At 39.2% G+C, this 144,179-nt stretch overlaps 1 long non-coding RNA gene across 1 annotated transcript; it reads right to left on the bottom strand.

The window, feature by feature from the left end:
* Window positions 1–51,743: 51,743 nt before the first annotated feature.
* On the bottom strand, window positions 51,744–105,671 carry LOC136793789 (uncharacterized). Its single transcript, XR_010839554.1, has 3 exons — window positions 105,604–105,671; window positions 103,242–103,302; window positions 51,744–51,846 (listed from the first exon to the last, which is right to left on the bottom strand). It is a non-coding gene; the product is annotated as an uncharacterized lncRNA (long non-coding RNA).
* Window positions 105,672–144,179: the final 38,508 nt, after the last annotated feature.

The following is a 144,179-nucleotide window of genomic DNA, read 5'->3' as shown; positions in this document are numbered from 1 at the left end:
CGGGGCACGAACCCGCGTCCCCTGCATCGGCAGGCGGACTCCCAACCACTGCGCCACCAGGGAAGCCCAAACCAGATAGTTTTAATTTCTCTTTATTCTTTGTAATAGTTTATACCCTATAAAAGATAAACTTCTCTTTCACTATCAACTTTTCTTTTCCGTTTGATAAACAATGATACTTTTTAATGTGTTCCCAAAGAAGCGAAAATGAATTGGGATTAAATTCGGTGGCTTCCTCATTTATATGTCATCCTCATTAACGATATCTTCAAATACCATCCAACAGAGTTCATCTATTCACCTGTGTTTCCTCCTCTGTCTTGAACATCTTCCCTCTAAACAGTAGCCCTTTTTCAATTGTTTGGCAACATTAGTAAGACTTGAGTTTTCTCTTAGCAATAAGAAAAGAAATACATACTTGGTTTGATTCTATTGTTCTGAATAAAATTAGAACTAGAAAGCAAACAATCGTTTAAAAATTGATGCATGACTTTCTCATTCCTGTAATGTTTCAGTTCTCACCCTAAAATGAGGTCTTGCATGAAATTTCTGATGTTCCAAGTTTTCCAAGATTACACAGTATGGTGTTATAGTAAAAGTCTCTCTCAGTGGGGCACCTAACACACTGACTTTACAGTAAAGCAGGCCACCCAGGAAAGGTTAGCTACCCTTGTTTTAGCCAATGATGTTAACCACTGACGACCATGCAATGTATGCTACTCTGACATAACCAAGTCATAAGTGGCTGGTGTGCCCATTGACAGTTACTTGTCTAATAGTTCTGCTAACTGCAGAAAGTTCAAAGAAAGCTATTCTTTCCCTGTAGCCTACCACAAAGCCCCTCACTTGTTGCATACTCAAGAATCAGAGTGTAGGGGCTTCCCTGGTGGCGCAGTGTTTGAGAGTCTGCCTGCTGATGCAGGGTACACAGGTTCGTGCCCCGGTCCGGGAAGTTCCCACATGCCGCGGAGCGGCTGGGCCCGTGAGCCATGGCCACTGAGCCTGCGCGTCCGGCGCCTGTGCTCCACAACAAGAGAGGCCACAACAGTGAGAGGCCCGCATACTACAAAAAAAAAAAAAAAAAAAAGAATCAGTGTGTAAAGGAAAACAGAAAGGAAGAAAGGAGAAAGACATACCTAGTGAGACAGAATTCAAAGAGGGGGCAAGATGAAGGTCCTCATCTGAGGTGAAAGAATCCTTTGTAGATGAGAGAAGTACAAAGGTCAGAAGGGGAAATTCTGTCCACTCTCCACCCTCTTACAATTCAGGGGATGGGGCCGGTGGTTCATCCTCTCCTTCTTGACTTGCACATGTTCCTCATAAATTAAAAAAGTCTGCCATAGAGAAGTTTAAAATTTTTTAATGTTATCAAATTTTTCTTCCATTTATGGCTTCTGGGTTTGTGTTCTGTTTAGAAAGGCTGGGCTCATTTCATTCATTCCATGATGATGAATAAGTTCAACCAAAATTTACTCTACAGGTTAAATATTTCAATACTTGATCAATTTTTAATTTAGTTTGTGAAAATTGGAAAACTTATCTTTTTTAATGTAATTTTGTTTCAATGTTAATTCCATGTAGTTCACACTTGGATCAATCAATCACTGACTATTTACTAACAACCCTCTATGAGCCAAGCCAGTGAGGAGTCCAAAAGAAATATAAGACATGGTGGTTGAGTTCAAAGAAGTCACACTATATCTGGGGGAAACAACTAACACACTGAGACAGTTCTAGAATTAGACAGCATATAATTAAGTACTTAATACTGAGATACTGCCTAGGATTGCTGTGGGAGCTCAAAGGAAGGAGCCATCTACCCAGGTTACAGTTGATAGGGAAGACTTTGTAGACAAGTGGGGCTTGAGTTGGATATGTATTTCTCCAAATGCTGAAACAAAAAGCTACAGGTTCTCTCTATGTGTGTGTATGTATGTATGCATGGTTTAGGTGGACACCCAGTTTTCATGAAACAACCTACCTGTTGGGAAAACATACCTGACACAGACTAAACATTTAGGATTTAGGTGCTTACTTGTAGATTCGAGACAGGGTTTTAGAGCTAGAAGTAAGTGTCAGAGTGGTGAGGGTAGTGGTGAGAAATATGTGCCCTGGGGAGGGGTGTCTGCCTGGGAGTCTTACCTTCTACTCACTCCCCAAGCATCAGCCCACCCCGCAGAGCATCCCTGAGGTTTTGCCTACCCTGATTCTGCCAGAGTTCTGCCAAGTGTGGGAGGGCATCCCTTGAAGGCCTCTTTCTGTGATCAACTAGCTGCTGTCTCCCTTCTCTCACTACTTGAAAGAGTCACCACCCCTGTAACTCTTAACCAGTCCAACACATCCTCTGTAAGTGAAGAGCAGTGAACAACACCTCACTATATCACTTCTACGAGTCCCTTACGGCTGGTGGGAATAAAAGTTGGTTCAGACTTTGCTGGGGTGGGGGAGATAGGGATGCGCGGACATTTACCAGTATGTTTCAAAAGTCTTAGGTTTTTACATACTCTTTGATCCAACCATTCAACTTCCAGGAATTTCCTTTTTATTTATTTAATAAAAACATATATTGCAGGTACAGTTTTAAGTGCTTAAAAAGCTCAATTCATTTAATCTTCATAACAATCTCATGAGATAGGCACTATTTCTCAACAGGTGAGGAAAATGAGACACAGAGAGCTTAAGTAACTTGCCCATTGCCACCAGCTAGTATGTGGCAGAGCCAGCATTTAAACTCACGCTGTGCCAGTGATGGTTAACTTCATGTGTCAGCTTGACTGGCCACACAGGTCCCAGACTAAACCTTGTTTCTAGGTATGTGTGTGAGGTTGCTTCCAGGTAAGATTAGCTTGTGAATTGGTAGACTCAGTAAAGTAGATGTCCCTCTGCAATGAGGGTGGGCATCATCCATTCTGCTGAGGGCCTGAATAGAACAAAAAGAAGAGGAAGGAGGAAGTCCCCCTCCCTTTTTATTCTGCCTCACTGATTGGGCTGGGGCATCTCTTCTCATCTTTTCCTGCCCTTGGACTAAGACTTATGCCATCAACTCCCCTGGTTCTCAGGCCCTCAGACTCTGACTGAATTGCACCACTGGCTTTCCTAGGTCTCCAGCATGCAGATAGTATTATAGATTGTGGGACTTAGCCTCCATAATTGTCTGAGCCAGTTCCTCATAATAAATCTCCATCTCTCTCTCCCTCTCTCCCTCCCTCTCTCTCTCTCTCTCTCTCTCTCTCTATATATATATATATATATATATATATATATATATACACACACACACACACACACACACACACACACACACACACACACACACGATAAATACATATCCAATAGGAGATAAACACGTATATCTGTTTCTCTAGAGAACCCTGACTAATACGCTACCTAAGCAGTTAGCACAGATGCCTACTGCGTGCCAAGCACAGCCCCTGTTCCCATGGAGCTGCTGACTTAGTGTTTTTAAAACTGAGGGTAAAAACTCATCTGTGAGCCAGGAAATAAATTTAGTGGATTGTGACCAGAATTTCTTTAAAACTGATAAAGAAGAAGTAGACGTAGACATTACTAGAAAATGAGTTTTGTTTCATGATATTTTTTCCACTTACACGTGTGTGCTCAAGCATACATGCACAGATGTGTATTGAGTCACAGAATAAAATGTACTTCGTGTGAGCTGCAGCCAAAAAAGTTTAAAAGTCACCAGTCTAGGGCTTCCCTGGTGGCGCAGTGGTTGAGAGTCCGCCTGCCAATGCAAGGGACACGGGTTCGTGCCCCGGTCTGGGAAGATCCCATATGCCGCGGAGCAGCTAGGCCTGTGAGCCATGGCCGCTGAGACTGCGTGTCTGGAGCCTGTGCTCCGCAACGGGAGAGGCCACAACAGTGAGAGGCCCTTGTACCGCCAAAAAAAAAAAAAAAAAAAAAAAAAGTCACCAGTCAGTCTAGCAGGAAAGACAAATATTTGATAAGTAATTACACTTGCACAAGTTTTTAAAAATAATTGCAAAAAGTTGTCTGAAAATAGGAAATTATTAAACAAATTATGATACAGAGATATAATAGAATTCTATCTGAAACTAAAATTATATCGTGGGTATTTAGTGACATAGAAACATGTGCAAGATGTATACACAAGGGGGAAGTAAAATTATAAAACAACATGTGAATATAAATGAATGTATATGCAAAACAGAAAGAGACTCACAGATAGAGAAAACAAACTTGTGGTTACCAAAAAGGAGAGGGGAAAATTAGGGGTATGGAATTAACAGATATAAACTACTATATATAAAATAGATAAGCAACAAGAATATACTGTATAGAGAATTATAATCATTATATTGTAATAACTTATAATGAAGTATAGTCTGCTAAGATACTGAATCATTATGCTGCACACCTGAAATTAACATAATGTTGTTAATCAACTTCAAAATTTTTTTAATAAAACAAGTGTAATACACACTTTTATAAATATATATATACACATATATACATATTTGCATAGAAAAAGGACTGAAAAGGATAGTCATTCACCAAGTTGTTGCTAGCTGTAGGAGTTATGCAAAAAATATTCTTTTCTTTCTCTGCATTTTCCCTAGTGAACATAATTACTTTTATAGGATACATCTATTTTTATTTATTTTGAATTTTATTTTATTTATTTGTTATACAACAGGTTCTTATTAGTCATCCATTTTATACACATCAGTGTATACATATCAATCCCAATTGCCCAATTCATCACACCAATGGTTTCTGAGAGTAATACCACTTAGTACTTGTGTTCTTTTAATAATCCATTTGTGCAGTAGCTAGTAGTTGCAGCAGTGGTGGTGATGGACAATTGTGCTTTACTCTACAGTTGACCAATGTCTTTCATCAACACTCATCTCTCTGACATTGTTTCTCCTACCTGCATTTTCCCTTTGCCCTGATGTCTTAATTATTGTATCTATTTTATGAACCACCTTAAGTAACTTGGGGAATAAGACTGAGATAAATACATGCATAAAGAGCCAAACAAGCTTTCTCATCTCATAAGGCAGTCTGAGTTTTTCTCCCCATAGAAACAGAGTTTCAGGTTAAATGGCTTAGCTAATGGTTTATGTGGCCTGAAAGCAGGAGTTGGGATTAAGGTCTCAGGTGCTGACATGATGACAGGAGGCTACATCTTCATATCCCAGAGAACTGAGTCTAATTGTCCTTATGGTCATTACTTCCTACTTCATTCTCTCCCTAGTATAAAGTATAGCCATTCCCAATCAAGCCCAATAGAATGTGATCACTGGAGAAAAGCTGGGAGGGTGGGAAGTGAGGGGCAAGGCAGAGGATGAATTTAGTTTGTGCTCTGCATGGAAAACTGTTTTAAAAATAAAATCTCTTTTGTCCCATATTTTTTAATATGGGCTTCCGAAAGTAAGAATGGTGCTTTAATTACCTATCAGGTTAAAACACAAGATATTTTACTTCTATATTTTAAACACACACATACCTGTGCACATGCACAGAGACATAAGGGAATAAATATGCCATCACATCAAACTTTACTTAAAGGTTCTCCCGATAATTAGTTCATAACAGGTGATTAAGCAGTTGCTAAATATACTTGAAGTGAATGTACAAGGCAAATGAAATATTTTAACTAACAATAACATCATAGTACACAGCTAACTACATTTAAAAAGTAAAATGAAATAAGATAATTACTAAGATTTCTTTTCAACAGTTTCATCAAGTCCGCTACTCACTGGGTACTGCATGGTTGAGGTAGAACCATGGTTTATAGCAACTGTTGGTGTCCCCAGAGCTGGAGCAGTGGGTGGGTGGCAATATGAAACAGAACCCCACCTAGTCCAGAATGTGGTTCTGATTCACTGTCCTTACTACTGTGCTGGGACAGAAGTGAACGGTATGAATCACCATGAGAAGAGGGATGTTGTAATATTCTGGGTTACATGGGGGAAAAGTGGCAAGAGTTAAGAAGCTTCCTTCAGCATTTCTGCAACTTCAACTCATTTTTTAAATCTTTTTATCCCTCCCTCAGAATCCTAAGTGCTGGAGCTCAAATTCAGTTTTGAGCTAATAGAGAGAGGGAAGGCAAGAGGTTAAACCAAACTGTTAACTGTGTCTCTTCAAAACTGACATTTAATACAGGGTGTAAATCACTAGGGGAGCCTGTTATTCCTTCAGGAATGCAATTACATAGGGTCAAATAAAACATGAAAGAAACCAACAAGTTTTAAAATGTAGTATGTTCTCAAAAGTAGGCAAGAAGGAATGTGAAGCAGTCCAAATATGCTAACACTCCCTGCTGTCCTATAGGAGAGGATTACAAGAAGAGGTTTCTGCTTTTTAATGATTATGTGGTTAAGCATGGGTATGGAAGCACATCGCCCAATCTGGCTGCTCCCCACTGGACTCCAGGCTTCCCTGAGCTCCCTGCATTCATTCAAAGCAGGTGTAGGCTCTGCTCTTCAGTCCATTACCATTACAGTCCCATTACCAGCCCTGCCCTCACTTAACACTTTTCAGAAGTGTTTATATGGCTGCACAGAGTACACCATGGGCATTTTTTCTGTTTCTCTCATTCATACTGAAAACCATACGACCAGCAGAATTCCGATTCTGTGACTTCAAAGATAGATCAAAATTAGTACAACTTCAGCTAAAAGCTTTCCAATGTTTATGGCACTTGTAAATTGTGTAGGTGCTAATTTACTTCATGGGGTGGATGGAAGGTGGGCTTATGTTTGTATTTTGGGAAGTGTCTGTTAACTGTTTGGTGCACTTCAAAAATCTGATGTTGTTAAAAACTTGGGTTAGATCTCCTTCAGTTTAACATTCTCAAGAACTAGGGTGACCAACTTGTCCCATTTTACCTGGCACTCTCTGGATTTTAGCACTGAAAGTTCTGCATCCCAGGAAACCTCTCATTCCCCTGACAACTGGGACAACTGGTCACCCCATCGCAAACAAAAGACTATTCCGTACACAGAGTATATATCGTCTCTTTACCCCTGTGCTTTTAACCCTGTGTGCACCCAATGTATGTGCACCGGGTGTTTATACAAGCAGGCACATGGGTTTATACAAGCAGGCACATGGGTTCTGAATCAAACCAAGAGAACCAACTTGTGATTAATGTTTCTTTAAACTCTTGCTTTAAAGCATATGCAACAGCATGATAGAAAGCATGGTAGATAGATTGAGGAGAGGGGATGCCTGGGAAGGGACATGGGGATCACAACTAAACTAATTATAAAAGAATTCAAACAAAACGGACAGGTCAGTTGGGTTCAGATCCCTGTATAATCACTGACTTTTTATAAGCTAGTTCTCACTTCTCCAAGAAAAATACAGTTTCAAATGAGTTGTGACTCAAACTTGATTTTCCTTATCTTGCTTACAAAATGTATCACACTACAAACTGACTTCCCGGAGTCTAACTCCAAAGGGTGTAGGTTCTATTTGATTGGCTGAACCTTGGCCGCCTCCTCTCCCCCAACAACCCCAAAGCCCAACCAGGCAATGTTAGCCTCAGGCTGGTCCTTGTGAATCGTGAATCCTGTCCAGGGGCAGCTGCTGAGGTCAGGTTGGTCCTCCTCCTGCTCACTGACTAGGCAAGCACCATGAGGTATGTCTCTGAAGTGCACAGTTTCCATAGTCCCTTACCACAATGGCAGTTCTGTGTGCTTCCAGGTCTTTCCAGCAAACCCTTGGCAACTCCATAGATTGCATGGTTGCCTCAGACCATAAAATATACCATTTTGATGGCAAGCTGAATTATGAAAGTCTTGGGGATCAGTAGAGTTCCTAAGAATAGCCTAAATCTGAGCAGCCCCAAGACTAGAGTAAAATTTAGTTCGTTTTATACTTCTAAGTCATTTGGCTCCTTTCTTGACTCTTCTCCTAACAGTGCAGTAAAAATATATCTGTCCCAGAAGAATTCATATGCATTCTCTCCCTCTCTCTCTCTCTCCCTCTTTGTGGCTATTTCCTTGTTCTGTTCAAAAGATGCCAAACTGATACACTCATCAGAAATAACACAAACTAAAGCAAAAAATAATAATAATTACATCTTTCCCTCCTGACTTATCATGCATGCTCCTCACTATAGAGGCTTCCCTTTCCTGTGCTTAGAACTTGTCTGTCCAGATCAGACATTCCATAAGCATCAGTCTCTAAACTTAGTCAAATGTAAAGAAATTGGTGGTAGACTGTTAGGACAAATAAAGGCTCAAAGACTAAAGGAAGAGACTTGGGAGGGTAGAAAGGTTCCTCCCTGCAATTTTCAGATGAGCATGAGGTATGCTCTGGGGAAAGAACATGGGCTTGAGAGGCAAACAGGTCTGGGTTTGAATTCCAGCCCAGGCACTTATTAGCTATGTGATCTTGGACAAGATACTTCACCACTATAAATGTCATCCTCATCTGTGCTGTAGGGATAATTCTAGTTTCAATATGAGAATAGGAAATAACATAGCACCCAATACATAGTAGATGTTTAATAAGCCGAAGCTTTTACTACCATGGAGACAGATTTCTCAGGAAAAAGTGACCCCTCCAACAGCCCAGTGTGTTGTGTGCAGTGTCCTCCATATTTTGACTGCTGGGTTTCTTCCCTAAGGGACATCTGGAGGAACTCACTGTTCTTAATCCCAGCCCTCCACCCACACTCCTTAACTGGCCTGAGGCAAATCACTTATCTGCCTCAATTGCTTCATTTGTAAAGAGGAGGATAATAACATTTACCTCCCTCAGAGGAGTGTTGGGAGAATTAATGAATGCTTGCAAAGTACCCTGCGATTTATAAATGAAAGGCAGGTAGAATTGCTAAGTATTATTATAAATATCAGTATTATTTTGACACATTTGCATACATACATGTGTGACCAAATTTGCATCTAGAGTACTGGATGAAAGTATGTGAATTTCAAATATCATTGTATGAGTTCCTCTGGCACCCATGGATGTTTATGTCTGGGTAATTTTTATACAATAAAACAACTGGTCCCAGAAACAAGAATTTGCCCAGAAAGGGAAGCACTGCTTTGGGTAGCTGGTATAAAATCAACCATAGCCTATGATTAATGCTTTCTAGAAGCCCTTTTGGCCAGTGCCATGATCTTTCCAGCTGCCTTTATGGGCTAAGACCTGACTATGTGATCAGCTCCTTAAAAAGCAGTGAAGTATAACTCTCAGACTCCTCTATCTATCAACTAAAAAAAATGACCTTGAGCCTAGAAGTTTGTCCCCAAGCTAACCATATCCACTCGTAAAACACATGGGCATAAAATCAGACTGCAAAGAAACACCTCTTTCCACCCATCTCACAGCCATTTCTCTGCCTAGAAGTGCCAAATTCCAGCTCTTGTTGCTCCCCTCTTCCCAATAAGGCCCCTGCTTCCTCTCACTTGTTCCTCCTCCCCACCAACTCAATCCCCTCCCCGCTAAGTAGTCCAAGGTGACATTACAACACCATTCACCGCAATATCACAGCACATAACTCCCAGGAGACCACTTCTGTACCCTGTACTTTTAGGAATAAAAGAGTGAGAGCAAGTGGAAGCTACCTGAGGAAGTTAAAATTCCCCTGTGCCTCAGGACTGAGCCCTCAGCAGCCATTCCTTGCTTGTATGAGTATGTGGCCTCCTCCTCTGATTCCCAAAATAGAGTAGCATATGAGCGTGAGCAAGACATATGTCTGGTCTCCACCATAAACCTTTGCAGCCTGGCAAGAAACAGCAAGGCTTATTCCAGACCCAAATTCTTATTCCTGCTACAGCCATCATAAATGCCTGCTGACACTAAAGAAGAACAAGCCTGTAATCCTCATAAAAGAACATTCTTGAACCCTGGAAACCAAAGAAGGATTCAATTGCCAGTTTTTAAACTGACATCCTGTCTGCTTCTAGGCTAGATCGGACATCAAGGAAGCAGGTGATGGCCTCCGAGGTATGGGTTAAAGGCTGCATCCAGGCCTCTCTGCTCCTAACAACTCCCAGCACTGGCTGGGCAGATGGCCTGAAGTTCCCACAACTTGTGGTTAAGACATTGTCTCCAGAAGGTTGTGTGTAGAATGGAAATATGCAACATGAAAATCAACATTTTAAATCATTCCAGTGGTGTGCTGGAACCAGGTCCAGTGGCTCGAGAGAGCCAACTATGTGCATCTCTCCCAACTCAATGTTCACATCACATTGATAGCTTGAAATCAGCTGTTTATTGCCTGGAAATCACCAAACACTGCAAACCAAGATTTCTTCTCCCTTCAGAAAGCTGGTTATTAAACCTCTACTGCACACCACCAATTAGCACCCATATGTAACCATTATCATTTGGCCATAGGCAGGTTTACGCCATTACCAAGGAATGAGGTCCAGGTGGGCCTTGAGTATGGAAAGCAGATGAGAAGGTTGAGAGGCATATGGGGAGTTAACCAATGGCAGGTGAACATGGAGGGAAGGGAGCATGGTTGCGAGTTGTCTGGGAGCAGCGAGAGGGTACTGGATGCCTTAGTGGGGGAATGAGCAGGATGCCCACTGCAAGGTTTTGCCAAAGGTTGGCTGGCCTTGTAGATTTTAGCAGCAAGTAGAGGATGCAGCAAGCTTTGCATTCCCTAAGGTGTTAGCAGAAAGAAATCTGGGTTTTACATCCTTTGTTGCCCTCACGAACTGTATAATCTCTGAGTCTCACTTGCCTTAGCTCTAGAGTAGAGCTAACAGTATTCCTCTGATGGGACTTGTGAAGGATTCAGTAAGATAATGTACTTGCTCTTGACAGTGGTTCTAATATTGATAAATTGATGGACGCTTCACTGCCCTCTTCTTATTCTTTTTCTCAACAGTATTTGTCATGTTCAATCAATCTGGACCTGAAACTCTCAACCACTCTGGCTACTGAAACTCCACACTCTCTTGGTTTTCTTTCCCCTCCTCTGATCCTGCCTTTACTGAGTCTTGTCTTCTCTACCCCTCCTCAAAACTTAATCTCCTCCTGTTTCTCTGCACAGCCTCACTAGGCAATCTCAACTAGTCCCATGGATTTAAATGTTATCTTCTTGTTGATGACTTCCAGACCCCTAGAATTATCCTTTGTCTAGACCAGTGGTTCTTAAAGCGAGAACCCTGGACCAGGAGCATCAGCATCACCTGAGAACTTGTTAGAAATGCAAATTCACAGGTCCCACCCCAACCTTCTTAATTGGAAACTCTGGAGGTGAGCCCAACAATCTGTTTTAGCAAGCCCTGTTGCTACTTCTGATGCTTACTGGAGTTTGGGAACCACTAGTCCAGACTAACATCTGTAATGGCCTTATTTACATCTCTACTTACATGTCTCATAGAAATATCAAAATTAACACATCCAACACAAAACTCTCCATTCCCCAATTCCCCTTCAATTCTGCCCACCTACCATGTCCTCAGAATTGCTCACTAATAAAATGGCACTATCTTCCACTCAGTTGCTAAACCTGGAAATCAAGAAGTCGTCATTCTGTCCTTCCTTTCTCCCAACTTCCTCAGCCCACATGTAATCTATTAGCAAATACCACTAAGTCTCTTTTCAAATTATACCACAAATGGGCTAGTTTCTCCATATTTCCATCACCACCACCATAACTGGGACTACCACCAAATCCTGCTCATTCAAGCAGGACTGATGTAACATTTTTACCTGCTCCTACTCTTGACCCATCCAACCCATTCTCCATGCTGCAGCAAGAAAGCAAGTTCTTCTTAAAATGGAACTTGGCTCATGATGTTCTCCATCCTAAGACATTTTCAGTGGTTTTCACTTTGACCTAGAATAAAATCCAAACTCTATAGTATGTTTCCAAGGTCCTGCCTGACTTGATTCATACCCACCTCTCTATTAACCTCACCTACTGACATTCTCTCCCTCCCTACTGTGTCCCAGACTCACTGGTTTTCTCTCCGTTCCCTGAACAGGCCAACGCCTTTCTACCTCAAGGACTATGTTCTTCTGTCTGGAATCTTTCTCCTCACTCTGTGAGTGGCTGGCCCTTCTTATGCTCCTGTCTCAGGTTAAATGTCACTGCCCTTTGTGTCCTTTCTGTACCATCTATTTAAAGTCCTCTCCACAGCCCATTATTATTCTCTCATCACCTTGTTATTTCCTTCCTAGCATGTCCAAAGTTTGTTAGGTTTCTATTCAGTCATCTACTCACTTGATATTGCTTCTATTTTGCTTTTCTCTGTTCCACTCACCCCACCACCCTGAATGTAAACTGACAAAGGATGGGGTTCATCTTTGTTCATCACTGTCAGTGTCTGGTAATGACTGGCACAGGGCAGGTAGTTGCTGATGTTGCTGATTATTGCATGTGGACAGGAGCTAGGTACTTAGGAGGTGCGAAAACCACTATATCAGGTCTTTCAGAGCTCCCAGGTGCTGGATCCTAAGTCACAAGGAGTAGTAAACCTCCTGCAGACCTTGTGTTCTTGTGTACCGGCCCTGAGCTAGCAGGAGGCAGCCACTGCCCTCAGGAGTGGATGCATTCATCTAGATGCAAGGTGAGTGGTATATGTATGTAAACACTGAACAAATGAAGATGTGTAATCAAGGATGAGATTGGCTCAAAATCTACATACCATGGAAATCTGGGGACAGGAAAGATGACAGGGCAATAGGATAGGTGAGAAATGCTGTGAACTGGAGAAAAGCCTTTGAAGGAAGTGTGGGCTTCTGGTTTATGGTAATTTGTTCATTGTGAGCTTCTCATGGGCACAAGATACATAAATCTTTCTGTTATTCTATTAAGTACATGTTTTGTTTTGCTTAAGGGCATAATTTTATCCATTCTTAAAGTGAGAAATCAGGGTCACTAGTCTAGATAGGAAGCCTCCTTTCTTTCGCCATGGAATAGTCTCCAAGCACATGGTCAACTGTGGGGGAGAAGCATTATGCTGTGTGTAGTGAGGAGTATAGTCTTTGAGACAGGTTCCTTTTTTGGTTCCATAATTTGCCAGATGTGTGATGCTGGACAAATTAACTTTGCCAAACCTCAGGAAAGAAGTGTTCTGATTAAGATTAAATGAGATAAAGCATGTAAAGCACTTAGTTTAGCATATTGTGGATAATCAATAAATGATAACAATTCTGTGATTTCTATCTGGACATCTAGGCTATAACTGCTAAAATATGAAGGGGAAAAGTAGTATTACATCATCTTCTTTATGTCAGCCTCTGAGCTGGGCATGGTAAACTTTGTTTTCCTTTTGTTTTTGTTTAATCATCATAATAAAATTATGAGGTAAATACTTAATTCCCACTTGGCTCATGTGATTATGCAGATTGATATGTCCCAAGATCTGCAGTCAGCAAGCTAAAAACTCAGAAGATCTGATAGTATAATTCTAGTCCAAAGGCTGGTAGGCTCGAGACTTGGGAATAGGCAATGTTTCAAGTACAAAGGCAGGAAAAAGTTAATGATTCAATTCAAAGCCTATCGGCAGGAGAAATTCCCTCTTGCTCATAGGAGGGTCAGCCTTTTTGTTCTACCCGGGCCTTCAACTGATTGGATGAGGCCCACCCACCATAGGGAGAGCAATCTGCTTTACTCAGTCTACTGATTCAAATGTTAATCTCATCCAGAAACACCCTCACAGTCACACCCACAGTAACGTTTGACCAAATGTCTGGGTACTCGTGGCCTGGTCAAGTTGACACATAAAATTAAGTATCATACCACCTTACTAATAAAACTTAGAAAGATTAAGAAAGTTGCCCTATAGTGAAACTAGGATTCAAATCGATGTTTATCTCACTCCAAAACTTCATACTATAGGTGTTGCTGCTCAATTAATAAAATTTTTACTCATGATTCCCAAGCTTAGTGTGTGCAACAAGAGAAGATGCCAGTTCTTCATTTCTTCCTTTGTCTAGGGGTGAATGTTTTTATCAAGGCTAATCCAAATGCACTTTGTGGTACTAGAGCTTCTGCTCCAAGAAAACAAGAGAAAGCAACAGTAGGGGTAAAGGAAAACAAATGACATTTCTGAACTTGGGTCCCTAATCAGACTGAAGATAAACTATCCTTTGCATTTGTTTGCTCCGTTGCTCATAAAAGTTAGAGCCTGCAAATGATTCATCACTGTAGCTACATCTGGCGTATAAAGGTGCTCAGTAATTGTTTGCAAGTCAATAAACAAGCAAATGAATGGAAACAGGATGTTAATTTGAAAATTTCTACTGAGGCACTAAGATACAATAAAAAGGAAATTCCAAGAGAAGATGCAGACCAAAAATTAAGCACTTAAAGAAAATGATGAGAACTAACTTCTCAACTCGGAATATGTTCACCCTTAATGGGCATTTAAATGGGCAGAGACAAGGCCTCCATGAGGGTCTGACTCATTGGGATTTGGGATACATCACTTTAAAGTACCCTAAAGGGGAGCTTTTAGGAAGTGAATTTCTTGGGTCCACTTTTGTCCGTGGCTCCCAATGCTTAGCCCTCCTCCAAACAGTGGAGGTGTAGAAGAGTGCCTGCTCCTTATCCTAATTCTAGTGAGAGAGACTCCAAAGGGAACATCTGGAGAGCTTGGCATGTGTTTATCCAAGTTGTGAGACAGAAAAGGCAAGTGGCTGGCTAACAGCCAGTGGAGCGGAGAAATACCTTCAAGTCCCTCTGAGAACAAGTCAGTGCTATGAGAGCCCCTGAACTGTGTGAAACCCACAGAAAAATGTTGTCCTGGGATTATTTAAACTGATCACATGAAGGGAGCTGCACTTGAAGAGGTCCTGCAGGGGAGCCTCTAAGGCACCCACAGGACTCAACCAGAGGAGGAGGGATGATTTAACACTACACAAATTCGAAGTTCAACTATTATATAGAACTGAAAAATTAATTACTAAATGAAGGCCGTATTTATGACACAAGTGACTGTAGGATTTCTTTTTTTCCTGAGTGATCACTGAAGTACTAGGATCAGCGCAGATTTTCATCCAGAGTATGGCACTGAGGATAGGTCTGATAAATAAATGCTAACACTCCATGAGTCCAGCTTAACTAACATACTATTAACAGAATGAAAGAATGACAAATACATGAATAAATAAAACAAAGCATGAGAATCCCTAGCGTTAACCTATCCAAGATAGGGAGACAATTCCAAATGCAGCATGTCCTTTCAGACCCCTCATCTGTGGCACCTACTGAAGGAACTCAGAGGTAAATCCAGGAGAAAATCCAAGAGAAACAATGAGATGATTATTTAACCAAAAGCTATGACAGCTGAAAAGCTTTTGAATTAAAGGAGCCAGGTAACAATAAAAACTGTCTTCTCCAAAAATTCTAACCAACCTCCCCTCCCAAAGGATGACCTGAAGTTAGCAATTTGGTCTGTAATTCTCTAGTCCTTTCTTTTTACACTGGCAAAAGTACATGACATGGGGCTTCCCTGGTGGCGCAGTGGTTGAGACTCTGCCTGCCGATACAGGGGACACGTGTTCGTGCCCCGGCCCGGGCCTGCGTACAGCAAAAAAAAAAAAAAAAAAAAGTACATGACATGTAGCCATATATATTTTGAAGTTTGTTTGCTTTTTTAATGGGTTCATAATACATATGTTATTCAATAGCATTTGTTTCCACTGAGCAATGTGTTTTGCTTTTTAATGAGTGCACATAATCATGATATCTCATAATTTATCACATTTCTACTGATGGACATTTAAACGTACTTAATTTTTACCAAAGTGATACAAAGGAATTTTTTAACATCTCTGTTTGCATGTGCAAATATTTCTTCAACATAGAATCCTAGAAATGGAATTACTGAGTCAAAGACTCATTTTAAATGTAAACAGATACTGCCAAAAAGACATTATCAATTTACATTTCTACCAAGACTGTCTGATGGCACTTTGTTCCCCACATACTTGGTAATGCTGGATATTATCAAGCTGTAAATTTTTTCCAATCTGCTGAGTAAAACATGATACCTCAGCATTGTTTTTCTTTTCATTTCCCTCATGAGGAGCAAGACTGACCATCTTTTTATGTTTGTGTAGACCATTTGTATTTTCTGCTGTTAATGGCCTATTCATATTCTTCCCCATTTTTCAATTGGGTTGTTTTTTTGTATTTGTGGATAGGACATTTTTATGTTGTGGATACTATTTGTTAATTACATGTTTGACAAACATCTTCATCTCAGTCTATCATTTGTGTTTTATTTTTAACTTTTAAAATAGTGTCTTTGATTGAGGAGAACTTTATATTTTTATGGGAAAAAAGTGACATTTTTTCCTTTATGGATTCTGTGTTGCTTTAGAAGACCTTACTCCATCTTTCCTTCTAATACTATTGCAATTTTGTTTTTCAAGTTGAAGTTTTTTAATTCATTTGGAAATATTATAGTATGAAGTAGATATCTATATTTATTTTTCCAAATTGTTCTAACACCATTGACAGTTCACTCTTCCTTCCTTAGAAATAGCATTTATATTATAAACTAAATTCCAATTCATTTATTAGTCTGGAGATTTTCTATTCTGTTCAATTGTTCTCTTTATATTATAGGATACCATATTTACTTTAATTACCACAGCTTTATAGAATACTTTGATATTGGATAGTCAAGTTCCACCTCTTTTTTATCCGTATTTTTTCAACCTGGTGTGTTTGAGAATCACTTTTCAAATTTCATAAAAATTTGAATGTCACTGAATTTATTAATTAGGGACTGATGTGACAGCTTTACAGTGTTAAACGTTCCCAACCAGAAACACAATTTCCATCTTCATTTATTGAGATATTCTTTTATGCCCTCAAATAAAGTTTTTTTGGTTTTTTTTTTTTTTGTCTGAACCATGTGACATGCGGGATCTTAGTTCCCCAACCAGTGATCGAACCCATGCCCACTGCAGTGGAAGCATGGAGCCCTAACCACTGGACCGCCAGGGAATTCCCTAAAGTATTTTTTATATAGGTTTTACACATTTCTTGATTGATTTATTCCTGGTATTTTATAGTTTTGTTGCTTTTGCTATTACATTTCCTAGTTGCTGGTATAGAGATTCTAGAAATATCTTATATCCAGACATTTTATTAAACATTCCTTTAGTTGATTCTCTTTGCTCCTCCCTGGAGACTCTCATTAGCATGACTTTGATGTTTTGACCTCAGGTGTGAAATGTATTCAAATATCCTTTAATATCTATAGTAAGTCCCCTACGTATGAGCAAGTTCCGTTCCGAGAGCTTGTTCATAAGTCCAATTTGTTCTTAAGTCCAACAAAGTTAGCCTAGATACCCAACTAACACAACTGGCTATATAGTACTGTACTGCAATAGGTTTATAATACTTTTCACACAAACAATACATAAAAAACAAACAAAAAATAAAACATTTTTAACCTTACAGTATAGTACCTTGAAAAGTACAGTAGTACAGTACAACAGCTGGCATACAGGGGCTGCCATCGAGTGAACAGGCAAGACAGTTACTGACTAGAGGAGGGAGAGAAGGTGGGAGGTGGTAGAGCTGAAGGATCATCAGCAATAAGAGATAAAGGGCAAGCTGCCATTTCACCCGTGCCTGACGTTGATGGAACACACGTTCCCATCTTTGAAAGTCTGCAGCTTGAAGGTTCATATGTAGGGGACTTACTGTATAAGATTTTGCATCCAACCAGAGGGAAAGAATATGTAAAGAACAGAGAATTCAATCAGCCAGTAAAGAGATTAGATGATCAGAGTTATCAGCAGCCTCAGTGGGAGGCTGTAGACTTAAATCAGAAGAATTGGGTAACCTGTAACTTGAACCCAAGCTAAATGAATCCCATTTGAAGAGTTATACTTGGAGTCCCTGTTGTCATAGCAACAATGAAAGGAGCTCATGGTGTCTATTGGTGATGAGGGGAGAATCACGCTGGATATACAGGTTCTGATCTCTTAACCTAGGCTCACTTAGGATAAAACCCATTTTGCTTAGCAGTGGTAAACCGTCCCCTTGCAAATAGTGTGTTTCCAATCTCATGGAAGTATAGAATTTAACATACTCTAAAGGAAATCAAACTCAAATTCTTGATACTTTTATGTGATATTTAGGATAATTTGGGTAAATTTGGACTTTGATTTGGCACTAGGTTATCTGACAGATTAGCCTAATGATTTCAACTTGAAATTTTCAGCTGAATAAACTGACTTCAGAATTAGGGCTTTATTTTGAAACATGTAAGAGAATTTGACCAAATTTGTAAACAGTATCGGAATGCTAAATAATGTGAGCTATGCTATACTTACAGGTTCAATTTATTAGCTGTGTAAGAGTTGTGTAAGTACTTGGGAAGGTTTTCCTTATTAGGATAGACATTTTTAAAGCTTGGAAGAAAATTAAATTTATCAAAGTTTTCAGTGCATTTTATTTCCTTTAAGAAAATGTAAGTTGTAATTAGGACTAGGTTTTAAAGAATTTAGTCTATAAAACTCAAGCTACTCAGATATTAATTTTTTTAAAGGTGATTATTCTTATTTAACTATACTTATAAAAAGAACCAGTATTGTAAGCTGAATTTAAAGGCTTAGAGAGAATTAAATTTTAAAGTTTCTTACCTTAGTAAATTGAATATTCATTTTTAAATACACTAATTTGTTTTTCTGTTTACAAAAGTTGCCCTTGGCCATCACTAAACTCAGGCTGATTAGTTACTTACATTTTTGAGGTAATCATATAATTGGAAATAATGTCAGTTTTGTCACTTTCTCTGTATTTATACCTTTTATTCCTCTTTCTTTTTTATACATTGGCTCAAACCTTAGTGGAGATGGTGACTCTCTGTTTTGTTCCTATTCTTCCATATTATATGGAAATACTTCACCATTACGTATAAGGCTTGCTGTCAGTTCTTGAATATAACTTGCACCTCATCAAGATATTTCCTCCTATTCCTAGCATAAAAGATTTTTTAAATCTCTAATTAATTTTTAATAAGTGGGTATTGAATTTTGTCACTTTTTTCAGTTTGTGAAAAGGGCATGAGCTTTTTCACTTTAATCTGATAACATAGAGAATTACATTAATATATTTCCTAATATCAAAACTTTCTTGCATTACTATGGTAAATCCTAATTCGTCATGAAATATTAACTATCACATTTTACTTGGTTAAAATTCTTAAAGATTTTTATATTCATATTCATAAATGAAATTGGTCTATGATTATATCATGTATTTTTATTTTTTTCATTTTTAATAAACTTTATTTTTAGAGCAGTTTTAGTTTCACAGCAAAATTGAGTGGAAGGTATAGAGAATTTCCATATACCCTCTTTCCCAACCCATACAAGTTCCCCCACTATGAACATCCCACATCACAGTGCTACATTTGTTATGATTTTGATGAGCTGGCACTGACACATAATTATCGCCCAAAGTCTGTAGTTTACATTAGGGTTCACTCTTGGTGTTGTACGTTCTGTGTGTTTGGACATATGTATAATGGCATGTATCCATCATTATGGTATCGCACAAAGTATGTTGCCTCCCCTAAAACTCCTCTGTGTTCTACCTATTCATCCCTCCCCTTGCCCCACAGCCCCTATCAACCACGGACTTTTAACTATCTCTTCAATTTTGCCTTTTCCAGAATATCATATAGTTGGACTCATGTAGAACATAGTTTTTTCAGATTGGCTTCTTTGTTTTTTAATGCCAACGACTATTTAATTGTCTGTATGTACCAGTTTGTCTACTCACCTACTGAAGGACATCCTGGTTGCTTCCAAGTTTTGGCAATTATGAATAAAGCTGCTATAAACATCAGTGTGCAGGGTTTTGTGTGGACATAAGTGTTCAATTCATTTGAGTAAATACCAAGGAGTACAATTTCTGGATCATATGGCAAGAGTATGTTTAGTTTTATGAGAAACTGCCCAACTGTCTTCCAAAGTGGCTATACCATTTTGTATTCCCACCAGCAATGAATGAGATTTCCTGTTCCTGCACATATTCTCATCAGCATTTGATGTTGTCAGTATTTTGGATTTCGGCAATTCTATTAGGTGTGATCTCACCTAATTCTATTAGTGATATCTCATTATTGCTTCAATTTGTAATTCCCTAATGACATATGACGTTGAACATCTTTTCATGCATTTATTTTGCCAACTGTATATCTTCTTTAGTGTGAGGTCTGTTCAGGTCTTTTGCCCATTTTTTAATTGGGTTGTTCATTGTCTTATTGTTGAGTTTTAAGAGTTCATTGTATATTTGGGGTAACAATCTTTTATCAGATGTGTCTTTTGCAAATATTTTCTCCTAGTCTGTGGCCTGTCTTCTGTTTACATTGTCTTACTCAGAGCAAAACTTTTTAATTTTAATAATGTCCAGCATATCAATGATTTCTTCACAGATTGTGCCTTTGGTTTTTTTTTTTTCCTAAAAAGTCATTGCCCACCCAAGGTCACCTAGATTTTTTCTGTATTATCTTCTAGGAGTTTTATAGTTTTGTGTTTTATATTTATTTTTTAAATTAATTTTTATTGGAGTATAGTTGCTTTACAGTGTTGTGTTAGTTTCTACTGTACAGCAAAGTGAATCAGCTATACGTATACATATATCCCCTCTTTTTTGGATTCCCTTCCCATTTAGGTCACCATAGAGCACTGAGTGGAGTTTCCTGAGCTATACAGTAGGTTCTCATTAATTATCTATTTTATACATAGTATCAATAGTGTATATATGTCAATCCCAATCTCCCAATTCATCCCACCACTTTTCCCCCCTTGGTGTCAATACGTTTGTTCTCTATGTCTGTGTCTACATTTCTGCTTTGCAAATAAGATCATCTATACCATTTTTCTAGATTCCACATATATGCATTAATATATGATATTTATTTTTCTCTTTCTGACTTACTTCACTCTGTATGACAATCTCTAGGTCCATCCACATCTCTACAAATGACCCAATTTCTTTCCTTTTTATGTCTGAATAATATTCCATTGTATACATGTACCACATGTTCTTTATCCATTCCTCTGCTGATGGATATTTATGTTGCTTCCATGTCCTGGCTATTGTAAATAGTGCTGCAATGATCACTGGGGTGCATGTGTCTTTTTGAATTATGGTTTTCTCTGGGTATATGCCTAGTAGTGGGATTGCTGGGTCATTTGGTAGTTCTGTTTTTAGTTTTTTAAGGAACCTCTATACTGTTCTCCATAGTAGCTGTATCAATTTACATTCCCACCAACAGTGCAAGAGGGTTCCCTTTTCTCCACACCTTCTCTAGCATTTATTGTTTGCAGACTTTTTGATAATGGCCATTCTGACCAGTGTGAGGTGATACCTCATTATAGTTCTGATTTGCATTTCTCTAATAATTAGTGATGTTGAGCATCTTTTCATGTGTTTGTTGGCCATCTGTATGTCTTCTTTGGAGAAATGTCTGTTTAGATCTTCTGCCCATTTTTGGATTGGGTTGTTTGTTTTTTTGATATTGAGCTACATGAGCTGCTTGTGTATGTTGGAGATTAATCCTTTGTCAGTTGCTTCATTTGCAAATATTTTCTCACATTCTGAGGGCACTCTTTCATCTTATTTATGGTTTCCTTTGCTATGCAAAAACTTTTGTTTCATTATGTCCCATTTGTTTCTCTTTGTTTTTATTTTCATTACTCTAGGAGTGGGTCAGAAAAGATCTTGGTGTGATTTAAGTCAAAGAGTGTCCTGCCTGTTTTCGTCTAAGAGTTTTATAGTGTCTGGCCTTACATTCAGGTCTTTAATCCATTTTGAGTTTATATTTTGTGTATGGTGTTAGGGAGTGTTCTAATTTCATTCATTCTTTTATATGTAGCTGTCTAATTTTCCCAGCACCACTTATTGAACAGGCTGTCTTTTCTCCATTGTATATTCTTGCCTCCTTTGTCATAGATTAGGTGACCACAGGTACATGGGTTTATCTCTGGGATTTCTATCCTGTTCCATTGGTCTATATTTCTTTTTTTGTGCCAATACCATACTGTCTTGATTACAGTAGCTTTTTGTATAGTCTGAAGTCAGGGAGCCTGATTCCTCCAGCTCCATTTTTCTTTCTCAAGATTGCTTTGGCTATTCAGGGTCTTTTGCGTTTCTATACAAATTGTGAAATTTTTTGTTCTAGTTCTGTGAAAAATGTCAGTGGTAGTTTGATAGGGATTGCATTAAATCTGTAGATTGCTTTGGGTAGTATAGTCATTTTCACAATAATGATTCTTCCAATCCAGGAGCGTGGTATATCTCTCCATCTGTTTGTGTTATCTTTGATTTATTTCATCAGTATCTTATAGTTTTCTGAGCACAGCTCTTTTGTCTCGTTAGGTAGGTTTATTCCTAGGCATTTTATTCTTTTTGTTTCAGTGGTAAATGCGATTGTTTCCTTAATTTCTCTTTCTGATCTTTCATTGTTAGTGCATAGGAATGCAAGAGATTTCTGTGCATTAATTTTGTATCCTCTGACTTTACTAAATTCATTGATTAGCTCTAGTAGTTTTCTGGTGGCATCTTTAGGATTTTGTATGTATAGTATCATGTCATCTGCAAACTGACAGTTTTACTTCTTCTTTTCCAATTTGGATTCCTTTTATTTCTTTTTCTTCTCTGATATCTGTGGCTAGGACTTCCAAGAGTATGTTGAATAACAGTGGCGAGAGTGGACATCCTTGTCTTGTTCCTGATCTTAGAGGAAATGCTTTCAGTTTTTCACCACTAAGAATAATGTTTTCTGTGTGTTTTCCGTATATGGCCTTTATTATGTTGAGGCAGGTTCCCTCTATGCCCACTATGTTTTACATTTAGGTCTATGATATGTTTGAGTTATTCTTGTGAAAGGTATAAAGTCTGTGTCAACATTTTTTTTGTATGTGGATGTCCAGCACCATTTGTGGAAAAGACTCTTTGCTCCACTGTATTGCCTATGCTCCTTTGTCAAAGATAAGTAGATTACATTTATGCAGATCTATTTTGGTCTCTTCCATTGTTTTATTTGTCCATTCTTTCACCAATACCACACTGTCTTGATTAGTGTAGCTTTACATTAAGTTTTGAAGTCAGGTAATGTTAGTCCTCTGAATTTTTTCTCCTTCAATTTCAGTTGACTTTCTGGGGTCTTTTGCCTCTCCATATAAAATTTAGAATCAGTTTGTTGACATCCACAAAATGACTTGCTAGAGTTTTGATTGGAATTTTATTAACCTATAGATCAAGCTGGGAAGAACTGACATCTTGACAAAATTGAGCCTTCCTATCCATGAATATGGAATATTTCTCAATTTCTTTAGTTCTTCTTTGGTATCAGAGGTTTGTAGTTTTCTTCATATAGATCTTGTCCAAATTTTGTGAGATTTATACCTGAGTATTTGGGGGTAGGAGTGCTAATGTAAATTGTAAAGTGTCTGTAATTTCAAATTCTATTTTTTCATTGTTGGTATACAGAAAAGTGATTTACCTTTGCATATTAACCTTGTATCCTGCAACTCTCCTATAACTGCTTATTAGTTCCAGGAATTTTTTTGTAAATTCTTTTGTATGTTTTACATAGGAGATCATGTTATCTGTAAACAGAGACAGTTTTATGGCTTCCTTCCCAATCTGTTAATCTTTTGTTTCCTTTTCTTGTCTCATTGCATTAGCTAGGACTTCTAGTATGATTTTTAAAAACAAGGTGGGAGAAGACATCCTTGCCTTGTTCCCATCTTAGCAGAAAAGCTTTGAGTTTCTTACTGTTAAGTATGATGTTAACTGGAGGATTTTTGTAGATGTACCTTATCAAGTTGAAGAGGTTCCCCTCAATTACACTTTGCTGAGAGTATTTTTTTTTAAATCATGAATGGATTTTGGATTCCGTCAACTGCTTCTTCTGCATATACCGATATAATCATATGATTTTTCTTTTTCAGTCTGTTGATCTGATGGATTGCAGTAATTGAGCTTTGATTGTTGAACAAGCCTTGTATACTGCAATAAATCCCACCTGATTGTGGTGTATAATTCTTTTTACACATTGTTGTAATCAATATGCTAACAGTTTGAGGATTTCTGCATCTCCTTTCATGAGAGATACTGGTCTGTCGTTTTCTTGTAATGCCTTTGTCTGGTTTTGGTGTTAATGCTGGCCTCATAGAATGAGTTAGGAAGTATCACTTCCCCTTCTATCTTCTGGAAGAAATTGTAGAGAAGTGTTTCTCCCTTAAATATTTGGTAGAATTCACAGGTGAACTCATCTGGGTCTGGTGCTTTCTCTTTTGAAAGATTATTAGTTGTTGATCCCATTTCTTTAAATAGATATAGGCCTATTCAGATTGTCTATTTCTTCATAAGTGAGTTTGGCAGATTGTGTCTTTCAAGGAATTGATTCAATTCATTTTGGTTTTTAAGTTTATGGGCATAGAGTTAGTCATAATATTCCTTTCTTTTCATTTGAATTTCCATGAGCTCTATAGTGATATCCCCTCTTTCATCTCTGATACTAGTAATTTGGGTCCCCCCCCCCATTTTTGTTCATTTGCTTGTCATCTTGGCTAGAGGCTTATTGATTATATTGATCTTTCCAAAGAGCCAGCTTTTGGTTTTATTGATTTTCTCTATTGATCTGTTTTTAATTTCATTGATTTCTGCTCTAATTTTTGTTATTTCTTTTCTTGTGCTTACATTTGACCTAATTTGCTCTTCTTTGTCTAGTTGTCTAATGTGGAAGCTTAGATTATTAATTTTAGATATTTCTTCTTTCTAATATATGCATTAGCTGTTATAAATTTCCTTGTAAGCACTATTTTCACTGCATCCCACAAATTTTGATAAGTTGCATTTTCATTTTAATTTAGTGCAAGATATTTTAAAGTTTATCTTGAGATTTCTTCTTTGACTTATGTGTTATTTAGAAGCATGTTGTTTAATCTCTAAGTATTTTTGAATTTTCCAGCTATCTTTCTATTAATGATTTCTAGTTTAATTCCATATGATCTGAAAGCAGACATTGTATGATTTCTATTATTTACACTTGTTAAGATGTATTTTTTGGCCCAAAACGAAGTGTATCTTGGTGAATGTTCCATATGAGCTTGAGAGGAATGTGTAATCTGCTGTTGTTGGATGAAGTAGTCTGTAGATGTTAATTATTTCCAGTTGATTGTTGGTGCTGTTGAGTTCAACTATACCCTTACTGATTTGCTGCCTGCTGGATCTATCCATTTCTTCCTCTATTTCTCCTTGCATTGCTATCAGTTTTTGCCTCATGTACTTTGATGCTCTGTTGTTAGATGCATACACATTAAAGACTGTATGTCTTATTGGAGTACTGACCTCTTTATCATTAATTATATAATGCTCCTCTTTATTCCTGTTAACTTTCTTTTCTCTGATGTTTGTTCTGTCTGAAATTAAAATATAGTTATTCCCATTTTCTTTTGATTAGTGTTACCATGGTATATATTTCTCCATCCCTTTACTTTTCATCTTTATGTGTCTTCATATTTAAAGTGGGTTTCTTATAGACAGTATATACTTGGGCCTTGTTTTTGATCTACTCTGACAATGTCTATCTTTGAATTGGTATATTTAGACCATTGACATTTAAGTGATTATTGAGAAGGGGAGGGGAAAATTAGGAGTATGATATTAACAGATACACACACAACTATATATAAAATAGATAAACAAAAGGACTTACTTGTATAGCATAGGGAACTATATTCAATATCTTGTAATAACTTATAATGGAAAAGAAACTGAAAAAATATATACCTGAATCACTTTGCCATATACCTGAAACTCACACAATATTGTAAATCAACTATACTTCAATTTAAAAAAAAGATCCTGAGGGGGGAAAAAATAAAGTGATTACTGATATAGTTGGGTTAACATCTACCATATTTGTTTCTGTTTTCAATTCACTGCCCTTGTTTTTTATTCTTATCTTTGTCTTCTACACTTTTTCTACCTTTTGTGGTTTTCACTGAGAACAATTTTATTCTTTTATTAGCCCATTTCAGACTTTCTACCACCATTGGTCAATTTTGTAATTTATAATTACCTAGAGAATTATACATTTCATTAAGATTTTCAAGTTTATAACATATGTAAATAGAGTTCTCAAATAATTCTTTCCCTTCTGTTATTTTGTTGCCTTTCTCACTCCAAATAATATATTTGGTGTTCTCTTTTTTTCTGTTAAACTGTAAGTGGTAGCAAATGCTTTTCTCTATTTCATGTCTTTTCAATTTATGTCCTTCTGATTTTGTCACTAAAATCTTTTTGTGGTATTTATAATTTAAAAGTGTTTCTGCTTTCATCTTTATTACACATTTCTTCAATTTTTAACTTATTTTCTAGTTTTATAAGTTTAACACTTCAAGAAAGACAAATTCATACACGACTGTCTATTCCAGTAAGAATACATTCTTGCCCCCACCAACAATAGGAGTCCAGTATCATTATTCTGTCACCAGGAGGCTGGCTAGTGATAGGTCACCACACCTCAGTAATGGCTCAGTGTTCATATCTGCTGTTGGCACACTGGGTACTCTGCAGTGGCAGGGGTCAGATCCCATACATAGCTTCCATCCCTACCACCACACTTTCAATGAGATCACTGAGCAATCACTGGAGTAACCAAGGAAAGTGGCTGCTGACTGACATCTATAGAATGGGTCATTTGGTCCATCCTTTGCCCATCTGATTACTGAGAAAGTCCTAGTTGTGAGGGCCCTTGGTGAGCATTCAGGAGTACAAATATTGTTGCTCTCTGGGTCAAAGGCAGAACAACCGGAGTGGCTCACCAGGTGCAGGTGATAAGAAGGTGCATTGTTTGTAGAGAATTTAAAAATATTAATAAAGCCAACTATAAATTAGTCTTTTTATTAGCATCATGTGCTAGCCATTCTAAACAATGTCAGTGATGCAATATTCCTCTCCAAAAAATCTTTTGTTGGTTTACGTTCTAAAAATTGCTTGCACTTGGGTGGCCTACTCCTAACACCCACCCTTGGTATGTCAAAAGTTTCCATCCACTTACCCAGACCTTCTTATTGCCAATCCTCCAGTATTACTCTTTTCTAGGCTCTGCCCATCCAGACAACCATTAGCTACTGACTATGAATCAATCTAGATTCATAACACAGAACATCTCTTTTTCCAGGAAATGTGAACAAAATGTACCACTTATAATTCTGCCCACAGTGAGAATTTCTCTTCATCATTGTCCTATTATAAGATACAATTGAGGTTAATGAGTACAGCAGTCTGCATACAGTGCATAATCATCCATAAATCAGGTTTAATGTTTTCCTTCCTTATTAAACTGATCAAGGGCACTCCTCCCATCCATGTGGCTGGAATTCAGTAGATTGAAGGATATGTGACTATGCCTCAAGGGTTGGGAACACTGAGAGTGTGCATCACCTGCTCACACAACTAACTGTTACCTTTAGGCCTGCTTGAGCTCAGTCTCATGTGTTCCACTTACCTGTGTTGAAGAAGTGCTACTGGGCACACTCAACTTTATGGCTTGATAGATAACATAACACCCTATTCAAGTATCTTTTAAGTCTGTGGTTTGAATTTATCTCCAGGAAAATGCATTGTTTTTGATTTGCTATTCCTCTATGTTCTTGAAATTATTTACATAAAATTGTTCGTAACATTCTTTACTATACTTTTAATGCCTCTACAATCTATAGTAATGACCTCTCTTTCATTCCTGATGACCATGATTTGTATTTTCTCTATATTCTCATTGTCTTACTATATATTTTATCAATTGTATTAATTGTTCAAAGAACCAATTTTTTACTTTCCTCTGTTGTGTGTCCATTTTCTATATCATTGATTTCCATTCTTATATCAGTTTAATTTTTCTACTTACTTTTGTTTCAATTTCCTCTTCTTATTCTGTCATATTAAGGTGGAAATGTGGATTATTGATTTTAAGCCTTTCTCCTTTTCTAATATAAACATTTAAAAGCATAACCTTCCCTCTATGCACTGCTTTAGTGGTATCCTTCTAATTTGAAATATCTTCATTATCATTCAGTTTAAAATATTTTCTAATTTCCATTGTAATTTCCTCTTTAATCCATAACTTATTTATAAGTGCATTGTTTAATTTCCACATATTTCAGGATTTTTTAGACAGTTTTGTATTATTGATTTTGACTTTAACTGTTTTTAGAGAATGTATTCTGAATCATTTTGAAGCCTCTGTAACTTATGAGACTTGTTTTATCTGCAGGGCACAGACCAAATCTATTCTTTGTACACTAGGACATGGTACAAAGTGGGCACTCCATAAACATTTGATGAATAAATAAATGAATGAAGAGTTGCCACACCCACACAGATAAAGTTATGCGCAAATTATAGAGGTCAAAAGAGAGTAGTGAAATCATGATGGTGGCAGCATCATATAACTTTTCTACAGTTGAGAGTGCAAAGTTCTTGTTCTGTAACAACTGGATCTTGAGAAAGTATAGAAAGGATGTGAGAAATCCTGTAGTCAAAGGATGAAAACCAAGGATAAAGCCTAAGAAACAGACGGCAAATGTTGGTGATAGGAAGAAACCAAACAAAAAGGGGTCTGAATCCAATGTAAGACTTTGCCTCTGTAGGTAGCCAAGATTTGACTAGCTTATTAAGTGTCATTTGTAAACTACTGGTGATTTAATTAAGCCTTATCTACATTATACATGTTGTAATAATTGATATATGGGCAAAGATAACTTTAAATAAGCCTATGTAGAGAGGTTCTTTTTGTCTCTAAACCAATGCCTCCTGTTTTCAATGTCCTGAATCAAGTATCCCATATCATACAGTCACCAGCAAGATGCCCTGGCAGACACTGAAGATAATTCAGTCTACCAGGCCCCCATCCCAGCAGACTAATTATGTCCAGCTCGAGTACTCCCTGATTTAATGACTTAGGTTGGGCAGTCTTACAAATATTAGAGAAACAATCTCTCATATGGGGACACCAGCTGGCCTTGTTGCAGCATAGAATTTCTTTACCCAGAAGGTGTTTAAACAAGAAAGAAAGAAAGCATTTCATGGTTAACTCCTTTACCAATAAAATCACTTTCTAAAAGCACATATTTTGGAGTTTCTTACCTATGCCATCTCATCCAATTGAAAATTAGAACAAAAGCAAGTTTCCATAGGACACTTTTTAAAATGGATATATAACTTTTTTTCTGTATGGTTACAACATAATTCAGCAAATCCCATACTGACAGTTGCTTAGGTTGATGCCAATGTTTTGCTATTATAATAAATGTCACAGTGAACACCTCTCTATATCCATTATTGCACTCTTATGCTATTTGTCTTTTTAAATAAAGTTAAGTGAAATTTTATTTTTGTAGCCCTAGTATCTAGCAGAAGCCAGAGCAGAATAAATATTATAATGAACTGACACTGTTCAAAGAAAAAGCTTTTTGGTTCCACAGACTTTCTAAGTTCTTATTTAAGTTTCCTTAAGAATAAAAATGCAACTTAACTTCTAAAAAAACCACAAACCTCTAGACCTAGATTTGCAGCAGCTAGAAGCTTCTGGGAAAACTCTACTGACTTGTGTCTGAGACTCCCCTATCTATGGTTTGGGAGACAATAACTTGGGACACACAAGGCTTTGCAAGTACACACAAGGCTTTGCAAGTACCCACAAGTCTCACTTTCTTTTTCACCTGAAAGCATGGAAAATACAGAATTCGGTAATGAACATCTGTTTCTTCTATTTGGCTTTCCTTGGATTGAAATTCTTACTGTATTTCTAATTGCTTTTCTCCCTTCCAAGAGCTGCCTCCCCTTGTGAGGCAGAGCAGGGAGGAGACCTTTTTTATCTTTGCTTCTGAGGCCTGGTGACCCAATGTGCTTGCTGCACCTGGAGGTTACCTTTGCCATGAGCTTTTTGTGTTTGACATGCTTAATTTCATCAGTCAGACCACAAAGATTCTGAGGAGGTATTCAGACTGTTACGGAATTCTGCATATGTCAATATGGGGTACTATCAGACCAATTTCTTTATTACACATACACAACATTTTAAAGTTAAGTGCATATTAAACAAATATTTTATGAGAATATGTTGTTTGTACTCCCCTAACATCAGATTGTAAAATATAAAATATAGGGGAAAAATGCTGTTGGAATGATTACTGTGGCTTTTTGGAATGTGGTGGGGGGACTTCCCTGGTGGCACAATGGTGAAGAATCCGCCTGCCAATGCAGGGGACATGGGTTCAAGCCCTGGTCTGGGAAGATCCCACATGCCGCGGAGCAACTAAGCACGCGTGCCACAACTACTGAGCCTGCGCTCTAGAGCCCGTGAGCCACAACTACTGAAGCCCGTGCACCTAGAGCCTGTGCTCTGCAACAAGAGAAACCACTGCAATGAGAAGCCCGTGCACCACAATGAAGAGTAGCCCCCATTTGCTGCACTAGAGAAAGCCTGCACATAGCAACAAAGACCCAATGCAGCCAAAAAAAAAAAAAGGAATGTGGTTAGGAAGGGAAATGAAAAGATAAGAAAATATATTTTAGCTTAACTAAGCACTCAAATAACAATATTTTCATTTCATTTACATATTTAAATTAATATTAATGTATAAAATATTTTGATATACTTCCTTACCTGCCATCAAGTTTCAAATTTTTCATGAAATTTCAGATTTTCAAGAAAAAATTAATTTTACATGATGTTACAGAAGGATTCATAAGAGCTCCCTGCCCAAGGTTACATACATTTAATTAATCTCCCTGGGTCTTGGGTTCCTCATCAATAAATGTTGAACCAGGCAGTTTCTAAATAACCATCTCACCCCAAATTCCATGATTCTATGTATTTAGAATGAAATGATTCATTGCTCTACAGGTCAGATATCTCTCTGAGGAATGCAAGGAGTTAACAACAACAAAAAAAACCCTCAAGGTATAAAAATGAATTTTTTGTGAATTGCCAATAATCTTTTATTTACTTGCAAATACTCCAGAGATAGTTTATTGGTGTAGTTATTTCTACAAGAGCTTCAATTTAAGAGGAAATCTCTATTCTATCTGTATGTATTTAGCGTGGCAGGGTTGGGAGGAAACTTTCATAAATTTTCTTCAACACTGGAAAGCATAAGGACAACAAGTTTGGAAGATTGGGGAAATCTGGACTTTGAATCATGGATGGAAAAACTTCAATTCGGTCAAGTATGAGGTTATGTCTAATGTAGTCTGCTTATTTTCTTCTGCTGCTTTAATGTAATGCCGTTGTTTTCAATGCTGAATTAATGAAACTGCTCATTCATTGATTTTCTTCCTCTCCATGATGCTAATGAATTTTGAAAATTACATGTAGTTGTTTTATGACCCAGTTTGTTTTAGACCCAGAATAAAGGTAACACAATGCAGTGAAAGAACACCAGATAAAGCCAGGGAGTCCTGGATTATAGGTTTGACTCTGTGACCTTGGACAAATGGATTAACCTTCTGGGTCTCAGTTTTCTCTTTTGTAAAAGGAGAACATTGAATTGCTTAGGTCTCCTCCTCCTTTAATATTCTATAGTCCTATGGTTCTATGAATGATCTGGCCAACAGTTCTTCTCATTGCCTATCAAGATTCAAATTCACCCCTGATTCTAATAGCATTGATTTACATCTGGAATTTCTTGCTTTCCCCTTAATAACGACAATAATAACAAAGCATCATTCCCTACCTTTTCTGGCTTTTGAATGTCCCATTCTCAAATACAGGAGCTAAATCCAAAAATATGAAGTCTCATAAATAGAAAGAAAGGATAGAGAATTAGAAAAAGAAAAGCTCAAGAACAGATTTTTCACCGCCTGGGAGGTTACTCTAGGGCCTGCATCTTCTACCCATGTCGCAGACCTCTGCTGTCTCCTTACCATGAAGCCAGAGTCGCCGCAACCTGGACCGGATTTATTCAGCATTACTCCTTGCGGTCATATTGCTCTCCTGGGGATACGTCATCTATGTATCAACTGCAGTTGCACGACGACAGCCAAGGAAGGAATACCCAGAGAAAATCTTCAGGATGAATGAAGATTTGTATCCTCTGGATTTGATTCCATGCAAATACAATTCTTTACCTCATGCTTATCTGACATGTCTCAATTTAGAGTAAAATCCTTAATACAAAGTTTCTGAATTAAAAGAAAAAGATTTTCATGCCCATGAATAAGGAAGGGGAATAAGCATATTAATAAAGATTCTTTATTGCAGGTGGCATTAACTTAACTCAAAAAAATGTAAGCAAATTAAGGGAATTTATAACTCTCATAAATAGAAGGTTAGGAGATTCATCTGGCCTCAAGTACACCTAGATCAAGGATCATAAATGACAATATCAGGGCTCTGTCTCACACTCTAATTCTTCAACAGGCCCTCTCCACCAACAAATGACAGCTGGAAGCTGAAGACTCAAATTCTTTATAAGCTTAATAACCCCCCAAAAAGAGAAAACATGTTTTGTTTTTTTGTTTTGTTTTGTGTTGTTTTGTTTTCCCAAATAACTCCAGGAAAAAGTCCCAGGAAAGAATAATTTACTGATCTGAGTTGATCATGTACAATCCCTGTACCAATCAGGGTAGCTTATGGGATGGGTTCTCTGATTTACTGGGGTAGGTAACCTTGGTGATGCTGCCACTTCTGGTGCTGGAGGAGAGACTGTAGTCAGGCCTGTGAAGCTCATATGGAATGGGTTGCTCATAGGAAAGAAGGGTTTTCTATTCTGAAAGCGGGGAAAAGGTGCTAAAAAAATCACAAACAGAAGGCCACTACAATAGATTCAATAGATTTCATCTGGCATGTCAACTCAAGGATGGATGGTAGTTACTTCAAATGATGGGTCCTGATAAAAATGATTCTAAGCTACGTGAAAGCTAAGAAAGTGTGAAGATTGATTAGCAATGTCTGCAATGGACACTACAGTAGACGAGAGATATGCAAACTATATAGTTGTCATACCTGCCTAGTGTGAAACCATGATTCAGTTCCTGCTAAGTACAGTCAATTCAACCACTAACTCTTTAGAATATCATGTGCAGAGGCCCTTCTTTTGAAAACTTCCATTTATTCATGCTTATAAAGCTTCCCAGATTCTTAGACATGAGGAATCCCTTCCATGACAGAAAATTTTAAATTTTATTTGAGGTCATGTTGTCATTTAGGACCCAGAATATAATCTAGGTAGCAGTGGTTTTTAAAAAGGAATGTACCTCAGAATCACATAGGCAGTAACTTTAAAATATATATGCCTAACCTCTTTCCCCAAACTTTCTGATTCAATAGGTTTTAGTAAGGGCCTAGAAAAGTGAAATATGATTATTATACATGAAAGTTATACATGCTCAAGGTAAAAACAAATAAACAAATCAGGACAGAGGGGTATAACATGGAAAGTAAAAAGTCCCTCCTGAAAGAGAAATCTGGGTGGGAAATGGGGAAAGGGGAAATCTTGGTCTTATATAAATATCTATATTGTTTGAAATGCTTTTTTACAATGAACCGCAATTGGTTTTGTATTTTACAATGAGCCTGATAATCGAAAACATTTATTTCGGTCAGTAACTACAAAATCCATCTCAGCCAAATTGTCTTCACTGAGACTATTTTGGTTGTAAGTGACAAAAACAGCATAAAATACTTTTAAAAGTTCTTTTTGAGATAACATGATATTCCTACTCTCCTGAGGTAACACTCATGACAGCTATACATTCTTCCAGAAGCTTTCTATGAATATAACCATATATCTATATGACAAAGGAGGCACAAACCCATAAGCATATGCATATCTCTCCTTTTATTAATATTTTAAACATAAATGGAATTATATTATTATACATATTCTGTTCTGCAACTTGCTTTATTAACTTAATTATTTTGGCTTCCTTTCCATAGGATCTACCTATATTACATAAAATATACCTCTTAGTGGCTTTTAATAGTAGTCCAAGTATTTTTTCCCATTTACTAACAATGCTTCAGCAAACATTCTTTTAAATATATATTTGTGCATCTGTGTAAGTACACATATGAAATAAATTCCTACTTAAGTCAGATTACTACATCTGTACATTTTTTAATGGACCCTATTGAATTGCCCTCCAAAAAGATTACACCAATTTATACACCCACCCACACTGTATGACAACATCTGCCTTCCCTACTCTCAGATGGCAAGTGTATTTCAAAGAAAGCTTCCCAGTTCACCTTGAAACATATTCCTGATTAAGAACCACTGTGCTTGAAGGTTGTTTCTTTAAAAAGCAAACAAGCAAAAAACAAAAAAACCCTGTTATGTGATACGTTTTAGGATTATTTTGAAGTCTTAAGACACCTCTTGGAATAAGAAGTCATATGACCTAAGTTCTAGGGATCATATCCATTTAAATCTCTCTATAGCCTACTCCTGGTATTGAAAACTGGGGGGCCTGCAGGACTTTGGATGAATATTCCAAGGCCTTCCTTCTGTCACCTGCATCAGACTCTCTGGCCATGGAAGCCACATAGAGATGCAACTCAGGGACTACAGGATGAATCTTCTCTTTATCTGGACTTTTCTCTGGGCTGGGAGTTACAGTATGATTCTGACTGCTCAGTGATGGCACAGGCAAGGCTGGACACATTCAGAACTTTCTGGAAAAGAGATTTCCACAAGAATAAGATACAACCCTAGGTATTTAAACACATACACAACACACACACACACACACACACACACACACACACACACACACACACCCCAGATCTAGACATTTTGTGTGGAGACACAATGTTGTGCATTCTTAACTTTGCTGAGATTTAGCAACTGACAAGGGAAAGTGGGAACTTCCTCAAGTGTGTGTTAGGGTACCTGAATTAAATTCATGACATGGGATAGGTCAACTCTTAATCTATAGCAGAAAAGGAGAGAGCATGATATATAAAGTCCCCAACTAATTTAAAACACTTATTTCAGTCAGTAAATACAATGTCCACCCCAATCAAATGGTCTTCATTGAGACTGTTTTGGTAGCTAGTGACAAAAACCAACTTAAACTAGCTAACAAAGAAAACAAGATATGAGTAAATTATTATAAGGACGCAGGGTTTCTCACAAACACCTAAAGCAGGAATTTCAAAGGGGACTAGAACCAAGACCCGAGAAGCCACACGTTTCCCACCTCTCACTTCTTATCTCTGCTTCGCTTTTCTTATCTCCTCCAGTCTCCTCTCTGCAGGGCAACATTCCACACCTTTCCCAACCCTTGCAGAGAGATGGACACTTCACCGTTCTTGAGAACAACTCGGTTCCAATGGCATGCTGTATCTACTGGGCTATCTCAGAATCAAAATTTCAAATTCTTGAGAGAATCCAACTGACCCACCTTGGGTCAGGTGTCCATTCAACCTTGGCCAGAGAAGGTGGGTAAAAATACAACAGCTGCTAAAATTTACTGGGTGCTGCATGAACTTTATAAACATGGCCTTTACATAGCCTTTGGAGCCTCCTTTATCAGGACTCTGAAAGAGTTTTCAGAAAGAGAAGATGACTGTGAGTTGTGCAGATGTCCTAAAAGATGTCTATATAACTCAAATCTTTCCCTCAGAGCATGAGAAAATTACATGCAGAGAGGTTGATATGCACATAAAAAGCTAATTTAAGCTTTATAACTCAATTCAATAATGCCACATTGGGAATACGTGCAGACCCTGGAGCCCAAAATACCTGAGTTCTAATTCTAACTCCAACAAGTTTACTAGCTGTGTGGCTTGGACAAGTTCCTTCACCTCTCTGCTCAACTTCCTTTTCTTTCTGTGAAATTGCGATAATAATACATATTGCATAGTACAGCATACACAGAGTGATGGAGTACTACTATCTCTGAAGCTCTTAAACATTACGAAGCATTTATCAGTGTTTCCTGTGTAACAGGGAACTGTCCAAAAGGGACACACACCAGCGGGAAGGGAAAGGTGAAGAAGCAAAGAATCTACTTGGCCTGGTGGGCATTACCATTATATAATAACCACTATACAATAACGAGAGCTAATAGTTATCAATTATTGTGTATAATGTGATGGGAAATTTTCTCAGTGCTTCATATATATTTATATATATATTAGCTGAGTACTATTACTGTCCCATTTGGAGGCACAGAGAGTTTAAGTAACCTGTCCTAGGTCACACAGCTAGTAAGCTATAGAAGTAGGACTTGAACCTAGACAGACTTACTCCAGGGCTTATATCTTACACATTACTCTGTATTGCCCTTCGGCCAACTGTATCATAGCATATCCTGCCACATGTGTTCCTGAACCAGAGAGGTGTCTATGGACATACACCACAGAGAGGAGACAGTGTGGCTTCAAGCTTTCACACTTGCTCGAATTCCCCTGGTTTACTCCACACGCCCCCTTTCATGAGGTTACCTCACCAGAAGTAATGGATTGTTATTCTTCTTGATCAGCTGTAAACTCTGAGATAGTCTGCCTACCACACTTTAAGATTTGGAAGGTTTAAGATTTGGAAGGTTTACTTGCAAAAGCTCTTAGAAGCACCCATGGATAAACACGAGTGAAAAATTAAACCAAGGACAGACATTTTTGTTTGCATTTTTTTCAGATCTGGATTCAAAAACTTTCCCTGGCACCACAGGCAAATGCTTCTTCCCCAGGCGTGGAATGGCCTGTCGAAGACAACGCAGGCATATTGCTGTGGTAACTGAGGAAATTTATAAACGATGTACAACCTCATATTTCTGCCAGCTTTACTTTAAAAGAGTCTTAAAGACCAAGACACTGATAAAGAGTGGTGAAGTTTGATGACTTCTAAGAGAATTAAACAATGTACATGTGGCAGAAGTCATTGGTTGGTTAGCCCAACTCCCATTCTCAAATCTACCTTCTTTGGCATCCTGCATTACAGAGGCTAGAAAGGCCAAATATTTGCTTTCCTGCTCTCCTGAAGCTAGGGTTGGCCATTGAGACAGTTTTGGCCTCAATGAGGTATAAGTAGAAGTCTCCAAGAGCTTCTGGCAAATCTTTGCTTTCCTGATACAAAGTAGAAATGTCACTGTCACACACCCCCTTCTTCCTGTCTTGGAAACAGACTCGTGCCTAGAGCTATGGCAGCCATCTTGCAACCACCAGAGAAGGGCCAACAGAATTGGAGAAACACTGGCTTTGGTATTTTTTGCACGATTACCAATCACCAGCAGCTGTTTACCTCCAGAATGCTTGTTATATGAGTAAAATAGTTTAAGTCACTTTGGTTAGGTTTTCTCTTGATGCTGAAAGCATTCCTATTGATATAATGTGATTGCAGATATATTAACCCAGTCATTTATCAGCTTTTAATTCTAACCAATTTGTCTATCCCTCAAAAATCCTCCAGAAGTTGGGTTAAGAAGCATTATTTAATCAAATCACTGATACGACTTATAGGGCACAGTATAATCAAAGTGAGTCCTCTTTCTAGTTTATCCCCTCATCATAATAACTATTTTAAGGAAACTCCAATATCACATCATTAATAGTATAAGGAAGGATGGTCTAGTGCATTATTAACCAAACTTACTGTAATTCAGTCCAATAAAAACCATCTTTTACTTTAGGCTCACGTTGCATATTTCAACTTTATAGAGTTCATGGTTGAGAGAAACGGTTGTAGTTATTTGTTCTACCTCAGGCTTCTCTAGCTCTCAGATAAGGCCTCCCAAATATGCCCTAAAGATCACCCATGTGGCCACCCCCTCATGGGCACCAAGAAATCTAGCTCCTCCTCTTTGGACCCTCTCCTCTCTTCCCTGACACCTAGAGATGAGCAGAGGGAACTCATGGGGAAAAATGACCCCCATCAATTAATACCATTGAGTGCATAACAACCACTCCATTTTTTTATTAATTAAGTGGATAAAAAGTAGTATCTACTAGACTGTAGGGGCTTTCAGAGAAGCTTTCTGGGCAATATGGTCTGTCTTAGTTTGGGCAGCTATAACAAAATACCATAAACCGGGGGGCATATAAATAATAAAAATTTATTTCTCCCAGTTCTGGAGATGAGGAAGTCCAAGATCACAGCACTGGCAGATCTGGTGTCTAGTGCAAATCCACTTCCTCATTGATGGTTGTCTTCTCACTGCAACCTCATGTGGCAGAAGGGACAAGGGATCTCTCTGGGGCCTTTTTGGTTATTTTGGCCATGGCATGCGGCATGTGGGATCTTAGCTCCCTGACCAGGGATCGAACCTGTGCCCCCTGCACTGGAAGTGCAGCGTCTTAACCACTGGACTACCAAGGAAATCCCATCTGGGGCCTCTTTTTTAAGGGCACTAATCCCATTCATGCAGGCTCTGCCTCATGACCTGATCACGTCCCAAAGGTACCTCCTGATACCATGACCTTGAGGATTAAGATTTCAACATATGAATTTTGAGGGGACACAAACATTCAGTTCAAACATGGTCTAAACAGCCTTAAACATTGTTTTAAGAGTTAGCCAAGTGGAGAGGTGATAGGGAGAGCAAGCCAGAAAGAATTGACAGCATGAAACAAAGTGTTTTACATGCATACAAAAGTAGTGCACGGGGGAGAAGTAGAAATAATTTCAAGCTGTAGAAATGGAGTGTGAAGCAGAGAAGTTGGCAGGGATTGAATCAGCATGGCTCTTGGCAAAAGGGAAATTTGAAAGGTTTTAAGAAGGAAATTGGCATTGCTTTGCATTTCAGAAAAATCACTTTGGGGACAGTTAGGGGAGTGAATTCAAGACAAGAATCTGGATTCAAGGAAAAGAGGATCATTATGAGTTCCTGGAGAAACAAGAGGCCATGAGGTTTAAACTAGTTAATCCATTCCCAAATGTATTAAGTCTAAATTTCAACATTTCAAGGTACTCTACCATGTTGAAGTCAAGTCCACCACGTGCTGAGTTGGATACCAGCCAGGAAGTATAACCAAAGGCTGACCTCAAGGCCCCCATCCTCTCATTGAAAGGGAGGTGGCAACAAAGGACTAGGGAGTGGACTGACTGCAAGATGGGGAAGAACCTACCTCTGTGTCTAGGCCACCTGCCCTAGTGCTCTGAGGGGAGGCCACCTGGTGCTGTCCCAACTGTTCATCCCTTACTGTTTCTACCATTCTGAAGCCCAGAAGGTAAGAACTTTAACCAAGGTCACACAGTGACCAGCCAGAAATAGTCCCAGTGGCTCCTGGACCCAATTCCACACCCTAAATTCCATATGACAAAACCTGCTGCATAAAAATAGTTCAATTAAAATCTAAAATAAAAGGGGCTCTTGCTCTCAAAAAGTAAACAGCACAGTATTTCAGCAAAATGTCATGAACCTGCATGAAACTGTAATTTAGGAAGTTGTAAAAATATGGCCGCACAATCCTGATGGCCTGTCATGCCTGTCACGTGACTGTGAAACTCAGACTTGGCCCTTGGGCTCTCCCTTGCTTGGTTTGTGTGAGGCTGCATGCGGGTGAAACTAGAGTGGGAGGTCAGCTACACAAGATGGTCCATTTAACAGCTGATCTGCTGGGACCAGTGCCTAAGAAGTTAATTTCTAGCTCTGAGATGGTTTCTGGTAATTGTAGGTAATTTAAAATATAATTGCAATTTAGTTGAAAAAAAAAAAAACTCTGTTTGCAGTGTTTATGCTCATCACTCTAATTTAAGGTCTAGAATGTTGGATGAACTACACTTCAATACACACCCATTTTGCATCTTCCTGATTTTACCACCAGTGATTATAAAAACAGCCTCAGCAAACCTCAGTCTGCATTTCAAGACAGATGCTGCAAAGCTCAGATATAAAGTTTCACATTGCTGGAAGGTTAACTGTTGTGCATGTTAATGATTATCAAATAGATGAAGAAAACCACAAGGCTCCAAAATGCAAAAACCCCTCAAAAAAATCCAGCTTGCCTATGTTTATAATAAGGCCACTTTATTTCATTTTTTTTCAAAGAAGGACGACTATGGCTGAGCTCAGTGTGGTCTGCATGCAGACTTAATGGAGGAGTAATTACACAAGGCTGCTTGTGAGGGGCTAAAGGAGCTTCCCTTCTGGGTTGTGTGTTACAAACTTCTATGTGCTGAGCCAGAGCATCTAGAGTTTTGCAGCATTCAGAGATTTCTTAGCAGAGGGAGATAGAGTGTTACTTTTTTGTTTTTTGTTTTTTTTTAATTCATTCATTTTTCTTTTAGCAAACATCAGATAATATGAACAAAATTTTATTGCTCACTATAGTTACACACATTCTTTTTTGCTTTATATAAGTTATAAACATATTTAAGTGGATAGAATTCTTGGCTAAAGGCATATTCCAGAACTCTGACATCGAGTGTTTTGAATGTACTGGTTTATTTTGAGTGAAGAAGAAATTTTAGGATACATTGTGTGTGGATTTATAGAAAAAAATTGTTTTAATTGTCCAAAATGCAAAAAGGAGAACTACTCAATAGCAGGCACCCTGACAATTATTTAGATTCCAAAGCACTATCATGAACCAAATCAGCCATTGTTATTTACTTAGGACACATGCAGCCGAATGATTGAGAAATTAGCTGAAATGAGCACTTGATCTAATAACTTCACATACAGTCTCCCCTCTACCAGCTTGCGAAACTTTCTAGAAGAAGCTTAGGGTGGAAGCAGCACTGCATTGCCATGACAATTACACTGCATTAACATTGGCACTGGAAATCACACTCTGAGTCTGAGAACTGAGGGCCAGGGGTCAAAATTTGCAGTGCTGATATCCAAAGCCTGCTTTCAAAAACAGACCCAAACTAAGGCTAATTGCCAACCAATTCCACATAGACAGTAAAGATTGTCTGCCTAGAAAGCTTTCACATAGAGCTGAGAAGTTTAATAACTGGGAAAACAAAAAGTGTTCCCCAGTAGCAGAACCAAGTTGATCTGACTTTGCTGATAATGATTCAGTAAGAAAACAAACTTTTTTAAAGAACTGATAATTTATTACATGTACCTGAATTTTAAAAAATGCAAATATTACAAAAGTGAACATTTCTTTCCAACGTCAAACCCCTGTCCCCCCCAGTCTCCTTCTCTCAAAGTAGCCCCTGCTATTAGTTTTTTGTGTGCTATAATCTATTCATATTTAAGTACGTATAGGTATGCCACATACACACAGTGGTAGCTCCCAAATTTCTACGTAGGAGGGGCTGAGGGGCTATAATCCAACTGGCTATGGATAAACTGCCTAAAGCTACATTTGCCTAGTAACTTACATAAGTAAAAATATATAAATTTGAGTACCAAAAGAAGTACAGCAACCAATTATAAACCACTAAAAAAATGGGAATTCACAAGTCCATACCAATAATAAATAGATAGTAAATAAAAATTAAATGAGGGAAAAGGGAGTCCTCAGCTATAGTGAAATTCAATGGCTTATTGGTGAGTGAGGAAGGAGTATTGGACCTGGAGGACCATTTTTTTGCAACCATTATAATGAAGATTGGATCAGACAAGACTCATCGATGGATGCTACACCTAGGAGAAAATTCTGATGAGGACCAGAATATTTGCATCATCTTAAAGTGTTTCCCCACCGAATGCTTTTATTAGTTGCAAAAGTGAAGAGAAAAACCCCCACTAATTATATAATGGAGACTCTGGAAAACACCTTGACCAAGTCATCAAAATTAACTTTACCAGTGCGAATAGACATGGTACCCTGAGAAGGACACAATATCACCTATGCGGTACCCTGGCCTAGAAGGCATCACTTCAACCTAATCACAAGGAAATATCAGACAAACCGAAAATGAGGAACATTCTATTTTTAAAAAGGCCACGGGTCAGGAATTCCCTTGCAGTCCAGTGGTTAAGACTCCTTGCTTCCACTGCTGGATCCCACAGGCCGCGCAGCACGGCCGAAGCGGGGAAAAAGAGGTCAGGAAAGGAGTTGTAGTGAGGACTATATTCTTCAAAAGTGCCAATGTCATAAAAGACAGAAAGAGTGTGGAAATGTTACAGATTAAATAAGGCTAAAGAGACATGACATCCAAATGCAATACCAGACCTTAGACTTGAAGAAGAAAAAGTATCATAGAAGAAGATTATTATATCACCTGACAGAATGGGAATACAAACAGTAGAGTAGATAAAGTCAGCTGTAGGATTGATACTTCTGCTTCTATAAGACCAAACGCTACCAGCCCCGCTCTTACCTGGGACCTCTGAGTGCCCATGCCCTTCGGGAGCACTTAAGCCTTTGTCCACAAAGCTACTTCTTTGCCCAGGTAAGTAGAGGATGGGAAAGGTCCAATGCCAGGTAGGTTGTTCCTGCAGCAGGAATGAGGGCTATTTTAAGTTTTGCTTCAAGACCCGGAATTTTAGACTATGTCAATGATACAGACCCAAAAGTGAGAAACTGTCAATACCTCACAAATTTCTTTCTGGTCCTCTCTGACCAGCTTGTGCTAATCTCACTGAAACCTTCCTCTTACCTTCCTTTTTCCTAAGTCCATTTAAAAGCCAAACAAACTCTATCTAAGGAAAGAATAGGGCACGACAAATGCAGATAGCTAATATTTGCTTGGCAAATTAGTAAAAATGAATAATCAAGTGAATGAATGAACAAATAAACAGTGAAGTTATTTGAGTAATGCTCTGATAATGAAGACTACTAGTATCGTTTGTGCAGGAATAACAAAAAGAAAATGTGTTTTTTCTAACCTTAGCTCTTGCTAGCTGTGCTTAAGTAACATAGTCATTTCCCTGTGTTTGCTTCTAAATGTAAATACCCCTGTATTTGAACCAATGTTAAGTCTGGGAATATATTGACTGTAACAGAGTAAAAAGGAGAAAAAAATCCTTTAAAGGAGACATAGAAACACAAAGGTACTCATTGCTGGCCTTCCTATCAGGTGGATGAAAATGGAAAATTAAACTTATAAGAAAACTATAAGAATTTTACACTCAAATGAAACCTTAAGATAAATGTGCATGTGAAGAGTGGGGAGCAGAAATTGACAATGATCAGGCAAAGAAAATAAAATGTTGGGCAAAGCAGAATCTGTAATTCAGCTTGACAGAGAAAAAGGAAGCTAAGGCAAAACTCATTAGGCCCTTGGGATTACCCTCCTGCCTGGGATGCAGGAGGAAGCCAAGGTACGGATGAGGGAGGCTGCAGGTTCCAGGTGAGGATTCACAACCAGGTTCTGCCTAGCTCTAGAGTGGTGTGAGCATGGTGGAAGTTAATATTCTCTACCCCAGTGATTTGAGACATTTGGAAATTTGCTCCAATAGCAAAAAAACGTTCAGAGAATTGTTAATGTTTCTCGAAAAAGAACAAGCATATAAATGTCTATGCACCTAAGGCAAATCATTCTACCGGGTTTATCAGCCATACTGAACACCCAGCAACCTTTCCCATTCCTCTGCTAACAACACTTTGATTTTACATTGGAGAGATGATCTCCCCCACCCCACCCCACCGAATGCACTGTCAGCCAAGTTGTGCATTTCAGGTGCCCCATGTATAGTAATAGAGATCAATAGGTACATTTGTTGAATGAATGAATGAGTCCAGCCCTCCTCTGGCTAGACTTACTCTATGAGTCAATGCAATATCTTTCTCCCAGATATCTGGATCTTAAGTAAAATGTCGTAGACTAAAATATGCCAGAAGCAGACTCAACCTAGCAGAGATGTTCTAAAGAGAGACCATCCATTTTTATTGCCTAGATGCTGGGATTCCTTCATCATGATTCCTGTCCTTTTCAAGCCAGGTGCCTAAGCTTTCTCTTTTATTCTAAGAACTATTATATATCCTTCTGGTAAACTCTCCCTCTGCTTAAGTTATCCAAAGCTCATTTCTGCTGCTTATGAAAGAAGAACCATGACAGACACACATTTCCCAGCTCACCCATATGGAGTACACCAATTATTATTCCCAAATATGGGCTTGGTAATAAGAAGGTTAGAGGAAGTTTGTGGATTTTTTTCTACTTTTGTTTCCATGTGTCTGGTTGAGCTCACCAAATATACTTAAGGGCAGGAACTCAGGTCTAAATAAGGAAATTCAGTTCTTTGCCTTCTCCTGCAAGAACCTTTTATTACTGTATCTAAAAGTATCTATTGTTCAATAGATGTTAGCCAGAGCTACATGTTTTTATGTTAAGAAACCATTTATTTCTAGATTAATTTCAAAGGGAGCATTTTCAATATACCATTTTCCAAAGCCCTACCTCAGCTACCACAAATTTCCCCTGATTTTCACGTGCAATCAGGAATAGCTTGAAGCAGGAACAGGATACCACTTTCGCTGCTAATGTTTCAACTTTCCAAGTTTAGCTATGTAAAGAACTCATTTAAACAAGTTCTAGCATCCTTTTTCAAAAATACAATTTAAACACCAGGTTTCATTTAGCAGCCTAGGTACTTTATTGAAAAGCCTGGAGGAAATGATTATTGCTATCTTGTTTTCAACTGGTTATTTTTTAAGCAATTAAAAAACCTCCATTGATAATTCTTATTGTTTGGGCCATGATTTTTGTGCCCAGTACAGTTCTAAGCACCTAACAGGTGTTTAAGAAATAGTAGTTAAATTCGTGAACTACTAAATGTTTTGTCTTTCATTGTGAAGCTATTTTGTTAGCCTTTTTTTTTTTTTTTTTTTTTTTTTTTTTTTTTTTTTTTTGTGGTACGCGGGCCTCTCACTGTTGTGGCCTCTCCCGTTGCGGAAAACAGGCTCCGGACGCACAGGCTCAGCGGCCATGGCTCACGGGCCCAGCCGCTCCGCGGCACGTGGGATCTTCCCGGACCGGGGCACGAACCCGTGTCCCCTGCATCGGCAGGCGGATTCTCAATCACTGCGCCACCAGGGAAGCCCGTGAAGCTATTTTGGTTTGCTTCGTCACTGAGAATTGGTTGAAGAGAATCTACTGCATAGCCATTTTAAAGTTAGTGGACACAGATTTCACAGCAAATAGCTATTTTTGATGATTCCACAAACTTCCCATAAAAGTGTCAGAGTCCTAAAATGGTCCCATTATAGAATGAAAGCCTGAACTGCTGCCTGGGATGATCCTATGGTAGGATTTATACTACAGCGGTTCCCCCTCTTGTCCCAACATCAACCTAGAAGGCTTGACTTTACCTTAAACCACACCTTTTATTGGCTCCTTCCCCTCCCTATCCTGTTTTCCTTATTACCTTATAGATTCTTAGCAAAGAGCAGCTGAATCCCTATCTCAGGCTTTGCTTCTATTGAACCCAACTGAAGACAACAATATGCTATTATCTTACTAGAAGTATTATATAATACCTATGGATTTCTTTGTCAATGAAATTTCAAATTCTACCAAATGTGTGGATGCCTGCAAAGGATATAATATGATTGTATAGAACCAACACAGACAACTATAATTTACTGAGAGCTTTGTATGTAGATGCTAGCTCCTTGAATTCTTTTCACAATCTTTTAGGTAGGCATAACCACTTGCACTTCCAAAATAAAAAAAAAAAGTTGAGTCACCAATGTTAAAACAATCTGTGCAAAGGCAGATAACTAGTACATGACAATTTATTTTGATTATTTCCTGAAAGGTCTCACAGGCTGACCATAAACGTTCTAAAATACTCCAAAAGAAAATGGTGATGTCCCTCTAACTTCCTGTTCTTCAATAGTTGTGGGATAAAGCCCAAGTGGTCACTTCAGAAATGACTGATATGTTTAAGGCTTACCCATGAGATCTAAAACAGATTTTTATAAAAACAAAAATAAAAAACAAACAAACAAAAAACACCCTGGCCTCATCACATTAACTTCTGTGTTTACAAAAACCAAATCAACCAACCTCTCCATAGCCAAAAAGAGGGGTCAATGATTGTTAAAACAGCATTTTAGTTTTGGAAGAAGTTGAAAATGGGAGTAGGTAAAGAGCACGTGACCCACTCTCAACCAGAAATACCAAAAAGCCTTTGATAGGGAACTGGATGAAGCAATTATAAGCAGCATCACAGGCTGTCAACCTCAGATATCTGTCTTCCTTAAAAGCCCACATGATCTGTCATCAACAAGGTTATCTCAACCTTTCCTGAACCTATTTTTATTTTTAGCCTGGTTTACCTCTTAGTGTAATTATCTCCTAAGTTCAATTCCCATCAAGAAAAGCAGCACTACACTAATGCAGCCCTAAAAAAGCTAAGTCACACATGGTTCGGTCCCCAAATAAATCATAATTTATAAAGCATAGTCTAAGAGGTAAAAAAAATAATTATAAAAGAAAATCATATGCTAAGTGAAATAAACCAGACACAAAAGGACAAATATTGCATGATTACACTTGTATAAGGTATCCAGAATAATCAAATTCATAGAGACAGGAAGAATTGTAGTAGTTACCAGGGGCTGGTGGGGGAGGAGGGGAAATGGGGAGTTATTGTTTAATGGGTCAAGTTTCTGTTTGGATGATGAAAACGTTCTGGAAATGGATAGTGGTGATGGTTGCACAACAGTGTGAATATTCTTAATGCCACTGAACAGTATACTTTAAAAAAATTAAAATGGTAAATTTCATTATGTATATTTCACCACAAGAACTTTTTTTTTTAACATCTTTATTGGAGTATAATTGCTTTACAATGTTGTGTTAGTTTCTGCTGTATAACAAAATGAATCAGCTATATACATACGCATATCCCCATATCCCCTCCCTCTTGTGTCTCCCTCCCACCCTCCTTATATCACCCCTCTAGGTGGTCGCAAAGCACTGAGCTGATCTCCCTGTGCTACGCAGCTGCTTCCCTCTAGCTATTTATTTTACATTTGACAGTGTATATATGTCAATGTTACTCTCTCACTTCGTCCCAGCTTACTCTTCCCTTTCCCCATGTCCTCAAGTCCATTCTCTACATCGGTGTCTTTATTCCTGTCCTGTGGCTAGGTTCATCAGAACCACTTTTTTTTTTTAGCTTCCATATATATGCATTAACATACAATATTTGTTTTTCTCTTTCTGACTTACTTCACTCTGTATGACAGACTCTAGGTCCATCCACCTCACTGCAAATAACTCAATTTCATTTCTCTTTATGGCTAATATCCCATTGTATATATGTGTCACATCTTTATCCATTCATGTCGATGGACACTTAGGTTGCTCCCCTGTCCTGGCTATTCTAAATAGTGCTGCAGTGAATATTGTACATGTCTCTTTTTGAACTATGGTTTTCTCAGGGTATATGCCCAGTAGTGGGATTGCTGGGTCGTATGATATTTCTATTTTTAGTTTTTTAAGGAACCTCCATGCTGTTTTCCAGAGTGGCTGTATCAATTTACATTCCCACCAACAGTGCAAGCGGGTTCCCTTTTCCCTACACCCTCTCCAGCATTTATTGTTTGTAGATTTTTTGATGATGGCCATTCTGACTGGTGTGAGGTGATACCTCATTGTAGTTTTGATTTGCATTTCTCTAATGATTAATGATGTTGAGCATCCTTTCATGTGCTTGTTGGCAATCTGTATATCTTCTTTGGAGAAATGTCTATTTAGGTCTTCTGCCCATTTTTGGATTGGGTTATTTGTTTTTTTGATATTGAGCTGCATGAGCTGCTTGTATATTTTGGAGATTAATCCTTTGTCAGCTGCTTCTTTTGCAAATATTTTCTCCCATCCTGAGGGTTGTCTTTTCGTCTTGTTTATGGTTTCCTTTGCTGTGCAAAAGCTTTTTAAGTTGCATTAGGTCCCATTTGTCTATTTTTGTTTTTATTTCCATTTCTCTGGGAGGTGGGTCAAAAAGGATCTTGCTGTGATTTATGTCATAGAGTGTTCTGCCTATGTTTTCCTCTAAGAGTTTTATATTGTCTGCCCTTACATTTAGGTCTTTAATCCATTTTGAGTTTATTTTTGTGTATGATGTTAGGAAGTGTTCTAATTTCATTCTTTTACATGTAGCTGTCCAGTTTTCCCAGCACCACTTATTGAAGAGGCTGTCTTTTCTCCATTGTACACTCTTGCCTCCTTTATTAAGGATAAAGTGACCATACGTGTGTGGGTTTATCTCTGGGCTTTCTATCCTGTTCCATTGATCTATATTTCTGTTTTTGTGCCAGTACCGTACTGTCTTGATTACTGTAGCTTTGTAGTATAGTCTGAAATCCCAGAGCCTGATTCCTCCAGCCCTGTTTTTCTTTTTCAAGATTGCTTTGGCTATTTGTGGCCTTTTGTGTTTCCATACAAATTGTGCAATTTTTTTTGCTCTAGTTCTGTGAAAAATGCCATTGGTAGTTTGATAGGGATTGCATGGAATCTACAGATTGCTTTGGGTAGTAGAGTCATTTTCACAATGTTGATTCTTCCAATCCAAGAACATGGTATACCTCTTCATCAGTTTGTATCATGTTTAATTTCTTTCATCAGCATCTTATAGTTTTCTGCATACAGGTCTTTTGTTTCCTCAGGTAGGTTTATTCCTAGGTATTTTATTCTTTTGGTTGCAATGGTAAATGGGAGTATTTCCTTAATTTCTCTTTCAGATTTGTCATCATTAGTGTATAGGAATGCAAGAGATTTCTGTGCATTAATTTTGTATCCTGCTACTCTACCAAATTCATTGATTAGCTCTAGTAGTTTTCTGGTAGCATCTTTAGGATTCTTCACCACAAGAACTTTTTATAAAAGATATTCAGTGCTTTCCTTACATCTCTTAAAAATGCTAATGAGACTATAATTCATAAAATTTCCACATTTACCATATATTTTTAAATCCTTTCCCCAGTTTTCTCAAATCCCACACTCATCAACATCACTCTATTCCAAATCCACCTCCAAACTTCTTAAAACCCTACCCTGGCCACTACCTTCTGTCTTCTACCTCTTCTCCTTTTCCTCATGAGCCCATATCATTTAAGGACTCAAGAGACAGAACTCTCATTTTGGGGCAGGAAGAGGAAAAAACATGAGCAAGCAAGGTCCTCTGTAGTGGGCAGGAGAAGGGGAAAGGCTAGAAGTAGTCATTCATAGTAATTTTAATTTCATCACACTAAGTTTATTTTATACTTAATCCTTCTCTAGCTTCAAGTATTTCTAGTCACCTATGATTTGTTGAACAAATCTGTATTGACTTTAACTGACATTCATGATTTCACAGTCTTCATTCAGATCATGTCTCAGCCCTTTGCATATCATGTGTTTACACAATGATTAGAGGTTTTAGAGCCAGGAGTTCTCAACTTTTGCTGTACAGTAGAATCACCTGGGGAGCTGAAGGTCCTCATGCCCAGGCCACAGCCCACACCAACTAAATCAGTAGGACCTAGGGCTGGGGACCCAGGCAACTGTATTTTTTTAAACTCCCAAAGTGCTACATGTGACAACCAATGTTTCAGAGAAGTGCTTCTCTAACTTAAATGGACATACCAATTAAGTGGAGATTATGTTAATTATGTTAGAAGATCTAATTCTGATTCAGTAGGGCTGGAGGAAGCCCCAGGATACTGCATTTCTAACAAGTCAGGGTAATGCAAAATCTGCTGTTCCCACACCCCACCTTGAGTAGTGAGGCTTTAGGGAACAAGAACTTTTCAAGTTTCCTTCTCTCCTTCCTTAGTGGAGCATTTATTATATACACAGTCAGTGAAGGTGAGGTCACAACTGGGTCTCCCAAAGGAACAGGCCTGGAAGATGACTTGGGACACAATTGTGGTAGCCTCAAAGGCAGGAGTTCATTACTCTGCCCTGTGTGGCTTCAGCTGCTCTGCCTCCACTTATAGGTCTAGGTATCAATCCAACTTAGCCCCTCTAACTTCAGGATCTTTAACAAGACACTCAATTCCCTAAGCCTCAGTGGCCTCATGTGTAAAATGGGGCATAAGCATGTCGACTATCTCATTTGGTTATCATGAGTTTTAAATGAGATAATCATGTACAGCACTGGTATGCCTGCCATTATGCATGCCTGTCTTTATTTCTGCTGCCAACGAGAACCAACTCACTAATTCTCTCTCTCTGCTTTAAGCGTCTGCTTCTGGATTCAGCTAACTCATGGTTTTCCTCTGTGTACTTTTTTTTTCCTTGCAATTTGCAAAAGGATTTTTTCAGGCAGACAGCATATATGTACAGCATTTATGTACACACCAAATGTTAGTATATATTCTCATTGATACACACAGACGTAGTTTAAAAACGTAAACCGGAAGCATATACATCAGCCTCAGGAGTGTTGTTATGTTGTGATTTCTCTTGTGTTAGGATTCCCACTCACCTTGTGTGAAACGCACAGGAGTTAAGGTATGTTCAGTAAGTCAAGATGGAGTCACAGCGGCCAATGTGGACTCCCAGCGTCTTAAAGTGTGATAAATTAAGAGTGTTAAGGAATTTGTTGGTAAAGTCTGAGGAAAGACATCACTGAAACAGAAGGAGCAACTGAGGGAGACAAGACCCCTTGGGCCGGAACCAAGGGGTTCCTACTGGCTGACTCCTTAAAAAGAACACTGAAATGACCTGAAGTCTCTTGGTTAGAGGATCCGACTCCACGCTGCTGAGCTGTTGCAGATGGACGCTGCTGGAACTTTGCCCCCATGCTTGTCTCAAGACCCACTGCTGGAGCAGGATCGCCACTCGTGCCGAGACGCCTCCTTCCCAGACTTCTCCTGGTAGGGCTCATTGCTCTGTGTACTTTTTGAACTCTGCTGCCACTACCAACTCCTGGCTCTCTCTACAAGTTCCAGTTAGGGGGTCCCAAGAGTGGATGTGATTGGTTCAGTCAGTCACCATCCACTAGACCTCTTCAAGGAGGACTCTGTTTGCACAAAGCCTCCTCTGAGGTAGATCAGGGAAACTTATGGATTGGCTTCCATGGCCAAGATTTGACTTAGACTAGGCTACAGTGTAAGACAAGCTAAATATAAGAAACCTTCAGAAAGAGATGGGGATACGGCAGGCAATGAGGCTTTCTAGGACGGATAGTAAAACTGCCAAGCACCTTGCTTGCCTTGCCCAGCACACTTAGCAAACATTTATTGAACATCTAGTAAGTGCAAAGCATACATTGTGGCCCCTGTACCTGGAGGCCTGGGACCATCTGCACATTTTGGAAATACTAATTTTTTGCTCTTTGAATACTGTTTTAGGTTTTTGATTAATTTTGTGCTCAGACATGCTACCCCAAAAAGGACAAAGACAATCTATCCAAAGCTCAGAACTTGGTAAGGAGATAGTAGCTAACCTTTAGTGCTTACTACATACTAGCACTGTTCTAAGTACTTATTTATTTATTTATTTGGCTGTGTTGGGTCTTCATTTCTGTGCGAGGGCTTTCTCTAGTTGCGGCGAGTGTGGGCCACTCTTCATCGAGGTGCGCAGGCCTCTCACTGTTGCAGCCTCTCTTGTTGCGGAGCACAGGCTCCAGACGCGCAGGCTCAGTATTTGTGGCTCATGGGTCTAGCTGCTCCGCAGCATGTGGGATCTTCCCAGACCAGGGCTCGAACCCATGTCCCCCTGCATTGGCGGGCAGATTCCCAACGACTGTGCCACCAGGGAAGCCCCAATGTTCTAAGTACTTTATGTGGCTTAACTCATTTAATCCTCACGGCAAACAGGGAAACTAAGGCTTTAAGAGGTTAAAACAAAGCTAAATCACACAGCTAGTAAGCGGCAGAGCCAGGGGCCTGCTCCAGAGCCTACACTCTCTCTACAGAGTGCAATTCCTCTGGCCTTCTTCGGAATCTGCCCAGACTTGTGGTGGCACGACCTCTACATTAACATATACCTACCTTGTTTTTTGCAGAGATGCCTACAAATGGCATTTTCAGATCTGGCATTCTCAAGTATATGTCATGGAGATATATACAATATATCCACACTTCTAGCAGGAACCTAAAAGGATATTAAAAGATAAACTTGCAATCCCTCCAGTTTATGCCAAAATGCAAATTATTCACAAACGTCAGTATTATTATTATTATTTGCAACTTATTACATTTTAAAACAGCTGCTTTCTTACATATACATGTCACAGTGACTTTTTTTGGTTGCCCGGCATCTGAAGCTCCTTCCTATCTTTGGGAAAGACCCACGGTGTAACTTTCCAAATTCCCAGATTCTTGTTTTCTCTCTCCTCTTGTCAGCCTGGGTAGGCACATGTGACCCCGACTTTACCCAGTCATACCTAGAACTTACAGTCCTACCTAGAACTTGAATATAAGGAAATAAGCAGAGTGGAGGATTCATCCTGGGCCAGAGGAGAGGGCAATACTGCCAGTGGCACCAGCATCAGTAACCAGCAGCAGCTGTTGCATTACATCTGCAGACTCAGCATGATTTTGGCTGGGGCTCCCACTGCAATGCTTCCTTATTGTGTTAGTTTCCTAGGGCTGCCATAACAAAGTACCACAAACAGGGTAGCTTGAAACAATATAAATTTATTCTCTCACAGTTCTATGGGCTAGAAGTCTAAAATCAAGTTATTGGCATGCTCTCTCTGAAAGCTCTAGGGAAGAACCCTTCTTGGCCTCTTCTAGCTTCTGGTAGTTGCTGGCAATCCTTGGTGTTTCTTGGCTTGTAGTGGCATCATTCCAATCTCTGCATCTATCCTCCATGGCCTTCTTGCCTGTGTCTTCCCTTATGTCTCTTTGTATCAATCTCCCATTCCTTTCTCATAAAAAAATTCCAGTCACTGGGTCAGACACCATCTTAATCCAGTATGACCACATTTTAAACTTGATTACATCTACAACGACCCTATTTCCAATTAAGGTCACCTTCACAAGTATTGAGGATTAAGACTTCAACATGTCTTTTATGGGGACACAATTCAACTCACAAAATCTACATTCCTGTTGATTTTCTGGGATGGATCTACAGCCACTCCAGTGATGTTGTGGGCCACCCAATATTTTCTTACAAACTCTTTTCCTATTTAAATCAGCAGAATTAGTTTTGCAGCTTCCAACTTTAAACCTTGACCTGTTTTATCCCTCCCTCTATTTCCCTCACCCCCCATCTGAAAGTATCCACCAAGAGCTCTCTAGGGATGAGTGCAACAGTGACCTTTTAATGGCAAAGACAATCTGTCTTAGGAACAAGGTAAGATTCCCATTCCACTCCCTGGATCAAGCAGATTGAAGAAAGGACAGCCCAGGTCCATGTTAAAAGAAGGACTCAGACTGACCAGTCCCAAACCTCATGACTGAAATGCCTGCAGAATCTATTGATTTCCTAAGCTATGAGTTTGTTCTCAAGCTGCATCTCACTTTGGAGCAGAATTTGACTTGGCTTTGGCCTTGGCCTCTGGCCAAGGGTGGTGTGAGGCCTGTTTTGGTGGCAAGGACCACACCGCTTGCATCAGATCGCATAGACGTTGCCCCAGTCTGTTTAATTTTCATCAGGTCATGACAGCAGCACCAAAGAGGCTAATTAGCACTTCAATTGTGTTTGGTCTAAAGTTTCCAAAGCCTCATCAATGCTTTAGGAACAATAACACTATGCCAGAAAGAGTTGCAGAGGAAACAAATATGGGGTTCTAAGAAACATGATAATCAAAGACAGCTGAATCTAAAGTGACAAATCTATGTCAATGACTTCAAGGCAATGAAAATACATTTAAAACTTTTGAATCAATCAACTTCACAAATGGCCATTAGGAGAAGAGAGCAATGTTACTTTTTGATTTGCTCTGATCTGCTTCCTTCTATAGTCTGTCCCTTGCCAACTTCATGGAATTGTGGTAGGGCTGGGGACCACATAAGTTTGGAACTAACTGCCTAAGGCTATCTTTGCCATCATTTGTAGAGAGCCCATTTGATAATGAAGCCAACCCAGGAAAGAAGAATCCAAGAGATATATACAACGTTATTATTTCATTGGAGTCTCACAATCCAGCTGTACCTATAAATACCCATTAAACTTCCAAGTTACTGGACCCAATATATCCTTTTTTTGTTTGTTTGTTCAAGCTAGTTTGAATTGCAGATCTAGCTTTACAAATGACAATGTGCTATCAAGTGTACATATCTGCTTTGACCTAATTCCCTTGGATTGTTGTTGGCCAGAGAATACTGTGTTGAATGGACCATGGATTTCAACTGGGATGGCGGTTTCTGAATTTCTGTCATCTGGCATACTATTGGGAACATGTGCACACACATAAGCTAACAGAGAAGCACCTGCATAACGCAATCTTTTGGCAAGTGCATGGGACCGACATGAACCTCCCCATTCATTCACATATTTACTCAATATATCAGTAGTGGGCACTCACTATGTGCCAAGCCCAGGTGTAGGCACCAGGAACTTGGCAATGAAAAGAGAACAAAGCCCTGACCTTGTGAAGCTTCCATTCTAGTGAGGGAAGACAGACAACAGAAGCATTTTAAAGTAGATATATGCCACATAATGATAAAATGTTATGGTGAAAGATTAAATAGGGTAAAGAAGATAGGAGTGCAGGGTGGGTGTCTATTTCATATGTGACGAAATAGTGAGCCTTGTGGTTGTCTGTAGGAAGACATTGCCAAGCCAAGGCAACAGCATGTGCAAGGCACTGAAGCAGGAATAGGCAGTAGGCCAATGTGGCTGAAGTGGAGGGAATGAGGGGCAGTGTGGTAGGAGATGAGGTGAGAGAAGTTATTAGAGGGGGAAGGTGTGATGGAGAAAATTTAGAGACTTCATAGGCCGTTGTAAGAACTCTGGGTTTTATCTTACGAACCAGATAAGAACCCCCAGGGTGGTTGTGAGCAAAGGAGTCACACAATCTGACTTAAAGTTTCAATGACTGTTCTATCTTCCATGTTGAGAATATAATTGATGGTTAGAACAGAAGCAAGGAGGCCAATCAGGGAGACCATGAAAACAGGAGTGAAGGTGGTTAAGAAATGGTTGAATTCTGAATATATTTTGAAGGTAGAGCCACCAACAGAATGGAATGTAAACAGAAGTTTTCATAAATGTCTCCAAGGGTTTTGGTCTAAGCAACTATAGAGACAGAGATGCTAGGTACTTTGAGGCAATGGTTGTATGAAAAGCACAGATTTAGAATGGGGGAATAATCAGGAGTGTGGTTTAGATATATTAAGTTTGAGATGCCTATCAGATACCTATATAGAAGAGGTAGTTAGCTAAATGAGTCTGAAGGTAAAAGGAAATTTCTGGGCTGGAGACAAATATTTGGGAGCCATCAGAGTACACATGAATTTAAAGTCAAGAGGCTCTGTGAGACCACCTAGGAAGTGGGTCCATACAGAAGAAAAGAGTTCTAAGGACTATACCTTTGAGCAGTCCACTGCTGAGAGAAAGATGAATAGCTAGTAAGGTAGGATGAGAACCAAAAGGTGGAAGCTAAGTGGAAAAATATTTTTGAAAACAGAGAGTGGCTAATTATATCAAATGCTGAGATAAGTCAAGTAAGATGAGGACTAATAACTGACTACTGGATATAGCTACACAGAAGTCACTGGAGTGGGTACAAAAAAGAACAGGAGGGAATAAATTATAAACAGTGATTAGAGACAACTTTTTTCAAGGATTTTACTGTATATAGCAATAGAAAATTGGAGTAACATTTGGGAGAAATGTGGAAACGAGAGAAATTTCATTTAAGTTGGACGGTGTTTCAGCATGTTTGTATGCTATGGAAATGATCCATTACAGACAGAAAAACTGATGATGTGAGTGGGCAGGGGGACAATTGCTGGAGCAATGTTCTTGAGTGGGCAAGAGGAGATGGGGTCTAGTCACAAGCATAGGAGTTAGTCTTAGATTAACATACAGATCATTCATGCACCCTAACTGGAGGAGTGGCAGAATATAAAAGCAAAGGCACAGATAACTGGGTAGATGAGCCAAATGGGATCCTGTATAAATCCTCTACTGCTTCTATTTTCTCAGGAAAATAGGATGCAGATTTATCAGCTGAGAGTCAAAAGGAGGGAAAAAGTTTGAATGGTTTGAAGGAAGATGAAAAGATGTGAAATAGTTACCTAAGAAAGTAGGGGAAAGATCAGAGTAGGGAAATGCAATAGGACCCCTGGGCAGCACCGAGAGCCCATATGAGGTCAAGAGTCATCTTCATGCTGTGCATTTTGAGCACCGTGGTGAAGAGGGTGATGTCCATAGGGGTTCGGAGTAAAGAGGAGAGAAGTGAGCGGTAATTTTAAAGTCAGCTAACTCAAAAGATTTAAGATAGAGAAGCAGACAGGTACACAGTTCAAATATGAGAAGTGCCTGGAATCTTAAAGACCATTAGATATAATTTGAACATATTCTTAGAAATAAAATCAGAGACCTTTAGAGCTTAAAATGAAAATGACCCTAGTGATTTTCTTCTCTGAATCCTTCATTTTATAACATTTGAAACCAAGGCCCTGGAAAATTAAATGACTCTCCCAAGACCACACAGCTAGTTAGAGGCAGAGACAAATCTAGATGTCAGTTCTCCATCTTCATCCACTAGTCTTCCCGTCCTCATTTACTGGCAGGGTACGGTGAAATTTCAGGCTGGTCCCTTTTTCTCTTTGCATGTCCAGGCCTGCCTTTCTCTGAGTATCTCTGAGCCCTGTTCCATGAGTCCCATCTTCTATAACGAGTCCCTTTTGCTATCTCTGAGTCACCCAGCTCCTCCCAGTGCCTCAGCCAAGTGTGTACTTCATTGAAGCTTTCAAACCCAGTGCACTAGGCTGGATCAAGAGCCCAGCCTCGGGAAACTATAAGATGGAGCTTCACCTGGGAGGAAGGAAGGGGAATTATAGGATGAGCCTCTCTCAAATCCTGCAGCTGATTTCCTCAGACTCACCAGATGGCACCATGGTTTTCAGGTGCCAGTGAGAAGGGTATGGCATTCTCTTAGCCCTGCTTTCCTTCTGTCCAAGGAGGAGCTCTAGAGACCTTTCAAGCTACAAACTGTATGTGCTCATTGGACCAACAAATACCAAGCTTTTGCATTAAGAAGAAAACAGATCTGAACCAACAAGCCTGGGGATAGCCTGCAACCTGTGCCCCATCTGAATACCATTTGAACATAACTGGTTAAAGTTCTTCCAATGATGGCTTTTGTTATCTATAAAATTAAGACTAAACCAGAGATCAAGGAATTTCAACTGGAAGTTATATCCTGTCTCCAGTCTCCCATCTTGGTGTAATTTAAGTGAGTTACAGGCCCCTTTAAATTCACTTATTTAAAACAGATACTCATCCAAAGAGGCACTCTATAAACATTTGGCACATCTTGATGAGCCCTTCAATTGTCCTTTAAAGGCAGTGGAAACAACCTCAAAACCAATTACTTATGCTCTCCTCCAAGAAGTTCATTAATTGGAACGAGGGCTCTGCCTCTGCTGAGGGTACCCTCTCCACTCTTTAATGTCTCACAATGTCCCTTCTGGGGAACAGTAGTATAGTTTCAGGCAATTCTTTTCATATTTAGAAAGTATTTAAATACAGAGGTAAAGTGTATCGAAGGGGACTGGGAGTTAACATGTTACAAAAGGATAGGGTCTTAAATCTGTCCTCCCTTCTTCTGGTTAAAACACACAATGGAAAAATGGGGAGAAATCTATGCACTTTTGTATCCTCCCACGTGCTGGATGACATATTAGGAATAAAATCCCCGAAGTAAACCTACATATATAAAACAGGGCCTACATACCCTTAAAAAGATTTAAAAGGATAAATCTGTGACAAAATCATCTTTGTAAACACAAATGCATGCCAGTACTAGAGGACTGAGGTTCAAGACACAGCATATTTTAAAGAATCAATCATGTAATCTACTTGGAGAATAGTTTTGTTTTTATATAGTTATCCATAGCTTTTGATCAACAATTCTACATTTATAAATAAGGAAAACAACCATGGGTAGGAAAAGATTTAGCTATAGAGATGATGATTTCAGCATTATTTATAATAATGAAAATTAGAAACCACACAATAAAATATTGGTACATCCATATTATGAATTATGCAGCAACTAAGAATGGTATTATAGAAGAAAGATATAAGACATTCATAATGTATTAAGTTTAAAAGGTATAAAAATAGTATGCACAGTAAAAAAGAACTTATAAAGTATATGCAAATTATATATATATATATCTATATATATTCATAGAAAAGAGAGTCGAGGGAAATGCACTAAGGTATTAATGGATCAGTGACAGAAAATTTTTTGTCTTCTTTTGTTTATCTCAGTTTTATCTTTCCTATGATTATCACTGTCATAGATTGAGTTCCTTTAGAAAACTGTTTCTGAGGTAGAGATTTTCATGCCCTTGGTAACAACATCCATAGGGAGTTCTCTCAGAAACAACACCTATAAGGAGTGAGGGAAGCAGGGCCAGGCACAGGGGGAAGTTGAGCTGTAGTTGCAAAAGAGACCCAACAAATTCCATAGGGACTATAAAATTGGGATGACCCTTTAGAGAGGCCCTGAATTGAGGCTAGAAAGCTGTGCTTTTGTACTTCTCTTTTGACAAGCCATTGAATGTGTGCTACCCCAGGGAGGAGTGTAACCTACGAAAGGCATCTCCCTTAAGCTGAGAGCAATGCCTGGTGAAGAACTCAGCTGTAAGCCATTTGCAGGTAGCACTGGAGCAGCTGGGAAAATGAGTGTCTAAATCTTTAAGTGGGTGTAAAAAATTGGGGTGGCACATTACAGAATCTACTATAGTACAGTTTGTGCTCACTTTCTCTATTAAATTTACCCCATCTGGGAACAACTCCTTTCTATTCCTAGGGAAACATTTAGTATTAACGTTAACCAGACAAACATAAGCCCTAGCTACTGCAGCTGGTCATGGGGGTGTGACATATTCATCACCTTCTTCCTCTATTTCCCAACTTAGTTTCCCCTCACTCTCAGCTACCACCTCTGCTGATTTAAGTGGCTTACCAGGCAGAGAGCCTGTATAATCAACCCTGGAGGTCTTAGTCACCATGCCCTTCCAGGCCATGATGGCAGAATTTGTACATCTACTAACAAAATTGGGCAGGGAGTACCAATAGACAACGCAGAGGATCCAGAGGTACTCTTCCCTGCACCCACTCCCCCTACTGACTAGAGTCAAGTAACCCTGTCATTGAGGAGTATTAACAGGTAATACAAAGATCTTCACACTTAGTGCTCACTTGCATAGGTCCATCCACATTACTCTTATCCATATCTGCTTATCCTTAATATTCTAATTGTTCTCCTTCAGACCCCCAACCATTCAGCCAAGCTATTTACAAATGCCCACAAGTTGGTATATATTCTTCCTTTGGCCACTTTTCCTACCACATAAGGTGGACGATGTGCTATACTACTCAAAGCTGTGCTCACAGGGAGAATTTCTCCTCATATATCCACATACCAAACCAATACATCCACAACTAAGCTTGGCCTTTAGCCTCCTTTGTCAGCTGGTCATAAGAGACTATGTATGTGGCCATAGGTATAAGATGAGGGAGAGGAAACTGCCACAGCAGTGGATGACATGTGAGTCTGGGCCACTTGCTCATGCAGTCTATTTGTGCCCTCTGGTCATGGCCATGCCCAATCCCAGATGTACCACTTCTCTTTTATGATGGATTGCTATTGGGATACCCCAATTTATGACGTGGTGGGTCTGACAGAACCCAGGTAATGGTGGACGGTTGTGCCACAGAGCCACTTAAGTTCCATGACTAGGTGCTCTGTCTCTACCAGAACCCAGGAACATACCATCATCACCTGATTTTCAATTAACACATAATTCTCCACTGTAGATGGCATGGCATTACTTTAGGTGTCTACATCGTGATTCTCCTACTGCGGCTTGCCATAAACTCCACACAACATCATTCTTCACTGCAGATAATACCTCAGGGTCTCCCAGATCATGCGGCCAAAGAGGCAGGGCTGTTTGCAACACAGCTTAGATGTGCTACACATCCCTTTCCTGCATTGGGCCCTACTCAAAGCTGGAAACCTTTCATGTCACCTGGTTCCCATTCATGGAATATACTTATCTCCACAATCTGAAGACCCTACCAGGCATTCTGCTTCCTTATTGGTGGTAGCAAGTGAAAAATACAATAATTTGTCTAGATCACTGGATTCCTGAGAACGCTACTAATATGCCAGGCCCCTGAATATTCATAAGGCTTATCTCTCACCCTTCATAGTATGTGTGCCCTACCAAGTCCTTCAACATACTCTCTACTTCATAATCATCCAGTCTGATTAACACAATGTCAACAATATCATGGACCAATATAATGTCCTATGGAATATCTAGAGTCCAACGCTCTTCAGACTATATTATGACAGACGACTGATGGCAGAGTTAACACAGCCATGGGACAAGTCTGTGAGTGTATACTATGCTAATCCCACGTGAATGCAAACTGCTTCTGGTCTTCCTTCCTGATGAAGATGAAACAAATACATTTGCCAGATAAGTGGTTGCATGCCAAGTACTTGAGACCATGTTAATCTGTTCTAGCAAAAATACCACATCTGGCACAGCAGCTGTAATTGGGGCTACTACTTGGTTGAGCTTGTGATAGCTTACCCTTATCCTCCAGGATCAGTCTGGCTTTGTAAAGGACTGGACTGGTAAACTAAGCAGAGGTATGTGGAGACCATGACCCCTGCATCCTTTAGATCTTTAAGATTGGCACTAATCTCTACTATTCCCTCTGGTATGCAATTGCTTTTACTTACCGCCTTGACTGGGAGCTGGGGTTTTAGAGGCTTCCTCTTGGTCTTCCCCCATTGCAACAGTTCTTACCCAGAAGTCAAGGAACCAATATGGGGTTCAGCCAACTACCATGTATGTACACTCCAGTTATGCATTCAGGGGTTGGGGGAATGGCTAGTGAGTGAGTCCACAGTCCCAGTGAACCCACTGTGAGCCAAATATGGGTCAGAGCTCCACTGGTCTTCATATGCCACCTCTCTAACACAGGGACTGTGATGACCCTTCAAGCCCCAGCTATCAGCTTCAACTTAAATCCTTTGTTCAACAGTCCTCCAATGTCCATGAACTGTCCTTTCCCCACTGTACAGTTGCTCAATGAAATAGCCACAGATCCCTTTGGAGAAGGACTACAGGAATCATACCATTTACGCTTGTGAGGATACGGGCTACAGGGTTCTTCGTCCTGGAAATTCCTTCTGGCTGTAAATGCTAGGTCTACACACTGGCTCAGATCTGGAAACAGGAGAGGGAGCATGACTTTATAAAGTTCACATTTTCTAACGTAGCATTTTAAATCAGCTTTAATTGAGAGAAATTTTATTAAAGTTCACCCATTTTCAGTGTGCAATTCAATGAGATGTGACAAATGTATATAGTCATATAACCATCACTGCAATGAAAATACAGAAAATTTCTATCCTCCCCAAAAGTTCCCTTGTGCCCTTTGTAGCCAATTCCCTCCTCCTCTTCCCCATCTCCTGTTGACCGCTTGTCTGCTTTCTGTCTAGAATGTCATTTAAATGGAATTGCACATTAAGTAATCTTTTTGTGTCCTCTTAACATAATAATTCCATGTTGTGTGTATCAGTACTTCATTTTATTGCAGAGTAGTGTTCTATTATACAGACATCCTGCAACATGTTTACCAATTCACCAGTTGGTAGGCATTTAGGTTGTTTCCAGTTTGGGGTTATTATGAATATTCTTTCTATGATCATTGGCATGCAGGTCTTTGTGTGGACAGATGTCTTTATTTCTGTTTGGTAAATACTTAACAGTGGGATTACCGAGTTTATAGTAAGTATATGTTTCACTGTAATAGAAACTCCCAATTGTTTTCCAAAGTGGTTGTACCATGTTATTTTCCGACCAGGAATGCATGAGAGTTTCAGTTGTGCCACATCCTTGACAGCACTTCGTATCAATCTTTTCTAAATTTTAGATATTTTAACAATGTATAGTAGCTATTTATTATGATTTTAATCTGTTTCCCTAATGACTAATGATGTTAAGCACATTTTCATGTGCTTATTTGTCATTTGAATATGTTCTTTGATGAAATGTCTTTTCAATCTCTTGTCCATTTTTATTACAGTTTTTCCTTTTTTATTATCTACAACATTATTTCAGTTCCTGTTACACCACAGTGATTTGACATTTCTATACATTTCAAAATGATCACCATGATAGGTCTAGTTATGGACTGCCACCATACAAAGTTGTTACAAAATTTTTTACTATTTCCCCCACACTTTTTTTTAAATTGTATTTTTATTTATTTATTTTTTGTTGTGTTGGGTCTTAGTTTCTATGTGAGGGCTTTCTCTAGTTGCGGTGAGTGGGGGCCACTCTTCATCGCAGTGCACAGGCCTCTCACTGTTGTGGCCTCTCTTGTTGTGGAGCACAAGCTCCAGACGCGCAGGCTCAGTAGCTGTGGCTCACGGGCCTAGTTGCTCCGCGGCATGTGGGACCTTCCCAGACCAGGGCTCGAACCTGTGTCCCCTGCATTGGCAGGCAGATTCTCAACCACTGTGCCACGAGGGAAGCCCTCCCCCACACTTTATAACTCATACCCATGACATTTATTTTGCAACTGTCAGTATGTACCTTTAACTCTCCCTCACCTATTTCTCTTCTCCCTCCTCCCTCCTCCCCTCTGGCAAACACCTGTTTGCTTTCTATATCTACCATTCTGTTTCTGTTTTGTTATGTTTGTTCATTTGTTTTGTTTTTCAGATTCCATATGTAAGTGAAATCATACAGTGTTTGTCTTTCCCTGTCTGACTTATTTCACTTAGCATGACATACCCTCTAGGTCCATCCATGTTGTCACAAATGGCAAGATTTCTTTTCTATGACTCAGTAACATTCCATTTTATATATATACACACACACACACACACACACACACACACATATAGTAAATATATATATCTCAAGTATATCACATCTTCTTCATCTATTCATCTTTATTCATTTATCTTATCTTCTTTATCTATTCATCTATTGACAGGCACTTAGGCTGCTTCCATATCTTGGCTATTGTAAAATAATGTTGCAATGAACACAGGGGTGTGTATATCTTTTCAAATTAGTATTTTCATTTTCTTCGGATAAATACCCAGGAGTAGAACTGCTGGATAGTGTGGTAGTTCTAACCTTAATTTTTAAATTTTCTGAAAAATCCCCATACTGTTTCTTATAACCGCTACACTAATTTACATTCCCACCAACAGTGCATGAGGGTTCCCTTTCCTCCACATCCTTGCCAACACTTATTTGTTATTTGCTGTCTTTTTGATAATAGCCATTCTGACAGGTATGAGGTGATATATCTCATTGTGGTTTTGATTTGCATTTCCCTGATGATTAGTGATGTTGAGCATCTTTTCATGTGCTTGTTGGCCATCTCTATGTCTTCTTTGGAAAAATGCCCATTCAGGTCTTCTGCACATTTTTTAGTCGGGTTATTTGTTTTTCTGATATTGAGTTGTCTGAGTTCTTTGTGTATTTTGGATATTAACTCCTTATCAGATAAATCATTTGCAAATATCTCCTCCCATTCAGTAGGCAGCCTTTTTGCTTTGTTGATAGTCTCCTTTGCTGTGCAAAAGCTTTTTAGTTTGATGTAGTCCCATTTATTTATTTTTGCTTTTGTTTTCCTTGTCTGAGGTGACATATCCAAAAAAATTACTAAGACCAATGTCAAAGAGTGTACTGCCTATGTTTTCTTCTAGAAATTTTATGGTTTCAAGTCTTACATTTAAGCCTTTAATCCATTTTGAATTTATTTGTGTGCACTGTGTGAGAAAGTAGTCCAGTTTGATTCTTTTACATGGAACTGTACAATTTTCCCAACACCATTTACTGAAGAGGCTGTCTTTTCCCCATTGTATATTCTTGCCTACTTTGTCATAGATTAATTGCCTACATAAGTGTGCGTTAACTTGAGTTCTGTCTTCCTTTTGAGTTGCAAGAGTACTTTCTATATTCTGGATATAAGTCCTTTATCACATATGTGTTTTGCAAATATTTTCTCCCAATCTGGCCTTCTATAATTTCTCAATAGCATTTTTTTGAAAAGCAAGAGCTTTTAATTTGATAAAGCCAAGTCACCAATTTTTTTCTTTTATGGTTCATGTTTTGTGTGTTCTACCTGAAAAATCTTTGCCTGATTCAAGGTCACAGAGGTTTGCTTTTATGTATTTTTTGTCTAGAAATTTCATAGTTTTTGCTTTAATGTTTAGGTCTATAATCCATTTCAAGCTAATTTTGTATATGGTGTGAAATAAGGGTCAAGTTTCATTTTCTTTTTCATATGACTATTCAGTTGTTCCAGCATGATTTCTTTAAAAGAATTGTGAATTTTATTGAGGTAGGCTACCCTCAACTTTCTGATTCTCCATCTTTTATTTGTTTTAATTTTATAAATTGAGCAATACCCCCTTTTAACTGCCCAACTCCCTCTATGGGATGCTGTGTCCATTCACCATGTCCATAGTTCTTTGTGGGTCAGGTTCACTGGGCAGGCACTCATTATGGTAATCGTACTCACCTGCTTCTGATAGGTAAGTACCACCACCTGGTGTCTATTTATCTAAGGGCCCTATTACCCCCATTGCTATCAGTGAGCGTAGTTCTGGAATGACAACTTCTATTGTCAGACCCAACCTACAAAAGACAACCATCACTGAGCTCAATAGCTGGTACCCTTCTCACCAGCACATTCCATCTCATTTTGGTTTGTGGAGGGTTTTAGACTCCCTCCTGTGTAACATAGTTTGCTGGTTCATTTGCCAACATTATGTAATATATCTATTCTAGAATAACCCCTTCTCTAAGCCCTTGACCCTTTCTTTTTTCTAACTCACTTAGGCCATCATTGTCTGCAAATATTCCATTTCCTAGAATCCTTGACCAAGTGATAAATCTTGTATCACGGGGTGGGGGTGCTCCCATATTGACAAGCTCTCTTATGTCCATCTGACTCAACACCCTCAACATCCAGTCCCAGGCAACTCCCCTGGCTCCTGAACTAATCCATGCATGTTGATTAGTTCCTACAGCTGTTTCCTTCCTTTACAAGCCCAGCATTTTCCTGGCGAGATTGGATTATGACCTAATCACAGTGGCCAGGAGTAGAGGTATGTATAGATACCAAGTAGGGATACAAATCTTTCACTGCAGAGACCTCTGGCTCAGCTTCAAGCAATGGAATAGTTCTAGACTTAATAGTGCAGGGTGAGCCATATTTGCAGGCCCAGAGGGCTCAAAAGGACCTCAGTTTTCAAGATTCTTGAGTGTCAACCTAGAATGCTACTCCTTCCCAGCCAGAACCTTGACCTTGGTATAGCAGACTTGCCAAGGTTGATAATCCAACCTTCTTTGGAGCTCTGTTGTCCTGATAATTAAGTCCTGAGCTTGATCCTCAGGTTTGTCTGTCCTCTGGCTGCAGAAGATGAGCCTATTTATATTCTACGAAGAGGCTCTCTGACTTTCACTCTTAAATGGATGGCTAATTCCCCTCAGCCTTTCACTCTTTTTCTTCAGTGCATTGATAGCCCTCAGCAAGAGACATGCAATGCCATTGCTCTTATAATTAATATTTCCTCTAAACTTCTTAAATGCTTAAGATATCACACCACCATTGCTTTCCTTTTCCTCATTTCATCCCAGTTTAGTACTAGGGAAAGTTATAATAATTGTACTGCAACAGCATGCCAGCATACTCCCTACCACCAATGAATGGGTCCTAATTGTTAACTAGCCAGGAGTGATCTCACTCCCAAATCCCATTTTAGAGTTTGCTTCCTAAAGCCATCCCTAATACTAATTGTCATAGATTACGTTCCCTAGGAAATGGACTCTGAGATCTTTGTGCAGTAAGTTTTCTGCAGAACTCTCTCAATGACAACACCTCTAAGGGAGTGAGGACTGAGCAGGGAAAGAAGTTGAACATCTGGGGCCTTGGCAAGTACTGGGGTGCTCTGAGCTGGGATGGCCTTCAGAGCTATCCCAAATTGAGGCTAGGGTTCTAGGCATTATACTACCACAGTGACCAGTCGTTGGATGCAGTCTGCCCCTCTTGGGATGTAACTTCAGTGAAGCAACTCTGCATTACTTTGCAAGGGCTGTCACAACAAACACACAGACTGGGTGGCTTAAACAACATAAATTTATTTCTTACATTCTAGAAGCCAGAAGTCCAAGATCAAGGTGTCAGCAGGGTTGGTTACTCCTGAGCTCACTCTCTGTGACTCGTAGATGGCCGCTCTCTTTCTGCCTCTTCACAGCACTCACAGGATCCAGTCTCAGGCAACCCTCCTGTCCCTCTGTGCATGCATGCATGCCCTTGGTGTCTCTCTATATGTCCTAATCACTTTTTATAAAGGCACATTGGATTAGGGCCCATACTAATGGCCTCATTTTAACCTCACTACCTCTTTAAGACCCCTGTCTCCAAATATAGTCACATTCTGAGGTTATGGAGGTTAAGGTTTCAACATTTGAATTTGGGGGGAGGGGACACAAGAAAGTCCATAACAAGCTCCTTTCAGCCAAAGGCAATTTCCGGAGACAGATTCATCTCTGAGCTATCATCGGTCAAAACTCCTGGCACTTAGGGGAATTCGTGTCCTCACCCTTAAAGGAAGATCTGTGTGGAACACTACCGCATGAACAACAGCAATGATATTAATAGCTCTAATAAGAACACAAACACAACACTCTTTGGGCATTATATTGTGCCAGGCCCCAGTCTATTTGTTCAAATGTCTAATTCTATTTAATCCTAATCTAGAAAAATGCTCCCTCCTCCCTGAAATCTCTGTAGTTACAGACAACCTCAAAATCCCCAAAACACAGAACTCTCTATATAGCAATTCTCCATTTTAATATCTTAGTGCATATCACTTACCCTTTCCTGAATAAAAGTTAATCAAGAAATAGCTGTTGAATTTAACTCACTCTTTTACTAGAGAAGTAATACCTTTATGTTTAGGCTTTGCATTCCTCTACAATATACAGACAAAACTGTTGACTCCATTTCAGTAATTCTGATGACCAGAAAAGAATTATTTGCTTGAATGAGTTCTCAAGATACAGAGTTTTAAAATGACAGATGATGCTGAGGGAAAGGTGCTTTGCATAGTTCTGGGGGTATCAAGTCATGCTAGGAGAAATATCTTTCAGCTGATTAATATGGCAAGGTCATATCAAACCCATGTGGACTCTAATGTATATGATAAAGCTCCTAAGAACACCCCGCAGCAGTCTTTGGTCCAGCTCTGTATTCTCTATTGTTATCTATTACTTCTTCATATTTTCATTGAATACCTACCATGTGCCAGACACTGTGGTTGGCATTGGAAATACAGCAGTGGATAAAACATGCACAGTCTCTATCCTCATCAGTTTGCAGTCATTCTACCACCAAGCAGGATCCATAGAGGTCTCTACTCATTTCAAAGTTTCAAATAGAGTCAAATAGAAATGTTGAAAGCAAACCTAAAACATTACCCAATCAGAAATTCAGCCTGATTCTCATGGTTCTATCTGTTATAATATACCAAGTTCTGAGAACCCTGGAAGTCTTACTGATCAGTCTCTAACACCATGTACTTCAGAACATGGCTAGGTGTCTACACCATACAGGCTGACCATTTTCTTGAGAGTGAAAAGGATTGGGGGTGGTTAATTTAATGAGCTACTTCCAGATGGTTTAAACTCAATCACACAGCAGTGGAAGTGATGATGTCTGGCAATCTAGACATTGCAAACATCAAGGCAAAACAGAAGTTGGTGGTGGAAACAGAAGTATTCTGATATATTTTCAGAAAGTATAGATTATAATCAATAACAATGAGGGCAATACTAGCAATAAAATAGCCATAAACATTAATTGAGCCATGTTCTAAACACACAAAAAATTGTTTTTATCTAATGCTCACAATGATGCCATGTGAAGTAGGTATAATTTTCTCATTCTCATAAATAAGGAATAAGACAGAGAAATATTAAATAATTTTCCAAATTCATAAAGTAAAAGTGGCATATCAGGCATTTAAACACAAATTCATCTGACTCTAAAAGCTGGGTTCTTTCCTATTGTATCATAATGTTCTCCCCATGAAATAATCCTTCAATATTGCTATTGATTCTTGGTTATCTCCCAGGGAAAACAAGTAATTTAGAAAGTTAGATTAAGTTATATGGAATGTTTAACATTTTTAATAGCATTTCCAGATCAGAATCTATTTTAGACAGCCAAACCTTTCTTGCAGTCAGTGTTATTTTGTGACTAATTCCTAGCATGTCAAGATAATGTGGTTGCTGTCTTAGATAATGTGGTGGATGTTGTATGAACCAGCGCTAGAATTTCACTATAAAATGGACTTTATTGTGCATATATTATAGAGTGCCAGCCATAGTATTAGGATAAGCTAACTGCTATAACAAATAATCCCCAAATCTCAGTGGCTTAACAAAGTAAAAGTTTATCTCTTACTCATGTAACTTTTTATGAGGGTATTTCTTGATGGGCATCTCTCCTGAGCAGCTATCCTCCAAACGATGACTCAAGTATTTAATCTACTTTAATCTTGTGAAGGTGTCATCTTCATGCAGCCTTGTTAAGGTTGACATGAAAGGCAAAGAAAATGTGGGCCAGGCACATAGAATACTTAACCACCTTACTCTGGAAGCGTTATACATCATTTCTATTCACAGGACATTGGCCAGAACTTGTCAGAGGGACACACTAAAATTCAGAGGAGCTGGAAAGTGGAGTTCCCAGTTAGGCAGCTGCAACTTAGCCACAACTCTACATTGTAGAAGGAGATCTCATGCCTTTGGTTAGTCAGGTAGCTCTTTCTGCCACAGCTGATGTCAGCTGGTTTGGGCTTGTGAAAAGCTTTTATTTATTTATTTTAATTAATTTTTATTGGAGTATAGTTGCTTTAAAATGTTGTGTTAGTTTCTACTGTACAGCAAACTGAATCAGTTACATATGTACATATATCCGCTCATTTTTAGATTTCCTTCCCATTTAGGTCACCACAGAGCATTGAGTAGAGTGAAAAGCTTTTAAAAAATAAGATTTCTCAGATAGTTTCTTTACTGGACACTGTTACCATATCTACCTATGATATAAATCAATATTTTGTCCCATGCATTTGATTAGATAAATTAATCTGTCTGCAGTAGGTTGAATGTCGTTCACCCTACCAAAAAACGTATGTCCACCTGGAATCTGTGAATGTGACCTCATTTGAAAATGTGTCTTTATAGGTGTAACTGAGCTAAGGATCTTGAGATGACATCAACCTGGATTAACTGGGTGGACTCTAAATCCAATGACACTTGTCATTATAAAAGACAGATGAAGAAGAGCGAAAAGAAGATGACCATGTGAAGATGAAGGCAGAAATTGGAGTTAGGCCACATAAAGCCAAGAAATGCCTGGAGCTACTACAAGTTAGAAGAGGCAAGAGAAGATTCTCCCCAAGAGCCTTCTGAGGGAACATGGCCCTGCTGACACCTCAATTTTGGACTTCTGGTCTCCAGATCTGTGAGAGACTAAACTTCTGTTGTTTTAAGCCACAAAGTGTGTGGTCATTTGTTATGGCAACTCTAGGAAACTAATACACAGCCTAAAGAGGTGTGTATGGACAGAACCGTGTCCCTCCCACCACCACATTTGTATGTTGAAGCCCTAACTGAATAGGACTAGTGTCCTTATAAAAGGAAGGATACCAGGAATGCCTATGATCAAAGGAAATGCCATGTGAGGACACAACAAGAAGATGGCCAGCTGCAAGCCAAAGAGAGAGGCCTCAGGAGAAACCAACCCTACTGACACCTTAATCTTGAACTTGAAAAATGCCTCTGGAACTGTGAGAAATTTCTGTGTTTAAGCTACCCAGTCTGTGATATTTTATTGTGGTAGTACTCGTAGGTTAATACAAGGTGTGACACAAAGACTTCTACAGGTAAAAATTCTCATGAAAGAATTAGAAGGCCCAGAGTATTAGCATTTGATAGAGTACTTCTAATTCAATAAGCAAACAAATTTAGTCATTAAGCCAAGAACATGTGTGATGAGGGTTTCTTACCTATGATAAATGCTTAACACAGTGTGTAGTGAAGAGTAAACACAATTTACTCAATTCTATGACAAGCTTTTTATTTTTTTCATTTCTGATATAGGATATATACAACCGATAAACATTTTTCATTAAAATCTATTTTTAAATTGTGGTTTTTCTTACAATTGATGGCATCTTAGAATCAAGGAAGTAAAATATATACAAGCACAAAATTAAGTACTTCACATGCTGTATGTCATTTAATGTTCCCAACAACCCTAAGGTTTGGGTACTGTTAGTGGAGTGCTAACAATGGCTTGCACCAGCTCACGAAAACTGATTGTGCTGATCTCTCCCAACTCCAGCTGACAATTTGAAATCAACCAAGTGGGAATATTCATACTGCGGAAACGAGCTATTACCAACACACCACTGGACAGGGCACTATTATTGTTCCTATAATATCGATGAGGAAACAGAAAGGCTCAGTAACTTGCCCTAGCTAATGCTAAGTAGCAGATCTCAGATTTCAACTTGGGTTTATCTAGTTCCACAGCACAGGTTCTCAATGCTTGTCCTAGGCTGCCACCCACCTGAACAGCATTTAACATAAAGCCATAGCTGCAGTGGTAATTCTGGAACTTCTTAAGTCCCATAATAGCAGCTAGGTCTCCTTTGCCCAATTACTTCAGTTTTTCAGATTATATTGGTCTTCAACTATCTGGTACACATAACAGAAAGTAAAACCATTACTACATAAAATGGAAATGAATTTGCCAAATTGTATAGGTGCCTGATTGTCACATCATTAAAATCAATATGTGTCGTAAGGTGTTACTGAGATACTTCATAATAGGCTCACTGCTATCAAAACTTGATAACTTAACCCAAGCATGTAAATCCCTTAATCTTTAAATAAGAACCTTGTTTAAGGTTGTAGTCAATACAATACATAAGCAACAGTAATGCATCCTTTAAATGAGATATTTCTCATCTTGTTCCTACAAAGTTTAGATTATGGTTGTTATTCAGGAATGTGTAAACTAAGGATTGCGGAGGGAGCTATCTATTCTATTTCTGCTGGTGGGGGAAACAGGATGTAATCTAACTTTATTTCTACTTCCAAATATCAGCAAGTTTACAACTGCAAGCAAGGAAGGGATCTGGCCTCACTTAAGATGCTGCAACTACTGATTTTGACTAAAAGCTAGGGAAAAGAAGCTGCTTTGAGGGGATAAAGCAAAACAAAACAAAACAAACAAACAAACAAAAAACAGTAAGACCAGAAAATACTGCATTTATTTTTCTTGCAGCTCACAAATTTCATAGTTTTAAGAGTATTTGACAAAGAAAAGGGGAGGGGGTGGGGAGGGAAGAATACAATACTAGACTCCTTTTCCTTTTCCCTAAAGTCAGTGAGATAAACAGTTCCCAGCCGCTCACTCACTTTCATGAATGTAAGAAAAAGCAGTTGGCTCCTTTAAAACAGAAGAAAGAAAAGGAAAAGTCTGAGATCCCATGAGTTTCCCCTCATAAAACCCTTGCAGATTCCAGCTTGTTTTCAAATCTCTGGTTGTGGGACAGAAGCAAAACACTCTATTCTTTAAAAAAAAATAATAATAATTTAGGGAGCCTAGTAAGTGGGATAAATGGGGAAAAAATACTTCTTGTCACAATACAATGGACCAAAAGTTATGCTAGAAAAAGGACAGAGAGCTCAGGGTCATCAGCACTCCTTGCTAATTACCCACCCATCTTTTCTTAAGGGTTTCTTGAAACAAAAACAAAGGAATCCAACCAAAACCAACATTTTGATGAGTAAAGTGTAAATGAATGAGAAGCAGATGGGCTTGGGTTTTCCCAGGGGTCTATAAATGAAGGGCAAGGCACCTGGGGGCAAGATGCATGTGGGACTTCATGGCCAAGTACTCTGCATTGTTAACAAATCCAAAATGCAGCCAAAGTTCTCCTGCCTCATTTCCACAAGTAGGAAAGACTCAATATGAAAGGAAATGGATACAAAGGAGGTTTGAGAGACCCCCAGGACATTGTTGGGCACCTTAAAAATCATATTTCATTGGTGCCAAAGGCAGTTGCAAATCTCACATGTGCAGCCAGAAGTTTTCGTTCAAGAACCCAGAAATTTTGGCCTTGATAAGAAACCACAGGTTGGTGTAAACATTTCTCTTGCCACATTTTATGGTATTTATACTTTGTATGGATCTTCCTGGTCTGATGATTGAAAAGTGTTCTGCAGGCATCTGCTGCGGAGTCATCCTCACCTCAGCCTTCAGGTGGAGAAACAGCTTCAGGGCAGGGAGAGTGACTAGCAAAGGTCAGTCCTAAATCAGAGGGGGTGAGCTCTTCCTGCATCCAGGCCAAGCCTCTCTCTCTTTGGGATTAAAGTGTCTCCCTGCTGTCTTCAAATCATGTATATATCAAGTTACAGCTCAGAAAGAATGCATTTTTAGTTTTTCATGGGACGGCAGTGGGGAGTGAGGGGGGCGGTACAAGAAGGAGTGTAGGCTCCAAACCACAGATTATTTGAAAACCATCCAAGCTGACTTTGAGATTTTTGAAAATAATTTATTTGGCAATTCCAAGAGCCAGATTGGCCAATTGGCCAAGGTAACATGCCCTTCAATGCAAAGACTACAATTAATGGGCCACATCATTCTCTGGTCTCAAGCAACAGAAGCGGCCAGCTGCTGGAGAACGCTGTGCGGTCTCCCAGTGTAAACGCCACTGATATCATCACCATCAGAAGGTCATAAAACTGATTGATTATAAACACAGCTCTCCTTTGTTTACAGCTTACATTTTTGGGTTTGGGGTAATTAGCACATTAGCCATCTCTCCAGGGTGAGGGCTCACAGGTGCTGAGAGAGAGACTTCCAAGCCAGGAGGGGATCACAAAACCTTTCGCAAGGCAATCGCTGGCCTTTCCGAGAAACAGACTAGGAAATCCTGATTATTCTGCGAGAGGGGTACTTGATAACACCCACATGGGGTCACACGTGTAGGAGGACATTCAACCTCTGAGGTAATTTCTTCTAACACAATGTAAGGTTGGAAAAATCCAAGACATGTCAGCAATGTGAGGGAGATGTCCTCTGTGAGGAGCCTGCAGCTGCTGGAGCCTTTTAAGATTCCTTCCCTTTCTCTCAAGCCAACAAAGATAGATAAAGATCACCCTTGCTAGTGGTGACTGATACTTAGTTTCTTTTAGTTATAGTGAAAATAAACCCTTTTAGTCTTATAAAGATGTTGCTTCTCAAACACTCCCTTAGCAAAGCAGCTGTCTCAGCTGTCTTCCCTGGATGCGATTTGTCCCAGATCCTGCCCCTTCCAGCCTTTCTCTGAGCCTTCCACCATCAAGGCAGGTTTTATTTAAACAGAACCATCAAATTAATAAAGATTGTCTAGTTAGTCACTCAAGCCACTTGGGTAAGTGAGTTTTCCATATCAGCCGCAGTGAGAACTCGAGGGAGCCTAAAATGCTTCCCAAATGATTAAAAGGATATTCTTTTAAAGGATATGTGCAGATGCTCACAATTTGGGTTGTGAGATTGATCAGAGGACTTTTTTGTTTTTTCAACTCTTTTACCCAATTCCTAAATCTTTCACCCAGCATGAGATTTTTTTCCATATCTTAAGTGATGGACTGCTGACAGGTCAAGGGCTCTGGAGCTGAATATGGAACATTAAAGATTCTCCCTCATAGGCCACATTCATGGTTAGCAACTTGAATTCAATTTTCCATTCATAATATTATTTTAATAATTGACACATATTGCTTTTTACAGTTTTCAAAGTTCCTTCATTTACATGATCTCCTTTGATCTTCCATGAGGTTAGGCAACATCATGATATCTGCATTTCACAGATTAGGAACCAAGCTCAGAAAGATTAACCTATCCCAGATCACAAAGCTACTAAGTGGTAAATCTTCTCATTTGAAATTCATGTTCCTTGCCCTATATTAGACTATTTGCATGAGTTTTAATATGAGGATATTCCTTTGAAGCCATTTTTTTGGTCTGTTTTCCAAATGTTAGCCACTAAAATAGAGTTGGCAGCTAATTTCTTTGTGGTACACAGAAGTAGCTGCAAATAATAATCAAGTGATTCTTAGGTATTTCAGCTGTCTGTAAATATCCAGTTAAAACACTACAGACACATTCTGAAAGAGCTTGAATAGGAACATGTACTTGCTTCATTGAGTTGTTAAGGCTCAAATTATGTTGTACTGCAATGTTTCCATTGGCATTACATATTGACTTTTTCCCCTGATTTTTTTAAAGATATATTTGATATCATCTTGACATTTCATTATCTTTCTTATTTGAGGGTTCAGACTAAAATTTTGATATTCATGGTAGTTTAATGGCAAGTAAATGTCAGATCAGTGTTCCCAGAAATGTTTTTTCTCTTCTCATAAGGAAACTCTAAGAATCAAAGAACAGGATTTGGGATGGTATCACCCATTGGGACAATTTCTATACCAAATGAAGTATGGATACGTTTTGATTAATTCAATCATTCATTCTATTTCTATTGAGCTTCTATCACATACTGGGCACTGTGCTAGGTTCTAGGCATGTTCAAGTGAACAAGAGAGATAAGGTCCTGTTCTAGAGATTCCAGCCTAATAGGAGCCTTGCTTGTGGAGCCTTTCTTAGCTGCCAAGTCTGGATTAGATGCCCCTCCTCTTTGCTCCCATAACACCCTGTGCATATTGCATTTCTTCACACTTACCACCTTGAATAATAACTGACTGTTAACTTGATATCATCCACCTTCCTGTCCATCTTGCTTATGGTCATGTCCCTAGCTCCTGGCACCCTGACTTACAAACAGTAAGTTCGATAAACATTTGAATAAATAAATCAACCTTCTTTCATGCTGGGTTAGAAACCCAAATTAATGAGAAAAAGTGCCTTAGCTATATTGCCCAGTGTGATGCTATTAGCAGAAATGCTCCCTTATCAAAACTGACCTTCAAGGCTTCCCTGGTGGCACAGTGGTTGACAGTCTGCCTGCTGATGCAGGGAACATGGGTTTGTGCCCCAGTCCGGGAAGATCCCACATGCCGTGGAGCGGCTGGGCCCGTGAGCCATGGCCGCTGAGCCTGCGCGTCCGGAGCCTGTGCTCCGCAATGGGAGAGGCCACAGCAGTGAGAGGCCCGCGTACCGCAAAAAAATACAAAAAAAACAAAAAAACCCTGACCTTCAATATTTGTTAGGGCTCAGAGAACACACTTTGTTAACTGGGGGAAAATAGGGAAAGGAGTACCGATTCTGTCTTTTCTTGTAATTCCTCTTTATCCCGATTTATTCTCCTCTTCCTCTTAGGATCTCTATACTCTTTTGGCCATTATTGTCTTTAGCTACCTTTAACCCACTGCCTAATAGCTAAGATAGTAACTTTACATTCTGGCCTTCACATGTCTAATTATTCCCATCCTTCATTATCCTTTCAACTTCTTTTCACATTTCTTTCTAACTTTAGGAGGGCTTATTCTCAACAATAACAACAGCTAGAGAAGTTCCAATCTTCTTCTATCTGAAAATGTCTGCCAAAGAGATCATAGGTAACCCCATTATATAATATTAGGTAAAATTCAAATGAGCCCAAGTCTTTCCTGCTAAGTTCTTTGATGAAAACATAATGTAAATGCTTTAGTTAGCAAGTCCCAGAAAGAACATAAGGTGTGGCTTGGGTTTGGGACAGGTAGCCTACATGACCAGGTGGCAAGGAGAGAACCTGCTCCAGGTCTGAGTTTAGCTCTGCAGACCAGACCAGTTTTGTCAGGATGTCTAGAGGTGATAAGACCTAGGGAGGTCAGCTCATTCTAACTAAACCCACAAAGGTCAAATGTCAGTTACTTCCTTTATAGTAAGAATTATAACTTGTCAACAGACTAGATTCTCAATTATTCTAATTAGTCCATTTTCATTTGTTTGTTTTTATCTGTAGACATATATATATATATGACAAGCTAAATCATAATCTGCTTACTTGCTCAGCACAGAATTAGACCAGTGCTAAGTGGAGAAGTTCCATCCTAAGGAAACTCTCAAAAACAGTGGAAGTTGTAGTGAAAGGAAATTGGGAGGGTACTGATAGATTCATTGGAGATATATGCTAAGCTGTAGGCTGGTTAATTTGCTGGAGAGAACTGGGAAAAGGGACAACTTGGGAAAACAACTGGGGTCAGAACAAATCTCAAATACTGACCTCTGCAATTATATCTTCAAAGGAGCCTGGATTTGATTGGATTAGTTTATAAAGCAATGTATGCCCCTAGTACCTTGCTTAAAACAATATAGTAATCAGATGACAATTAGTGGCACTTAGTGGATGAGTGTGGTCAGAGAAAGAGACCACCTAAGAGAGCCCTGCCAAAACTATTTTCATCCCAGGGTGACTGGGCATACCCAAGGCTGTGCCTCCTAAGTAGTAAAGTCAGTGATTTCACAGTGTCAGGAGAAAACAGACTTCCCTAAAGTAATCCAGAGAGTTAACCAAACAAATAAACAAATAACAAAAATAAGCCCCAGAATGGGAAACCAATATCCAGGGATGCTATAATATTTTGTTATCTAAAACATCTAGTTTCTATTTAAAAATTTATGAAACAAAAAAACATGAAAGTATGTTCTCTACACCAGAAAAAAAGCAGGAAAAACATAAACTGCCTATGAGAGTGACCAGATGTTGGATTTAACAGACAATGACATCAAAGTACCCATTATAAATATGTTCAAAGAACTAAAGGCAATCATAATTAAAGAAGTAAAGGAAGACACAATGACATCATTGTATCAAATAGAGAATATCAATAAAGATAAAAATTATAGGGAAAAATGGAAATTCTGGAGATGAAAAGTACAACTGAAATTAAAAATACACTAGAGGAGTTCAACAGTAGATTCAAACTGACAGAAGAAGTAATTAGCAAACGAGATAATTGATGGAGATTATTATACAACCTAAGGAACAGAGAGAAAAAATAATAAAGACAAATGAAAAGATCCTCAGAGAACTGTGAGAAAGCATTTAAAATACCAATATATGCATATGTGAGTATTAGAAAGAAAGGAGAGATAGAAAGGGCAGAGAAATATTCAAAGAAATAATGGCTGAAAAGTTCCCAAATTTATTGAAAAACATTAAGCTACACATCCAGGTAGCTCAGCAAATTCCAAGTAAGATAAACACAATGAGACTCACAAATAGACACATTGGGACTTCCCTGGTGGTCCAGTGGTTAAGACTCCATGCTCCCAATGCAGGGGGCCCAGGTTCAATCCCTGGTTGGGGAACTAGATCCCGCATGCTGCAATTAAGAGCCCACATGCTACAACTAAAAGATCCCACATGCCGCAACTAAAGATCCCTCATGCCACAATGAAGATCCTGCATGTGGCAACAAAGATGTCCCTGTGCTGCAACTAAGACCTGGCACAGCCAAATAAATAAATAAATAAATAAATATTAAACAAAAAACAGACACAATACAGTAAAAATGATGAAAGACAGGGAGAAAATCCTACAAGCAGAAAATGAAAAATAACTCATCAGTTACAAGGGAACTCCAATAAGATTAACGACTGACTTACAATCAGAAACAGTGGATTCTAGGAGAGAATGTTATTTAAAATGCTCGAAGAAAAAAAATGTCACCTAAGAATCCTGTATCCTGCAAAGCTATCTTTAAAAATCGACATGGAATAAATTTCCAGATACACAAAAACTGAGAAAATTTGTTGCTAGCAGACATGTCCTACAAGAAATATTTTTTAAAAGTTCTTCAGGCTGAAAGTTCCAGACAGTAGTTCAAATCCACACCAGAAAAAAAAAAAGAAAAAAGGGCACCATTAAAGGTAATTATGTAATTACAAAAGACAGTAAAATGCATACTTTCTCTCTCTCTTAATTGATTTAAAAATCAACTGTATAAAATGTGTATAATATAATTTTGGACCAAAGCATATAGAAATATAATGTATTTCCCAATAACAGCACAAAGGAGGTGAGTGAAAGCAAAGCTCTACTGGCCTAAGTAAATGACTCCAGATGTTAACTCAGATCCATGCAAACAAATGAAGAAAACCAAAAATGATAAATAAGGTTAATATAACAAAAGCTGTAAATATATACCTGCTCTCCTTTCTCCTCTCAGCTTCTTTAAAAGTCATAAAATTATATAAAGTGAGAGCTCTAACAGTGTACTGTTGGGTCTGTAATATTTACAGAAGTATATGTCCAACAATAACATATATAACAAGTACAAATATATATGTACAACAAAAAAGGGAAAACAGAATCAGCTCTATAGAAATAATGCTTCTATATCTCACTAAGATTAAGTTTGTGGCAACATGAAGTTGATTCTGATAAGCTAAGATGTATATGATAAGCACTAAAGCAACCTCTAAGGAAACAACTCAAAAATAGTGAAAAAATCATGAAAGAATTTAAATGCTACATTAGAAAATATTCATTTAATGCAAAAGAAAGCAGTAAAGGAGGAACAAAGGAACAATAAACAAAATATAAAGAAGAAAGTAAAATGGCAGACACAAATCCAACTACATCAATAATAACATTAAATGTGAATGGTATAACAACCCATGCAAAAGGTAGAAACTGCCATACTGGATTAAAAAAATAGAATCCCACTATACGCTCTCTGTGGGAGACATAGTATATATTCAAAGATACAAATAAATTGAAAGGATATAAAACAATATATCATGCAAACAGCAACCACAGGAAAACTGGGATGACTATACTAATAGACAAAAGAGACCTTAAAACGAAAAAACATTACCAGCAATAAAGAGAGACATTGTATAAGAAGAAAAATCCATCAGGAAGATATTACAATTATAAACATATATGACCCTAAAAACAGAGTACCAAAATCATAAAGCAAACAAATAAAGGGAGAAAGACAATTCAACAAGAGTAGTCAGAGATGTCAGTATTCCATTTAAATAATGGATAACAGAAGCAGATCGAGGAAATAGAAGATTTGAACAACACTGTAAGTCAATGATATCCAACATACATCTGTAGAACACTCCACCCAATAATGTCAGAATATAGATTCTTCTTGAGTGCACATGGAACATTTTCCCAGATAGACCATATGTTAGTCCATAAAACAAACCTTGATACATTTAAATGAGTGAAAATAGTACTAATATGTTCTCTGACTATAATAGAATGAAATTACCAATCAAAAACAGAAAAAAATTGGAAATTCACAAATATGTGAAAACTAATCAACAAACTCCAAATTATTGATGGTTCAAGGAGGAATTCAAAATAGAAAATACAGAATACTTTGGGATGAATGAAAATGGAGACACAACATATCAAAATGTATGGGATGCAGAGAAATCAGTGCTAAAAGGGAACTTTATAGCTGTAAATACCTAAATTAAAAAACAAGAAAGATCTCAAATCAATAACTTAAACTTCTATCTTATGACACTGGAAAAAGTTGAGCAAACTATACCCAAAGCAAGCAGAAGGAAGGAAATAATAAAGATTAGTGTGAAAATTAATGAAATGGGGAACAGAAAAGCAATAGAGAAAATCAATGATACGAAAAACTGGTTCTTTGAAAAGACTAACAAAATTGAAAAACCTTTAGCGAGATTTATTGAGGAAGAAATGGGAGAAGAGTCAAATTACTAGATTCAGAAATGAAAGAAAGGGCATTACTACTCAACATACAGTAATAAAAAGGATTATAAACAACCCCATATGAACAACTGTATGCCAATAAATTAGACAACTTAGATGAAATGGACAAACTCCTAGAAAGACACAAACTACTGCAACTGACTCAAGAAAAAATAGAAAATCTGAATATACTTATAGCAAGAAAAGAGATTAAATTAATAATCAAAAGTATGCACAAAGAAAAGCCATGCCCCAGAGAGCTTCACTGGTGATTTCTTCAAAACATTTGAAGAAGAATTAATATCAATTCTTCAAAAAGTACAAAAGAAGGGAACATTTTCCAACTTACTCTATGAAGCCAGTATTACTCTGAAACCAAAACCAGACAGAAATATCACAGAAAAGACAACTACATACCAGTATCTCTTATGAATATGGACACAAAAATCCTCAACCAAATACTAGCAAACCAAATCCAGCACCATATAAAAAGAATTATAAACCATGACCAATTGGGACTTATCCCAGGATGCAAGGTTGGTTTAACATCTGAAAATCAATTTATGTAACACACCATATCAGTAAGATAAAAAACAAAAACCGCTTTATCATCTCAATAGATGAAGTAAAAAGCATCTGACCAAATCCAAAACCCTTTCATGATAAAAACACTTAACAAACTAGGAATTGAAGGAAACTCTTAACTTTATAAAGGTAATCTACAAAATCCCATAGCAAACATCATACTTAATAGTAGAAGACTGGATGCTTTCTCCCGAAGTTCAGGAATAAGACAAGGATGTCCACCTTTGCCACTTCTGTTCAGCATTATACTGGAGGTTCAAACCAGGGTAATTAGGCAAGTAAAAGATATAAAAGGCATCTAGACTAGAAAAGAAAAAGTAAAACTATCTCTATTTGCAGATGATATGAACCTGTACATGGAAAATCTTAAGGAATCCACTAACAACTATTTGAATAATAAGTAAGTTCATCAAGATTATAAGATATAAGATCAATATACAAAAATCAATTGTATTTCTATATACTTGTAATGAACAATCCAAAAATGAAGTTAAAAAATTCCATTTACAAAGCATCAAAAAGAGTAAAACATTTAGGAATAAATTTAACAAAAGTGTAAAACTTATATTCTGAAAATTATGAATCACTGTTAAAGAAAACATAAATAAATTGAAATATCCCAGGTTCATGGATCAGAACACTTAACTGTGTTATGAAGCCAATATTCCCTAATTTAATCTGTACATTCAACTCAATCCCTATAAAAATCCTATCTGACTTCTCTGTAGAAATTAATAAGATATTCCTAAAATTCATATGGAATTGCAAAGGATCCATAATAACCAAAACAATCTTGAAAAAGAAGAACATAGTTGGAGGACTCACACAAACATTTATAGCAGCATTATTCATAATAGCCAAAAGGGGAAAAAACAACCCAAATGTCCATTAATTGATGAATGGATAAACACAATATGGTATATCCATACAATGAAATATTATTCCCCCATATAAAGGAATGAAGTAGTGATACGTGCTACAACATAACTGAACCTTGAAAACATTAAGTGAAAGAAGTCAGTCACAGAAGATCAGACATTATATGATTTAATTTATATAAAATGTCAAGAATATGCAAATATATAAAGACAGAAACTAGATTAATAGTTGCTTAGGGCTGGGGGCAATGGGTAACAAGAGTTTGATAGCTAAAGGGTACAGAGTTGGGTTGTTTTTTTTTTTTTTTGAGATAATGATAACATTCTAAAATTGGATATGGTGATCATTGTACACATCTGTAAATATACTATAAACCATTAATTGCATGCTTTAAATTACTTAATTGTATGGTTTGTGAATTATATCTCAATAAAACTGTTATAAAAATCATTAATGTGTATGTTATTTTAGGAAAAGAGGATAGGAAGTTTAAAATATTTCTTTACCTCCTGTGTTTTTAAAGGGGCTACATCCTGAATCCTTATGAAAATTTTGAAATCAGAAATGAATATGAAGCATAACACACACATTTAAACATGGTTGCATCTTTTTGTTCTAAATACATTTTCCTGAATCTGATGTTCTATCTTGATCATGATAAAGATTTTCCTCAAGAAGTCCTCTCCGGAAGATGCTGTGTCACATTTGCTGGTAACATATCTTCATAATGCTTATCACTACCTAAAATTATCTTATTTATTAATTTGTTTATTAAATTTCCCTACATGAAAAAAATGTTCCCTATTGATTTTAACTCCAGAGTCTAGAACAGTGCAACTCAAGTGTGGTAAGGATAGTGCCAGTCTATGTGTGGTGCTACCAGTCCTCTACTAGCTAAGTAGAGAAACTGTATGCTAATTTTACGTCTGCTGAATCTAATAATTTAAAAACTGGACTTGTATTTTGTATATCTTTGGTTTATTTTATTTCACTAGTAATTTATTTTTATAGGTTTTTTTCCCCCAATTATCAGGTTGTGATAGATTTAACATTTTAAAAAACAGAATTGGTCCTTCACCTCAGATGGTTTGAGAAGCACTAGTTTAGGTGACCACTGAAATTTTTTGCTCCCCTTCCCTAATGAAGTGTTAATGCTGGGAAGTATCCACAAAGCCAGGGATTATATTTTCCAGTCCCTCTGCCTCAAGGAAAGGGAGGGCACTTGTCCCAAGAGAATGTGAGCAGAAGTGATGCATGTCACTCTTGAAATGGCTAATAAGGGGCTACGCCTTCCCTGCCATCTCTTTTTCAATTGCTAGCTAAATGAAGAGGACTCTGCAGACTATAAGAGAATGAGCCACAAAACAGAAAGAGCCATTTTCCCAAAAGCCACATAGAAGAGCACCAGACCAAGAACAGACTGTGCAGACTGTGATATGTCTGAAAAATGGGTTTCTATTATGTTAACTTCAGGACTTATTTGTTATAACCTCTACCATTATGTTAACTAATATGGTGCTCAATAAATGCCTGCTGAGTGAATGAACAAATAGTAAACCTGCCATCAGAACAGTGCTACTACAGTTGACAGTAGTATTACTGTACTATTACTGTACTATACTGTATTATTAGTCAACTTGCCAGTGCATGAGAACTTAAAGAGCTTGTGCCAGAACAGAAACCAAGAAAATTTTAGGGAGAAAAAAAATAGTAGTGAACTAGCCTGTAGGTTTATTATCATTGCTACTGGGAACAAATAGTTTATGTACCAGCATGGGTTCATGGATTTTTAGAAAGCACTGCATTAGACGACATTTTTCAAAGTACAGAAAGAATCTAAAATTATGTTTAAAACTACACAAACAGTATTTGTAAAATCAATTCAACCTAATCTCCTACTTTGGATTTACTTCTAAGTTGTTTATTATCCGATTAAGTATAATTGTTAATTATGTATATTTAAAATAGAATATATATTAATACATATATTTATACATCCAGCCATCTATCCATCTATCCATTCATTGTCCATCTGTCTACCTATCCACCCATCCAAACTTAAAATGATCTGAAGAGGAATATGGCTCAGTGGATCAAATACAGGCCAGAGCGTAATCAACTGCCTTATCTGAATAACACATATATATCTATAACAGGCAAACACATGTGCAGTGCTTCAGAAGGTACAAAGTACTTTCTAAATATACTTTTCATCTTTGTAATTTAATCCTCATTATAATCCCATGGAATAGTTAAAATTACTATTACTCTCATGTTACAAATCAAAAATTGAGACTATCTAAGCAAAGTGAAATTAAGAGACAATACAGATAATTATTGACAAGTTCAGATCTCAATACCTGCTATTAAAGAAAGGGGAGGGCTTCCCTGGTGGCGCAGTGGTTGAGAATCCACCTGCCAATGCAGGAGACACGGGTTCATGCCCGGGTCCGCGAAGATCCCGCATGCCGCGGAGCGGCTGGGCCCGTGAGCCATGGCCACTGAGCCTGCGCGTGCTCCGCAACGGGAGAGGCCACAGCAGTGAGAGGCCCGCGTACCACAAAAAAAAAAAAAAAAAAAAAGAAAGGGAAAAACTTGGGGGCTGGTATTATCCAGTTAATTCACCTTCACCTTCACTCTTTGAATGACTTCTTCACTTTGTTAATGCTAACACAGTCATAATACTGTGGCAAATAAGAGAAACAGAGGGCCAGATTTATGTTGCTATTATGTATAAACAATTATACATAACAATATATACAAAATGTGATGGCTTGCATTTACCCAGAATCTCAGCCTGCAAAAATAATTTGAGTAAAGAGGAGTTTTTTTTTAAGGGCCTACTATTCTCGGGTATTAAGCCATCTTGTGATGCAAATAGGCTGACCAGGACTGGGCATTTGTTGCACCATTTTAATCCTTCAAATTATTTTTTTAAGTGTCTTTTGCCTTTCAGCCTGTAAACTCATGATTTGCCCAAGTCTTGTAGCCAGGTTTCTGGAGGAAGCATGCCAAAGGTGAACCCACTCAGTAGTTCCTAGGCCATCTACACCACTCACTTGCCAGCTTTGAGCCTCAAAATTTCAGAAAGTTATGCAATTTCTGGTTAAATATTTGTATATACATATTTTATGACTTAAAAGGCCCACCCCTCTGCCCCCTTCCATCCCTGAAATTCCAAAGATCTGGGAGGATCTATTCATTCAGATAAGCCTCTGAACACATAGATGGTCTGTGGAAACTGGTCTAAACTCAGATGTGCTAAGGTCTCCTTACCATTAATCTACATCCTTAGGCCCAGTGACTGTCTTCAAACTAGATGTACTAGAGACTTCTCCAGTGCCTGTTCTCTAAACCACAGTTTTTCAGTATAAGGATTAGGAAGGAAATGAGGTAGTATTTAACTGATTCTTTTCATTTACTCATTCATCATCCAACATGTACAAGGCATATTCACGTCTTCCATAAAGTGAAACCCAATGAGAAAGCTAAACTAGGTACCCAAATAACCACAGTACAAGACAATGCCTGTTATGGGACCTGAGAGTAGCCCTAATCAAATGTTTGAGGACAGGATAGCAAAGAAAACTTCTGAGTAAAGTGGCCATGAAAGGCTTTAAGAAAGAAAGAGGGAGCTTCTGAGTTGGATTTTGGAGGAAAAGCAAGATTTCATTAAGGACAGATGAGGGGAAGTGACAGTTCAGATGATACGAGCCAGAAGTAAGCAAGAACAAGATGAGGTTAAAAAATGAGGGGGTGTGGAGGTGTCATTTGCCTGGAACAGGGGAAACATAATTTGGAACCAAACTTTAAAAGACCTTGAACACCAGGATAAATTGCCATGATTTTATTCAGTAGTCAATGGGAGAATCATTACAAAAGTTTAAATACAGAAGTGATTTGAGCAAAGCAATAATCCAGGAAGCTTGCTCTGGTGGTGGTGTATAGAATGGCCTTTAGGGACTTCCCTGGTGGCGCAGTGGTTAAGAATCCGCCTGCCAATGCAGGGGACACGGGTTCGAGCCCTGGTCTGGGAAGATCCCACATGCCACGGAGCAACTACGCCCGTGAACTACAACTATTGAGCCTGCACTCTAGAGACTGCAAGCCACAACTACTGAGCCCCCGTTCCACAACTACTGAAGCCTGCACACCTAGAGCCCATCCTCCACTACAAGAGAAGCCACCACAATGAGAAGCCCACACACCGCAATGAAGAGTAGCTCCCACTCGACGCAACTAGAGAAAGCCCATGTGCAGCAGTGAAGACCCAACGCAGCCAAAATATAAATAAACAAATTAAATAACTTTTTTTAAATGGCCTTTAATTTTGAAAGGCTAAAAGTTTGAGGATGAGTTAGAAGCCTTTTATAATAGACTAAAATGAAGCATTAAGACTTAAAGTGAGTTAGTGGCCAAGAAAATGGAAAAGAAGAGAAGAAATAACAAACAGAATTTGGTAGGGAAGAGGGGAAAAATGAAAAGATAACTCCTGGGTCTTGAGTCAGTGCCTGGAAAAATTTATGTTGTGGATACAAATGTTTGGACTCAAATTTATACAAAGATCTAGAGATTTAAAAAATTTATTTCAAGACTGTCTGTGATGTTATCCATAAAAAAAGGAAAAAAAGACCATAATTTCCCAGGATCACCCTGCACAGCTGGTTGCTCTCGCCCCACTCCTTCATAAGGCTTCTTTTTCCACGGTATCAGCCTGTTTGGGGATATGGACTTGAGAGTTATAAAAGGGGATGAAGAGTTCTTATTTTGATAAATCTAATGCCAGCCTACTCAGGCAGTGTCTAAAGATGCATATGGACCATCTCAATCCTCCTTCTGGAGTAGACAAGTAGACATGCGCTTTGATGAGAACCGCAGAGAGAAACACTCCTTTGAGGATACTAGAGACCCATGATCTGTTCTGATGGCATCCACTATGACAGCACTGGGGGGACTCTTCAGTCTATTTCTAACCAAATAACCAAGAGACCTCCAGGCACAGCAGGTCCTCAGCTCAGGGAGCAGATGGAAAATATTCCATATCCTCAGTGTCAGGGCACTGATGGCAACATTCTGCATGAAGGAATAGGTCTATGGGAAAGTCACTGGGACAGTATTCTTTACCTGTGGTGGGCAGGGGCCAAGAGAAACAAAACCAGTATCATTTTCAGGGCTGGGAAACCTAACCTGGCCACACAAATAATTAACCTGAAAGGCCACTTCATGCTCCTTCAATGGACCCAGATGTTGCACTTCACTTTAGGTAAACGTTATTTTTAGAGACATAAGAATTCAGCATCCAAAATTTATCACCCATCTGAGTGGGAGACACAGAACACAGAACAGATTTATATGTTTAGGGGGTAGGAACGGGGCTTAAGCTCAATAAAATCCTAACTGTGCTTTACTTTTTAATTTAACTTTCAAACATTTCTTTCCTGTTTTGTGACTGAGAATCTCGTACATGTCACCCTTTCAGTGAAGTATCACAGGAAAGACATTTTTGTGGTGTTTAATGGAAATAATTTTTCTTGTGGTATTGCTCTGATACCCTGGGAAACTGGCTTTCAGAGATAAATTAGGCAAAGAGCCGTCTAGTGCTAATTTATTAAGCAGTCAATGGTTTAAAACAACTTTCCCTGTTTCAGCTCACTGGAGATCTGTTACTGGCTCTTGAGAAGACAGCAAAGAGCCAAAAGCTGATAAATTTCATAGATTATCTTGAAACAGACAAAGTGAAGGGTTGGTGTAGGGTAGTTTCATAGGTGTGCAGGGGTAGTACACACTGTGGTTAAGACTACACATGTGTACTGGATCTCCTGTAATGGTGGCTGAACACTCGAAAGAAAATTTAAAATTCTCTTCCAGGAAGAAATTTCTGTAAGAAGTATCTCCTAAGCTTTCTCGTCCTTCTAGGGTGTACCACAAATAGGAAAAGTGCCATCTGTAAAGAAGAATATTGATGATTATCCTAAGGTGGTCTAAAGGCCTCAATGCACTTTCTACAGATGTCCCCAGAACCATGGTTCTTGGCCTAGGTTGCACCTTGGCATCACCAGGGGTGTTTATCAAAGTACTAATGCCTGGGTCCTACTTCAGAGATTCTGATGACATTGGTCAGGGGTATGGCCTAGGTACTGGGAGTTTTAAACCTTCCTAGGAAGTTCCAATGTGCACACAAGTTTAAGAACCACTGCCCAGTAGAAGGTGTTGTCAGAGACTGAGATCTACTTCATACCTGGTAACTGTCAGGTGACTCAGCTGCTAGAATGTGTTTTTTTCTTGCCTGAAAGTGCAGATCATGGTCACTGATCAGCAATGCAGAGATATTAGGAACAAACAAGGACCAAAAATAATAATAACAATGTTTTGGGAGCTGCTCAACTCCAAATGCTATTCTCTGTGAAGAAGGCTGGACAATTGAGCCCCTGGAGGAAAACAGAGCTAGGAAAAAACATTGAGAAGAGGAAAAATGACTTGCTCTTTGGTTCAAACTGGAATTTTTTCAAAGGCAATGTACCATTGACCCCTTCTTCAAAGCTAGAAAAGTGCCAGGGCAGAAGGCACTCCTGGCTTCTATGACATAACTACTAATTTCCACTTTGAAGAGACCCTGTACTTTTTAAGATGCATAAGAATCACCTGCAGAGCTCATTAAATATGCATCTTCTGAGTCCCACCCAGAGATCTGGACTCAGTAGGGCTGGGGGGGGCCTAAGAATCTGAAGTTTTAAAAGCTCCCCAGTGCATTCTGATAGAGGTGAGCTACACCCCACCTTTGAGAAACACTGAGTCTTCCCACCTCCAGGCAACCTCCTGAATGGTTCTTTGCCATAAACTGCACTGCTCTTCTTCAGTTAAATAGATTATCAGGTTAAAAAAGAAAAAAGGAATGCTTCTGTAGTAAAATAGTCTGCAAAGTATTTTTTGAAAGACATTTGACTGAACTTTTTATTGAAAAATCTTCAGTCCTTTTTGGACATCCAAGTGTCTCCTCATTTGTTCAGTTTATCTATAGAGCAGAATGAAGATAAACTACTGCAAACAGACACAACCATATCCACAAACTATAGGCCAATATAGTTCTTGGGCATGACAGGGGTCTTTCAAATTAAAATCTTCTCATGTCTTGAAATGCAATCAAAACTACAATGAGGTTCCACCTCACACCAATCAGAATGGCCATCATTAAAAGTCTACAAATAACAAATGCTGGAGAGGGTGTGGAGAAAAGGGAACTGTTGGTTCCCACTGTTACATTCCCACTGTTGGTGGGAATGTAAGTTGGTACAGCCACTGTGGAAAACAGTACAGAGGTTCCTCAGAAAACTAAAAATAGAATTACCATATGATCCAGAAATCCCACTCCTGGGTATATATACGGACAAAACTATAATTCAAAAAAATACATGCACCCCTATGTTCATAGCAGCACTATTTACAACAGCCAAGACAGGGAAACAACCTAAGATGTCGTACATATATATACAATAGAATACTACCAGCCATAAAAAGAATGAAATAATACCATTTGCAGCAACATGGATGCTACTAGTGATTATCATGCTAAGTGAAGTAAGTCAGAAAGAGAAAGACAAATACCATATGATATCACTTATATGTGGAATCTAAAATATGACACAAATGAACCTATCTATGAAACAGAAACAGAATCATGGATATAGAGAACAGACTGGTGGTTGCCAAGGGGGAGGGGTTTGGAAGAGGGATGGAGTGGGAGGGTGGGGTTAGCAGATGTAAGCTTTTATATACAGAATGGGTAAAGAGCAAGGTCCTACTGTATAGCAAAGAACTATATTCAATATCCTATGATAAACCATAATGGAAATAAATGTAAAGAAAAAAGAATGCATGTATATGTATAGCTGAATCACTTTGCTGTACAGCAGTAAATCTGTACTTCAATTTTAAAAAAAAAGAATAAAATCCAAAAAAACCCCAAAATCTTTTCATGTCTTGAATGATCACAAACACTAACGAAGAAAAACCAACAACCATTACAGCAAGCAGATAAACTTTATTCAAGGAATTTGGGAACAAATTTCCATGATTAATATGGAAAATCAGTCCATATAAATGTTTATTTTTTTAATTGGTAAATTTTCATTATGGTAGCTTACCCACCTGGAGTCAAAGATAATGGAAAGAGACAAAATTTCTAGTTTGGGATTTAAATGTAATAAGTTTGTGTGTGTGTGTGTGTGTGTGTCTGAAAGAGAGAGAGAGAGATGCCAGAGGAGAGCTGTACATTTGAAAAATGTATCTATAATTATTTGGCACCAAATTTTGGAATCCATAGTTCATGGACCTAAAATTCACTCAGAATTCACAATTCAATCTGTAAACAGGGAAACTTGGTTGGGAGCAGAGGGTGATGTTCTTCACTGCTTTGTGTTTTTCACTCAGAATTTCCCTGGTCCTCTAAAGCTCTCCAGCCTTGGACATTGTTCCTGTGCTGTGCCCACATTCCATTGGCATAGTCATGGAATGGTATGCTTGGAATGTCTCCACCCTCCAAAATATTTCTGGATCAAGCTTATCCCTTTTCCCTCCGTTGTACAGCATTTGCTTCACTGACTTTTATATTTTTGTATACCATGAAACTCTAGAGCCCCATTCTAAAGCTCTATTAACCCTCTGACATCAACAGAATACCCACAGAAGGACAGCAAACCTAGAATCCTCCACTTGGGGTGCATACAATCTCTTTATTCTGTTGTATTTACCTGCATGCTCCTTCTCTAAATGCTCCTGAATTTAGAAATCAGCTCAGAGAGGTCTAATCTAATTACTGGAAGATTTATCTAAAAAATAATGACTTTCTTTTGAAGTTGCCTCTTGGTAGGATCTTTTTCCTAGTGTGATTTGACAGTCTCAAAAGAAGACTGGAACTTAAGGGATACTTGCAGGGAAGACTGCCTTTCTTTTAAAGAAATTCAGCAGCAGGGCACTTAGTGGGGGTTTTTGCTTGTATCAATAATTAGCACTGTTTGTAATAATAATAACAAACTAATACGCCATTATTATGTGCCAAGTACTGGGCTAAGAGTGTCACATACATTATCTCACTTAATTTCCATAATACTCATAGGTAGGTACCAGCATCCCTATTTTGGTCATAAGAAAATTTGGGTCACAAAGGTAGCACGTGGCATAGCCAGGATTATCTTTATTGCCATAGCAAAATCATAAAAGAAAAAAAAATGACAGTGAAAAGACTTTAAGTATCCTCAATAAAACTGTGATTAAAAAGAAAATTAAATGGGTTTTCTAATACAACTATGATAGCAACATCTTTTGGGGTCAGTCAAGTGGGTACAGAGACTTTGGGAAAAAATTCCTTTTAAAATCTTGTTGGCATTTAAGTGACATTTTGGCGAAACACCACGGAAACATCTGGTCACATCCTCTCAGCCCTAATTTCTTCCCTAAATGTTGTTTTTAATATGTCACAGTTGTTAAATTTGTAACAAGTAATGCCCTTGAGACTAAACAAGAGTGCCTGGTATGTGAAAAATGAACAATACATTTTCAGCAGTAAAAACCAAAAGGAAATTTTAAATAAACATTTAATTGAGTACAAATAGTCTGAAAGTTATTTTGGTGGAACTTGCCCAATCTGTGTGCTGACATTAGCAGCAGGATGTTCTAAATAAACTCCGTTAAAACAAATGTAGTCTTCTTCACTTGTGACATAACTGATCAGATTCAGTTCTTCTGAAGGATTATGGCTGGGGAAGGAACACTTTTTAGTTGGAAGAGAACTCTCCATTTACAGTCTCAAAACAAATGCATAACCACCAAAATGCCAGGAAGAACAGAGCTGGGGATTTGGATGTTGAACAATGGCTTCAAAGTAGACAACCAAAAGTAGAAAAACAACCACCAACCACCAATGTTTGTGTATTGGTCAGTTAGCCAAGGTCCATGGGCCTGATTCACTTCCTTTCTAACTCTAAAAGGATTTTTCCTTCTAGATAAAACCCTGCATATTTGAATCTAATCCAACATACGTACTTGTCTCAGGCTATATTTTGCTCTTGCTGTATTTTAGTTGTGTACAATGGAAAAGTCTTGCAAAGAACTACACCAAGGGAAAAATATCAGATCATGGATCATATTCAGGCAATTAGTAATGCAGCTGAGAAAAAGGGGCTGTGTATGTCATTAGCCAATTATTTGAAAACAATTATTTTTCAGTTTTGTGTATTGACTCTTTCTACATATGGATAGGCAGATGCTATTCAGCAGAAATGTTTTTCCACTGATATGGAATCCCCAAAGAAACCATATTGGCTTTGATGTGATTCAGAGATTGTGTCATTCATCAACATGGTTTTAAAGAATGTTAGCAACCTTAGGGTTGGTTCAACCTGAAAATAAACACAGATGGTTCTTGGGAGAACAAACTATTTTCCATAGCAGATTTAACCATACATGTAATGGAATATACATCCTTTGTATTTAGTGCCACATTTGATTACATAAAGGCAGTTGGAATGAAAATGAGTCAGACTTTTTTCCTAGTATGATAAGTACATAGCTTAGCCCCTCCCATTTTTTAAATTTTGAGATTTTAAAAAACATACAGAAAAGTTGCATATATATTAACAAGAACTTTTTATTCTTGAACCATATAAGAGTAAGTTTAGTAATGTATTCCCTACAATGACATGAAAGCAGGAAATTAACACTGATTTATTATTTCCATCTACTCTACAGTTTTAACAATTGCCCCAACAATCTGATTTATAGCAATGGATCTCAAACTTTTAGTGTGCATCAGAATCAGTGGAAAGTCTCATTAAACACAGATTACTGGCTCCCAAACCCAAGGTTTCTGATTCAGTGGGTTTGGCATGGGGTCCAAAGTTTTGTATTTCTAACCATGTTCCCAGGTGGTGCTGAAGGTCTGGTCCTGGGATCACACTTTGAGAACCACTGCTTTATAGTTAAAAATATACAATCTAAGATCATATGTAGTATTTAATTATCATGTCTGTTTAGTCTTCTTTAATATAGAGACTATTTTTCAGGTTTTCCTTGACTTACATGATCTTGAAATTTTAGAAGAGTACAGGCCAGTTATTCTATAGACCATCCATCCATATGGGTTTTCCCCATGTTTCTTCGTGATCAGATTCAGGTTATGACTTTTAGCAGGAATATATCACAAAAATGTTCATCTTGTTGTATCGTATTGGGTGGTACATAATTTAAATTGTCTCATTACTTGTGATATTAACTGATTACTTAATTAAGGCAGTCCTTGCCAGGATTCTTCACTTAAAGTTATTCTTTTTCCTTTTGTAATTAAAAATTATTTTGTGGGGAGATACTCTGACACTAAGTAAACATCCTCTCTCTCATCAAATTTTTATCCACTAGTTCGAGCATCCACTAATGTTTCTTGCCTGAACTGACTATTACTATGATAGTGCCAAATGGTGTTTTTCTAATTCTGTCATTCCTTCTATATTTATTAGTTGCCATTCTACTGTAAGAATTTTCTCTTCTCCCTATATATATATTCATTAGTGTAACATGAAGATTCATGTTTTATTTAATTGGTTATAATCCATTATTATTTTTATTTTCACGCTCAAATTGTCCCAGAGTTGGCCAGTGAGAGACCTTTCAAGCTGGCTTCCATGTCCTTTCTGTATGTCCCAGTATTTCTTGAACATTCTTTACTTTCTGATGTCAAAAAATGTTCCAGGCTACTTTTTTACTTCCTCTGCCCTGATGAGTAATCAACCATTTACTCAAAGAGACTTGGTTGCTTTTAATAGAGAATGGTATTTAAAAGCCAAGATCTATGTCCCCAAGATGTATCCCTTGCTACTGGGCTGTTGCTGCTCCCAGGCCCTTTCATTAGACAGAGCTAGTAAATATATGTATATATATACACACGCACATGCACACACACCATAGAATTACATCTAAATTTAGTTCTCTATTTATATTACTGCAATGTGCACAGATTTGCATCTATATACCTATATTTAGCTCTATATATTGATAATGATGAATTAATGCCTGTACCTCCAATTCCAATCCAACATCACAAGATTCAATCTAGCTTTCCTCCTCTCTATATTTGTAACTCCTTTCATAATTCTCAATATTTGTTACTTATTTGATTAATCCCCTGCATGTAACCAATCTCCCAGCTCAACCAGATCAATAAGTTACTAATTATTAAAGGATAACTGAATTTTCAGATTTTTGTATACCCAAAGAAAACCAATTTTGGGGTGGCTTCTTGATCATTTTACCACAGTATATCCCATGTAATCTCATCTTAGGCAACTCAGAAAATTAACTCAGTGACAGTACAAAAGGTTAATCACTTTGAAGTCTAAGCTGTCTGGAGCTTATTCTACTCATACTCAGCAGATTCCATAGGTTCCCCATTCTCTTCAAGGTCAAATCATAGAGTGAGGTATGATTTCCCAAGCCTACCATAGTTTATAAAGTTTAAAAGCTTATTCTTCTCTATAACTCCCCCTCCCTGCCAAAAGGAATAACCGCTGCCAAGCACACCCTCCAGAGCTCCTCTGGAGGGGTGTTCCAATTAAACGTGAAAGACTGAACACATGCGTTTACCTCCTGTTCCATCTCAAACCTCAAATAAAATGGGCGTGAGGGGAGAGAGAAGGCGTAAATATAGACAGAGAATAAGAGGGGATTTAACTGCAACAAAATTTTAGAAGGAATGGGAGATCTCAATGTCTCTGAAATTGGAGGTGGACAGTGGGCTTGAAAAGAGGATTCATTGAAAGTTTCTCTATGGCGAAATTAGACTCACAGGTCCTCTTCTTCCATTCTTTACTACAGACATCAGTCTCTTCCCTATCTGAGCAGCAAACTAGAACAGAGAACTTTCTTCTCTACACTTTATTAGGGAAAATGAACCAAAGAGACACAGAATCAGGAATGTCAGACAAAGCTGAGAGAGGGTGCCCGGTATTCAAAACAGGGGATTAAGTGAAACTACTGAAATGAGAAAATTTCCCCCCACCTCCACATACCCAAACATACAACCTCTCCCCACATGACTCTCAGAATATGCCCCAGTAAAAAAATCTGAGATTCATCTTTGGGAAAATAGAACATCTGCTATAGACTGAATGTTTGTGTCCCTCCATAATTCAAATTCTAAACCCAGTGAGATGGTATTTGTAGGTGGGGCATTTGGGAGTTGATTAGGTCATGAGGGCATGAATGGGATTAGTGCCCTTATCAAAAAGAGTTCCCTTGTCCCTTTCCCCATGTGAGAATACAGTGAGAAGTCAACCATTTATGAACCAGGAAGTGGGAAGTGGGCCTTCACTAAAAACAGAATCTGCCAGTACCTCAATCTTGGAATCCCAGCCTCCAGAACTGTGAGAAATAAATTTCTGTTGTTTATAAGCCACCCAGTCTATGTTATTTTTGTTGTAGCAGATCCAACAGACTAAGACAGAAATTGGAACTAAGAAGTAGGGTGCTGCTATAACAAATACCTAAAAATGTGAAGTAGCTTTGGAACTCGGTACGGGTAGAGGCTGAAAGAATGTGCATACTAGAAAAAGCTTACAATGTCATGAACACACAAAAACACCATCCCAAGAGAAAATTCTGACAGTTAGGTGTTCCCTAATGAAAGTCAGATCATCCTATACTAAAATCCACAAGTTGATAGCACACTGACTTTCCTTCAACCTCTATCTTAACTATGAGTGGGCAAAAAATAGAAGAAATTTTCAGTCTCGTGGGAGAAGGTATGGCAAAGCTGCTTAGGGCTCCCTTTGCAAAGTGTTGTATTGGGCCTAAACATCCCAAGGACTTTTTTCCCCACAACAGAAGAAATTCCTCTGAAATTACTAGAAAGGGGCTTTTCATTCAAGACTGGAGGAACTTATTAAGTCAAGGATATGGAGACGTAATTTTTAAGTGTCTTGTTCTCTCAGCATCTTGGTTACTCCATTTTACATTTAGGCACCTTTGAAGTTGAATTAACTCTTTCATGTATAATGTAATTATTTAGTTTGTAAATGTAATTAGTCCCATAATTGTTCAACTGGGCAGGAATTCTAAAACTCTACTGTATATATTGGAGTCATTCTAACCTCTACAAATTAGAGTCACTTAGCCTGTGCTAATGACAGTTCAAGATTAGGGACTAGGATGAATCTGAGAAACCATCTCTATTGCTGTTTGAAGAAAATGTCTTTACCCGGGGAGTCCCAGCTCTACTTCCTACAATTGGGCACCATGAAATTCCCCTGAATGTTAACATCCTCTGTCAGTTCAGATCCTCTAAGAAGAAGATGTCAAGACAGAATTAGACACGCAAGAGATTTATTGAGAGAAATGCCTATGAAAGATAGAAGTGAGAGTGAGAAGAAGCAGGCAGGGGACAACTTCAGACCATGGAGTAGGTGGGACACTACGAAAGGAAAGAAGGAATGAAGGAGGATTGGGTAGGAAAAGCCTAAGACTCTATGTAACACAGCTCTCAGATATTTTAGTCAGGCCAGTGAGAAGACCCAGAGCAAAGACTGAGAAGAGTCAATGCTGTGAAGGAGCCCAGCTCGAATACCCTCAGCACGTTTGGCCATTGGCTGGAAGCAGCTTGGCAACATCATGAATTTGGCGTGAGGAGGTGCTAGAGTGGGTCGCAAAGGTGTGGCAGCTGGAGACTGTTGGCTCACTAGGATCCTCACAGCAGCTTCTCTGTTGAAGGGAAATCTGAGTGGGGGGTCTCCCTCACATCCTTTACCTTTATCATGTTCCTTGCAGTGACTGACCCAGCACAGCTATAGTAAAAGTGAAGGCCAACTCCAGAACTCAGGCCTCCTCATTCGTAAGCCAGTGGCCTTTACTTCAGTAGAGGGCAAGATGAATGAAGAAAGACTTTGTCCTGTTTTGTCAGTAACTGCCACAAGGCATCATTTCTTTACTTTGGCAGCAGATGTTAGCACAGTTTATATATATATATATATAATATTTAACATGCATCAGTCACCTATGACTCAGCTGACAACAGACTCAAATATAATGTGTCCAATGTACTTGGGCAAGAAGTAAAAAGAGTAGAAGCATTTCATCTTGGCAAGGAAATAGGGATGGATATTCATGGAAGAACAAAAGAAGGAAGAGGGTTGCAGGTGAATATTGGCTACATCTGTCTGTCCTCAAAATGCTGCACTGTCTTCTCACACCACTCTCTTCTAAAACAATCTTGTACCACTTTCATACCTAATGAGGAGATGAGTACATGAAGCTACATTCGTACCTGGTTGTTTTATATTCTCTCCAAGTTGGGTCAGTTGGTTCTCATTAGGAATTCTGAACTAAGATTCACTGAAAAGCTGAGTCAGGGAGCTGTGAATAGCTCGGGGTAATGTCTTGTAGAGTCACAGTGGGGGAACTGGAGATGTTATACCAAATTCATGTCATGTTCCAATCAAACTTTCGGGGAAAGAGCCCCCACAACCCTTTCTCCATTACCAATTTATCTAATCCAGATTAGTTTTGGATCCAAAAGACCTGGGTACAAATCCTAGCTTACAAGTTTGCCTGTCTGATCTTAGTTTCCCCATCAATAAATCACACAGACTAAGACTTACTGCTCAAGGCTATTGCAAGAAGCAAAAGTGATAATGTGTGTAAAGCACCTAGCAACACAGTCATTCAATAAACATGTGTTTTCCTTTCCTAAGGTCCTTAGTCACCTCCTTTTCCATCAGTGGCTGTCTCCTGAGTACCTCCAAGTCTGGCCTGAGGCACTTCAGTTCTTATCAGTCTCCGAAATCATCTGCATTAGATGATCTACTCTTTTCTAACTCATAGCCCACTGGGATAAGAGCAGGTACCTAGCCAAATGCCATCGATACTGAACCATACATCCTGACTTTATATGTTCATTCACTAAGTTAGTCCACAAGTATTTGTGCAGTACCTACTATGTGCCACACACTTGGCCAGATGCTAAGGACTGTGGGGTGAACCGGACAGACAAGATCCCTCCCCTCATAGATCCTATCTTCCAGTGTGGTTCTTTGGGACCATTTCAATTTTACATACTCTCCTTCATGGTCCTCTTAGCACACTCCTACTTGCCACTGTAGGCAAACCTACAAGGCCCAAAGGCCCACTGGAGAGCCAGATCACAGCTTAAGGGTGCTAGGTACATCTTAGACAGAGAGGAGTACACCAAAAGGGAAACTGGGTAAGTGCCAATAGATGTTTTTCCTACTTCCTGAATTTACAAGAGTCCACCTTTGGAGCTACTTCCATATGTGTCCTCTGGTTGCCTTTGATTGTCCACTCATCTAGATTTCCCAGAGGCAAAGAGGAACTTCTGCTTCTTAATGTAGACACCCAAGTGGCCCTAAGACCTAAGTTTTCCAGCAGCAAAATAATGCAGAAGAGAACAGTGGATCCTTACTTAGCCAGACTCATAGGGATAGACCCCAAGGATGAGGTGGTATGTGTCTAAGGCCTGGAATTGTGAAGTTCATTAGATACATCTAGATATGTAGAGAGGACAAGTAGGGTCAGTGCTGGTTGTGTCCAAAGCCTTCATTCTGACGAGTATTATTTCTGTTTGGAGAAGTCTCAGTGATTCTGGGTTCTGCCCCCATTTCTACAATCCAAAGGGTTCTGTGATCATAGGACTCTTAGGTACAAGTGTCAGAAACTTGACTCAAAAAGCATCAGAATAACAATGATCACTGCAGAGATGTTTCTTGCCCACAATGAAGGTGGCTTTCCATGTGATTAAACTGAACACCTGACGCTCCACCTGAAGTACCTGCTTTGGAAGTCTGTTTTAGGAGATGTGAGAGATGACTCTAAAAGCTGCCCTTTGCCACCAGTATGAGACCCAGACTTTTATGTTGAGCTGTGAGTTTTAAAGAGCGTTCACCAGGGCTTTTATTTTGCAAATGAGCAGTTGTCTTTAAAGAATTATTACACATTCTAACAGTTTAGGGTTAATTGATCGTAATCTCATTGGCACTATAACTAAGACAAACACAAGTGATATCCACGTGGAGAAAATTAGGTAGGCCTACAAAAACAAAGGTTGGAAATGCAGGCAAAATAGGAGTTACGAATTTTATACTGGCATTAACTTAAACCAAGAGTTGGTTTAGGTTAACACTAAGATTATTCTGATCCCTTGTCATTGTGCAGTTTTGTGGGATAAAATACTTATCAATTGCCCCAACATCGCTCCTAGAGATTCTGAGGTTCTTCCATGACCTCTTCCAGGGTCTTCCTAGTTAGAGCCTGGCCTGAAGGAAAACAGGAGGCACTTCTTTGGTTCATCCAGTTATGATGTAATGACACATCATAAACTCACCATCAGACTGCCAGTAACCTTTCCCACTGACATGATACGAAAAGAATGTATCTTGCAACTAGCTTATCTAGAAAACTCCATGCCCATTCACTTGCTCCATTTCCTAACACAGTTTTTTCCAGACCTTGTACAAACAGGAAATCAGACTAAAGCCATTATTAGAGAACAGGTCAATAGATGCTTCCTAGAGCAAACAGTACCTTGCTATCCCTATGCAAAACAAGAAAGGGCAATAAAGCAAGTCACAGGGTGATTTAGAAACATTCCCCTTCTACTCCCCTGGGGAAAAAAAACTACTTATACTTAAAATATTTCAATGAAAATATTTTAATGCAGTTCTTGAGCCTGAATTATCCAAGTAAATGCCTTCTGTATTGTAATTTGCAGAGGCAGACACCTACATGAGAATGAATCCAAACTATCACAAAGTTACCTTAAACTCATGTGCTTCAATTTCCTTGGATCACAAAGCTAACGATTTATGCTAGAACAATGATTCTCAAAGTGTGATACCACATAAGCAGTATCATATCACCTGGGAATTTGTCAAAATTGCCAACTCTGGAACTCCCCCCACCACCCTAAACTTACAGAATGAGAAACTCTGGGGGTGTGACCAGGAATCTGGTTTATGGAGCCTGCAGACAAGCCAGTGACAGACTGGGCCTAGCATCACGTATAACAATGCTTTTTCTTTCAAAGTTGACTAACATTTGTGCTGGGCCTACCTAATAGTTTTGTTCCTTAGCTTTGTTTTGTTTCTCCTAGCAAAGGAAGGATCTGAGTAAGGGAAGTCGACATTATGGAGGACATCTGACCTTCTGGGGGTTGCTAGGCCCCTCCAGTTTTCCCCTTTGTTTCACCCTTTCTATTCCAGTGGGTAACAGGCATTTCTATTCTTATCTGAGAAACTGACTTGCTTTTTTTTTTTTTTTTTTTTTTTTTTGTGGTACGCGGGCCTCTCACTCTTGTGGCCTCTCCCATTGCGGAGCACAGGCTCTGGACGCGCAGGCTCAGCGGCTCACGGGCCCAGCCGCTCCACGGCATGTGGGATCTTCCCGGACCGGGGCACGAACTCGTGTCCCCTGCATCGGCAGGCGGACTCTCAACCACTGCACCACCAGGGAAGCCCCTGACTTGCTTTTTAATTTATTTTTCATTCTAATTCACTTGCAATGGATTTCCTGAAACATTATACCACCTTTTTATTGGACTTAATGAGTCTGCTGGTCTGCTCACACTTGAGTGAAGCTATTTTTGTTGGAAATCTGGATTATTCATCCCTCTCCATCCATTTTGAGGCTCTAAGGTCACTGGAAGAGTTCTGACTCAGAACTCTGACTCAGAACTGGGCAGAACTCTGCCCAGTGGCAGGGTACACGCTGGAAAGTAGTTTCTTGCCGCCAGTTTCTTGTAATGTATGTACTGGTAACAACATGGCCAGTACTTCAAGTCAGTTTGTGTCCCCCAGGATACAACACCAGTGACTGTTGGTAAGGAACATTCCTTAGAAAGATCACTTTGAAGAGACCATTTAAAAGTAAGAATTTAAAATAAGAACATTTTAAAGCTGCTTTATTTTGAAGGGTTTTGGTTTTCAAAAATTAAACATTATAAAGTTCTTTAAGAACTCTGTTGTTGATAATATTTTCTCTCAGTAAAAAGGAAAAACCTTCTGGAGGAAATGATACTCCGAGCTTTGCAGCACAAATCAATGCCAAATGAAGACCGTAAACTGTGTTTTGTTATGCATTTGGCAATGTCTCCAAATATCTTGAACAAACAATGTCACAGTGTTTCAGACCCAAGGACCCTTACTTTTCTAGAAATTTATGATTGTCCGTTACGGGAAAGTAGAAATGCTGGGGATTAGCAAGTCTGGCTAGGGTGGGAGGAAAAACAAATAAATTATGAAAAACAGCAACAATTTAAATATTATAAGCATTTGTTTTCCTAAGCTATTGCTTGGGAAAGCCATTCTTGCCATGCCTATGTGCTCAAAGGAAACTGGCTTTGAGTTTTGATTATCAGCCTCAGACTAATGAAAGCGTTCAAAGCTGGCCTAGGCAGAGGTAGTGCTGCAGGGGTAAGAGAGGGTAGGGCAAGTGCTTCATACAAATCCCATTAATGGGAAAAATAATGAATCCTAGGTACCAAATCCCATGCCTTTGTCAAAATGTGTGGCATTTTACAGTTTGACTGCTATTTCTAAATAAACTATAGCTTCCCCTATTTGGGAGAGGGTGGCTATGTAAGAAAAGGCCATGGCTATGGGTTCTAGCCCTGCAGAGTACACTTTTGTGGTCAGGGAATCACAGGAAATCAGGGGCCCTACATATGACCCATTTCTCAGTGAAAGTCCAACTTGGAATCACAGGTAGAAAAAGGTACTTAAAAATGTAAAACATCAAGAAATCAACACTCCACATCACCAAACCACCTCATTAAAAAAAAAAAAATCCAGCATTACTGATTTCTGACCTTTGCTGTTAAGAAATCTATTTCAAAGGGGAATATTTCTAAGTAAGTATCTCAGTAATTGCCAGTAACGGAAATGAATTATAAAAACCTGGCTTGAGGGCTTCCCTGGTGGCGCAGTGGTTGAGAGTCCGCCTGCCGATGCAGGGGATGCGGGTTTGTGCCCTGGTCCGGGAAGATCCCACATGCCACGCAGAGCGGCTGGGCCCATGAGCCATGGCCGCTGAGCCTGAGCGTCCAGAGCCTGTGCTCCGCAACGGGAGAGGCCACAACAGTGAGGCCCGCGTACCACAAAATAAAAAAACAAAAAAAACCTGGCTTGAGAGCTTAACAGTGCTATGTTCGCTTCCTTTTGCCTACAGTGCATGTAGCTATATCTCTTCCAGAAGTGAGCAAGTGGAATGATGGTTCATGCCTATTTTGTCTGATCCCTTATCATTGCTGAATACTACTTCTTCCACCTAAACCTGAATTCAAACCTGAGTTGGGATGCAGGGCAATCCTGGGGGTACTGTTAAGAGCTGGCATGGCGCCATCAGCATGCAGTGTTGTTCTCCCATGTGCCAGGGTATGGTTTTGAGCTGGTTTATCTTTCTCTTGAAAGAAAAATCTGTCCCTTATATAATAGTCTTGCATTACAGCTCTATATTCAGAGAACTGTGAGATGTTGTTCTCTTATTAGTATGTTGCACTCCTGAAGGTCAGTCCCTTTTGCAAATCCCTGTATCCAGCAAGTGGGTCCACACTTACAATTGCAATGACATTAATAATAAGAGTTATGAGTAAAAGTGAGCTAAAGTATTGGCCAAGGCTTATGGATTTCATTTGAGGCTTAGTGTGGCACTTTAATTTCTCATTCAACTTTCCTTTTAGGAATTACTTTGCTAAACATATCCAGGTTGTCTTTGCTGCATAATATTACTACTTCTTGGTATTTACTGCACTGAAAATTAACAGAAGTGACTAGCCTCAACTTTAGAAGTTAATGAGACTTAAAAGAAGCAGGATTTTTCTTTGTCATTTATATTAAGTATATAAATTTGATTTATGAATTTGGTTAAAAAAGCTCCTTGCCTTCTGATAGCATTGTGGAACCAATCAGTGCATTCTCTGATTCGCAGAAGTGTTTCATATTCATGTATCCGTCCAGTCATTCAGTAAATATATAAGATATATCTACTATCCAGAAACATTTTCAAGGAATTATTCAAAATCAAGATCTACTTATAAAACCTTGTTAGAAAGACAATGTTGCACTTCACACAATGGAGCTCTGACCTATTAGAAATAAAAAGGCTTATTTTTCTCAAACTTGGTCTCAACATAGACTCCATGAAGGTTATTATAAAACTGGAGGTAGGGCTTCCCTGGTGGTGCAGTGGTTAAGAGTCCGCCTGCCGATGCAGGGAACACGGGTTCGTGCCCCGGTCCGGGAAGATCCCACATGCCGCAGTGCAGCTGGGCCCGTGAGCCATGGCTGCCGAGCCTGCGCGTCCGGAGCCTGTGCTCCGCAACGGGAGAGGCCACAGCAGTGAGAGGCCCACGTACCACACACACACACACACACAAAAAAAAAATTGTTAAAACTGGAGGTAAATTCTACAAGGCTTTGCCTTATTTACTTTTTGATCAACATCCAAACTCTCTTCATTTCATGTAACCAGATTTTATAGATTGATCCTTAAAATTATCATAGGTAGAAACAAATTAAATTCACATTTCAAAGAAATAATACTACACAATAAAGAGAATCTTTTGAAATGACAAAAGCAGCTGTTGGTTAGGTTTTCCTGGTATTTGTGCAATGAATTCTCAGGAATATATACTAAAACCAATGTGGATACCACATATATTCACTAACCAGGAATGAATCTACCAAATATCTATTAGTAACCAGCCATAATAAATCTGCTGTGATGTCTTTAATCTGGTAGTGCTTATAGCTTTATGAAACATTACTTCAGACATTATTTTTAATAAATATATTTTGAAGATATGCTATGGGCATTATACTAGGCCCTGATGGTATAATTCCAAACAAAACAGACATTCTCTCTGCCTTCATAGGACTAGGAATTCTGCAGGTTCTAAGCAAAAAAAATTCCTTTTCAATTTTGCCTCCATGAAAATAACCACAAAATAACATCTCTTTTAAAGAAAGAGAAAGCCACCAATAACTTTCATGCTTAGATATTCTCAATTTTGTTTCTTCAAAATGGAGACATTACTTACAGCTTTATACATGAGGTTTTCATGACACCAGAGAGATGATCCATAGGAAGAAGTCCTCACTCTTCAAACAAAGAAGTGGAACAAAACAAACAAACAAAAAAAACTTTTTCACATTTTCCTGTAGTGTAAATGACATCATCTTTAAAATTCAATCCTCCCTCACCCCTCACCTGTCTCTACTCCCCATTATGTTCCCTTGATAAATCATCCCTTGGAATGGGTTTTTTCTTTCTCAATTGTCAGGAGCATTCCTGCTGTGTCTGGGCATCAACCTCCTCATTGGTATTTCATTAATTTTATGCACTTGACCTAACTAAGAAGCCAGATTGTACTTGGAATGTATTTCAGTTAACAATTAAAATTAAATACAACTCTAACCAGAGAAGCATAAGAATCATGTTTCTATACCATTAAAGTGCCAAAGTTTCTCATTAGCATTAATGGAAATTCAGATTTTTCTTCAAATAGGAAGCAGAACAAGAAGTCCTAGGATGATAACAGTAAAGACCACAGTGCAAACTGAAGAGAGGTTGCAGACTGAATTCATACAAAGAAAGGCTGGAATGGCTTTCAGGATCTGAGCTGGGCCTGCAGAGAATTCTAAAGGGAAAGTTTTTAATCATATGGCTCCTTATCACCACCACTTTGGAAGTTGGCATCACTGCTCAGACCAGAGTACCTCTGAGTGAGAGGAATAAAAGGATTAAAGTTTAGGAGTCAAGATGGCAGATTAGGAGGACATGGAGTTTGCATCTCCTCACAACTAGGGCACCTACGAGGCACTGGCGGGGGACCACAGACACCTCATGGGATGGGAGGAGCCCCCGAATGACTGGGTAAGACATGGGTGGGAGGGAAGTGGAAGGAGAAGTGGAGGCAGGATGGGACTGGGGCCCCTGAGGGTCTACTGGGGGAGGGGAGGAGTTCCCACACCCCAATGGACCCACCCACAGTTAGGGTATCAACAGGACAGGGAGAGACCCTCGGGAGAGCAGAGGATTGAACGGGAATGTGGCCAGCGTTTCCATTGCCCGCTTGGACCCCAAAGAGCCTGCTGAGGTCCAGGGCCTGATCCTCCACCCTCTGAGGCTCCCTCCAGCTGCACTGAGCCTAAGCCCCACCCCTGCACTCCCACCCAGGGCCTTACCTCTGAACTTTGCACTCCCAGGCCCCCTCCAGCTGTGCTGCCTTTTCCAGCCACAGGGGCCCTGAGCCTAGGCCCTTCCCCACCCTAAACCCCACCCTGCCTAAGCCCTGCCCCCACCTAAGCTCCAACCCCACAGCCAGGCTTTTTCTGGACTTTTTTTTTTTTTTAGGTTGTAGTTGTGTTTTACTTTGTTGTTATTGTTTCATTTACATTTTTATTTTTTCTAATAAATTTTTTATTTTTCTAATTTTTTATACTTTGTTATTGTTCTGCTACTTTTGGCTTGTTCCCCACCCCCCCTTTTTTCTTCTGTTGTGGTTCTGTTTTACCTTGTAGTTGTTTCACTTATATTTTTATTTTTCCTAATATATTTTTTATTTTTCTAATTTTATTTTATTTTTTATTCTTTGTTATTGTATTGATCCTTTTTTTTTTTTTTCTTTTCTTTTCTTTTCTTTTGCTGTGCTTTGCAGCTTGTGGGATCTTGATTCCCAGGCCAGGGTTCAGGCCTGAGCTCCTGTGGTGGGAGTGTCAAGTCCAAACTGCTGAACTAACAGAGAACCTCAGACCCCAAGAAATATTAATCGGAGTGAGGTCTCCCAGAGGTCCTCACCTCGGCGCCAAGAACTGTCTCTACCCAACTGCCTGCAAACTCCAGTCTTGGACACTTCAAGCCAAACAACCAGTAAGATAGGAACACAGCCCCACTCATCAAAAAAAAAATGAAATGACAAAAAAATATGTTACAGACAAGGGAGCAAGGTAAAAACCTACAAGACCAAATAAATGAAGAGGAAATAGGCAACCTACCTGAAAAAGAATTCAGAGTAATGATAGTAAAAATGATCCAAAATCTCAGAAATAGAATGGAGGCACAGAACAAGAAAATACAAGAAATGTTTAACAAAGACCTAGAAGAACTAAAGAACAAACAAACAGTGATGAACAGCACAATAACTAAAATGAAAAATACACTAGAAGGAATCAACAGCAGAATAACTGAGGCAAAGGACCAAATAAGTGAGCTGGAAGACAGAATGGTGGAAATAACTGCCAAGCAGTAGAATAAAGAAAAAAGAATGAAAAGAACTAAAGACAGTCTCAGAGACCTCTGAGACAACATTAAATGCACCAACATTCAAATTATAGGGGTCCATGAAGAAGAAGAGAAAGGGTCTGAGAAAATATTTGAAGAGATTATAATCGAAAACTTACCTAACATGGGAAAGGAAATAGCCATCCAAGTCCAGGAAGCGTGGAGAGTCCCATACAGGATAAACCCTAGGAGAAACACAGCAAAACACATATTAATCAAACTAACAAAAATTAAATTCAAAGAAAAAAATATTAAAAGCAGCAAGCAAAAAGCAACAAATAACATACAAGGGAATCTCCATTAGGTTATCAGCTGATTTTTCAGCAGAAACTCTGCAGGCCAGAAGGGAGTGGCAGGATATATTTAAAGTGATGAAAGGGAAAAACCTACAACCAAAATTACTCTACCCACCCAGCAACGATCTCATTCAGATTCGAGGGAAAAATCAAAAGCTTTACAGACAAGCAAAAGCTAAGAGAATTCAGCACCACCAAACTAGCTTTACAACAAATGCTAAAGGAACTTCTCTAGGTGGGAAACACAAAAGAAGAAAAAGACCCACAAAAACAAACCCAAATCAATTAAGAAAATGGTAATAGGAATCTTGAATGTAAATGGATTAAATGCTCCAACCAAAAACCACAAACTAGCTGAATGGATACAAAAACAAGACTTGTATATATGCTGTCTACAAGAGACCCAATTAAGACCTGGGACACATACAGACTGAAAGGGAGGGGATGGAAAAAGATACTCCTTGCAAATGGAAATCACAAGAGAGCTGGAGTAGCAATACTCATATCAGATAAAATAGACTTTAAAATAAATACTGTTACAAGAGATAAGGAAGGACACTACATAATGGTCAAGGGATCAATCCAAGAAGAAAACGTAACAATGATAAATATTTATGCACCCAACATAGGAACACCTCAATACATAAGGCAAATGCTAACAGCCATAAAAGGGAAAATCTACAGTAACACAGTAAGTGTTAACTTTAACATCCCACTTACATGAATGGACAGATTATCTAAACAAAATAAAGAAACACAAGCTTTAAATGACACAATAGACCAGATAGATTTAATTGATATTTATAGGACATTCCACCTGAGAGTGGAAGAATATACTTTCTTCTCAAGTGCACACAGAACATTCTCCAGGATAGATCACATCTTGGGTCACAAATCAAGCCTCGGAAAATTTTTAAAAATTGAAATTGTATCAAGTAACTTTTCCAACAACAACACTATGAGATTAGAAATCAATTATAGGAAAAAAGCTGTAAAAAAACACAAACTCATGGAGGCTAAACAGTGTGCTGCTAAGTAACCAAGAGATCACTGAAGAAATCAAAGAGAAAATTTAAAAATACCTAGAAACAAATGACAATGAAAACATGATGACCCAAAACCTATGGGAGGCAACCAAAGCAGTTCTAAGAGGGAAGTTTATAGCAATTCAATCTTACCTGAAGAAACAAGAAAAATCTCAAATAAACAATCTAACCTTATACCTAAAGCAACTAGAAAAAGAAGAACAAAGAAAAGCCAAAGTTAGTAGAAGGAAAGAAGTCATAAAGATCAGAGCAGAAGTAAATGAAATAGAAATGAAGACCACAACAGCAAAGATCAATAAAACTAAAAGTTGGTTCTTTGAGATGATAAATATAATTGATAAACTTTTAGCCAGACTCATCAAGAAAAAAGGGAGAGGACTCAAATCAGTAAAATTAGAAATGAAAAAGGAGAAATTACAACAGACACCACAGAAATACAAAGGATCATAAGACTACTACAAGCAACTCTATGCCAATAAAATGGACAACCTGGAAGAAACGGACAAATTCTTGGAAAGGTACAACTTTCTAAGAGTGAGCCAAGAAGAACTAGAAAATATAAATAGACCAATCACAAGTAATGAGATTGAAACAGTAATTAAAAATCTTCCAACAAGCAAAAGTCCAGGACCAAATGGCTTCACAGGTGAATCCTATCAAACATTTAGAGAAGAGCTAACACCTATCCTTCTCAAATTCTTCCAAAAAATTGCAGAGGGAGGAACACTCCCATACTCATTCAACGAGACCACCATCACCCTGATCCCCAAACCAGACAAATATATCACACACACAAAAATTACAGACCAATATCACTGATGAACATAGACACAAAAATCCTCAACAAAATAGTAGCAAACAGAATCCAACAACACATTAAAAAGATCATACACCATGATTTATCCCAGGGATACAAGGATTCTTCAATATATGCAAATCAATCAATGTGACACACCATATTAACAAAATAAAGAATAAAAACCATATGATCATCTCAATAGATACAGAAAAAGCTATCAACAAAATTCACCACCCATTTTTGATAAAAACTCTCCAGAAAGTGGGCATAGAGGGAACCTACCTCAACATAATAAGGGCCATATGCGACAAACCCACAGCAAAGATCATTCTCAATGGTGAAAAACTGAAAGCATTTCCTCTAAGATCATGAACAAGACAAGGATGTCCACTCTCAACATAGTACTGGAAGTCCTAGACACAGTCCTAGACACGCACCTATGGTCACCTAATCTATGACAGAGGAGGCAAGAATATACAATGGAGAAAAGACAGCCTCTTCGATAAGTGGTGCTGGGAAAACTGGACAACTACAAGTAAAAGAATGAAATTAAAACACTACCTAACACTACACACAAAAATAAACTCAAAATGGATTAAAGACCTAAATGTAAGACCAGATACTATAAAACTCTTAGAGGAAAACATAGGAAAAACACTCTTTGACAAAAACCACAGCAAGATCTTTTTTGACCCACCTCCTAGAGTAATGAAAATTTTTTTTTTTTTTTTTTTTTTTTTTTTTTTTGTGGTACGCGGGCCTCTCACTGTTGTGGCCTCTCCCGTTGCGGGGCACAGGCTCCGGACGCGCAGGCTCAGCGGCCATGGCTCACAGGCCCAGCCGCTCCGCGGCATGTGGGATCTTCCCGGACCGGGGGACGAACCCATATCCCCTGCATCGGCAGGTGGATTCTCAACCATTGCGCCACCAGGGAAGCCCTGAAAATTTTTTAAAAATAAGCAAATGGGACCTAATGAAACTTAAAAGCTTTTGCGCAGCAAAGGAAACCATAAACAAGACAAAAAGACAACCCTTAGAATGGGAGAAAATATTTGCAAACAAAGCAATCTCCAAAATATACAAGCAGCTCATGCAGCTCAATATTAAAAAAAACAAACAACCCAATCAAAAAATGGGGAACACCCAAATAGACAACTCACCAAAGAAGACATACAGATGGCCAGGAGGCACATGAAAAGATGCTCAATATCATTAATTATTAGAGAAATGCAAATCAATACTACAATGAGGTATCACCTCACACCGGTCAGAATGGCCACCATCAAAAAAAAAAATCTACAGACAAAAAATGCTGGAGAGAGTGTGGAGAAAAGGGAACCCTCTTGCACTGTTGGTGGGAATGTAAATTGATACAGCCACTGTGGAGAACAGTATGGAGGTTCCTTAAAAAACTAAAAGTAGAACTACCATATGACCCAGCGATCCCACTACTGGGCATATACCCTGAGAAACCATAATTCAAAAAGAGTCATGTACCAAAATGTTCATTGCAGCTCTATTTACAGTCGCCAGGACATGGAAGCAACCTAAGTGTCCATTGACAGATGAATGGCTAAAGAAGATGTGGTACATATATACAATGGAATATTACTCAGCCATAAAAGGAACGAAATTGGGTCATTTTTAGAGATGTGGATGGACCTAAAGTCTGTCATACAGAGTGAAGTAAGTCAGAAACAGAAAAACAAATATCATATATTAATGCATGTATGTGGAATCTAGAAAAACAGTACAAATGAACCTATTTCCAGGGCAGGAGTAGAGACAGAGATATAGAGAACGGACATGTGGACACAGGAGGGAAGGGGAGGGTGGGATGAATTGGAAGATTGGGATTGACATATATACACTACCATGTGTAAAATAGATAGCTAATGGGAAGCTGTTATATAGCACAGGGAGCTCAGCTCGGTGCTCTGTGATGACCTAGAGGGGTGGGTGGGGAGGTCCAACAGGGAGGGGATATATGTATACATATAGCTGATTCACTTCACTGTACAGTAGAATCTAACGCAACATTGTAAAACAATTATACTCCAATAAAAAAAGTAATAAAGTTTATTTCGTAACTGAAGATTAGAAATAGCTTTTCAATCATCTCCTTTCCCGAGTCACATATAAATCATTCAACTGTGTATCCCAATTGCTTTGCCAGGATTTAACTTAATTCAAACAACTAAGTGTAAACACCAATTGAGATGGAAAAAAAATCTTTTCTCTCATAAAAATCAACTTAGTCTGCTGGCCTAACTGTCTGAATTTGTTGCTTTTCTCACTACAGGATGTTCAGCAATTGAGAACTTAATTAAAGCACGACTCTCAATCTCAGCACCCATAAGAATCAAAATGGGGTGGGTAGATGCCCACACTCTTTGGCATCCTGCCCCCACCTGATGACCTGAACACAGAGTCCAGCAACACTGATCCTCTCCTGCCCACGGGGTTGGGGTGGGGGATCTGAGGAGCCTGAGCTAGGGGTCTAGACTAGCATTTTTCCCTCAACTCTGGGGTATGCACCACTTCACACGCCAAAGGGGGTTTTGTTGTTGTTGGCATCATTTCCTCTCATTTTCTGTAGATAAAGCAACTCTAAACTGGTGAATGGAAGTGAGCTTCCATTTCCTTCTGTTAGACTTTCTTAAGAGATTTGGCGACAGGGCTGGATTCTTGCTAATCTCAGATGGGCCTGCTCTTTGAACTGTGTCGGTGGCCCCAAATGAGCTAGAAAGATAAATAGGTAGTTGCTCCACTCCCCCTTTCAAATATTCAGTATGATATAATACCACAGTGGATAGCAGAGACTCTGGCTCCCTGGACAATGGTGGAGATGTGTTCTGGGGATTTTGGAATGCTGGTTCCCTAGCCAAGGAGCACAAGAATTCAGGAATGTGGTGGCTGTTCTTAGTGGCTCATGCATTTAAGCATCAGGCCTGCTTGTCCCTATATCAACTCTAAAACTACTGTAGTTGCCTAACTCTGGATATTAAAGAACTTTGTGCATTTCTGTATATGTCCGATTATGTTTGGTTCCTTTTCTAACCACTAGACAAAGCATTTCTTCAAAACAAATTGCCAGCCTTTTGCTTGTGTAGTGGTTGAACTTCAGGGATGAAAGCTGTATTCATTCATTCCCTTCCTTATTCAACAAATGTTTATTAAACATCTTCTATGCACCAAGTGCTAAAGAAGAGATTCCAAAAGCTAGATAGAGCCCTAAGAAGTCACTTCTTTAGAAGGGTCCCCCCAAAATGTTTGCTATTTTAAATCTTTACAAGAAAATCCACAGTCTCTTGAAAAACTGCTCTGGAAGTGAATCCCCAAAAGACTGAGAAATTCTTTCTATGGTCCAAAATTGTTCTTGATGCAAGAACAGTTGCCTCCTTGGCTTGAGTAAAAATGGAGACTGAGCTTAAGCACAATTTGTAAGACAGTCCTCTGTTTACTCGTTGCCATTGAGTTACCAATTCTCCTTCTTATCTAGCTAAAAAAGTCTATAATACTTCCGTCTTTACTTTTGAGACCATTCTCTTATTCCTTTAATCAGATTAGCTCTTCTTATTCAACAATTATTAACAGAGTGGTCAGGGAAAGCTTCAGAGACGAGGAATAATTGTATCCTTAAAGGAGAGGTAGAATTTAGACAGAATGACAGGACAGGGGATGGCACAGTAAGAGAGAGAATAGCATAAGCAGAGACATGGAAGTAGGACAAATTAGTAAATTGAGTGAAGGTGGGGTAAGGTGCTGAATGGAAGGAGACAGGTGAGAACTCTCAATAATCCAATTCCTCCCCAGAGGATATTCATTTCTTCCAAGATCTTGGAGTTTCCTTTTGTCAAGGATCTTTTAATTATAAACAATAGATATCTACATTTTTGCTCAAGAAAAAAAAGGAGATTTTTATAAAGAAGCAGGAGTTTTCAGTGAACCTAAAAGCAGGAGGTCCTCATAAGAAACAAAGAGTGGAAAATGGCTCTTCTCCACACCTACCCTTGCCACCCTCACCCCCGACACACACACATCTCTGCTTCTCCCTGCCCATCTGACTTCATCCTTCTCTCTTACAGTTGTTTCTCAGTTTCTCTATACATTTGGTTGCCGGAGCGGTTCCTGATCATACAAACCTCTGGTCCCAGGAGGGAGTAGGTAGCATCAACATAACCCAATTCCAATCATCAGGACAGATCATTCATTTGGCCCAGATGAGATCAGATCTCCAGCCCCAGTCCATCAACCATGGCCGGGCAGGGTTAGGTAATGTAAAAGCGGCTCTACAACCCAGCTGTGGGTGCGTGGGCTCATTTTCAGAGAACACGTGACTGTGGCAATGGACACTAGGTGGGAACATGCATGTGTGAATTTTCCTGAAAAGGGGACTGAAGAGGATACACCCTTTCAATGAAATGTTCCAATCACCTTGGCAAAGCATCTGGGTGGGCAGAATTCCTCATGTGAGGCTCAGTAAAGGAGAAACCGAACATCAGTGCCAAGGGTGTGAGTCGCCCCAAGCCATGAGGAACAATGGAAGAAGCTGCAGCTGCTCTTCTAGAGAAGCAGACTTAAAGAAGATTGGTTGCTGCTGCCTCTTTTCAAATGCCAGATGGGCTATCATTTTGAAGACAGATGCATCTCCAGGAGAAAGAACCAGACCAGAGATGGGACAGCCTAGATATGGGTGTGATGGCCTTAGAGTTAGTGAATTCTCTATTAGGGAAGGGATTGCAAAATCATGGAAACACCATTTATGTGATGTTCATGGAGATAATTTAAGCACCCAATGGAAGATTAATTAGAGGATCTGTATTTACACAGAGACCTGCAATTAGGTGGCCTCCCAACCCTCAAATTGTATGATTGTTTTAATCTGCTGAGTCCCATCTTAGAATACACAATAAAGAATTTTTCAACAACAGGCCCTGAAGAAGAGGTCTTAATATTGAGAGGCAGGGAATCTGGGCAACACATGTTGGTTCAACATTTCTCAAACTTGTTTGCATGGAACTCTAGTGCACATGGGATGTTTACATGTATTTTACAAAAACAGGGCTTCCATGTCAAATAAAATGCTAGTTTAAATAAAGCAAAACAAGCTTATTTACTGCAGGATATCTCAGAGCCTTTAATAAGTTAAGGTTTTATGAATCTCTAACAGGTGAGATATATTAAACAATGTTTCCCAAGCCTATCTGACCACAAGAGGACTTAACAACATCACTTAGTCCATTAAGTTCCATGAAACAGAATTTGAGACATGCTGGCCTAGCTCTGTTGCCACGATTCTTCACTTTTTTTGAGTCACACACCCTTTTGAGAACCAAACAAAAGCTACTGACCACTCCCCTCACCAACAATGAAAAATGCATACATGCACACCAAATTTTGCACATAACTTCAGGAGGTCATAGAATATGCTGACTTGTCCATGGATTTTTCAGGTTTTCCTGGAAATTTTCAGGTGATAAATCCCTATCCTAAATAACCTAATTTTCTAAGTAATTTTCTCTTAATTCATACATCCCCCAAAGCCTCATAAGATAGAGGCACAAACATTCCTTATTGCATTGCATGTGTGAGTTTTACACAGTTCTCCTGGATATGCCTTAGTGCTATCCTTTGGTTTGTACCATCTGAAAGAAGGCATGACTCCTGCTGACTTTGATTATCTTCCCTCGGTTGGACTCTCATTCAATTTTAAGGTTCTTCCCCAAAAAAGTCCTATTTAACTTGATTAATGAAGAGATAGTTGAAAGCTGTTTCACATTATTTTAAAGGTAAATTGAAGTTTTTTTCTAACAAAAAAGTCTAAAAAACTAAATGTGAGTACTGTCCTTATTTCACTATACACATCTTCAGGAAATTTCAATGCTTATGAAGACATGACCTTGGAGGAGGAGAAGCCCCTCCTTGATTTTTTACAAAAGGATGCTTCATAATCCAAGCCCTGGCGTCACTAGGAAAATTAAATACTTTGGGACAGGTATAAGATGAACAATTGAAAATTCAAAGGTCAAACAGTTCAGATTAAATGAGCTATCTACATTATTATTAAATAGCACAGGTAAAAAGAATAAGCTTATCATTTTAAAATTACTTCAGTTCTTAAAAAGAGAGTTTTTAAATGGGCATTTAAAAGCTAACTCCAGAGCATGCATGTGGAAGCCAGCTATATTACTTCTTGTGCATCTGTCATTAATTTTATAATTGAACTTTATGAATATCCCAGTTGAAAAACAAATGGTTTATATCAATGGAAATGATTTAGTTTTTATTTTTATCAAAGTTAATACATGTTAATAATTCTTTTTCAGAGTAATAGCTGTTTGCACATTATGAGCACATCTCACGTTTTCCTTATAAGGATATCCGATGGAAAATTTTTTTGTCCTTGGCCCTCTTATAGTCAGTATATTTCCGTTCGTACAAGAAGAAAGTAGTCATTTGAAGTCTATGGAGAGATGTCTGTTTGACTAACAGATGTCTATGCTGGAGTAAGCAGGAAGTCTTACAGTTCCCTCCCAACACAAAGGCCCACTCATGATAAAAGAGAAGACCAAACATCTTGGGAATATAAAAAGCAATTTCAGTTCCAACAAACATCTGTCCTAAGCCAGCCAGGAAGGTAGGAATGAGAAAATCCATAGTACCTCATACTTAAATACATTTTTCTTTCTTTTACCCCTCTCCTACTCTTTCAACAACCATCCTCAACATTACTGAAAAACAGCCCAAACACTGTTTTATTTGCTCCACCACCAATATTTTAATCTGGAATGCTTAAAAGGCAGTCTCTAGCTATAAGAAAGCAAGTTTCCTCAGTAAGAGATGAACTCTGGGAGCTGGAGACAAATCTAAAATCCAGTTTTGTCTTACACAATGTTTTATGTCAATTATAACTCAATAAAGCTAGAAGAAAAAGTAAATTAAAATTCAGTCTAGTCATTGATATTTACTGATGACCACTGTATGCCATTCACTATTCTAGGCACTGTGGATACAGACATGTGCATGGTGGGCACCCCGTATTAGTAGAGACAGCCAACAAACATGTAATCAAAGAGGTAAGCAAGTTAATTATAGAAAGTCATTTTAAAAATAGGGTGATATGACAGAAAATGACTGGTGGAAGATGGGGAGGAGGCTAATTTAGAGTGAGTGATATGTGAAGGTGATATGTGAACAAAGGCAAGAATGCCAAGGAACAGCCGCCTTCTGTAGATCTAGGTCAGAGTGTTTCAGAAAGAGAAAATAACAAGTACCAAGGACCTGATATAGAAACAAGCTCAGTTTGTTCAAACAACTGAAAGAATGCCCAAGTGGCTGGACTACAGTGAACAAGGGGAAAGTGAAAGGAGATGAGTCAACAAGGCCCAGGCTTTCTCCATCATTAAGGAAAAAGACAACTCTGGTCCCAAATACAGTCAAATGATATGTCAAACCATTAGCTGAGGTATAAATTTCATTTTTATCTCTGAGAAAGAATGCAAGACTACAATAGTGAGCTTCTAAGTAAATGTTCTGGAAAGGGACTTCTTCATAATAAAGTGCAGACGAGAACTATCTCCATCGGCAGGTACTGTCTTCTTTTGGAAGAGTAAGGACTGCCCAGAAAGTGGTTTCCTACATTTCTTTTCTCAGGTAGCAAACGCCCATTCATCCATCACCTTCTTTGCACCCTAGAATCTAGGTGTTCCATATCACCAGAGTGATAAGGAGAACCAAGCTCTGTCCTTGAAGGATTATTCTGGAAGTCTGCCAGACCACTGGATCATTTCCCAGTGTTCTACAGAATGATCACTTTGTTTCCAGGTACAGTCAACACGGATTATTATCGAAGGGCCAATTCCTAAATGAATTAATGAATTCTGACACCATACTTCAGGTTACTGTCTTTTGCTAACCTTCTGCAGCCTCTGAAAAATTGGAATGAGATAAAATCTGCTATTCCCTTCTGCTGTATTAGATCAGGCTCTATTCCCACCCCAAGTGGAAGTTGTCAGAGTGAAGAAAAAGTACCAGGTGAGTAAAGAATGAAGGAGATTTTCACCAAAGAAATGTCTATAGTTTCAGCGGAACATACATATTTATATATAAACATAAGTGAAGGCAGGGGATCTGTGCAACATAGTCTAGTTCAATAGTCTAGCTTGAAGATATATTTATATATAATATAAACATACAGAAATTGTATTATATATTTAAGACATATAATTGTGTGTGTATACACACACACACACACACACACACACACACACACACACACACACACACACCTCTTCCCATAAAACAAAATGAAAGTTGTGCAATAAGAGGACCCTGAAAATGTTTTTTTCCAGAGTAAGTGTATAAAAGTCCAGCTTTCTTTATCCAATTAGTGAGGGGGTGGTTTTCTCAACTCCTTATTTTTGCATTTCATTACTATGTCTATAAATCAGACTCATTTTCATTCTTAAACAGAATATAAAACTCTCTTCAACTTGCCTGCTGCTGTTTCTGTTCCATTGCTTGTTTGCATCTGTGTTATTCATTTTAGATAAACAACATTTAGACAGCAATAACCGTATCTGTTTAACACAGTTGTATTATCGAATACTTTCAGACATTAGTTTAATTGCTTTCATGTTGAAGACCCTTTTCATATTCTGAGGTACCAAAAATACTATTCTGACATTTGGTTTATTCAGGATAAAGAAACCAAGTTGATTATCTTTGGGACAGAGTTTAATGATTACATATCACCCTAGTTGTTTACTTTTTCTTTCATTGATTAAATGTTATTTATAAATGGAATAATTAAAGCCCAGAAAATAACTTTCCCCTAGATTGGCTATTAGCAGACACAAACCTGTAAGAATATGTTTCATGTTCTTCCAATTCACTCTTTGTCAATAGATTTGCTCTTTTTTTCAAAAGTGGGCAATAAAATAGCAGGCTCTAACCCAATTCCTATGACTTCACTATTGCTTTAGATCCTGCATTACTTCACAAGCCTCTCTTTTTTAAAAAATCAGCATCTTTAATGATATTTTGATACCCTGTGACTGATTCATCAGTCAGATAGAGAAGTATTTGATGAGTTACAGAATGGGAATTAGTACTACCTGAATGCCAGCCATTAGAAAGACTAAACCACTAGATTACAATCAAGACTGCCAACTTTTGATTGACCCACTACCCAGATACTGGTTCTGGAACAGCTAACTTGCTATTGAAGGCCTGTAACTAGCAACTAGCAATGTTTCTTAAGATAATTAAGTTCACAGTTAATTGGCCCCTCATTATCTTTTAAGCAAATGGATGAGTTTCTCAGTTACCAGGTTTTCCTTGAATTAGAATTAGAATTACTCTTTTAATGCCCTAAAACAAAGTTCCCTTAATACTTTTAATAAATTGTACATCAAAGTCATTTTACAAAATAGCCTCTTTAGACCTTTGCTCTGAATAAATAATATACAAGTAATAGTAATTAACGTGAGTAGAGAAAAGTTAAAAAAAAACACAAAAAAACAGCACTGGCCATGAGCAGAACTACCACACACCAGCATATATGGGAAAACACCACATTTGTACATTACTATTTCAGCTAATCTACATCAGTAAATCCAAAGAGCTAGTTACCGTATACCTTTCCAACTGAAAAAGGCAAAAGACAATTGGCTGCCACGTGATTTTTACAAAGAAATTGTAAACAGGTTACTCACTATGGACCATATACATAGGATCTACACATGAATGCCCCAGGAATGGATTTGGCCCAAAGTCTCCTTCAGCTAAAAAGCTCCAGGCATCACAATATTCCCACATGTCCACTGAAACAGATGACAGCTTTTACCCTGAAGGTTGTTTTATACTAAGAATAAGATTGGGCAATGGGCAGCTCAGGCAACCATCCAAAGGAGTTCCTGTGGCTTATACATATGTATAATGTATATAAAAGATGTATACTACTGTTCTTTGAAAAAGATAAATGATGTGCTAAAGAAGTCTAGAACTACACTGTATCACTCTCCATGTCAAAACACATGGAAATACACACACACACACAAATATACACATGTCCCCAAAGTCAAGAAATATCTCATCAAGGTTGGTAAGATATTTGTTATAAAGAACAGAGTGATAGCTTCTTTATCAAGATGAGTTCTCTTTGCTGGAGATTAAAGACGCCTACTGCTTTAGGGAGAGAGCTCTGAGTGAGAGGCCAGAATAAGAAAGAGAACATGGAGAGGGACTGCATTCAGTCTGTTCTATCTTTGGCATTAGGGGAGAATGATGAAGAGAATCCTTGAGGTCTCTACTTTGTCTATCTTACCTCAATAGAGTAGAAAACCTAAGAAGAATTTAGGCAAAATTTCCAGCTAGGAATAAATAACACCCATTTGCTTGGAGTGGCCTGTGTCTTACCTTCCTGAGAACTTCAGACAGGGCAGCAGTAAGGAACTGAGAAGGATCTGGGGACTCAGTTAACAATGTGCCAACTCATACATCCATCCACCCCTTCAGTCATCCATTCACCCAATGTTAAGAAGAGAGAAAGATGGCTTAGATAAGAATTTTGTCATCAAAAATAGAAGTACATATGGAGAATTACTAATTATAAATACAAAAATAATAATGATAAATGCCAAAGAGAAAGGTACAAATTAAAATACTATGGGAGTACTTAAGAAAGGGGGATAGCTTGCAGTTTAGGAACAGGAAAAGACCAAAGATGACATTATAGAGAAGACTGCATTTGGACAAACCTTGAAGCTAGCAGAGATGGTGGTTTTAAACACACACACACACACACACACACACACACACACACACACACACACACACACACACATTGAGTCCCCAAGATGGCAGAGTAGAAAGGCCCTGAGCTAACTTCCTCTCACAGGCACAACAAAATTACAACTATTTGCAGGACAATTATCAACAAAAAAGACCGGAATCTACCAGCAAAGATCTACTACAACTAATGATGTAAAGAAGGAACCACAATGAGACAGGTAGGAGGGACACAGTTGTGGTATAGTCAAGACTCATACCCCTGAGTGGGTGACCCACAAATGGGAGAATAATTACAATTGCAGAGGTTTTCCCCAAGGAGCAAGGGGTCTGAGCCCTATATCAGGCTCCCTAGCCCTAGGGTTCCTGCACCAGGAAGACAAGCCCCCAGGATGTTTGGCTTTGAAGGCCAATGGGGATTACTTTTGGGAGACTCAAAGGACTATGGGAAATAGAGACTCCACTCTTAAAGGGCTCATATAAAATCACACACTCCAGGACGCATGGCAGCAGTCATTTGAAAGGAGCCTGGGTCAGACCTACCTGCTGATCTTGGAGAGTCTCCTGGAGAGGCAGGAGGCAACTGAAGTTCACCCCGGGGACACAGACATTGACAGCAGCCATTTTGGGGAGCTCAGTCTACCATGTGGACTCTGGTGCTGGCAAGAGCCATTTTTTGTGTGTTTTTTTGTTTTTTTTTTTTGTGGTATGCAAGCCTCTCACTGCTGTGGCCTCTCCCATTGTGGAGCACAGGCTCTGGACACACAGGCTCAGCGGCCATGGTCCATGGGCCCAGCCACTCCGCGGCATGTGCCCCAGACCGGGGCACGAACCCGTGTCCCCTGCATCGGCAGGCGGACTCTCAACCACTGTGTCACCAGGGAAGCCGGGCAAGAGCCATTTTGAAATCCTCCCTTTAGATTATTAGCCTTGGGAACTAGCTCCCCTCCCCAACCTGTAGGCACCAGTACTGGGATGCCTCAGGCCAAGCAACTAACTGGGCAGGGACACAGCCACACCTACCAGCAGACAGGCTGCCTTAAGCCCCTTGAGCTCACAGCCTCCCCTGGACATGGCTCCACCCACAAGTGCACAGGCACCAGCCCCAGAATCCCTAGGGCTCCAGCCCCAACCACCAATGAGCCTACTCTAACCTCAGGACCAGCACTATCTACCAGCAGGCAGACACCAGTCCCAGGACAACCACAGCTCTGGGACCCCCTTGGGTCCTGCAGCCAGATGCCAGGGTCTGGCTCTGTTGGCCACGGGGCAGACACTAGCCCCAGGACCTGGTTTTACCCACTGGTGGGCAGGCACTAATCCTGGGATCTCTTAGACCGCAACCCCACAAAACAGCAAGAAAGCCCCATGGCCCCCAGGGGTTCTGCAGCCACTCACCTTGTGATCTGACTCCACCAACCAGCAGCCAGCAGCCTCCACATAAGTCAAGGCCTGGCAATGAACCAGACCGGACCCTAGCCACACCTAGCAGAGACCCCACTATAGTCAGCCCGTCACAACAGAAGGATCCATGCAGCCCACAGGGGGGCACCCCTAGAGCATATATCTCTGGTGACCAGAGGGGAGTGTGCCCTTGGGACACTTAGGATGTCTACTACAAAAGACCAGTTCTCCAAGGTTGGAAAACATAACCAAACTATCAGATATGTAGAAATAAAAACAGTAAGTAAGGCAAAATGAGGCAACAGAAGAACATATTCCAAAGTAAGGAACAAGATAAAACCCCAAAAGAAGAACTAAGTGAAGTGGAGACAGGCAATCTACCCAGCAAAGAGTTCAAGGTAATGATCATGAAGATGACCAAAGAACTCAGGAGAAGAAAGGATGAACAGAGTGAGAAGTCAGAAGTTTTTAACAAAGAGTTAGAAAATAAAAAGAACAACTAAACAGAGATGAAGAATACAATAACTGAAATGAAAAACCTACTAGAAGGAATCAATAGTAGACTAAATGATACAGGGGAAGGGATCAGTGAGCTGGAAGACAAAGTAGTGGAAATCACTGATGCTGAACAGAAAAAAGAAAAAAAAATGAAATGAAGACAGTTGAAGAGACCTCTGGGACAACATCAAGTGCACTAATATTCACATTATAGGGGTTCCAGAGAGAGAAGAGAGAGAGAAATGAGCTGGGAACATATTTGAAAACATAATTGCTGAAAACCTCCCTAACCTGGGAAAGGAAACAGACATCCACATCCAGGAAGCACAGAGAGTCCCAAACAGGATCAACCCAAAGAGGACCACACCAATAAACACTGTAATTAAAATGGCAAAATTAAAGATAAAGAGACAATATTAAAAGCAGCAAGGGAAAAGTGATATAACATACAAGGAAATTCCTATAAGACTATCAGCTGATTTTTCAGCAGAAACTCTGTGGGCAAGAAGGGAGTGGCATGATATATTTAAAGTGATAAAAGGGAAAAACCTACAACCAAGAATACTTTACCAGCAAGACTCTCATTCAGATTTTATGAAAAGATCCAAAGTTTTACAGACAAACAAAAGCTAAAAGAGTTCAGCACCACCAAACTAGCTTTACAAGAATTGTTAAAGGGACTTCTCTAAGCAAAAAAGAGAAGACCACAACTAGAAACATGAAAATTATGAAAGGAAAAAGCTCATCAGTAAAGGCAAATATATAGTAAAGGTAGTAAATCAACCATGTACTAAGCTAGTAGGAAGGTTAAAAAACAAAGGTAGTAAAATCATCTATATCCGCAATAAGCAGTTAAGGGATACGCAAAAGAGACAGACATAAAATACGATGTCAAAACCAGTAATTATGAGGGGAGGAGAATAAATACACAAGGTTGTTAAAATGCATTTGAAATTAAGAGATCAGCAACTTAAATAATCTCATATATATATATATATATATATATATATATATATAGTTTGCCATATATAAACCTCATGGTAACCACAAACCAAAAATCTATAACAGATACAGGAAAAAGAGAAATGAATCCAAACATAACACTAAAGATAGTCATCAAATCACCAGGGAAGAGAATAAAAGAAGAAAAAGGGAACAACAACAAAAAAAAACTATAAAAACACCATAAAATGATTAACAAAATGACAATAAGTACATACATATCAATAATTACTTTAAAAATAAATGGATTAAATGCTCCAATCAAAAGACATAGAGCAGCTGAATGGATACAAAATCAAGACCTATATGCTGCCTATAAGAGACTCACTTCAGTTCTAAAGACACACACACTGAAAGTGAGGGGATAGAAAAAGGTATTCCATGCAAATGGAAATAAAAATAAAGCCGGGGTAACAATACTTATATCAGACAAAATAGGCTTTACAACAATTACTGTTATAAGAGACAAAGAAGGGCACTGCATAATGAGCAAGGGATCAATCCAAGAAGAAATTGTAAATATATATGCACCCAACGTAAGACCACCTAAATACAAAAAGCAAATATTAACAGGCACAAAGGGAGAAACTGACAGTAACACAATAATATTAGGGGACTTTAATGCCCTACTTACATCAATGGACAGATCACCCAGACAGAAAATTAATAAGACAACATTGGCCTTATATGACACATCAGACCAGATGAAGTTCATAGATATGTATAGATATATAGAACATTCCACCTGAAAGCAGCAGAATACACATTTTTTTCAAGTGCACATGGAACATTCCCCATGATAGATCACATGCTAGGCCACAAAACAAGCTTTATTAAATTTAAGAAAACTGAAATCATATCAAGCATCTTTTCTGACTATAATGCTATGAGATTAGAAATCAACTACAAGAAGAAAACTGCAAAAAACACAAACACATAGAGGCTAATATACTACTAAACAACCAATGGACCACTGAAGAAATCAAAGAAGAAATCAGAAAATAACTGGAGACAAATGAAAACAAAACCACAATGATCCAAAACCTATGGGATGCAGCAAAAGCAGTTCTAAGAGAAAAGTTTATAGCAATACAAGCTTACCTCAGTAAACAAGAAAAGTCTCAAATAAACAAACTAACCTTACACCTAAAAAAAACCAAAAAAGAAAAACAAGCAAAAGCCAAAGCTAGTAGAAGAAAAGAAATCATAAAAATCAGAGCAGAAATAAATGAAACAGAGACTAAAAAAAAAAAAATAATAGAAAAGATCAATGAAACTAAGAGCTGGTTCTTTGAAAAGATAAACAAAATTGATAAACCTTTAGCCACACTCATCAAGAAAGAGGGCCCAAATCAATAAAATAAGAAATGAAAAATGAGAAGCTACAACTGACACCACAGAAATACAAAGGATCAGAAGAGATTACTATTACCGTTACTATTACTATTACTACTACTACTACTACCACTCTATGGCAATAAAATGGACAACCTAGAAGAAATAAACAAATTCCAAGAAATGTACAACTTCCCAAGACTGAACCAGGAAGAAATAGAGAGTATGGACAGACCAATTACCAGTAATGAAGTTAAATCAGTAATAGGAAAAAAAAACTCCCAACCAACAAAAGTCCAGGATCAGATGGCTTCACAGGTGAGTTCTAACTAACAGAGGAGAGTTAGTGCATGTCCTTCTTAAGCTAGACCCCAAAATTGCAGAGGAAGGAACACTTCTGAACTCATTCTATGAGGCCAGCATCACCCTGATACCAAAAACAGACATATATCACACAAAAAAAGAAAATTATAGGTTGATATCACTGATGAATAAAGATGCAAAACTCCTCAGCAAAATATTAGCAAATTGAATCTAATGAGACATTAAAAGGATCATACACCATAATCAAGTGGGATTTATCCCAGGGATACAAGGATGGTTCAATATTCGCAAATCAATCAATGTGATATATCACATTAACAAACTGAAGAATAAAAACCATATGATCATCTCAATAGATGCAGACAAAGCTTTTCATAAAATTCAACATCCAGGGGCTTCCCTGGTGGTGCAGTGGTTGAGAATCTGCCTGCCAATGCAGGGGACACGGGTTCGAGCCCTGGTCTGGGAAGGTCCCACATGCCACGGAGCAACTAGGCCCGTGACCCACACTACTGAGCCTGCACATCTGGAGCTTGTGCTCCACAACAAGAGAGGCTGTGACAGTGAGAGGCCTGCGCACCACGATGAAGAGTGTCCCCCACTCACCACAACTAGAGAAAGCCCTCACATAGAAACGAAGACCCAACACAGCCATAAATAAACAAACAAATAAATAAATAAAAATACACTTTGAAAAAACAATTCAACATCCATTTATGATAAAAACTCTCCAGAAAGTGGGCACAAAGGGAACATACCTCAACATAATAAAGGCCATATATAACAAACTCACAGCTAACATCATACTCAATGGTGAAAAGCTGAAAGCATTTCCTCTAAGATCAGGAACAAGACAAGGATGCCCACTCTCGCCACTTTTATTCAACATGCTTTTGGAAGTCCTAGACACAGCAATCAGAGAAGAAAAATAAATAAAAGAAATTCAAATCAGGAAAGAAGTAGTAAAACTATCACAGTTTTCAGATAACATGATCTATATATAGAAAATCCTAAAGACTCTACCAGAAAACTACTACAGCTCATCAATGAATTTGGTAAAGTTGCAAGATACAAAATTAATATACAGAAATCTGTTGCATTTCTATACACTAACAACAAGCTATCAGAAACAAATTAAGGAAATAATCCCATTTACCATAATATCAAAAAGAATAAAATACCTAGGAATAAACCTACCTAAGGAGGTAGAAGACCTGTACTCAGAAAGCTGTAAGTCACTAATGAAAGAAACTGAAGATGACACAAACAGATGGAAAGATATACCATGTTCTTGGATTGGAAGAATTAATACTGTTAAAATGATCATACTACCCAAGGCAATCTACGTATTCAATGCAATCCCTATCAAAATACAAAGGGCATTTTCCATAGAACTAGAGCAAATAATTTAAAAATTTGTATGGAAACACAAAAGACTCCAAATAAGCAAAACAATCTTGGGAAAGAAGAACAGAGGAGGAATCACACCCCCTGACTTCAGATGATACTATCCATACAAAGCTAGAGTAACAAAACAGTATGGTACTGGCATAAAAACAGACACATAGATCAATGGAATAGAATAGACAGCCCAGAAATAAACCCATGTACTTATGATCAATTAATCTATGACAAAGAAGGCAAGAAAATACAATGGAGAAAAGACAGTCTCTTCAATAAGTGGTGCTGGAAAAAACTAGACAGCTATTTGCAAAAGAATAAAATCAGGAAATTTTCTCACACCACATATAAAAATCAAGTCAAAATGGATTAAAGACCTAAATGTAGGACTGGAAACCATTAAACTCCTAGAAGAAAACATAGGCAGAACACTCTGACATAAATAGTAGCAATATTTTTTTGGATCTGTCTCTTAAAGCAAAGGAAATAAAAGCAAAAATAAACAAATGGGACCTAACTAAATTTGAAAACTTTTGCACAGCAAAGGAAACCATTGACAAAACAAAAAGACAGCCTATTTGCAAATGATATGGCCAATAAGGGGGTAATATCCAAAATATATAAACAGCCCATACAATTCAATATCAAAAAAAGACCCAATTTTAAAATGGGCAGAACACCTGCATAGACACTTTTCCAAATAAGACATACAGATGGCCAACAAGCACATGAAAAGATGCTCAACACTACTAATCATCAGAGAAATGCAAATCAAAACTATAATGAGATATTACCTCACACCTGTAAGAATGACTATCATCAAAAAGACCACAAATCATAAATGTTGGTGAGGATATGGAGAAAAGGAAACCCCTGTACACTGTTGGTGAGAATGCAAGTTGGTGCAGCCACTGTGGAAAACAGTATGGAGTCTCCTCAAAAAACTAAAAATAGGACTACTATATATATGATCCAGCAATTCCACTCCTGGGTGTATATCTGGAGAAAACGAAAACACTAATTCAGAAAGATACATGCACCACAATGTTCATAGCAGCATTTTTAATAGCCAAGATATGGAAGCAAGCTAAGTGTCCATCAACAGATAAATGAATAAGAATAAAGAAGATGTGGTAGGTGTATGTGTGTGTGTGTGTGTGTATACACACACACAGAGATATATACACACACACATATATATATACATATACATGCACACACACAATGAAATACTACTCAGCCATCAAAAAGAATGAAAAATTTCCATTTGCAACAACATTGATGGACCTGGAGGGTATTATGCTTAATGAAATATGTCAGACAAATACTGTATGATATCACATATACATGGAATCTAAAAAATACAACAAACTAGTGAATATAACAAAAAAGAAGCAGACTCACAGATACAGAGAACAAACTAGTGGTTACCAGTGGGAGAAGGAAGAGGGGAGGGCCAAGAGAGGGGTAGGCGACTAAGAAGTACAAACTACTATGTATAAAATAAATAAGTTACAAATATATATTGTACAGCACAGAGAATATAGTCAATATTTTATAAGTATAAATGAAGTATAATCTATAAAAATTTGGAATCACTATGTTGTACACATGAAACTAATACAAATCAACTATACCTCAATAAAAATATATACATATAAATAAATACACACATACACACAACATATGCATTCACACACACAGTTTGATTGGATCATAGAATTATAAAGGGAGGAAAGGGACTATACAGCTGGAAAAGTGTGTTAATTCACTCAGCACCTTTGAGAATTACTATGTGCAAGGCATTCTACTAGGTTCTATCAGAATCTTTCCATGAAGTCATGGGAAGGTGGTGTGGCAGGCTGAAATGTGGTGCCTCTAATGACCAAACTTCCAGAATTCATGCCCCTGTGTCATTCCATCTGACACTGACTCTAGGCTTGGCCATGTGATGAGTTTTAGCAAAGCTTGATTAGTCCCTGCACATTTATTCTTATCCTCCTAGAATGCACCTTCTGGGAACCCAGCCACCATGTGGAGAGGCCCACACGGAGAAGACTCAAGAACCCTAGTTCACAGCCACCACTGAACTCCCAGCTAGAGGCCAGTAGGAAATGCCAGCCATGGCCATAGGCCCTTTGGCATCTTCCACCTGTTGCAGCGTCCCTATAGATACCCTGTACAGCAGAACTGCCAGACCATCTGTAGATTCTTGAGAAATTATAAATCACTGTTGTTTAAAGCCACTGGGGTTGTTTGTCATGCATCAATCAGCAACCAAAACAAGTAGAACGTGAAAGCAAGACACTATATTTTATTTAATGAACTCAAAACCAGCTTCAAATAATTTTGACTCTGAATCCCTCAAGACCTGAGTATGTGGTCTAGTGATTTTTAACCTGGCTGTGCCTCATGACTACCTTCAGAGCCTTTTCAAAGTGCACATAACTGGGCTCACCACAGAAATTCTGATTCCGGAATAATCTGTAGAAAAGGCAACTTCTGTGTAAAAGGCTCCATGGCTGTGTTAGAACACCAGTGTTAGAACTGTCAGAAGCATCTGTACTGATATGGCCAGTTGTTTCAAAGTGGACAATATCACATAGAAGCTTACATGCAACTCAACACAGAGAATGGCATCTCATCAAGAATCTGTTGTAATCAGTCTATTTTACGGAGCAATACAGCACTCAGGGGACTTCCCTGGTGGCACAGTGGTTAAGAATCTGCCTGCCAATGCAGGGGATACGGGTTCAATCCCTGGTCTGGGAAGATCCCACATGCCACAGAGCAACTAAGCCCGTGTCCCACAACTACTGAGCCTGCACTCTAGAGCCCATGAGCCACAATTAGTGAGCCCGCATGCTACAACTACTGAAGTCCGCGCACCTAGAACCCATGCTCCGCAACAAGAGAAGCCACCACAATAAGAAGCCCATGAACAATGAAGAGTAGCCCCCCGCTCGCTGCAACCAGAGAAAGCCCACATGCAGCAACAAAGACCCAACACAGCCAAAAATAAATAAATTAATTAATTTTTTTTAAAAATGCAGTGCTCAGGGACTCTATAAGAAAAATGAAGCAGTGCTGAAATACGTTTCCAAACCTTTGTTGGAAAAAAAAATGTCAACTCTATACACTTTAGTCACTAAGTTTTCAAGGTCGAACTGAGCACATATATCTCAAATAAGAAGTTGAAGAGAGAGGTTTCCTAACAGGAGGCGAGGGGAGGGGAGGAGAGGAGAGGGGAGAGGAGAGGAGAGGAGAGGGGAGGGGAGGGGAGAAGAGAGGGGAGGGGAGAGGAGAGGAAAGGAGAGGAGAGGGGAGAGGAGAGGGGAGAAGAGAGGAGAGGGGAGAGGAGAAGAAAGGAGAGGAGAGGAGAGGAGAGGGGAGAGGAGAGGAGAGGAGAGGAGAGGAGAGGAGAGGAGAGGGGAGGGGAGAGGAGAGGAGAGGAGAGGAGAGGAGAGGGGAGGGGAGGGGAGAGGAGAGGAGAGGAGAGGAGATGAGAGGAGAGGGGAGGGGAGAGGAGAGGAGTGGGAGGAGAGGGGAGGGGAGGGGAGAGGGGAGGGGAGGGGAGAGGAGAGGAGAGGAGAGGAGAGGGGAGGGGAGAGGAGAGGGGAGGGGAGGGGAGGGGAGAGGAGAGGAGAGGAGGGGGAGGAGAGGGGAGGGGAGGGGAGAGGAGAGGAGAGGAGATGAGAGAAGAGGAGAGGGGAGGGGAGGGCAGAGGAGAGGAAGCAAGGCAGCATGGAGTGTGTCGTTGCAACAACTGCTCCTTCTGTCTGCCCTGGCTTCACTATGGTCAGAGGAAAGGGAGAGGTTGTGCAACTGTATATATAAATCCTGGGTGAGGATGAGGCAGGTCAGGGGAAGCGAGAGGCGGGGGTGGCCCATTTTCCTCATCTGCTCAACATAAGCCTGTGAGAAAACATGCTGACTGTTTTAATAATATCAATGAAAGACAAACATCAGGGGAACAGGCATTGAGGCTATGAGGTCCAGCTGGTTCCTCCAACAGGGAAATTCTCCCCCCATTGCCAATCTTGCAGAACCTGGACATATGTTTATTAAGAGAAGAGAAAGGTTTTTATGTGGATTGTAGCAGTAGGGTGAGTAAGAAATCTCCAAAGGGAAGGTGAACCTTGCGGATCAAGGTTCCCTCCCAATGTGAAGACCCTTCCCCAATGATAATTTTAGACAATCTGGGTTTGGCTTTATTAAGGGAGGTAAAGGATTTCCTTAAAAATAAAATAGATTAATATATTTGAAAACATAGGAAAGAGTAAAAGGATATCTCATTTCTCCTCCCTGCTTGGACATGTGTTATTCAAGGCTCTCTTTGCTGCAAGTAAATGAAAACAACTCAAACTACCTTAAACATAGATGGGGAGTTACTGGCTCATTAAAACAAAAGTCTAAGGATATTCTGGCCTCAGCCATGGGTAGATCCAGGTGCTCAAACAATTTTTCATGAAGCTGCCTCTTTGTGCCTTGACTCAGCCTTCCTCTATGCTGGCTCCATTCTCTGGCAAGATCCCCCACTACAGTGTCAAGACAGAAGCCAGGAGCTCCAGGCCATTTTTCTATCCTCTCAACAACCCTCTATGGAAAGTTTCTCTTTTTCCAACTGTTTCCAAGAACTGAGTCTCCTTCACAATACTTGAGTCCCATATGCCCATCTTCCGCCAGTCACAGTGGCTAGAAGAACGTAATCTCCTGGGGTGGCTACAACCCTGGAGCATGAAGTGGAGTCTAGTTTTACCCAAGTAATATGGTCTGACAGTGGAGGAGGGGCAGCTTCCCACAAAAACTCAGAGTATGTTTTCCAGAAGCGGGTGAATGGATGCTGTCCAGGTAAATTCTCTGGCTGAAAGCAGAGAATTGGGCCTCCAGGAGAACAACTCATTCATTTAAAGAGGCAGTTCTGTGTTTTGAAGTAGTGACCTTGCAGGCCTTGCAAGCCCGATGGCCCACAGATGCCAGCTCTGTAGCCTCCGTGGTAAACAGTTCTTGCTCTTTCTCCAGTACCCGCTAGTCATCCGAAGTTGACTGGAGTCATGATACTCAATCAGCCTCATCTTTAAAGGCCCAGAACACAGCAGCCCAACTCTAACTTTTTTTCTTCTGGTGAAGTCAGTCAGTCAAAACTTGAGGAGTCTTGGTCTCAGCTCTTTGAGCTCTTTTGCTGGCTTGTTACTATGTGCCTAGAAGGTTAAACAACTGTTAAATCCTTCAGCTTTCTCTCAAGTAAAAAAGAAAAAAAAAAAAAAAAAAAAGACTGAAAATCCAAAATTCTTCAAAAAGACATTCTATTGAAATGAAAAACATTTCAAAGATACTGTCATCACTCTTACAAGTCTTCTCACCTGGGCTAAGAAACAATGTGTGCCAGATGAGTAAAAACGAAGAATGCCAACTTTATTGATTTTACCACCTCATACTCTTTTCAGGTCTGTGAAAAATATTTAACGGGTGAGTAATTTTTTTTTATAATTCTCTACAAATCGGCTCTACATCAAAGATTGTTTTGGGGGAGGAAGTTGCCCAGATACAGAACAGAATACTTGAACTGTGATAGTTTGACTGATCTTCACTGTTCCTGGTATAATAATGTATTTGGGGGTGTTATAAATAAAAGCCTCGGAAAAACAGCCTGAAGGGGTTAGTACACCACGGCTAGCCGGGAGGGAGTCCGGTTGAAGTCTGGAGCTGCCGAAGAGGCAAGAGACTTTTTCTTGCCTCTGTTTCCTGGGGCGCGAGGAAAGGGGATTAAGCGCACCGCGTAAAGGAGCTCCAGAAACGGGCACGAGCTGCGGATGTCGGCGCGGACAGCAAACACGGGTGTGGGACGCTAGGGTTGCTGCTGCCGCCACCAAGAGGCCTGTGTGCGAGCACAGGTCACTCTCCACACCGCCCCTCCCGGAAGCTCGTGCAGCCCGCCACTGCTGGGGTCCCGGGATCCAGGGACAGCTTCCCCGGGAGAACGCGTGGCGCGCCTCGGGCCGGTGCAGCATCACGCTGGCCTCTGCCGCCGCAGGCTCGCCCCGCATCCGTGCCCCTCCCTCCCCCCGGCCTGTGCCAGAGCACCCGAATCAGCTGCTCCTTTAACCCCGTCCTGTCTGAGCGAAGGGCAGATGCCCTCGGACAACCTACATGCAGAGGCGGGACCAAGTCCAAAGCTGAACCCCAGGAGCTGTGCAAACAAAGAGGAGAGGGGGAGGTCTCTCCCAGCAGCCTCAGAAGCAGCGGATTAAAGCTCCACAGTCAACTTGAAGTGCCCTGCATCTGTGGAAAACCTGAATAGACAGCAAAATATCCCAAGTTGAGGAGGTGGACTTTGGGAGCAAGATATACTATTATTTTCCCTTTTTCCTTTTTCTGAGTGTGTATGTGTGTGCTGCTGTGTGAGATTTTGTCTGTATAGCTTTGTTTTCACCATTTGTCCTAGGGTTAGACTGACCCGTTTTTTTTTTTAATAGAAATGTTTCTTCTTAATAATTATTTTTATTTTAATAACTATATTTATCCTACTTCATTTTGTCTTCTCCCTTTCTTTTTTCCTTTCTTCCCTCCTTTCTTCCCTACTTCTCTCCTTTCTTCCTTCCTTATTTCCTTTCTTCCTCCCTTCCTTCCTCTCTTCCTTCCTTCCTTCCTTCCTCCCTCCTTCCTTCCTTCCTTTCTTTCCTTTCTATTTTTTCCCCCTTTTATTTTGAGCCATGTGGATTAAAGGCTCTTGGCGCTCCAGCCAAGTGTCAAGGCTGTGTCTCTGAAGTGGGAGAACCAACCTCAGGACACTGGTCCACAAGAGACCTCCCAGCTACATGCAATATCAAACGGCGAAAATCTCCCAGAGATCTCCATCTCAACACCAAGACCCAGATTCACTCAAGGACCAGCAACAAACAGTGCTGGACACCCTATGCCCAACAAAGAGCAAGACAGGTCTACAGCCCCATCCATTAGCAGAGAGGCTACCTAAAATCATAATAAGGCTACCAGCATCCCCAAACACACCACCAGACGTGGACCTGCCCACCAGAAAGACAAGATCCAGCCTCATCCACCAGAACAGAGGCACTAGTCCCCCCAACCAGGAAACCTACTCAACCCACTGAACCAACCTCAGCCACTGGGGACAGCCACCAAAAACAGCGGGAACTACGAACGTGCAGCCTGCAAAAAGGAGACCCCAAACACAGTAAGATAAACAAAATGTGAAGACAGAAAAACACACAGCAGATGAAGGAGCGAGATAAAAACACACCAGACCTAAAAATGAAGAGGTAATAGGCAGTCTACCTGAAAAACAATTCAGAATAATGATAGTAAAGATGATTCAAAATCTTGGAAATAGAATAGACAAATTGCAAGAAACAGTTAACAAGGACCGAGAAGAAATAAAGCAGAAGCAAGCAACGATGAGTAACACAATAAATGAAATGAAAAATACTCTAGATGGGATCAATAGCAGAGTAATTGAGGCAGAAGGACGGATAAGTGACCTGGAAGATAAAATAGTGGAAATAACTACTGCAGAGCAGAATAAAGAAAAAAGAATGAAAAGAACTGAGGACAGTCTCAGAGATCTCTGGGACAACATTAAACGCACCAACATTCGAATTATAGGGGTCCCAGAAAAAGAAGAGAAAAAGAAAGGGACTGAGAAAATATTTGAAGAGATTATAGTTGAAAACTTCCCTAATATAGGAAAGGAAATAGTCAATCAAGTCCAGGAAGCACAGAGAGTCCCATACAGGATAAACCCAAGGATAAACATGCCAAGACACATAATAATCAAACTGTCAAAAATTAAATACAAAGAAAACATATTAAAAGCAGCAAGGGAAAAACAACAAATAACACACAAGGGAATCCCCATAAGGTTAACATCTGATCTTTCAGCAGAAACTCTACATGCCAGAAGGGAGTGGCAGGACATACTTAAAGTGATGAAGGAAAAAAACCTACAACCAAGATTACTCTACCCAGCAAGGATCTCATTCAGATTTGATGGAGAAATTAAAACCTTTACAGACAAGCAAAATCTGAGAGAGTTCAGCACCACCAAACCAGCTTTACAACAAATGCTAAAGGAACTTTTCTAGGCAAGAAACACATGAGAAGGAAAAGATCTACAAGAACAACCCTAAACAATTAAGTAAATGGTAATAGGAACATACATATTGATAATTACCTTAAATGTAAATGGATTAAATGCTCCCACCAAAAGACACAGACTGGCTGAATGGATACAAAAACAAGACCCATATACATGCTGTCTACAAGAGACCCACTTCAGACCTAGGGACACATACAGACTGAAAGTGAGGGGATGGAAAAAGATATTCCATGCAAATGGAAATCAGAAGAAAGCTGGAGTAGCAATTCTCATATCAGACAAAATAGACTTTAAAATAAAAACTATTACAAGAGACAAAGAAGGACACTACATAATGATCAAGGGATCGATCCATGAAGAAGATATAACAATTGTAAATATTTATGCACCCAACATAGGAGCACCTCAATACATAAGGCAAATACTAACACCCATAAAAGGGGAAATTGACAGTAACATAATCATAGTAGGGGACTTTAACACCCCACTTTCACCAATGGACAGATCATCCAAAATGAAAATAAATAAGGAAACACAAGCTTTAAATGATACATTACACAAGATGGACTTACTTGATATTTATAGGACATTCCATCCAAAAACAACAGAATACACATTTTTCTCAAGTGCTCATGGAACATTCTCCAGGATAGATCATATATTGGGTCACAAATCTAGCCTTGGCAAATTTAAGAAAATTGAAATCATATCAAGTATCTTTTCCAACCACAATGCTATGAGACTAGATATCAATTACAGGAAAAGATCTGTAAAAAATACAAACACATGGGGGCTTCCCTGGTGGCGCGGTGGTTGAGAGTCCGCCTGCCGATGCAGGGGGCGCGGGTTCGTGCCCCGGTCCGGGAGGATCCCACGAGCCGTGGCCGCTGGGCCTGCGCGTCCGGAGCCTGTGCTCCGCAACGTGAGAGGCCACAACAGGGAGAGGCCCGCGTACAGCAAAAAAAAAAAAAAAAAAAATACAAACACATGGAGGCTAAACAATACACTACTTAATAACGAAGTGATCACTGAAGAAATCAAAGAGGAAATCAAAAAATACTTAGAAACAAATGACAATGGAGACACGATGACCCAAAACCTATGGGATACAGCAAAACTGCAAAAGCAGTTCTAAGAGGGAAGTTTATAGCAATACAATCATACTTAAAAAACAGGAAACATCTCGAATAAACAACCTAACTTTGCACCTAAAGCAATTAGAGAAAGAAGAACAAAAAACCCCCAAATTTATCAGAAGGAAAGAAATCATAAAGATCAGATCAGAAATAAATGAAAAAGAAATGAAGGAAACAATAGCAAAGATCAATAAAACTAAAAGCTGGTTCTTTGAGAAGATAAATAAAATTGATAAGCCATTAGCCAGACTCATCAAGAAAAAAAGGGAGAAGACTCAAATCAATAGAATTAGGAATGAAAAAGGAGATGTAACAACTGACACTGTAGAAATACAAAAGATTATTAGAGATTACTACAAGCAACTGTATGCCAATAAAATGGATAACCTGGAAGAAATGCACAAATTCTTAGAAATGCACAAGCTGCCGAGACTGAACCAGGAAGAAATAGAAAATATGAACAGACCAATCACAAGCACTGAAATTGAAACTGTGATTAAAAATCTTCCAACAAACAAAAGCCCAGGACCAGATGGCTACACAGGCGAATTCAATCAAACATTTAGAGAAGAGCTAACACCTATCCTTCTCAAACTCTTCCAAAAGATAGCAGAGGGAGGAACACTCCCAAACTCATTCTATGAGGCCACCATCACCCTGATAACAAAACCACACAAAGACGTCACAAAGAAAGAAAACTACAGGCCAATATCGCTGATGAACATAGATGCAAAAATCCTCAACAAAATACTAGCAAACAGAATCCAACAGCACATTAAAAGGATCATACACCATGATCAAGTGGGGTTTATTCCAGGAATGCAAGGATTCTTCAATATATGCAAATCAATCAACGTGATACACCATATCAACAAACTGAAGGAGAAAAACCATATGATCATCTCAATAGATGCAGAAAAAGCTTTTGACAAAATTCAACACCCATTTATGATAAAAACCCTGCAGAAAGTAGGCATAGAGGGAACTTTCCTCAACATAATAAAGGCCATATATGACAAACCCACAGCCAGCATCGTTCTCAATGGTGAAAAACTGAAACCATTTCCACTAAGATCAGGAACAAGACAAGGTTGCCCACTCTCACCACTCTTATTCAACCTAGTTTTGGAAGTTCTAGCCACAGCAATCAGAGAAAAAAAAGAAATAAAAGGAATCCAAATAGGAAAAGAAGAAGTAAAGCTGTCACTGTTTGCAGATGACATGATACTATACATAGAGAATCCTAAGGATGCTACCAGAAAACTACTAGAGCTAATCAATGAATTTGGTAAAGTAGCAGGATACAAAATTAATGCACAGAAATCTCTGGCATTCTTATACACTAATGATGAAAAATCTGAGAGTGAAATTAAGAAAACACTCCCATTTACCATTGCAACAAAAAGAATAAAATCTCTAGGAATAAACCTACCTAAGGAGACAAAAGACTTGTATGCAGAAAACTATAAGACACTGATGAAAGAAATTAAAGATGATACAAATAGGTGGAGAAATATACCATGTTCTTGGATTGGAAGAATCAACATTGTGAAAATGACTCTACTACCCAAAGCAATCTACAGATTCAATGCAATCCGTATCAAATTACCACTGGCATTTTTTACAGAACTAGAACAAAAAATTTCACAATTTGTATGGAAACACAAAAGACCCCAAATAGCCAAAGCAATCTTGAGAACGAAGAATGGAGCTGGAGGAATCAGGCTCCCTGACTTCAGACTATACTACAAGGCTACAGTAATCAAGACAGTATGGTACTGGCACAAAAACAGAAATATAGATCAATGGAACAGGATAGAAAGCCCAGGGATAAACCCACACACATATGGTCACCTTATCTTTGATAAAGTAGGCAAGAATATACAATGGAGAAAAGAGTCTCTTCAATAAGTGGTGCTGGGAAAACTGGACAGCTACCTGTAAAAGTAACATCCCTAACACCACACATAAAAATAAACTCAAAATGGGTTAATGACCTAAATGTAAGGCCAGACACTATCAAACTCTTAGAGGAAAACATAGGCAGAACACTCTATGACATCAATCACAGCAAGATCCTTTTTGACCCATCTCCTAGAGAAATGGAAATAAAAACAAAAATAAACAAATGGGACCTAATGAAACTTAAAAGCTTTTGCACAGCAAAGGGTACCATAAACAAGACCAAAAGACAACTCTCAGAACGGGAGAAAATATTTGCAAATGAAGCAACTGACAAAGGATTAATCTCCAAAATTTATAAGCAACTCATGCAGCTCAATAACAAAAAAACAAACAACCCAATCCAAAAATGGGCAGAAGAACTAAATAGACATTTCTCCAAAGAAGATATACAGATTGCCAACAAACACATGAAAGAATGCTCAACATCATTAATCATTAGAGAAATGCAAATCAAAACTACAATGAGATATCATCTCACACCGGTCAGAATGGCCATCATCAAAAACTCTAGAAACAATAAATGCTGGAGAGGGTGTGGAGGATAGGGAACACTCTTGCACTGCTAGTGGGAATGTAAATTGATACAGCCACTATGGAGAACAGTATGGGGGTTCCTTACAAAACTAAAAATAGAACTACCATACAACCCAGCAATCCCACTACTGGGCATATACCCTGAGAAAACCATAATTCAAAAAGAGACATGTACCAAAATGTTCATTGCAGCTCTATTTACGATAGCCAGGACATGGAAGCAACCTAAGTGTCCATCAACAGATGAATGGATAAAGATGTGGCACGTATATACAATGGAATATTACTCAGCCATAAAAGGAAATGAAACTGAGTTATTTGTAATGAGGTGGATAGACCTAGAGTCTGTCATACAGAGTGAAGTAAGTCAAAAGGAGAAAAACAAATACCGTATGCTAACACATATATATGGAATCTAAGAAAAAAAAAATGTCATGAAGAGATTAGTGGTAGGATGGGAATAAAACACAGACCTACTGGAGCATGGACTTGAGGATATGGGGAGGGGGAAGGGTAAGCTGTGACGAAGTGAGAGAGTGGCAGGGACATATACACACTATCAAATGTAAATTAGGGCTTCCCTGGTGGCGCAGTGGTTGAGAATCCGCCTGCCGATGCAGGGGACACGGGTTTGTGCCCCGGTCCGGGAAGATCCCACATGCCGTGGAGCGGCTGGGCCCGTGAGCCATGGCCGCTGAGCCTGCGCGTCCGGAGCCTGTGCTCCGCAAAGGGAGAGGCCACAACAGTGAGAGGCCCGCGTACCGCAAAAAAAAAAAAAAAAATGTAAATTAGATAGCTAGTGGGAAGCTGCCGCATAGCACAGGGAGATCACCTCTGTGCTTTGTGACCACCTAGAGGGGTGGGATGGGGGGGTGGGAGGGAGGGTGACGCAAGAGGGAAGAGATATGGGAACATATGTATATGTATAACTGATTCACTTTGTTGTAAAGGAGAAACTAACACACTATTGTAAAACAGTTATACTCAAATAAAGATGTTAAAAAATAAATAAAAATAAAATAAAATAAAAGCCTCCAAATTCCCAGCATGGTGGTCAAGGTATTTCATAGTCAAGCTAGAACCTTGTTGGTTTCTCATACTGTCTTAATGTATTTAGTTGAAGAAGGAGGAAGCCAGTCCTTTCTTCATTCTTCTCCTTCTATCCTAGTCTCCATTTTGACCCAACTCCCACTCTCAATCTGAATCCAACAAGATAACTATTACATGTTGTTATGATTTGTGAACAAGTCTCAAACTCATAAGCATAAAAGAATGTGTGACTGGAGCAGAATAAAAAGAAGGATCAGTGAGAAACATACTCTGCCTACCTGCTCATAATCCCCTGGCCTCCAAACTGGATAGAAGTAAGAATATGGACAAGAGCAGTAGACGAAAAGGGCAAAGGAAGGATCATTCTTTCTATCTCAGAAAGGCTATTTGAGAATCCTCCTCAACACAAAGAAAAGGAATGACCTCACTTAACCCTATGGCATGGGTGAGACACCCTAAAAATCCTCTAGTGTAGTGGTTTTTAAATTATGCATTATGGACCCCCACCCCCCAGATCCCACATGAAAAAGAAACTATTTTCATATCTATCTGCATGTTAAATTTGTGCCTACCCTATCCCCTGTCCCTCCTCCCAGCCAATATTATACCAGATAGGACTCAGAATCCAAGCCTCAGAAAACAACGCAGAAAGTTTCTACACTCCTCGCAAGTCTGATGAGCTGTGAGCTAGAACACAGAAAGAGTCATGGCCACATGAATCTAGTTTTTGTACCCTCACTTTGAGCCTCATTGCCGGTCTGGCTTTTTGTTTAGGTGACCTTTGGCCCCTGGAGTCAATGTTTGTCTTCTAAACGGTATTTCAACACTAACATCTGGTGATGTCCCCCAGCCTGACATTTGTGAAGCAGATGCTTCCAGTGGCCTGGAGTGTGCCTTCTGGGTCAATGTTTTCAATAATGCCCTCTGGCATTGATCTCTGTGGTACCTCTCCCCAGGTAAGAAAAGAAATGCCACTAGGAAATGGCTGAGAGAGAACACTTCAAACCATCTGGAGGCAATCTTCGAATATAAAACCCCAGAAGTTCTTGTATAAAGAAATACCTAGAGGTAGGGAGTAGAAGAAAAAACCAAGTCCTTGGTATTTTTTTGAAGTTGTACTGACAAATCTATACTTCATTCTAAGTAATTTCTTAACATGTTTTCTTTCTCTCCATCAGGGTCCTCTCTCTTAAAACTCTGAAGTAATAGAGAATAGAATCTGTTGCTGAGAAAAGCAAGCCCTCTCTCTCCTCTCATCCCCACTCTCGCTCTACATATACACACAAGCACACACTTCATGGGGCTTAGTAAGAGGCTCCTCTCAATGTGGACCTAGAGAAAACTTCAAGGAGTCTTGTGAACTAGAGCAGAAATTCAGACAGCCTACATTTGAACAATGGTGTTTTTTAAAATTAGGGATTTTCCCCAAGATTCCTGAAAAGCTTTCAAAAGTAGTAAGCAGGTCAATGAGAATTAGTTACTTCAACTAGATAAAGAGTTTTGATCTCCAACACTGTGTCTCAAGATCTCCTCTTACCAGTAGGCAGCAACATCTACACAACTACCTGTAGAGAGGCAGAAATCTTCTCAATCTACTCAGGACTTTAGTACAAACAAGGTAACCATGAGGCTACCTTGTAATATTTACCACATTGCTGTATGGCTGCTATTTCCAAAGAGCTTAGAATCTATCACCCTCTCATTCATTCATCTTCATGAAAGTTCTGCTGTCCAAGTGGCCAGCAAGGGCAGGGAGATAAGCACTGCACAAACCAGTGTGAAGGGGGGTGGTAGGCACTCCAATGACTCACTTCCTTGTATAATTCCCTCTTCTGAAAGCACATGGAACTAATCAACAGAATATGGCAAAGATGATGGGATATCATTTCCATGATTATATTATGCTGTATGGCAAAGGTAAAGAAATTTTCAGATGTAATTAAGATTCCAGATCAGTTGACTTTAAGTTAATAAAAGGAGATCACCTAGAGTGGGAGTGAACCTAAACTAATCAGGTGAGCCCTTTAAAAGAGGGTCTAGGGCTTCCCTGGTGGCGCAGTGGTTGAGAATCCGCCTGCCAATGCAGGGGACACGGGTTCATGCCCCGGTCCGGGGAAAGCCCACATGCCGCGGAGTGGCTGGGCCCGTGAGCCATGGCCGCTGAGCCTGCGCGTCGGAGCCTGTGCTCCGCAATGGGAGAGGCCACAACAGTGAGAGGCCCGCGTATCGCAAAAAAAATAAATAAAAATAAAAGAGGGTCTAGAGTTGGACAACACAAGCAAGAAAGATCCTCTTTCTGGCTTGGGAGAAGTAAGCTCCCATGTGGTGAGAGGATTTGTGATAGGGCCACATGGCAAGGACCTGAGGGCAGCCTCTAGGAGTTGAAAGTGCTCCTTGGCCAACAGGTAGCAAGAAAACAGGGACCTCAACTATACAGCTGCAAGGAAATGAATACCGCAAACAAATTGAATGAGCTTGGAAGCAGATTCTTCCCCAGTCAAGTCCCCAGATAAGAACACAGCCTGGTTGACATCTTGATTTTAGCCTTGTGAGATTCTGAGCAGAGAACCCAGCTAAGCCATGCCTGGACTTCTGATCTACAGGAACTATGGCATAATAAATGGCTGTTGTTTGAAGCTGCTAAAGTTTACGGTAACTTGTTTGTTACACAGAAATAGAAAACTAGTACGAGGAGGTTGACTTGGAAGCAACCCAAATAGCTAAGATCCCACATTTCACTCCACCCATCCATTGAATACTTTGTGGAGCTTGGATATAGTTTTCCCTTGAGAATCAGTAGTCCATGGGATAGAAGAGAATGTGACTCTGCCTCAAAATATGGATGGATGGATGGTGAATAGCCACATAGACAGAGATACACAGACACACACACGCACATGCACTCACACACAATTAGTGTATGAAAACAGTTCAGTAAGTTTGGATCAAAGAGTCCAGTGGGAAGGGATGGGAGATAAGCAACAAGGCTGATCATCTAGTACAAACCTGTTCCAAAGATAATGGGTCTTAAGCAGGGGAGTGACACAATCAGATTCACTTCAGAAAGATCACTTGGGAGGATGAACTGTAGGAGGGCAAGTCTCCAGCCAAAGAGTACACTTAAACACTACTGACACTATCCAGGCAAAAGATATGAAGAAAACAATGATGATGACTCTGTTGCTTACTACTTTTTTTTTTTTTTTTTTTTGCAGTACGTGGGCCTCTCACTGTTGTGGCCTCTCCCGTTGTGGAGCACAGGCTCCGGACACGCAGGCTCAGCGGCCATGGCTCACGGGCCCAGCCGCTCCGCGGCATGTGGGATCCTCCTGGACTGGGGCACGAACCCGTGTCCCCTGCATCGGCAGGCGGACTCTCAACCACTGCGCCACCAGGGAAGCCCCCACTTACTACTTCTATAACCTCTATTCAGAAACAATGGTCCTGAAATCATTGCCAGGACAGGGCCTCTAACTTCTCCTTGATGCCATGCTTGGCCTCTTCTCCACCTCTTCACTCCCCCACAGTCCTGGAAAAGGGTAATAGAAGGGAAAATGAGTTGTGACAGTGCTAAAAGACGACCATCAAAAAGCACAAGTGCGAAGTTCATACTGCTTACTCCTCAAACAGCTGATGAAAATCCCTATTGCATTTGTACCCTGTTCTGCAGTAGTAATGCTCGTGGTTGACGACCAGGCCTTTAGGCTGCATCTCTGTCTTTCAGTTTGACTCTTGTTGGTAGAATTTCAATGACAGTAGTGTTTTGCTTGCTTGTCCACTGTTACTGATTTTTATTTTCACAAATAATGTGTACACATATTTTTAAAACTAAGCTAATAGTATTAACAGGTTTATAATGAAGAATATCAGCACTCTCCACTCTCCCCCTCCATGTACCCCAGTCCCACTCTCCACAGACAACTGCTTTTTACTATTTTAGTTGTTTCTTCTAGTACTTTAGTCCTTATTTCTAAAATTTTCTCTTAATCACAGGTTTTACATAATTTGATTATGCTGTGCCTTGCTACAGTTTTTTTCATGTTTTTTTGTGCTTGGGGTTTTATTGAGCTTCTTGGATCTGTGAGTTTATAGTTTTCAACCAAACTGGAAAAATTTTAGCCATTATATCTTCATATATTTTCCCCCTACCTTCAGAGACTATAATTATACTTACACAAGCTTGCTTGAGGCTTTCCACAGCTAGCAGACACACTGTTCATTTGGGTTTCTTTTTTTTTAGTCTGTTTTATCTGTGTTTCATTTTGGATAGTTTGATCTCTATGTCTTCAGGTTCACTAATTTTTTATTCTGTAATATTTATACTTCTGTTTATCCTATCCAGTGCATTTTTCATCTCAGACTTTATAGTCTTCATCTTTGGAAGTTCACTTTCAGTCTTCTGTATCTTACATTTGTCTAACATGCTCAATTTTCCCTCTAGCTTCTTGAACAAAGGGAATCCAGTTATAATAACTATTTTCGTATTCTGGTCTACTAATTAGATCATCTGTGTCATTTCTGGACTTATTTTTACTCACTTTTCTCTTCATTATGGGTCACATTCTCTCACTTCTTTGCATGCCTGGTAATTTCTAAATGGATTCCAAATTTTGTGAATATTGCATTGCTGGATGTTGGATATTTTTATATTCCTATAATATTCTTAAGTTTTGTTCTGAACTATGGTTAAGTTTCATACACGAAAACAATTTAATCTTTTCAGGTCTTTTTTTTTTTTTTTTTTTTGTGGTACGCGGGCCTCTCACTGTTGTGGCCTCTCCCGTTGCAGAGCACAGGCTCCAGACTCACAGGCTCAGTGGCCATGGCTCACAGGCCCAGCCGCCCCGCGGCATGTGGTATCTTCCCGGACTGGGGCACGAACCCATGTCCCCTGCATCGGCAGGCAGACTCTCAACCACTGAGCCACCAGGGAAGCCCTCAGGTGTTGCTTGTAAGCTTTGTTAGGAGCAATATTTGGTCTAGAGCTAATTGTTTCTCCGCTACTAAGGCAAAACACTTCTGAATTGTCTACCTAATGTTCTGTGAATTATGAGGTTCCCCACTTTGGCTGGTAGAAACAGGAACTACTCCTGGCCCTGCATGGGCTCTGAATATTGCTCCCTCTAATCCATTCCGATGGTTCTATCCCCAAACTTGATTAGTTTTCTCACATGAAAATTCTCATCAGTACCAAGATGAAGAGTCAGGCAGACCCTCTGCAGATCTCTGGAGCTCTCTTTTTGTGCTGCTTTCTCATCTTTAGTACCTTGTCCTGAGAATTCTGGATAACTTACTCTCTCTCCCCAGCAACATTTTCTCAACTCAGGGAGTCCACCAGGCTCCACTTGGGTTCCTCCTCCCCACACTGTGACCTTACAACCCTCTCAAGGCAGTAAGGTGGGGCAACTATAGGTAGGACTCATCTCATTTGATTCCTGTTTCTCACAGATCACTGTCCTTTTCTGCCTGATTCCCAGTGTTCTGAAACATATTTTTTCATATACTGTGTCTGGTTTTTTGTTTTAGCAGGAGGGTAAATCTGATCCCTGTTATTATATCATGGCTATAAATGGATGTTCAATTCCATATTTCTAAACAAAAGGCTTATGCTAATATTTCTTGATTTATATGTTTTAGGCATTATTGACTATTGTCTTAACTCCTCACAGAGACCTTTTCTACCAAGCCCTGACCTGGCCTCAGAGTCATCCTCAGATAGCACTTTAGACAGACAGCCCTGACCAAACGATTGGAGTTAACAAGTTGAAACGCATTTGACATCCTAGGACTAGATGTTAGAGTGCCTTTCAATTCTAATATTTTATGTGATTCTGGTTAGATGTTAGAAGATGCAGTAAAAAATTAGATAAGTTATTATAGCTAATTGGAAATAATTACAATAGAAGTTTGCTAAGTGTCAAAGTTATAACTGGTAATTAAATGAAGTTTTAGAAAAAAAGTTGTTAATTCATTAACTTTTTTCAACTAGTGTTAGGAGTAGTAGGAGTTGTACTAGGAGTTAAGAAGAGTTAGAGGGACATGTAGAAGGAAGTGTAGTTTACAGAGTTTCTCACTTCCCACTCAACAATAGCAGAGGAAGAATTACAAAATGAGGACTCTCTAGGGTCTTTACCTCATCCACAGAAAATACCACAGGTTTGCCACCTGAGGGAGTGCATGGGTTAGGGGTCCACAGAATGCATAATGAAACCTAAAGTGATTTCAAATTTAAGAATTAAAAAATGATTATATCCCAGGTTTTGCTAATCACATAAATGTTTAGATTTAATGTTCATTTAATTCTTTGAAAACAAACAAAAAAAAGCAAGTCATCAAAGGATAACTGCTTAGAGGCAAGTGCCACTTAAACAAAAGTTTTCCTTTTATTTGATAAAATAATTTGCCTAAATATGGGGAGGAAAAAAAAAACCTGGAGAATGCAAATTTGATAGAAATTTTCCACTTGGATAAAATTAGGGCAACTGAGTCTAACAATAACCACAACAAGCACAGTGTATCATACAACAAATAAGAAAAGGAAAGGTTCCCAATAACTCTTGCACTATTGAGAGAAAAATGCTGGCTCCACATACTCCGTTCTTCTCTGGCCCAACTTCCTCAAGGAAGGATCTGCTGGCATCATGGGCAGGGTGGAGTCTCACTCTGGGGGTGGACGAGGTAACAGATACTCACTCCCCCCACCAACTGGTCTCTCCACAGACAGGTCTGACTCAGCTGGAAGGTGCTGGTGGTGCTGGAAGACGGAGGAACTCTGGAGAGGACACTCTTAAACACCCTTGCTATTCTCCCTCCTTTTGGAAGAAAAAGCTGAAGGTGTCCTTCTACTTGTAGTGGTTTTTGTGGGGTATTGTTGCTGTTGCTGTTGTTGGGTTTGGGGATTTTTCTGTCTCTGTAAAACCAAATGGGATCAGGAATCCAAGAGTCACTTCTTTGAGGCTAACTCCAGTCAGGACTTTAAAAGAAGAGTTGGGGGC

The sequence above is a fragment of the Kogia breviceps genome, chromosome 3, assembly GCF_026419965.1.
Source record: "Kogia breviceps isolate mKogBre1 chromosome 3, mKogBre1 haplotype 1, whole genome shotgun sequence".
Taxonomy (NCBI): Eukaryota; Metazoa; Chordata; class Mammalia; order Artiodactyla; family Physeteridae; genus Kogia; species Kogia breviceps.
Note: the sequence above shows the minus strand (reverse complement) of the source record. Positions and strands in the feature narration are given on the sequence as shown.